This window comes from Manis pentadactyla (genome assembly GCF_030020395.1).
Source record: "Manis pentadactyla isolate mManPen7 chromosome Y unlocalized genomic scaffold, mManPen7.hap1 SUPER_Y_unloc_5, whole genome shotgun sequence".
Classification (NCBI taxonomy): domain Eukaryota; kingdom Metazoa; phylum Chordata; class Mammalia; order Pholidota; family Manidae; genus Manis; species Manis pentadactyla.
The window spans coordinates 575,555-719,733 of NW_026644610.1; positions in this window are offsets into that span (position 1 = coordinate 575,555).

Sequence of the window (144,179 nt, forward strand, 5' to 3'; positions counted from 1 at the left end):
TAACAGTTACCAAAGGGAAAGGGACTGGGGAGGAGGGGTAGGAAGGGAGGGATAAGGGTGGGGAAGAAGAAAGGGGGTATTATGATTAGCATGTATAATGTGGGGTGGGGGGTGGAAAGGAGTAGGGCTTTGCAACACAGAGAAGACAAGTAGTGATTCTACATCGTGTTACTATGCTAATGGACAGTGACTGTAATGGGGTTTGAGGGGGGGACTTGGTGAAGGGGGACCCTAGTAAACGTAATGTTCTTCATGTAATTGTAGATTTATGATAACAAAACAAAATAAATAAACAAACAAGCAAACAAACAATAAAGAGGTAATAGATGCCAGATAAAGTAGGCCACTGTAAAGGTTGTACCTCTAACTCAGGGTTTCTCCACCTTGGCACGGCTGGCAGTTCCGAGCAGGTAACTTTGTTTTGGGGGCCATCCTATGCACTGTAGGATGTTTAGAGACACCCCTGGTCTCTGCCCAGTAGATGCCAGTGGTTCCCTCCCTCCAATTGTCACAACTGAAAATGTGTCCAGACATTACAGTTGTTCCTTGGAGAAGAGGATCACCTCTCACTGGGAACCGTTTCTCTAAAGAAAATGGGGACACAACAGAGTTTTTGTGCAGAGGAGGGACATAATGTGAATTATATTTTTAAAAGATCACTCAAGGTGCCCTGTTGGAAATGACTGGGTTGGGAGGCAGGAAGGAAGTACAGGGACCATTCAGGAGAACCCAAGGGCTAGAACTGAGGATGTGACAGTGGAGGCAGTTTGAAGTCGTTGGGCATTGGCTATATCTTGGAGAAACGGCCCATAAGATGGGAAACAAAGGAGTCAAGGATGACTGGAATATTTTTAGCATAAGCAACTAGAAGAAAAGAGTTGTCATTAACTGAGATGGGGAAAATAGTATATGGAAAAGGTTTTGGCATGTGCAATTTGAAATGAAATTCCAGTAATTCAAGTGAGAAAGTATGAAGCACTGAACCACACTGTGACACTGGAGATGCACAAGGTACTTTGCATTCAAGAGACTCCCAGTTTGGAAAACACACACACACACACACACATACACACACAGGGCTGGGCACTCAACTGAAGGAGCAAAGGGAAGGAGCTAAAGAAGGCTGTATGATTTTTATGGCTGGCCAATGCTGGTGGTAGAATGAGGATGAATCTCTGAACAGAGAAACGACCCAGAAGAAGCATGGGTGGGAAAGGAAGATGTCATTCTTCCTGGTAATTATATACTGGAGTTTAGGTCCAAGGGGACAGCCGAGAGGAAAAGCCTAGGAGAGAGGCAGCAGTGCAGCTCTGGTGCTCAGGAGAGGTCATGGAACTAGAGAGAGAATGAACCCCACCATACCCCAGCAGTAGCAGGTGTACAGAGGGAGACTGGCAGACACATGGAGGGATTAAGGAGGCAGAGGCAGAGAAGAAACTGTCAAAGGCAATCAAGGAAGGAATGAAACGTGGTAGGTCTGGGGTGAGGTGGGTTCCAGGAAAACCAAACAAACAGGAACTCAATATAGCTAAAGCTAGACCACAACAACTCTAATAATACATGAGGTTATTTATGGTAAAGCTAAGGCCAATGTCCTCTGTTACAGTAAAACTTTTAATTTATTAAATGGTGGTTATTTAAACAGGCTGTGTGGGATTTTATACATAGTTACTTTACATGTACTTTATGGGATCTCATAAAACCCAAGCTTGTGAAACCACAAATGTTTAATTACCAAACAGAACATATAAATGATGGACTAGTAGCAAACACTTCTGAATTTCACAGAAAATCTGCCCTTAAATCCTTCCTTCATATAGAAACATAGACTGGACGGGCCGAAGGAAAGCTGAGTTTCTTGTACTGTATGGCTTTGCTATCTTTAGGTATGTATGTAACCCCTCCTTCATCTGTTTTGTAGACTTAGAAATGTGCGAGTAAAGGAAAAGATTCTGCAAGCCTTTAAAGACTCATTCATAAACTATATACTTAGTGAATGACCAGTACTTTTGAACTCTGCCTCACTGGACCATTTACATATATGCAAAACCGACAGCTGCCCCCCAAAAAGTATTGACTAAAGGTTACAATTATGCTGAAAAAAAATTCCTTGATTCTCATCGGAGTGATGCTTCTTTTTCTCACCTCCTGATTTCCAAAGGAAGCAAGGCTTTTGCAGTTTCTCTGAAATGTAAAGGTTACATTGCCTTGTCTTGACTGAAGAAACTGCTTCTTCATCACACCCACTTCTCTGTGAACATGACCCAGTCCCGGGTTGCCAAAGGCTTGAAACTACATTTCTGGTAACTGTTTTGGGATGCTGCAACTAACTGCCCATGTGCCGTCCATGAGATGACATACATTTTCCTCATTCCATCAGATTTCCAAAATATTCATGCTCAATCACTCACAATTCAGTGTTTATTGTGTTCCAACTCCGAGTGGTGTCAGCCTTGTGTCTGGCTCTAGGGAGAACAAGGCAGGTATGTTCAAGCATGGAAATGGTGCCCCGGTTGCTCTTGGCCTCTTGGTGAATTTCAGTCCTAGTCCTGGTGTAAATAGTATCTGAGTAAAGGAGGATGGCCCCAAGCAAGCTGAAAGGTTTTCCACACCCAATATATCTGAGAACATTGACTGTTCTGAGTGCAGGTGAGCTTCCCTCACCAGAGAAATCTGGGTACTCTTTCTTTATTCCACCAATGCTTTTAACAGCAGGGTGGAGATGACCAGGGTGTCAGTAAAGAAAGAAGGGGAAGCGGAAAGCAATGTGCTTTTCAGTGGCAGGGAGAGAACAATGTCTACCCAAATTAAGGTGTACACATTAACTCCCTGTAATTCTCTCTCCCAGTGAAAATAAATGGGAGGGAGGTACTTATATTAATATTAATGAGTTGCCATCAGCCTCAAGGCAGTAACAGCACTGAAAGCCACAAAACTCACAGCCCTCAGCAATGTTTGTACTTAGGAGGTTGTTCTCCAGTTCTAGGGCAAGGCACAAAACAAGGCCAGAGGGGGTTGCGGAGTGGAGAAGGCTCAGATTTGTCCACGTGACGTGTGTTGCTGATGTCCTGTCTTGCAGGTGGCTGTAACGCCATCCCACTGACCCTGGCATTGTCAGGTGAGGGAGTCGGGAAAGTGGTCCACAAGGCAGACGCTAGGCAGGCCCAATTTGCCACTCCTCTTTCTGGAACTGTAGTCTTGAATTTGTAGCCCTTCTGTCTCAGGTATTTCACAGCATGTTGGACTTGAGTTATCCACATCCAACCACCCCTGGCAACATTTGCCTCCTAAGGAACTACCCTCACAGCGGAGACAAAATCCCTGGGACAGCTGTTCCCATTTTCCTGTTTTCCTGTTAAATGTAAATAACCATAAAGGAGATGCGGCCATCTGGCTGGTAATCCCCATAGCAGGAGAGGGCTTTGGTGGGGGTGGTCGATGCACTCCTGGCTTACTCACTCCCTTAGGGCGCCCCGTGGAGACCCCGGCAATACTCGCAGGGCTGACAGCTGTCCGGTTCCGAGACCCCGCGTGGCGTGACGGGGTTCTCTGAGGAGGGTCCCAACCCTCCCCGAGTTGCTCTGCCCCCACTGTTGCCCCGAGTCCCCTTAACCGCCGCCCTTACCCTGCTGTTCCTCGCAGAACTAACCTTGCGGTTGGCGCTAGGGCCCGAAACCTCTGCTTGTGCACCAAGCCATCGTAACCACGACCCTCCACACCCCGCAGCTAAAGATCGCCCCTTCCAGCAAGTCCACGCCCATGCCTCCCGGCCACGACCCCAGAGCCCTTACTCGCAATGCTGACCACGCCCTTCCAGGACTTCTCTGCCTCTGCCCTCCGTCCTATGCCCACCTCTCTTGGTCAGGTCCTGCCCGAGGCTCCGCCCAGCCCCGCCTCTCCGCAGGTACGTCCCTGGGCTCCGCTTTGGCCCCGCCCCTCCCTCCCGGCTTCCTGCTCCCACCTCCCTGAGGGGACTTGGCGGCTGGAATTCGAGGTCGTGTGGGCGGCTTCCCCACTAGTCTCCAGAGAAAACCTCCTAGGCCGGGAGCCGAGGGCTCGCGACATGTTATCTGGTGAAATCAGACCGCAGGCTTAAGAGCCTTGTCTAAAAAGTTACTTTTCTCAGGTTTTCACCCGCTTCTAGACATCAAGACGATATTCTGAGAGCAGGTGGCTCTGTAGGGAAACGGAAACGCTGGATGGGGTCGTCCAACCGTGTTTTCTTCCCGCTAGTTTTCATGTCCTCCGTACGCAAGTTCCAGTTTTCATGTCCTCTGCACTCGAACTGTGGAACTGCTCCTTACAGCCAGTTTTCATGTCCTCTAAACCAGAACTGTGGATCTTTGTTCCTTCCAGTCCCTCAACCGACCTTAAATGCTGGGCAGATAGATGAGTGGAATAAACCGCAGTCTTGTACTTCCTGGTTCCCGTCTTCCCCCGATGACTTTCCTAGGCACCCAGTGGGCTCACACTTAACTCTGTGATCTGTGCATTGCAGTGCTGCGTGTGCTCTGAGATCACTCTTCTGGGTCCGCAAGAAAAATGCCAAGGGGTTATAACCATTTCTTCCACCTCTGTACAGAAACCTTGATTCATTCAATCAAGTCATATTTATTTAGTTCTCCCTGACAAATAAGACAGGTCTCAAGGAACTTACAGCCTGAAGTTGTCCTGACTTGGTATTGGCTGTGATAAGAAATAATGAGAAATTTAGAGAAGATGTGGCAAGGGGTTGTTGATAGATGGAAAAGGATTTAGTAAGCACAGGTCTTGATTTGACTCATAGGAATATTTTGGGGGAGCAAACATAAGGAAGTCACTTTTTTATTATTCATTTGATTTTATACTTGAATTATACGTCAATCACACATTTCTCCCTTATTTATTTATTTTTAAATGAAATGCTGAAGTGGTAGGTAGATGCAAGATAAACATAGAAAACATAATTTAGTGCTGTAAGAGGGCAAATGTAGATGATCAGGTCTGTGCCTGTAGACTAAGTATTAATCCAAGCTAGACAAGGGCAACAAAACATACACGGATGCAGATATCTCTCTAAACAGGGGAGCTGAGGTTCTAAGCCTCACCTCTGTTGATACCCAATTTCTCAACTGATGGCCCCCTGTGACTGTGCCTGTCTTAGGTTGTTCCTCCCTTGAGGAATGTTACCGTCTCTGGCTAACCAGCCATCTAAGGAAGCCACTTTTACAGGACTTGAAGCACTTATTTACACAATAAATTCTCAATAAATCTTCACTGAATACTTACCCTTTCCACATGTGTACAAAGGAAATGTGTACATTTCCCCCTTTGCAGCAGTAAGATAGACTGTTTTATTTCTTAATATACCAACAATAAAGAGTTTATGATAACATACTTAGTTTTGCTTTTCTTTCTAACCTCCATTCCATTTCTGGCTTGAAGATAGCGGGAATATTCAAAATGCTGCGCTAGAAGGAACACAGAAAAAAGAACAAGTTTTAACAAAACACTTGCATTAAAGCTCACCCTGACCCTGGATGCCCTACATCATTTATAAAATGTCTCAACTGTCAGTCATTTTTGCCTGAGAAATGAGCTCACAGCAATTGGTACAATTACAGCTTGTATAAATTACCAAGTTGATTTTTTATACAGTTAGTTCTACCTCACCTTCTTCCACAAATGACTTGAGGCAGCTTACTGAAATGTAGACATTACTGGGATAAAAGAATTAGGTGAGATATATAGTGACCACACTAGAGGAGGTGAGGATTTAATAATATTGGTAACTGTTGAACCACTGTGTTGCATGATTCTAACCAACATAAGACTGTATATCAATGACACTTTAATTAAAAAATTAGTTGAAGGAGCCAGAGAAAGAGGAGCTTCCTAAGTAATAATGATGCAGTCAATAATGAGATCATTACATCAGTATGCAGGCCAATCAGGTTCAAAACAGCTATTCAAGGCAGGCCAAAGATTTTCCGATAAAACTTTTAAGTGACAGTGGAAAAGAGGAAACATCAATCATTTTAAGGTTCTCCAGTGTTCATAAGAACCTTCCTTCATGTTTTTTTCCAGAATAGTTTTCTTGAATTTTCATCCTGAGAGAAATATTGTTTCCACATATAGATGTTATAGTGAGATAAGTGGGAAATCAATGTCAAAAGGAGTTAAATACAGGTCCCCTCAATGGAAACTGTTGGCACAATCACAAAGCACAGTTCATTAAATCAATCCTATGAACCATCAAGTCCTTTGTTAATTCAATTACACAGGCCCTCAATGGTCTGGATTAATCCAGGGTAGCATGTTCACAGTCTATCCCTAAGATGGCCAATAGGTTTTAACTCACATATCAACTTTGAGCTCTTTGTAGTGGCTGCCTGGAAAACCATGTTGAGTTTTATAGCTTTGTCTAGGCCAGAAGGAAAAGGTTCTGTGATTAACAGTGATTATCATGGGTGCAGGATGGCTGAGTGGCTGCATTTGTGTCTCTGATTTGTGGAACTCTAGGTCTGGCACACAGCGTTTTTGTGTAGTCACTCCAAATCAGTGCTTCTCAGGATAGGGCTTTTGACAAATATCTGACAGTAGAGAGTTCAAGTTTCCTCTCTTACTCTGTCCCACCCACACTGGTCTTCGCCTGCCCATTCCTTTCTCAGAACATTTTCCTTTTCTGTTCCTTTGTTTAGGCCACTGCCTAGGCAAGGCTGGGTTTTCCCATCTTTCAGTTCTCAGCTAAAATATTATCTCTTTAGAGATGACTTTCTTGACAGCCACATAGGATGTTGTATTCACAGCCTGTCATTCTGTACAGGGCATAGGTGTCTGCTGGCAATGGTGTTACAGTGCAGACTCTGACTCAGTGGTTCTGGGGTGTGACCTGAGAGTCTGCATTTCAGCAAGCTCTCAGGGGATGCAAACCTAATATTCCATGGAAGACACTTTGAGTAGCAGCCCCACTGCTCCATCATATCACACTAACTGTTTCATTTACCTTATAGTGTGTATCATGGTGTGAAATTATTTATGTATCTGTATATGGGGATGTTATTCGTTGGCTGTTCACTAGACTATAACTTCCATAAGAGCAGGGACTTTGACCAGGTTGTTCAACTTTATATGCCCAGCACTTAACATAGTGCTTGGCACATCTGTAGATGCTCTGTAAATATTGCTAAGTGAATGATGTTCACCATTCATTGATTCCTTTACCTCTTTGGATTCCACTTATGGACTGCTTCAGTGACTGCCCATTTGTACACCAGGTACTAGACTAAAAATGAGAAAAGGCAGTGGCATTCAGTTTAAGGCCTTGAACTACTAGTTACCTGTCCAAGCTGAGATAAGAAGCTTGAACTGGGATGTAAATTCATCTCACTATCTTTAGTTAGAATGACATGTTTTTTCATAGCAAGGTTTTTCAAAATTTTGAAATATCATTGATATACAGAACTACATTGGTTTCAGGTGTAAACATAGTGATTCAACAATTATATACATTACCAAATATTCACCACAATAAGTATGGTTACCATCTATCAAACATTCAAACATATGACAGTGTTATTAACTATATTTCCTATGCTGTACTTTCATTCCTGTGACTAATTTATTTTGTAATTGGATGTTTATACCTATTTATCCCTTCATGTATATCACCCATTGCCCCCAATCCATCCCATGTGGCAACCGCCAGTCTATTCTCTGTGTTTATGAGTCTATTTCTATTTTGTATCTTCATTTGTTTTGTTTTTGATTCCACATATACGTTAAATCATATATTGTATTTTCTTGCTCTCATTTATTTCATTTAGCATAATACTCTCTAGGTTCATCCATATTGTTGCACGTGGCAAGATTTCATTCTATTTTTGTGTCTGAGTAAAATTGCAACATATATATGCACCCTATTTTCTTTAGCCATTGATACACTGATGGACACTTGTTATTTCCATGACCTGGCTATCATAAATAATGCAGCAACAAACATACAGGTGACAGCATCTTTTAAATTAGTGATTTTATATTCTTTGGGTTAATTCCCAGAAGTAGAATTACTGGGTCATATGGTATTTCTATAAAATTCAAGTACAAAATTTATATTAGAGGATGGGTGGAAGATGGCGGAGAGAGTAGAGCAGCGGAAATCTCCTCCCAAAACCACATATATCTACAAAAATATAACAAAGACAACCCTTCCTAGAATAAAGACCAGAGGACACAGGACAATATCCAGACCACATCCGCACCTGAGAGAACCCAGCACCTAGCGAAGGGGGTGAGATACAAGCCCCGGCCCGGCGGGAGCCGAGCGCCCCTCCCCCCAGCTCCCGGCGGGAGAAGAGCAGGCAGAGCGGGAGGGAGACGGAGCCCAGGGCTGCCGAACACCCAGCCCCAGCCATCCGGGCCAGAGTGCAGGGCCCTCGATACTAGGAAAACAGGGCAGCAAGAACAGTGAGCAGGCACTGGAGGCCGGGTGCCGGAGGATATAAGAAAAGGGAGCAACCAATTTTTTTCTTTGTTTTGCTGTTTTGTTTTGGCGAGCGCTTTTTGGAAGTCTTAAAGGGATAGGGACCCCAATACTAGGGAAATATGGCAGCAAGACTGGTGAGAAGATGCCTGAGGCTGGCGCCGGAGAACAAAGAAAAACAAGCGGCCACCTTTTTTTTTCTTTTTAATTAAAAAAATTTTATTTTTTTTTAATTAAAAAAATTTTTTTTTGTGATCATTGTTTTGTTTTGGTGGGTGCTTTTTGGAAGTCTTAAAGGGGCAGGGCGGGACACTTAATCCAGAGGTGGGGAATCCGGGATCTCTGGGCACCCTAACCCCTGGGCTGCAGGGAGCAGGGAGGCCCCTTATGGAGATAAATAGCCTCCCAGCCGCTCCTGCTTCAACGCGACTCCACCACTTTGGAGCAAAGGCCCGAATCAGGACACGCCCACAGCAACAGCGGAGATTAACTCCATAGCAGCCGGGCAGGAAGCAGAAACCCTGTCTGAGCGCAGCTGCCCAGCACAAGCCACTAGAGGCCGCTGTTCTCCCAGGAGAGGAGGGCCACAAACCAACAAGAAGGGAAGTTCTTCCAGCAGTCACTCGTCCCAGCTCTGCAAACTATTCCTATCACCATGAAAAGGCAAAGCTACAGGCTGACAAAGATCATAGAGACAACACCAGAGAAGGAGACAGACCTAACCAGTCTTCCTGAAAAAGAATTCAAAATAAGAATCATAAACATGCTGACAGAGATGCAGAGAAATACGCAAGAGAAATGGGATGAAGTCCGGAGGGAGATCACAGATGCCAGAAAGGAGATCACAGAAATGAAACAAACTCTGGAAGGGTTTATAAGCAGAATGGATAGGATGCAAGAGGCCATTGATGGAATTGAAACCAGAGAACAGGAACGCATAGAAGCTGACATAGAGAGAGACAAAAGGATCTCCAGGAATGAAATAATATTAAGAGAACTGTGTGACAATTCCAAAAGGAATAATATCCGTATTATAGGGGTCCCAGAAGAAGAAGAGAGAGGAAAAGAGATGGAAAGTATCTTAGAAGAAATAATTGCTGAAAACTTCCCCAAATTGGGGGAGGAAATAATCGAACAGACCACGGAAATACACAGAACCCCCAACAGAAAGGATCCAAGGAGGACAACACCAAGACACATAATAATTAAAATGGCAAATATCAAAGAAAAATAAAGAGTTTTAAAGGCAGCAAGAGAGAAAAAGGTCACCTATAAAGGAAAACCCATCAGGATAACATCAGACTTCTCGACAGAAACCCTACAGGCCAGAAGAGAATGGCATGATATATTTAATACAATGAAACAGAAGGGCCTTGAACCAAGGATACTGCATCCAGCAGGACTGTCATTCAAATATGACGGTGGGATTAAACAAATCCCAGACAAACAAAAGCTGAGGGAATTTGCTTACCACAAACCACCTCTACAGAACATCTTACAGGGACTGCTCGAGATGGGAGAACTCCTAGAAAGAGCACAGCACAAAACACACAACATATGGAGAATAAAGAAGGAGAAATAAGAAGGGAGAGAAGAAAAGAATCTCCAGACAGTGTATATAACAACTCAATAAGCGAGCTAAGTTAGGCAGTAAGATACTAAAGAGGCTAACCTTGAACCTTTGGTAACCACGAATTTAAAGCCTGCAATGGCAATAAGTACATATCTTTCAATAGTCACCCTAAATGTTAATGGGCTGAATGCACCAATCAAAAGACATAGAGTAATAGAATGGAAAAAAAAGCAAGAACCATCTATATGCTGCTTACAAGAAACTCACCTCAAACCCAAAGACATGTACAGACTAAAAGTCAGGGGATGGAAAAACATGTTTCCAGCCAACAACAGCGAGAAGCAGGGGTTGCAGTACTAATATCAGACAAAATAGATTTCAAAACAAAGAAAGTAACAAGAGATAAAGAAGGACACTACATATTGATAAAGGGCTCAGTCCAACAAGAGGATATAACCATTCTAAATATATATGCACCCAACACAGGAACAACAGCATATGTGAAACAAATACTAACAGAAATAAAGGGGGAAATAAACAGCAATGCATTCATTCTGGGAAACCTCAACAGCCCACTCACCCCAAAGGATAGATCCAACAGACAGAAAATAAGTAAGGACACAGAAGCACTGAACAACACAGAAGAGCAGATGGACCTAATAGACATCTATAGAACTATACATCCAAAAGCAACAGGATATACATTTTTCACAAGTGCACATGGAACATTCTCCAGAATAGACCACATACTATACCACAAAAAGAGCCTCAGAAAATTCCAAAAGTTTGAAATCCTACCAACCAACTTTTCAGACAACAAAGGCATAAAACTATAAATAATCTGTACAAAGAAAGCAAAGAGGCTCACAAACACATGGAGGCTAAACAATACACCCCTAAATAATAGATGGATCAATGACCAAATCAAAATGGAGATCCAGCAATATATGGAAGCAAATGACAACAACAACACTAAGCCTCAACATCTGTGGGAGACAGCAAAAGCAGTCCTAAGAGGAAAGTATATAGCAATCCAAGCATATTTAAAAAAGGAAGAACAATCCCAAATGAATGGTCTAATGTCACAATTATAGAAATTGGAAAAAGCAGAACAAATGAGGCCTATTCAGCAGAAGGAGAGACATAATAAAGATCAGAGAAGAAATAAAATTGAGAAGAATAAAACAACAGCAAAAATCAATGAAACCAAGAGCTGGTTCTTCGAGAAAATAAACAAAATAGATAAGCCTCTAGCCAGACTTATTAAGAAAAAAAGAGAGTTAACACAAATCAACACTATCAGAAATGAGAAACGAAAAATCATGACAGACCCAACAGAAATAAAAAGAATTATTAGAGAATACCATGAAAACTTATAGGCTAACAAGCAGGGAAACCTAGGAGAAATGGACAACTTCCTAGAAAAATACAACCTTCCAACACTGACACAGAAAGAAACAGAAAATATAAACAGACCAATTACCAGCAACGAAATTGAAGCGGTAATCAAAAAATGCCAAAGAACAAAACCCTTGGGCCAGATGGATTTACCTCGTAATTTCATCAGATATACAGGGAAGACATAATACCCATTCTCCTTAAAGTTTTCCAAAAATAGAGGAGGAGGGGATACTCCCAAACTCATTCTATGAAGCTAACATCACCCTAATAACAAAACCAAAGACCACACCAAAAAAGAAAACTAGAGACCAATATCTCTGATGAACGTAGATGCAAAAATACTCAACAAAATATTAGCAAACCGAATTCAAAAATACATCAAGAGGATCATACACGCTGACCAGGTGGGATTCATCCAGGGATACAAGGATGTTACAACATTTGACACTCCAACAACATCAACCACCACATGAAAAAAAAGAAAGACAAAAACCACATGATCATCTCCATAGATGCTGAAAAAGAATTTGACAAAGTTCAACATCCATTCATGATAAAAACTCTCAGCAAAATGGGAATAGAGGGCAAGTATCTCAATGTAATAAAGGCCATCTATGATAAACCCACAGCCAACATTATATTGAACAGCGAAAAGCTGAAAGCATTTCCTCTGAGATTGGGAACTAGACAGGGATGCCCACTCTCTCCACTGTTATTTAACATAGTACTGAAGGTCCTAGCCATGGGAATCAGACCAAACAAAGAAATACAAGGAATCCAGATTGGTAAAGAAAAAGTTAAACCGTCACTATTTGCGGATGACATGATACTGTACATTAAAAACCCTAAAGACTCCGCCGCAAAACTACTAGAACTGATATCGGAATACAGCAAAGTTGCAGGATACAAAATCAACACACAGAAATTGGTGGCTTTCCTATACACTAACAATGAACCAATAGAAAGAGAAATCAGGAAAACAACTCCATTCACAATTGCATCAAAATAAGTAAGATACCTTGGAACAAACCTAACCAAAGAAGTGAAAAACTTATACTCTGAAAACTACAAGTCACTCTTAAGAGAAATTAAAGGGGACACTAACAGATGGAAACTCATCCCATGCTCGTGGCTAGGAAGAATTAATATCGTCAAAATGGCCATCCTGCCCAAAGCAATATACAGATTTGATGCAATCCCTATGAAACTGCCAGGAACATTCTTCAATGAACTGGAACAAATAATTCAAAAATTCATATGGAAACACCAAAGACCCCGAATAGAAAAAAGCAATCCTGAGAAAGAAGAATAAAGTAGGGGGGATCTCACTCCCCAACTTCAAGCTCTACTATAAAGCCATAGAAATCAAGACAATTTGGTACTGGCACAAGAGCAGAGCCACAGATCAATGGAACAGACTAGAGAATCCAGACATTAACTCAGACATATATGGTCAATTAATATTTGATAAAGGCACCATGGACATACAATGGCGAAATGACAGTCTCTTCAAAAGGTTGTGCTGGCAAAACTGGACAGCTACATGTAGGAGAATGAAACTGGACCATTGTCTAACCCCATATACAAAAGTAAACTCCAAATGGATCAAAGACCTGAATGTAAGTCATGAAACCATTAAGTTCGTGGAAGAAAACATAGGCAAAAACCTCTTAGACATAAACATGAGTGACCTCTTCTTGAACATATCACCCCAGGCAAGGAAAACAAGAGCAAAAATAAATAAGTGGGACAACATTAAGCTGAAAAGCTTTTGTATAGCAAAAGACACCATCAATAGAACAAAAAGGATCCCTACAGTATGAGAGAATATATTTGAAAGTGACACGTCCAATAAAGGCTTGTCATCCAGAATATATAAAGACCTCACACGCCTCAACAAACAAAAAACAAATAACCCAATTAAGAAATGGATGGAGGAACTGAACAGACAGTTCTCCAAAATAGAAATACAGATGGTCAACAGACACATGAAAAGATGCTCCACATCGCTAATTATCAGAGAAATGCAAATTAAACTACAATGAGTTATCACCTCACACCAGTAAGGATGGCTGCCATTCAAAAGACAAACAACAACAAATGTTGGCGAGGCTGTGGAGAAAGGGGAACCCTCCTACACTGCTGGTGGGAATGTAAGTTAGTTCAACCATTGTGGAAAGCAGTATGGAGGTACATCAAAATGCTCAAAACAGACATACCATTTGACTCAGGAATTGCACTCCTAGGAGTTTACCCTAAGATTGCAGCAATCAAGTATGAGAAAGATCAGTGCACCCCTATGTTTATCGCAGCACTATTTACAACAGCCAAGAATTGGAAGCAACCTAAATGTCCATCGATAGATGAATGGATAATGTATATGTGGTACATATACACAATGGAATACTACTCAGCCATAACAAAAGGGCAAATCCAACCATTTGCAACAAGATGGATGAAGCTGGAGGGTATTATCCTCAGTGAAACAAGCCAAGTGGAGAAAGAGAAATACCAAATGATTTCACTTATCTGAGGAATATAAGAACAAAGGAAAAACTGAAGGAACAAAACAGCAGCAGAATCACAGAACTCAAGAATGGACTAACAGGTACCAAAGGGAAAGTAACTGGGGAGGATAGGTGGGTAGGGAGGGAAAAGGGTGGAGAAGTAGGGGGGTATTAAGATTAGCATACATGGGGGTGTAGGAGAAAAGGGAGGGCTGTACAACACAGAGAAGGCAAGTAGTGATTCTACAACATTTTGCTATGCTGATGGATAGTGACTGTAAAGGGGTTTATAGGCGGGACCTGGTATAGGGGAGAGCCTAGCAAATATAATATTCATCATGTAAGTGGAGATTAATGATACCAAAAAAAAGTGCAATTTCTGTGTGGTAACCTCCAATGAGGTCTACACAAGTGTATAAAGGGCATATAAAAGTGTAGGCAAAGGGACTGTTCGTGTTTATACAGAGGATCAAAGCCTAAATGGGCTACCCCGAAAATGAACTAAGATACGATATGAAAAAGAACTTCCAACATCAGCACTCTTGGGAAGACTCATGCCAGAAGATGATCATCAAAAAACCCCAACAAAGATCCACGCACTGCTACAGCTGTAGATGAACTCATCCCACCAGTTCCTGGAACTGCCATGGGAATGAGGAAGGAGATATCTAAGCTGGCCTGTGCATACAGCAAAACATCAAATTTGACTGGATCTATACTTTTGGAACTCAACCAAGAATTAGGAGAAGTGCAAATTGTAGCGCTCCAAAATCTTACAACTACAGACTATTTACTGTTAAAAGAACATAACGGATGTGAACATTCCCCAGGAATGGGTTGTTTTAATTTGTCTGATTTCTCTCAGACTGTTCAAGTTCAGGTGGACAATATCCACCATATCATAGATAAGTTTTCACAAATGCCTAAGTTGCCTAACTGGTTTTCTTGGTTTCACTGGAGATGGCTGGTAATACAGGTATGATTTGGTTATGTAACTATACTCCTATTATGTCAATGTGTGTGCGCAATTTAAGTAGTAGTTTAAAACCTATACATGCTGAAGTTACTCTACAAGGAGATATGTCAAAGAAATAATCAATCTTCCCATGTTTTCTGCCACCTACTACTTCTATAGTTTTTCTTCTTCTTTCCTAATTACAACCCTTAAATAGATTTTGTGCCTCATATCAAATTTACTGAGTATCATAATTCTTCCAAGTGGTAACGATACCTCAAGACAAATGCTGTTCATAGAAGCTACAGGGCATAAATAGGCAAAGAAATAAAAAGCTAACCATTTCAAACAATAAGGCTTCTCTCTCACTTACCAACTTTACATCTCCCTGTATGGCCCCGGAAGATGACTGGTTAGCCAGAGACGGGTAAGATTCCTCAAGGGACGAACAACCTAAGACAGGCACTGTTGCAGGGGTGTCATCAGGTGAGAAATTGGGGATCAACAGAGGTGAGGCTTAGAACCTCACCCCCCTGTCCTGAGAGAAATCTTCTGCATACGTGGATGTTTTATTGCCCTTGTCTAGCTTGGATTAACACATAGTCTACAGGCACACACCTGATCATATACATTTGCTCTCTTACAACACTAAACTATGTTTTCTACCTTTATCTTGTATCTACCTACCTCTTCAGCATTTTATTAAAAATATTAATAATAGAGAAATGTGGTATCCACATATAAATCAAGTATAAAAATCAAATGAGTATTCATATTTGAACTGACTGTTTATAGTTCATAATGCATGAGCAAAACCGAAGGTTTCTGTGATGGCTGCCCTTGTACTGTTCACCATGTAAGAACTTATTCACTATGTAAGAATTTGTTCTACATTTAAGAACTTGTTTGTTATCCCTCAGAAGATTGGAGACTGACGAAAATTAGGCTTGGGGTGGAATAATGATTGTGCATTGAGCATTGACTCCCCTATCCAGAATTTTATTGTCGTTAACAACCATTTGATCAATAAATATGAGAGATGCCCTCACAAAAAAAAAAAGGACAGACTTCCAATGGTAAAGTAATAAGTAACCGAAAGATAATGAATATAGTCAAGATTTTGTAACAGCTTAGTATGGTGATAGCTGGTACCTAGAATTGTCATGTATATAAATGTTGAATTACTATGTTGTACACCTGAAACTAATGTAATGTAATACTGTGTGTCAACTACCCTTCAATAAAAAATAATTATCTACAAAAAAATATTTATATTATAAATTGAAGTGAAATATTTTTTCACAAGCCTTAAACAGAAAAAGAAAATGAAATTTTGATTAGGTAAGTCAGTTAAAGTAGATGCAGGATAAATCAATTAGTTACAGCAACAATGATACTAATTTGGATTTAATTAGAAATAAGGATCATAGGTTTTTTTATTCTACCTTCTCTTAGTCATCTTAAGAAGATAAATGAACTTACTGTAATGGTAAATTCAGAATATAGAGCTAATGATAGACTATTAACTTACAGAATCTTCATAAAAAATTACATATAAGAATTGTAACAGAGGAAAACTGAATTAAATCTCTGGGATATAAATTTAATTCTAAAATTAACTTGAAAATGAACTCCACTCTCCCCCAGAACTTTGTAATTATTAACAGGTGGCAGTTTCTCTTTGTTCTACCTGTTTTCTGAGGGTCAGGACAGAGAGAATGCAGAATATGGATTTTGCAGAACCCAATCCATCCTGTCCCAGCGTACTGATGAGTAACTGATAAGAGATGCAAAAAGCAATTGAACCGGTTCAAGACTGTCAGCTTACATCCTTACTATTTACTATTTTCTGTGTCTGTGAACAGCACAGCCTCTCTCCCTCAACTTCCCTCTAAAAGCCCCAACTGCTTGTGCTTCAGGGGGACAGTGGTTTTAAGGCTTTTAAGGCACGAGCTTGCCACTCATTCATTTGCTGGCTGAATAATAAACTATTCCTTTCCTTTCCTCAAAACTTTATCATTGTGTTTTGTGATTTGACTATGGTGACAAGGACCAGTTTTCCGCAACAGACTGATCTATCATTTCACCAGTATCCCACAAGTTTATGAAATGGTATTCTTAAGAGAAACATAATTTATGGCTTTAACTGGTCCTTTCTTCTTACTTATAATTTGTGTTAATGGAAACAATCCCAAATAAGAAGAAACAGGGTAATAAAGGAAAACAGAGAAAGGAGAACAAAATTGACAATTTAGGCATTGATGATAATAAGGCAAGGGTGGGGGAATCCTTCATTGGAGTATATCAAAAAATTACAGTCACCAAAACAGAAAACAGTTTTAAAACAGGAAAGGCTCACTCAAGTCAAAATAAAATCTCATTTGCACCAGTACTGTAAAAAGATAAAAGCAAACTGTTCTTTTCAGTCTAAGTCTGATGTGTCCAAGTGGAGAACTCCTCACAGTCCACTGTACACATCTAAGAAGAAGCTTCTGTGCAGCAGTTGAGAATGAACCTGATCATTGGTACCTCAACATTTAAGGAGAAAACCACTACACATACAGCTAGGAGGTTTGCCTCAGAATATGACATCTGACTTACTTATTTTTACACGTAAGTACTGATGCCAATTTATCAAGGTGTCAGTGCCAAATAATTGTCTCCAATGTACTAGATCCAACGTTGCTGTTTTGGGTATTGGGAAACTGGAAAGGAATGTATGGTCCATTGCCTAAAAGCACCTCCACAAGGGAAGTGGCACCATCAGGTAAGAGCAGGGGTCTTCAGCCTCAGCCCTACTGACATTTGGGGTTGGATAACTCTTTGTTGTAAGGGGCTGTCCTGTGTGTTGCAAGATGTTTAGCTGCCTCCCTCATCTCTGCCTATCAATCTATTCCATGCCATGAGACCCCTATGCCTGCCCCCTACAGTTTTAATAAAATTCCCTCCAGGTTATTTCCAAATGTTCTCTGGGGGGCAAAATTGCCCTGATTGTAAACCGCTGGGTTAACATATAATAATCTTGCAGAGAGGCAAAAATCTTTTATCCCCATATGTATCTTTACCTAATGATAGCATACAAGATAGTAGAATCAGTTTGTTACCTCTCTTATAAATCTGAATATATTGGGGTAATTATTATAAACCTCTTGAAATTGTTTATTAGTTATGCCAAGTGCATTCCAATTTAACAGTGAAGGATCACATTTCATTAAAAACGTATAACTTCTACAAAATTAGTGAGTGATATAAAATAAAACTGAGATGCTAATTTTAAAAGTGCAGGGTTTTTAATCTTTTTTTTTTTTTTTAATAATTATTTTTTATTGAAGGGTAGTTGACACACAGTATTACATTACATGAGTTTCAAGTGTACAACACAGTGGTAGAACATTTATATACATAATTCTAGGTTCCAGCTATCACCCTACCAGGCTGTTACAATATCTTGACTATATTCCTTATGCTCTACATTAGATCCCGGTTACTAATTTATTTTACCATTGGAAGTCTGTCCTTTTTTTTTTTTTTTTTTTGTGAGGGCATCTCTCATATTTATTGATCAAATGGTTGTTAACGACAATAAAATTCTGGATAGGGGAGTCAATGCTCAATGCACAATCATTATACCACCCCAAGCCTAATTTTTGTCAGTCTCCAATATTCTGAGGCATAACAAACAAGTTCTTACATGTAGAACAAATTCTTACATAGTGAATAAGTTACATAGTGAACAGTACAAGGGCAGTCATCACAGAAACTTTCGGTTTTGTTCATGCATTATGAACTATAAACAGTCAGTTCAAATATGAATACTCATTTGGTTTTTATACTTGATTTATATGTGGATACCACATTTCTCTCTTTATTATTATTATTTTTAATAAAATGCTGAAGTGGTAGGTAGATACAAGATAAAGGTAGAAAACATAGTTTAGTGTTGTAAGAGAGCAAATGTAGATGATCAGGTGTGTGCCTGTAGACTATGTGTTAATCCAAGCTAGACCAGGGCAATAAAACATCCACGTATGCAGAAGATTTCTCTCAGAGCGGGGGGGTGAGGTTCTAAGCCTCACCTCTGTTGATCCCCAATTTCTCACCTGATGGCCCCCCTGCGACTGTGCCTGTCTTATGTTGTTCCTCCCTTGAGGAATCTTACCGTCTCTGGCTAACCAGTCATCTTCCGGGGCCATACAGGGAAATGTGAAGTTGGTAAGTGAGAGAGAAGCCTTATTGTTTGAAAAAGTTAGCTTTTTACTTCTTTGCATATTTATGCCCTGTGGCTTCTATGCCCAGCATTTGTCTTGAGGTATCTTTACCACTTGGAAGAATTATGATACTCGGTAAATTTGATATGAGGCACGAATTCTATTTAAGGGTTGTAATTAGGAAGGAAGAAGAAAAGCTATAGAAGTAGCAGGCGGAAGAAAACATGGGAAGATTGATTATTTCTTTGATATATCTTCTTGTAGAGTAACTTCAGCATGTATAGGTTTTAAGCTGCTACTTAAATTGCACACACACATTAACATAATAGGAGTATAGTTACATAACCAAAGCATATCTGTAATTACCAGCCATGTGCAGTGAAACCAAGAAAACCAGTTAGGCACCTTAGGCATTTGTGAAAACTTATCTATGATATTTTGGATATTGTCCAACTGAACTAGAACAGTCTGAGAGAAATCAGACAAATTAAAACAACCCATTCCTGGGGACTGTTCACATGCCATATATTCTTTTAACAGTAAATAGTTTTTAGTTGTAAGAATTTGGAGCGCTACAATTTGCACTTCTCCAAATTCTTGGTTGAGTTCCAACAGTATAGATCCAGTCCAATTTTGTTGTTTTACTGTATGCACAGGCCAGCTTAGATATCTCCTTCCTCATTCCCATGGCAAGTCCAGGAACTGGTGGGATGAGTGCATCTACAGCTGTAGCAGTGCGTGGATCTTTGTTGGGGTTTTTTGATGATCATCTTCTGGCATGAGTCTTCCAGAGAGTGCAGATGTTGGAAGTTCTTTTTCATATCGTATCTTAGTTCATTTTCGGGGTAGCACAATTAGGCTTTGATCCTCTGTATAAACACAAACAGACCCTTTGCCTACACTTTAATATGCCCTTTATACCCTTGTGTAGAACTCGTTGGAGGTTACCACACAGGAACTGCCCTTTTTTTTTTTTTTTTGCTAACACTAATCTACACTTACATGACGAATATTATGTTTACTAGGCTCTCCCCTATACCAGGTCTCCCTATAAACCCCTTTACAGTCACTGTCCATCAGCATAGCAAAATGTTGTAGAATCACTACTTGCCTTCTCTGTGTTGTACAGCCCTCCCTTTTCTCCTACCCCCCCATGCATGTTAATCTTAATACCCCCCTACTTCTCCCCCCCTTATCCCTCCCTACCCACCCATCCTCCCCAGTCCCTTTCCCTTTGGTACCTGTTAGTCCATTCTTGAGTTCTGTGATTCTGCTGCTGTTTTGTTCCTTCAGTTTTTCCTTTGTTCTTATATTCCACAGATAAGTGAAATCATTTGGTATTTCTCTTTCTCCGCTTGGCTTGTTTCACTGAGCATAATACCCTCCAGCTCCATCCATGTTGCTGCAAATGATTGGATTTGCCCTTTTCTTATAGCTGAGTAGTATTCCATTGTGTATATGTACCACATCTTCTTTATCCATTCATCTATCGATGGACATTTAGGTTGCTTCCAATTCTTGGCTATTGTAAATAGTGCTGCGATAAACATAGGGGTGCATCTGTCTTTCTCAAACTTGATTGATGCATTCTTAGGGTAAATTCCTAGGAGTGGAATTCCTGGGTGAAATGGTAAGTCTGTTTTGAGCATTTTGATGTACCTCCATACTGCTTTCCACAATGGTTGAACCAACTTACATTCCCACCAGCAGTGTAGGAGGGCTCCCCCTTCTCCACAGCCTCGCCAACATTTGTTGTTGTTTGTCTTTTGGATGGCAGCCATCCTTACTTGTGTGAGGTGATACCTCATTGTAGTTTTAATTTGCATTTCTCTGATAATTAGCGATGTGGAGCATCTTTTCATGTGTCTGTTGGCCATCTGTATTTCTTTTTTGGAGAACTGTCTGTTCAGTTCCTCTGCCCATTTTTTAATTGGGTTATTTGTTTTTTGTTTGTTGAGGCGTGAGAGCTCCTTATATATTCTGGACGTCAAGCCTTTATCGGATGTGTCATTCTCAAATATATTCTCCCATACTGTAGGTATCCTTCTTGTTCTATTGATGGTGTCTTTTGCTGTACAGAAGCTTTTCAGCTTAATATAGTCCCACTTGTTCATTTTTGCTGTTGTTTTCCTTTCCCGGGGAGATATGTTCAAGAAGAGGTCACTCATGTTTATGTCTAAGAGGTTTTCGCCTATGTTTTCTTCCAAGAGTTTAATGGTTTCATGGCTTACATTCAGGTCTTTGGTCCATTTTGAGTTTACTTTTGTAATATGGGGTTAGACAATGGTCCAGTTTCATTCTCCTACATGTAGCTGTCCAGTTTTGCCAGCACCACCTGTTGAAGAGACTGTCATTTCGCCATTGTATGTCCATGGCTCCTTTATCAAATATTAATGGACCATATATGTCTGGGTTAATGTCTGGATTCTCTAGTCTGTTCCATTGATCTGTGGCTCTGCTCTTGTGCCAGTACCAAATTGTCTTGATTACTATGGCTTTATAGTAGAGCTTGAAGTTGGGGAGTGAGATCCCCCCTACTTTATTCTTCTTTCTCAGGATTGCTTTTTTCTATTCGGGGTCTTTGGTGTTTCCATATGAATTTTTGAATTATTTGTTCCAGTTCATTGAAGAATGTTGCTGGCAGTTTCATAGGGATTGCATCAAATCTGTATATTGCTTTGGGCAGGATGGCCATTTTAACGATATTAATTCTTCCTAGCCACGAGCATGGGATGAGTTTCCATCTGTTAGTGTCCCCTTTAATTTCTCTTAAGAGTGACTTGTAGTTTTCAGAGTATAAGTCTTTCACTTCTTTGGTTAGGTTTATTCCTAGGTATTTTATTTTTTTTGATGCAATTGTGAATGGAGTTGTTTTCCTGGTTTCTCTCTCTGTTGGTTCATTGTTAGTATATAGGAAAGCCACAGATTTCTGTGTGTTGATTTTGTATCCTGCAACTTTGCTGTATTCCGATATCAGTTCTAGTAATTTTGGGGTGGAGTCTTTAGGGTTTTTTATGTACAGTATCATGTCATCTGCAAATAGTGACAGTTTAACTTCTTCTTTACCAATCTGGATTCCTTGTATTTCTTTATTTTGTCTGATTGCCGTGGCTTGGACCTCCAGTACTATGTTAAATAACAGTGGAGAGAGTGGGCATCCCTGACTAGTTCCCGATCTCAGAGGAAATGCTTTCAGCTTCTCGCTGTTCAATATAATGTTGGCTGTGGGTTTATCATAGATGGCCTTTATTATGTTGAGGTACTTGCCCTCTATTCCCATTTTGCTGAGAGTTTTTAACATGAATGGATGTTGAACTTTGTCAAATGCTTTTTCAGCATCTATGGAGATGATCATGTGGTTTTTGTCTTTCTTTTTGTTGATGTGGTGGATGATGTTGATGGACTTTCGAATGTTGTACCATCCTTGCATCCCTAGAATGAATCCCACTTGGTCATGGTGTATGATCCTTTTGATGTATTTTTGAATTCGGTTTGCTAATATTTTGTTGTGTATTTTTGCATCTACGTTCATCAGGGATATTGGTCTGTAGTTTTCTTTTTTGGTGGGGTCTTTGCCTGGTTTTGGTATTAGGGTGATGTTAGCTTCATAGAATGAGTTTGGGAGTATCCCCTCCTCCTCTATTTTTGGGAAAACTTTAAGGAGAATGGGTATTATGTCTTCCCTGTATGTCTGATAAAATTCCGAGGTAAATCCATCTGGCCCGGGGATTTTGTTCTTTGGTAGTTTTTTGATTACCTCTTCAATTTCGTTGCTGGTAATTGGTCTGTTTAGATTTTCTGTTTCTTCCTGGGTCAATCTTGGAAGGTTATATATATATATATATATATATTTTAATAATTATTTTTTATTGAAGGGTAGTTGACACACAGTATTACATTACATGAGTTTCAAGTATACAACACAGTGGTAGAACATTTATGTACATAATTCTAGGTTCCAGCTATCACCCTACCAGGCTGTTACAATATCTTGACTATATTCCTTATGCTATATATTACATCCCGGTTACTAATTTATTTTACCATTGGAAGTCTGTCCTTTTTTTTGTGAGGGCATCTCTCATATTTATTGATCAAATGGTTGTTAACGACAATAAAATTCTGTATAGGGGAGTCAATGCTCAATGCACAATCATTAATCCACCCCAAGCCTAATTTTTGTCAGTCTCCAATCTTCTGAGGCATAACAAACAAGTTTTTACATGGAGAACAAATTCTTACATAATAAGTTACATAGTGAACAGTACAAGGGCAGTCATCACAGAAACTTTCGGTTTTGCTCATGCATTATGAACTATAAACAGTCAGTTCAAATATGAATACTCATTTGGTTTTTATACTTGATTTATATGTGGATACCACATTTCTCTCTTTATTATTATTATTTTTAATAAAATGCTGAAGTGGTAGGTAGATACAAGATAAAGGTAGAAAACATAGTTTAGTGTTGTAAGAGAGCACATGTAGATGATCAGGTGTGTGCCTGTAGACTATGTGTTAATCCAAGCTAGACCAGGGCAATAAAATATCCACGTATGCAGAAGATTTCTCTCAGAGTGGGGGGGTGAGGTTCTAAGCCTCACCTCTGTTGATCCCCAATTTCTCACCTGATGGCCCCCCTGCGACTCTGCCTGTCTTAGGTTGTTCCTCCCTTGAGGAATCTTACCCGTCTCTGGCTAACCAGTCATCTTCCGGGGCCATACAGGCAAATGTGAAGTTGGTAAGTGAGAGAGAAGCCTTATTGTTTGAAAAAGTTAGCTTTTTACTTCTTTGCATATTTATGCCCTGTGGCTTCTATGCCCAGCATTTGTCTTGAGGAATCTTTACCACTTGGAAGAATTATGATACTCGGTAAATTTGATATGAGGCACGAATTCTATTTAAGGGTTGTAATTAGGAAGGAAGAAGAAAAGCTATAGAAGTAGCAGGCTGAAGAAAACATGGGAAGATTGATTATTTCTTTGATATATCTTCTTGTAGAGTAACTTCAGCATGTATAGGTTTTAAGCTACTACTTAAATTGCACACACACATTAACATAATAGGAGTATAGTTACATAACCAAAGCATATCTGTAATTACCAGCCATGTGCAGTGAAACCAAGTAAACCAGTTAGGCACCTTAGGCATTTGTGAAAACTTATCTATGATATTTTGGATATTGTCCAACTGAACTAGAACAGTCTGAGAGAAATCAGACAAATTAAAACAACCCATTCCTGGGGACTGTTCACATGCCATATATTCTTTTAACAGTAAATAGTTTTTAGTTGTAAGAATTTGGAGCGCTACAATTTGCACTTCTCCAAATTCTTGGTTGAGTTCCAACAGTATAGATCCAGTCCAATTTTGTTGTTTTGCTGTATGCACAGGCCAGCTTAGATATCTCCTTCCTCATTCCCATGGCAAGTCCAGGAACTGGTGGGATGAGTGCATCTACAGCTGTAGCAGTGCGTGGATCTTTGTTGGGGTTTTTTGATGATCATCTTCTGGCATGAGTCTTCCAGAGAGTGCAGATGTTGGAAGTTCTTTTTCATATCGTATCTTAGTTCATTTTCGGGGTAGCCCAATTAGGCTTTGATCCTCTGTATAAACACAAACAGACGCTTTGCCTACACTTTTATATGCCCTTTATACCCTTGTGTAGAACTCGTTGGAGGTTACCACACAGGAACTGCCCTTTTTTTTTTTTTTTTTTGCTAACACTAATCTACACTTACATGACGAATATTATGTTTACTAGGCTCTCCCCTATACCAGGTCTCCCCTATAAACCCCTTTACAGTCACTGTCCATCAGCATAGCAAAATGTTGTAGAATCACTACTTGCCTTCTCTGTGTTGTACAGCCCTCCCTTTTCTCCTACCCCCCCATGCATGTTAATCTTAATACCCCCCTACTTCTCCCCCCCTTATCCCTCCCTACCCACCCATCCTCCCCAGTCCCTTTCCCTTTGGTACCTGTTAGTCCATTCTTGAGTTCTGTGATTCTGCTGCTGTTTTGTTCCTTCAGTTTTTCCTTTGTTCTTATATTCCACAGATAAGTGAAATCATTTGGTATTTCTCTTTCTCCGCTTGGCTTGTTTCACTGAGCATAATACCCTCCAGCTCCATCCATGTTGCTGCAAATGATTGGATTTGCCCTTTTCTTATAGCTGAGTAGTATTCCATTGTGTATATGTACCACATCTTCTTTATCCATTCATCTATCGATGGACATTTAGGTTGCTTCCAATTCTTGGCTATTGTAAATAGTGCTGCGATAAACATAGGGGTGCATCTGTCTTTCTCAAACTTGATTGATGCATTCTTAGGGTAAATTCCTAGGAGTGCAATTCCTGGGTCAAATGGTAAGTCTGTTTTGAGCATTTTGATGTACCTCCATACTGCTTTCCACAATGGTTGAACTAACTTACATTCCCACCAGCAGTGTAGGAGGGCTCCCCCTTCTCCACAGCCTCGCCAACATTTGTTGTTGTTTGTCTTTTGGATGGCAGCCATCCTTACTGGTGTGAGGTGATACCTCATTGTAGTTTTAATTTGCATTTCTCTGATAATTAGCGATGTGGAGCATCTTTTCATGTGTCTGTTGGCCATCTGTATTTCTTTTTTGGAGAACTGTCTGTTCAGTTCCTCTGCCCATTTTTTAATTGGGTTATTTGTTTTTTGTTTGTTGAGGCGTGAGAGCTCCTTATATATTCTGGACGTCAAGCCTTTATCGGATGTGTCATTCTCAAATATATTCTCCCATACTGTAGGTATCCTTCTTGTTCTATTGATGGTGTCTTTTGCTGTACAGAAGCTTTTCAGCTTAATATAGTCCCACTTGTTCATTTTTGCTGTTGTTTTCCTTGCCCGGGGAGATATGTTCAAGAAGAGGTCACACATGTTTATGTCTAAGAGGTTTTCGCCTATGTTTTCTTCCAAGAGTTTAATGGTTTCATGGCTTACATTCAGGTCTTTGGTCCATTTTGAGTTTACTTTTGTAATATGGGGTTAGACAATGGTCCAGTTTCATTCTCCTACATGTAGCTGTCCAGTTTTGCCAGCACCACCTGTTGAAGAGACTGTCATTTCGCCATTGTATGTCCATGGCTCCTTTATCAAATATTAATGGACCATATATGTCTGGGTTAATGTCTGGATTCTCTAGTCTGTTCCATTGATCTGTGGCTCTGCTCTTGTGCCAGTACCAAATTGTCTTGATTACTATGGCTTTATAGTAGAGCTTGAAGTTGGGGAGTGAGATCCCCCCTACTTTATTCTTCTTTCTCAGGATTGCTTTTTTCTATTCGGGGTCTTTGGTGTTTCCATATGAATTTTTGAATTATTTGTTCCAGTTCATTGAAGAATGTTGCTGGCAGTTTCATAGGGATTGCATCAAATCTGTATATTGCTTTGGGCAGGATGGCCATTTTAACGATATTAATTCTTCCTAGCCACGAGCATGGGATGAGTTTCCATCTGTTAGTGTCCCCTTTAATTTCTCTTAAGAGTGACTTGTAGTTTTCAGAGTATAAGTCTTTCACTTCTTTGGTTAGGTTTATTCCTAGGTATTTTATTTTTTTTGATGCAATTGTGAATGGAGTTGTTTTCCTGGTTTCTCTCTCTGTTGGTTCATTGTTAGTATATAGGAAAGCCACAGATTTCTGTGTGTTGATTTTGTATCCTGCAACTTTGCTGTATTCCGATATCAGTTCTAGTAATTTTGGGGTGGAGTCTTTAGGGTTTTTTATGTACAGTATCATGTCATCTGCAAATAGTGACAGTTTAACTTCTTCTTTACCAATCTGGATTCCTTGTATTTCTTTATTTTGTCTGATTGCCGTGGCTTGGACCTCCAGTACTATGTTAAATAACAGTGGAGAGAGTGGGCATCCCTGACTAGTTCCCGATCTCAGAGGAAATGCTTTCAGCTTCTCGCTGTTCAATATAATGTTGGCTGTGGGTTTATCATAGATGGCCTTTATTATGTTGAGGTACTTGCCCTCTATTCCCATTTTGCTGAGAGTTTTTAACATGAATGGATGTTGAACTTTGTCAAATGCTTTTTCAGCATCTATGGAGATGATCATGTGGTTTTTGTCTTTCTTTTTGTTGATGTGGTGGATGATGTTGACGGACTTTCGAATGTTGTACCATCCTTGCATCCCTGGAATGAATCCCACTTGGTCATGGTGTATGATCCTTTTGATGTATTTTTGAATTCGGTTTGCTAATATTTTGTTGTGTATTTTTGCATCTACGTTCATCAGGGATATTGGTCTGTAGTTTTCTTTTTTGGTGGGGTCTTTGCCTGGTTTTGGTATTAGGGTGATGTTAGCTTCATAGAATGAGTTTGGGAGTATCCCCTCCTCCTCTATTTTTGCGAAAACTTTAAGGAGAATGGGTATTATGTCTTCCCTGTATGTCTGATAAAATTCCGAGGTAAATCCATCTGGCCCGGGGATTTTGTTCTTTGGTAGTTTTTTGATTACCTCGTCAATTTCGTTGCTGGTAATTGGTCTGTTTAGATTTTCTGTTTCTTCCTGGGTCAATCTTGGAAGGTTATATATATATATATATATATATATTTTAATAATTATTTTTTATTGAAGGGTAGTTGACACACAGTATTACATTACATGAGTTTCAAGTATACAACACAGTGGTAGAACATTTATGTACATAATTCTAGGTTCCAGCTATCACCCTACCAGGCTGTTACAATATCTTGACTATATTCCTTATGCTATATATTACATCCCGGTTACTAATTTATTTTACCATTGGAAGTCTGTCCTTTTTTTTGTGAGGGCATCTCTAATATTTATTGATCAAATGGTTGTTAACGACAATAAAATTCTGTATAGGGGAGTCAATGCTCAATGCACAATCATTAATCCACCCCAAGCCTAATTTTCGTCAGTCTCCAATCTTCTGAGGCATAACAAACAAGTTTTTACATGTAGAACAAATTCTTACATAATGAATAAGTTACATAGTGAACAGTACAAGGGCAGTCATCACAGAAACTTTCGGTTTTGCTCATGCATTATGAACTATAAACAGTCAGTTCAAATATGAATACTCATTTGGTTTTTATACTTGATTTATATGTGGATACCACATTTCTCTCTTTATTATTATTATTTTTAATAAAATGCTGAAGTGGTAGGTAGATACAAGATAAAGGTAGAAAACATAGTTTAGTGTTGTAAGAGAGCACATGTAGATGATCAGGTGTGTGCCTGTAGACTATGTGTTAATCCAAGCTAGACAAGGGCAATAAAACATCCACGTATGCAGAAGATTTCTCTCAGAGCGGGGGGGTGAGGTTCTAAGCCTCACCTCTGTTGATCCCCAATTTCTCACCTGATGGCCCCCCTGCGACTGTGCCTGTCTTAGGTTGTTCCTCCCTTGAGGAATCTTACCCGTCTCTGGCTAACCAGTCATCTTCCGGGGCCATACAGGCAAATGTGAAGTTGGTAAGTGAGAGAGAAGCCTTTTTGTTTGAAAAAGTTAGCTTTTACTTCTTTGCATATTTATGCCCTGTGGCTTCTATGCCCAGCATTTGTCTTGAGGAATCTTTACCACTTGGAAGAATTATGATACTCGGTAAATTTGATATGAGGCACGAATTCTATTTAAGGGTTGTAATTAGGAAGGAAGAAGAAAAGCTATAGAAGTAGCAGGCGGAAGAAAACATGGGAAGATTGATTATTTCTTTGACATATCTTCTTGTAGAGTAACTTCAGCATGTATAGGTTTTAAGCTACTACTTAAATTGCGCACACACATTAACATAATAGGAGTATAGTTACATAACCAAAGCATATCTGTAATTACCAGCCATCTGTAGTGAAACCAAGAAAACCAGTTAGGCACCTTAGGCATTTGTGAAAACTTATCTATGACATGGTGGATATTGTCCAACTGAACTTGAACAGTCTGAGAGAAATCAGACAAATTAAAACAACCCATTCCTGGGGACTGTTCACATGCCATATGTTCTTTTAACAGTAAATAGTCTGTAGTTGTAAGAGTTTGGAGCGCTACAATTTGCGCTTCTCCAAATTCTTGGTTGAGTTCCAACAGTATAGATCCAGTCAAATTTGATGTTTTGATGTATGCACAGGCCATCTTAGATATCTCCTTCCTCATTCCCATGGCAAGTCCAGGAACTGGTGGGATGAGTGCATCTACAGCTGTAGCAGTGCGTGGATCTTTGTTGGGGTTTTTTGATGATCATCTTCTGGCATGAGTCTTCCAGAGAGTGCAGATGTTGGAAGTTCTTTTTCATATCGTATCTTAGTTCATTTTCGGGGTAGCCCAATTAGGCTTTGATCCTCTGTATAAACACAAACAGACCCTTTGCCTACACTTTTATATGCCCTTTATACCCTTGTGTAGAACTCGTTGGAGGTTACCACACAGGAACTGCCTTTTTTTTTTTTTTTTTTTGCTATCACTAATCTACACTTACATGACGAATATTATGTTTACTAGGCTCTCCCCTATACCAGGTCTCCCCTATAAACCCCTTTACAGTCACTGTCCATCAGCATAGCAAAATGTTGTAGAATCACTACTTGCCTTCTCTGTGTTGTACAGCCCTCCCTTTTCTCCTACCCACCCATGCATGTTAATCTTAATAACCCCCTACTTCTCCCCCCCTTATCCCTCCCTACCCACCCATCCTCCCCAGTCCCTTTCCCTTTGGTACCTGTTAGTCCATTCTTGAGTTCTGTGATTCTGCTGCTGTTTTGTTCCTTCAGTTTTTCCTTTGTTCTTATATTCCACAGATAAGTGAAATCATTTGGTATTTCTCTTTCTCCGCTTGGCTTGTTTCACTGAGCATAATACCCTCTAGCTCCATCCATGTTGCTGCAAATGATTGGATTTGCTCTTTTCTTATAGCTGTGTAGCATTCCATTGTGTATATGTACCACATCTTCTTTATCCATTCATCTATCGATGGACATTTAGGTTGCTTCCAATTCTTGGCTATTGTAAATAGTGCTGCAATAAACATAGGGGTGCATCTGTCTTTCTCAAACTTGATTGCTGCGTTCTTAGGGTAAATTCCTAGGAGTGCAATTCCTGGGTCAAATGGTAAGTCTGTTTTGAGCATTTTGATGTACCTCCATACTGCTTTCCACAATGGTTGAACTAACTTATATTCCCACCAGCAGTGTAGGAGGGTTCCCCTTTCTCCACAGCCTCGCCAACATTTGTTGTTGTTTGTCTTTTGGATGGCAGCCATCCTTACTGGTGTGAGGTGATACCTCATTGTAGTTTTAATTTGCATTTCTCTGATAATTAGCGATGTGGAGCATCTTTTCATGTGTCTGTTGGCCATCTGTATTTCTTTTTTGGAGAACTGTCTTTTCAGTTCCCCTGCCCATTTTTTAATTGGGTTATTTGTTTTTTGTTTGTTGAGGCGTGAGAGCTCCTTGTATATTCTGGACGTCAAGCCTTTATCTGATGTGTCATTTTCAAATATATTCTCCCATACTGTAGGGATCCTTCTTGTTCTATTGATGGTGTCTTTTGCGGTACAGAAGCTTTTCAGCTTAATATAGTCCCACTTACTCATTTTTGCTGTTGTTTTCCTTGCCCGGGGAGATATGTTCAAGAAGAGGTCACTCATGTTTATGTCTAAGATGTTTGTGCCTATGTTTTCTTCCAAGAGTTTAATGGTTTCGTGACTTACATTCAGGTCTTTGATCCATTTTGAGTTTACTTTTGTACATGGGGTTAGACAATGGTCCAGTTTCATTCTCCTACATGTAGCTGTCCAGTTTTGCCAGCACCACCTGTTGAAGAGACTGTCATTTCGCCATTGTATGTCCATGGCTCCTTTATCAAATATTAATTGACCATATATGTCTGGGTTAATATCTGGATTCTCTAGTCTGTTCCATTGGTCTGTGGCTCTGCTCTTGTGCCAGTACCAAATTGTCTTGATTACTATGGCTTTATAGTAGAGCCTGAAGTTGGGGAGTGAGATCCCACCTACTTTATTCTTCTTTCTCAGGATTGCTTTGGCTATTCGGGGTCTTTGGTGTTTCCATATGAATTTTTGAATTATTTGTTCCAGTTCATTGAAGAATGTTCCTGGTAGTTTCATAGGGATTGCACCAAATATGTATATTGCTTTGGGCAGGATGGCCATTTTGACGATATTAATTCTTCCTAGCCACGAGCATGGGTTGAGTTTCCATCTGTTAGTGTCCCCTTTAATTTCTCTTAAGAGTGACTTGTAGTTTTCAGAGTATAAGTCTTTCACTTCTTTGGTTAGGTTTATTCCTAGGTATTTTATTTTTTTTGATGCAATTGTGAATGGAGTTGTTTTCTTGATTTCTCTTTCTGTTGGTTCATTGTTAGTATATAGGAAAGCCACAGATTTCTGTGTGTTGATTTTGTATCCTGCAACTTTGATGTATTCCGATATCAGTTCTAGTAGTTTTGGGGTGGATTCTTTAGGGTTTTATATGTACAGTATCATGTAATCTGCAAATAGTGACAGTTTAACTTCTTCTTTACCAATCTGGATTCTTTGTATTTCTTTATTTTGTCTGATTTTCGTGGCTAGGACCTCCAGTACTATGTTAAATAACAGTGGAGAGTGTGGGCATCCCTGACTAGTTCCCGATCTCAGAGGAAATGCTTTCAGCTTCTCGCTGTTCAATATAATGTTGGCTGTGGGTTTATCATAGATGGCCTTTATTAATTGAGGTACTTGCCCTCTATTCCCAATTTGCTGAGAGTTTTTAACATGAATGGATGTTGAACTTTGTCAAATGCTTTTTCTGCATCTATGGAGATGATCATGTGGTTTTTGTCTTTCTTTCTGTTGATGTGGTGGATGATGTTGATGGACTTTCGAATGTTGTACCATCCTTGCATCCCTGGAATGAATCCCACTTGGTCATGGTGTATGATCCTTTTGATGTATTTTTGAATTCGGTTTGCTAATATTTTGTTGAGTATTTTTGCATCTACGTTCATCAGGGATATTGGTCTGTAGTTTTCTTTTTTGGTGGGGTCTTTGCCTGGTTTTGGTATTAGGGTGATGTTAGCCTCATAGAATGAGTTTGGGAGTACCCCTCCTCCTCTATTTTTTGGAAAAATTTAAAGAGAATGGGTATTATGTCTTCCCTGTATGTCTGATAAAATTCCGAGGAAAATCCATCTGGCCCGGGGGTTTTGTTCTTTGGTAGTTTTTTGATTACCTCTTCAATTTCGTTGCTGGTAATTGGTCTGTTTAGATTTTCTGTTTCTTCCTGGGTCAATCTTGGAAGGTTATATATATATATATATATATATTTTAATAATTATTTTTTATTGAAGGGTAGTTGACACACAGTATTACATTACATGAGTTTCAAGTATACAACACAGTGGTAGAACATTTATGTACATAATTCTAGGTTCCAGCTATCACCCTACCAGGCTGTTACAATATCTTGACTATATTCCTTATGCTATATATTACATCCCGGTTACTAATTTATTTTACCATTGGAAGTCTGTCCTTTTTTTTGTGAGGGCATCTCTCATATTTATTGATCAAATGGTTGTTAACGACAATAAAATTCTGTATAGGGGAGTCAGTGCTCAATGCACAATCATTAATCCACCCCAAGCCTAATTTTCGTCAGTCTCAAATCTTCTGAGGCATAACAAACAAGTTTTTACATGTAGAACAAATTCTTACATAATGAATAAGTTACATAGTGAACAGTACAAGGGCAGTCATCACAGAAACTTTCGGTTTTGCTCATGCATTATGAACTATAAACAGTCAGTTCAAATATGAATACTCATTTGGTTTTTATACTTGATTTATATGTGGATACCACATTTCTCTCTTTATTATTATTATTTTTAATAAAATGCTGAAGTGGTAGGTAGATACAAGATAAAGGTAGAAAACATAGTTTAGTGTTGTAAGAGAGCACATGTAGATGATCAGGTGTGTGCCTGTAGACTATGTGTTAATCCAAGCTAGACCAGGGCAATAAAACATCCACGTATGCAGAAGATTTCTCTCAGAGCGGGGGGGTGAGGTAGTAAGCCTCACCTCTGTTGATCCCCAATTTCTCACCTGATGGCCCCCCTGCGACTCTGCCTGTCTTAGGTTGTTCCTCCCTTGAGGAATCTTACCCGTCTCTGGCTAACCAGTCATCTTCCGGGGCCATACAGGGAAATGTGAAGTTGGTAAGTGAGAGAGAAGCCTTTTTGTTTGAAAAAGTTAGCTTTTTACTTCTTTGCATATTTATGCCCTGTGGCTTCTATGCCCAGCATTTGTCTTGAGGAATCTTTACCACTTGGAAGAATTATGATACTCGGTAAATTTGATATGAGGCACGAATTCTATTTAAGGGTTGTAATTAGGAAGGAAGAAGAAAAGCTATAGAAGTAGCAGGCGGAAGAAAACATGGGAAGATTGATTATTTCTTTGACATATCTTCTTGTAGAGTAACTTCAGCATGTATAGGTTTTAAGCTACTACTTAAATTGCGCACACACATTAACATAATAGGAGTATAGTTACATAACCAAAGCATATCTGTAATTATCAGCCATCTGTAGTGAAACCAAGAAAACCAGTTAGGCACCTTAGGCATTTGTGTAAACTTATCTATGACATGGTGGATATTGTCCAACTGAACTTGAACAGTCTGAGAGAAATCAGACAAATTAAAACAACCCATTCCTGGGGACTGTTCACATGCCATATGTTCTTTTAACAGTAAATAGTCTGTAGTTGTAAGAGTTTGGAGCGCTACAATTTGCGCTTCTCCAAATTCTTGGTTGAGTTCCAACAGTATAGATCCAGTCAAATTTGATGTTTTGCTGTATGCACAGGCCAGCTTAGATATCTCCTTCCTCATACCCATGGCAAGTCCAGGAACTGGTGGGATGAGTGCATCTACAGCTGTAGCAGTGCGTGGATCTTTGTTGGGGTTTTTTGATGATCATCTTCTGGCATGAGTCTTCCAGAGAGTGCAGATGTTGGAAGTTCTTTTTCATATCGTATCTTAGTTCATTTTCGGGGTAGCCCAATTAGGCTTTGATCCTCTGTATAAACACAAACAGACCCTTTGCCTACACTTTTATATGCCCTTTATACCCTTGTGTAGAACTCGTTGGAGGTTACCACACAGGAACTGCCTTTTTTTTTTTTTTTTTGCTATCACTAATCTACACTTACATGACGAATATTATGTTTACTAGGCTCTCCCCTATACCAGGTCTCCCCTATAAACCCCTTTACAGTCACTGTCCATCAGCATAGCAAAATGTTGTAGAATCACTACTTGCCTTCTCTGTGTTGTACAGCCCTCCCTTTTCTCCTACCCACCCATGCATGTTAATCTTAATAACCCCCTACTTCTGCCCCCCTTATCCCTCCCTACCCACCCATCCTCCCCAGTCCCTTTCCCTTTGGTACCTGTTAGTCCATTCTTGAGTTCTGTGATTCTGCTGCTGTTTTGTTCCTTCAGTTTTTCCTTTGTTCTTATATTCCACAGATAAGTGAAATCATTTGGTATTTCTCTTTCTCCGCTTGGCTTGTTTCACTGAGCATAATACCCTCCAGCTCCATCCATGTTGCTGCAAATGATTGGATTTGCCCTTTTCTTATAGCTGTGTAGCATTCCATTGTGTATATGTACCACATCTTCTTTATCCATTCATCTATCGATGGACATTTAGGTTGCTTCCAATTCTTGGCTATTGTAAATAGTGCTGCAATAAACATAGGGGTGCATCTGTCTTTCTCAAACTTGATTGCTGCGTTCTTAGGGTAAATTCCTAGGAGTGCAATTCCTGGGTCAAATGGTAAGTCTGTTTTGAGCATTTTGATGTACCTCCATACTGCTTTCCACAATGGTTGAACTAACTTATATTCCCACCAGCAGTGTAGGAGGGTTCCCCTTTCTCCACAGCCTCGCCAACATTTGTTGTTGTTTGTCTTTTGGATGGCAGCCATCCTTACTGGTGTGAGGTGAAACCTCATTGTAGTTTTAATTTGCATTTCTCTGATAATTAGCGATGTGGAGCATCTTTTCATGTGTCTGTTGGCCATCTGTATTTCTTTTTTGGAGAACTGTCTGTTCAGTTCCCCTGCCCATTTTTTAATTGGGTTATTTGTTTTTTGTTTGTTGAGGCGTGAGAGCTCCTTGTATATTCTGGACGTCAAGCCTTTATCTGATGTGTCATTTTCAAATATATTCTCCCATACTGTAGGGATCCTTCTTGTTCTATTGATGGTGTCTTTTGCGGTACAGAAGCTTTTCAGCTTAATATAGTCCCACTTACTCATTTTTGCTGTTGTTTTCCTTGCCCGGGGAGATATGTTCAAGAAGAGGTCACTCATGTTTATGTCTAAGATGTTTGTGCAAATGTTTTCTTCCAAGAGTTTAATGGTTTCGTGACTTACATTCAGGTCTTTGATCCATTTTGAGTTTACTTTTGTACATGGGGTTAGACAATGGTCCAGTTTCATTCTCCTACATGTAGCTGTCCAGTTTTGCCAGCACCACCTGTTGAAGAGACTGTCATTTCGCCATTGTATGTCCATGGCTCCTTTATCAAATATTAATTGACCATATATGTCTGGGTTAATATCTGGATTCTCTAGTCTGTTCCATTGGTCTGTGGCTCTGCTCTTGTGCCAGTACCAAATTGTCTTGATTACTATGGCTTTATAGTAGAGCTTGAAGTTGGGGAGTGAGATCCCACCTACTTTATTCTTCTTTCTCAGGATTGCTTTTTTCTATTCGGGGTCTTTGGTGTTTCCATATGAATTTTTGAATTATTTGTTCCAGTTCATTGAAGAATGTTGCTGGCAGTTTCATAGGGATTGCACCAAATATGTATATTGCTTTGGGTAGGATGGCCATTTTGACGATATTAATTCTTCCTAGCCACGAGCATGGGATGAGTTTCCATCTGTTAGTGTCCCCTTTAATTTCTCTTAAGAGTGACTTGTAGTTTTCAGAGTATAAGTCTTTCACTTCTTTGGTTAGGTTTATTCCTAGGTATTTTATTTTTTTTGATGCAATTGTGAATGGAGTTGTTTTCTTGATTTCTCTTTCTGTTGGTTCATTGTTAGTATATTGGAAAGCCACAGATTTCTGTGTGTCGATTTTGTATCCTGCAACTTTGCTGTATTCCGATATCAGTTCTAGTAGTTTTGGGGTGGAGTCTTTAGGGTTTTTTATGTACAGTATCATGTAATCTGCAAATAGTGACAGTTTAACTTCTTCTTTACCAATCTGGATTCTTTGCATTTCTTTATTTTGTCTGATTTTCGTGGCTAGGACCTCCAGTACTATGTTAAATAACAGTGGAGAGTGTGGGCATCCCTGACTAGTTCCCGATCTCAGAGGAAATGCTTTCAGCTTCTCGCTGTTCAATATAATGTTGGCTGTGGGTTTATCATAGATGGCCTTTATTAATTGAGGTACTTGCCCTCTATTCCCAATTTGCTGAGAGTTTTTAACATGAATGGATGTTGAACTTTGTCAAATGCTTTTTCTGCATCTATGGAGATGATCATGTGGTTTTTGTCTTTCTTTCTGTTGATGTGGTGGATGATGTTGATGGACTTTCGAATGTTGTACCATCCTTGCATCCCTGGAATGAATCCCACTTGGTCATGGTGTATGATCCTTTTGATGTATTTTTGAATTCGGTTTGCTAATATTTTGTTGAGTATTTTTGCATCTACGTTCATCAGGGATATTGGTCTGTAGTTTTCTTTTTTGGTGGGGTCTTTGCCTGGTTTTGGTATTAGGGTGATGTTAGCCTCATAGAATGAGTTTGGGAGTACCCCTCCTCCTCTATTTTTTGGAAAACTTTAAGGAGAATGGGTATTATGTCTTCCCTGTATGTCTGATAAAATTCCGAGGTAAATCCATCTGGCCCGGGGTTTTGTTCTTTGGTAGTTTTTTGATTACCTCTTCAATTTCGTTGCTGGTAATTGGTCTGTTTAGATTTTCTGTTTCTTCCTGGGTCAATCTTGGAAGGTTATATTTTTCTAGGAAGTTGTCCATTTCTCCTAGATTTCCCAGCTTGTTAGCATATAGGTTTTCATAGTATTCTCAAATAATTCTTTGCATTTCCGTGGGGTCCGTCGTGATTTTTCCTTTCTCGTTTCTGATACTGTTGATTTGTGTTGATTCTCTTTTCTTCTTAATAAGTCTGGCTAGAGGCTTATCTATTTTGTTTATTTTCTCGAAGAACCAGCTCTTGGTTTCATTGATTTTTGCTATTGTTTTATTCTTCTCAATTTTATTTATTTCTTCTCTGATCTTTATTATGTCCCTCCTTCTGCTGACCTTAGGCCTCATCTGTTCTTCTTTTTCCAATTTCGATAGTTGTGACATTAGACCATTCATTTGTGATTGCTCTTCCTTTTTTAAATATGCTTGGATTGCTATATACTTTCCTCTTAAGACTGCTTTTGCTGTGTCCCACAGAAGTTGGGGCTTAGTGTTGTTGTTGTCATTTGTTTCCATATATTGCTGGATCTCCATTTTGATTTGGTCATTGATCCATTGATTATTTAGGAGCGTGTTGTTAAGCCTCCATGTGTTTGTGAGCCTCTTTGCTTTCTTTGTACAGTTTATTTCTAGTTTTATGCCTTTGTGGTCTGAAAAGTTGGTTGGTAGGATTTCAATCTTTTTGAATTTTCTGAGGCTCTTTTTGTGGCCTAGTATGTTGTCTATTCTGGAGAATGTTCCATGTGCACTTGAGAAGAACGTATATCCCGCTTCTTTTGGATGTAGAGTTCTATAGATGTCTATTAGGTCCATCTGCTCTACTGTGTTGTTCAGTGCTTCCGTGTCCTTACTTATTTTCTGCCCAGTGGATCTATCCTTTGGGGTGAGTGGTGTGTTGAAGTCTCCTAGAATGAATGCATTGCAGTCTATATCCCCCTTTAGTTCTGTTAGTATTTGTTTCACATATGCTGGTGCTCCTGTGTTGGGTGCATATATATTTAGAATGGTTATATCCTCTTGTTGGACTGAGCCCTTTATCATTATGTAGTGTCCTTCTTTATCTCTTGTTACTTTCTTTGTTTTGAATTCTATTTTGTCTGATATTAGTACTGCAACCCCTGCTTTCTTCTCACTGTTGTTTGCTTGAAATATGTTTTTCCATCCCTTGACTTTTAGTCTGTACATGTCTTTGGGTTTGAGGTGAGTTTCTTGTAAGCAGCATATAGATGGGTCTTGCTTTTTTATCCATTCTGTTACTCTGTGTCTTTTGATTGGTGCATTCAACCCATTAACATTTAGGGTGACTACTGAAAGATATGTACTTATTGCCATTGCAGGCTTTAAATTCGTGGTTACCAAAGGTTCAAGGTTAGCCTCTTTAGTATCTTACTGCCTAACTTAGCTCGCTTATTGAGCTGTTATATACACTGTCTGGAGATTCTTTTCTTCTCTCCCTTCTTGTTCCTCCTCCTCGATTGTTCATATGTTGGGTTTTTTGTGCTGTGGTCCTTCTAGGAGTGCTCCCATCTAGAGCAGTCCATGTAAGATGTTCTGTAGAGGTGGTTTGTGGAAAGCAAATTCCCTCAGCTTTTGTTTGTCTGGGAATTGTTTAATCCCACCGTCATATTTGAATGATAGTCGTGCTGGATACAGTATCCTTGGTTCAAGGCCCTTCTGTTTCATTGTATTAAATATATCATGCCATTCTCTTCTGGCCTGTAGGGTTTCTGTTGAGAAATCTGACGTTAGCCTGATGGGTTTCCCTTTATAGGTGACCTTTTTCTCTCTAGCTGCCTTTAACACTCTTTCCTTGTCCTTTATCTTTGCCATTTTAATTATTATGTGTCTTGGTGTTGCCCTTCTTGGATCCTTTCTGTTGGGGGTTCTGTGTATTTCCGTGGTCTGTTTGATTACTTCCTCCCCCAGTGTGGGGAAGTTTTCAGCAATTATTTCTTCTAAATACTTTCCATCTCTTTGCCTCTCTCTTGTTCTTCTGGGACCCCTATAATACGGATATTGCTCCTTTTAGATTGGTCACACAGTTCTCTTAATATTGTTTCATTCTTGGAGATCCTTTTGTCTCTCTCTATGTCAGCTTTTATGCGTTCCTGTTCTCTGATTTCAATTCCATCAATGGCCTCTTGCATTCTATCCATTCTGCTTATAAACCCTTCCAGAGTTTGTTTCATTTCTGCGATCTCCTTTCTGGCATCTGTGATCTCTTTCCGGACTTCATCCCATTTTTCTTGCGTATTTCTCTGCATCTCTGTCAGCATGTTTATGATTCTTATTTTGAATTCTTTGTCAGGAAGACTGGTTAGGTCTGTCTCCTTCTCTGGTGTTGTCTCTGTGATCTTTGTCTGCCTGTAGCTTTGCCTTTTCATGGTGATAGGAATAGTCTGCAGAACTGGGACGACTGGAAGGACTTCCTTTCTTGTTGGTTTGTGGCCCTCCTCTCCTGGGAGAACAGCGGCCTCTAGTGGCTGGTGCTGCACAGCTGCGCGCAGATAGGGTTTCTGCTTCCTGCCCGGCTGCTATGGAGTTAATCTCCGCTGTTGCTGAGGGCGTGGCCTGGCTCTGGCAGCTACTCCAATATGGTGGAGTCGCGTTGGAGCAGGAGCTGCTGGGAGGCTATTTATCTCCGTAAGGGGCCTCCCTGCTCCCTGCAGCTCAGGGGTTAGGGTGCCCAGAGATCCCGGATTCCCTACCTCTGGATTAAGTGACCCGCCCTGCCCCTTTAAGACTTCCAAAAAGCACCCGCCAAAACAAAACAACGACCACAAAAAAAAACAAGAAAAAAAATTTTTTATTTAAAAAAAAAAGGTGGTCGTTCGTTTTTCTTTATTCTCCGGTGCCAGCCTCAGGCCTCTGCTCACCGGTCTTTCTGCCCTGTTTCCCTAGTGTTGGGGTCCCTGTCCCTTTATGACTTCCAAAAAGCGCTCGCCAAAACAAAGCAGCAAAAAAGCAAAAAAAAAAAAATGGTCGCCCGCGTTTCGTATGTCCTCTGTGGCCCAGCCTCCAGTGCCTGCTCACTGTTCTTGCTGCCCTGTTTTCCCAGTATCGAGGGCCCTGCACTCTGGCCCGGATGGCTGGGGCTGGGTGTTCGGCAGCCCTGGGCTCCGTCTCCCTCCCGCTCCGCCCGCTCCCCTCCCGCCAGGAGCTGGGGGGAGGGGCGCTCGGCTCCCGCGGGGCCGGGGCTTGTATCATACCCCCTTCGCGAGGCGCTGGGTTCTCTCAGGTGCGGATGTGGTCTGGATATTGTCCTGTGTCCTCTGGTCTTTATTCTAGGAAGGGTTGTCTTTGTTATATTTTCATAGATATATGTTGTTTTGGGAGGAGATTTCCGCTGCTCTACTCACGACGCCATCTTCCGCCCCTCCAGAATCGGAAGGTTATATTTTTCTAGGAAGTTGTCCATTTCTCCTAGGTTTCCCGGCTTGTTAGCATATAGGTTTTCATAGTATTCTCCAATAATTCTTTGCATTTCCGTGGGGTCCGTCATGATTTTTCCTTTCTCGTTTCTGATACTGTTGATTTGTGTTGATTCTCTTTTCTTCTTAATAAGTCTGGCTAGAGGCTTATCTATTTTGTTTATTTTCTCGAAGAACCAGCTCTTGGTTTCATTGATTTTTGCTATTGTTTTATTCCTCTCAATTTTATTTATTTCTTCTCTGATCTTTATTATGTCCCTCCTTCTGCTGACCTAAGGCCTCATCTGTTCTTCTTTTTCCAATTTCGATAATTATGACATTAGACCATTCATTTGGGATTGCTCTTCCTTTTTTAAATATGCTTGGATTGCTATATACTTTCCTCTTAAGACTGCTTTTGCTGTGTCCCACAGAAGTTGGGGCTTAGTGTTGTTGTTGTCATTTGTTTCCATATATTGCTGGATCTCCATTTTGCTTTGGTCATTGATCCATTGATTATTTAGGAGCATGTTGTTAAGCCTCCTTGTGTTTGTGAGCCTCTTTGCTTTCTTTGTACAGTTTATTTCTAGTTTTATGCCTTTGTGGTCTGAAAAGTTTTTTGGTAGGATTTCAATCTTTTTGAATTTTCTGAGGCTCTTTTTGTGGCCTAGTATGTGGTCTATTCTGGAGAATGTTCCATGTGCACTTGAGAAGAATGTATATCCCGCTTCTTTTGGATGTAGAGTTCCATAGATGTCTATTAGGTCCATCTGCTCTACTGTGTTGTTCAGTGCTTCCTTGTCCTTACTTATTTTCTGCCCAGTGGATCTATCCTTTGGGGTGAGTGGTGTGTTGAAGTCTCCTAGAATGAATGCATTGCAGTCTATATCCCCCTTTAGTTCTGTTAGTATTTGTTTCACATATGCTGGTGCTCCTGTGTTGGGTGCATATATATTTAGAATGGTTATATCCTCTTGTTTGACTGAGCCCTTTATCATTATGTAGTGTCCTTCTTTATCTCTTGTTACTTTCTTTGTTTTGAAGTCTATTTTGTCTGATATTGGTACTGCAACCCCTGCTTTCTTCTCACTGTTGTTTGCTTGAAATATGTTTTTCCATCCCTTGACTTTTAGTCTGTACATGTCTTTGGGTTTGAGGTGAGTTTCTTGTAAGCAGCATATAGATGGGTCTTGCTTTTTTATCCATTCTGTTACTCTGTGTCTTTTGATTGGTGCATTCAACCCATTAACATTTAGGGTGACTACTGAAAGATATGTACTTATTGCCATTGCAGGCTTTAAATTCGTGGTTACCAAAGGTTCAAGGTTAGCCTCTTTAGTATCTTACTGCCTAACTTAGCTCGCTTATTGAGCTGTTATATACACTGTCTGGAGATTCTTTTCTTCTCTCCCTTCTTGTTCCTCCTCCTCGATTGTTCATATGTTGGGTTTTTTGTGCTGTGCTCTTTCTAGGAGTGCTCCCATCTAGAGCAGTCCCTGTAAGATGTTCTGTAGAGGTGGTTTGTGGAAAGCAAATTCCCTCAGCTTTTGTTTGTCTGGGAATTGTTTAATCCCACCGTCATATTTGAATGATAGTCGTGCTGGATACAGTATCCTTGGTTCAAGGCCCTTCTGTTTCATTGTATTAAATATATCATGCCATTCTCTTCTGGCCTGTAGGGTTTCTGTTGAGAAATCTGACGTTAGCCTGATGGGTTTCCCTTTATAGGTGACCTTTTTCTCTCTAGCTGCCTTTAACACTCTTTCCTTGTCCTTGATCTTTGCCATTTTAATTATTATGTGTCTTGGTGTTGCCCTTCTTGAATCCTTTCTGTTGGGGGTTCTGTGTATTTCCGTGGTCTGTTTGATTACTTCCTCCCCCAGTGTGGGGAAGTTTTCAGCAATTGTTTCTTCTAAGATACTTTCCATCTCTTTGCCTCTCTCTTGTTCTTCTGGGACCCCTATAATACGGATATTGCTCCTTTTAGATTGGTCACACAGTTCTCTTAATATTGTTTCATTCCTGGAGATCCTTTTGTCTCTCTCTATGTCAGCTTCTCTGCGTTCCTGTTCTCTGATTTCAATTCCATCAATGGCCTCTTGCATTCTATCCATTCTGCTTATAAACCCTTCCAGAGTTTGTTTCATTTCTGCGATCTCCTTTCTGGCATCTGTGATCTCTTTCCGGACTTCATCCCATTTTTCTTGCGTATTTCTCTGCATCTCTGTCAGCATGTTTATAATTCTTATTTTGAATTCTTTGTCAGGAAGACTGGTTAGGTCTTTCTCCTTCTCTGGTGTTGTCTCTGTGATCTTTGTCTGCCTGTAGCTTTGCCTTTTCATGGTGATAGGAATAGTCTGCAGAACTGGGACGAGTGACGGCTGGAAGGACTTCCTTTCTTGTTGGTTTGTGGCTCTCCTCTCCTGGGAGAACAGCGGCCTCTAGTGGCTTGTGCTGCGCAGCTGCGCGCAGATAGGGTTTCTGCTTCCTGCCCGGCTGCTATGGAGTTAATCTCCGCTGTTGCTGTGGGCGTGTCCTGGCTCGGGCAGCTACTCCAAAATGGTGGAGTCGCGTTGGAGCAGGAGCTGCTGGGAGGCTATTTATCTCCGTAAGGGGCCTCCCTGCTCCCTGCAGCCCAGGGGTTAGGGTGCCCAGAGATTCCGGATACCCTACCTCTGGATTAAGTGACCCGCCCTGCTCCTTTAAGACTTCCAAAAAGCACCCGCCAAAACAAAACAATGACCACAAAAAAAAACAAGAGAAAAAATTTTTTTAATTAAAAAAAAAAAAAAAAAAAAATTTTAATTAAAAAAAAAAAGGTGGTCGTTCGTTTTTCTTTATTCTCCGGTGCCAGCCTCAGACCTCTGCTCACCGGTCTTTCTGCCCTGTTTCCCTAATATTGGGGTCCCTGTCCCTTTAAGACTTCCAAAAAGCGCTCGCCAAAACAAAGCAGCAAAAAAGCAAAAAAAAAAAAATGGTCGCGCGCTTTTCTTATGTCCTCTGGCGCCCAGCCTCCAGTGCCTGCTCACTGTTCTTGCTGCCCTGTTTTCCCAGTATCGAGGGCCCTGCACTCTGGCCCGGATGGCTGGGGCTGGGTGTTCGGCAGCCCTGGGCTCCGTCTCCCTCCCGCTCTGCCTGCTCTTCTCCCGCCGGGAGCTGTGGGGAGGGGCGCTCGGCTCCCGCGGGGCCGGGGCTTGTATCTCACCCACTTCGGGAGGCGCTGGGTTCTCTCAGGTGCGGATGTGGTCTGGATATTGTCCTGTGTCCTCTGGTCTTTATTCTAGGAAGGGTTGTCTTTGTTATATTTTCATAGATATATGTTGTTTTGGGAGGAGATTTCCGCTGCTCTACTCACGCCGCCATCTTCCGCCCCCTCCAGGGTTTTTAATCTTAAAAAGATTTTGACATTCTGGCATTTGAGGAGTTACCTGCTTCTACTTTGGTTTGTAATCTTCTGGTGGACTCAAGACAATGTGACCTTGGTCTTTAAGGGTTCACTTAGCACGTGGCATTTATGGGCAAGGTAATGGAAATAAATGTCCCTGTAGTAGGAACTCTCCACATAACCATATTGCCTAATCGGTATTAAGTCTCAGGAAACCTTTGTTCTTGGTGAATGAAGCACGCTTAATGTCTTGGCTGTTGAACCAGGGGCCTGTCTATTGGGGTACAGTGCACAGAAGAAAACAGTGCACCCACACCTGTCTCTCCACTTGTTCCACCTTAGTCCCACGAGGACATACACCCATGGGGGTGCAAATGGCCACTGAAGTAGCTCCCCACTGCCTGGGTTTTACCTTATGTTGAAACTCGGTTTCTCACTCTTGGTGGAGTCAGGACATCAGTTCATTTGTCAAAGTATAATCCAGACACAGAGAAAGCCCAGGCCCAAGTGCGTGTATCCATCCACAGCGTTCACCATTCAGCTGTCTCCAGAAGCAGGGGGAGCTTTCCCCACAACCTGTCTGCTTTAGGAAGTGGTTCACTCTTTACTAGTCCAACTGCCTGTCTCTGAACAAAATTTTTTTCTCTGTAATTACATTTGGATGGCTGGCATTTTTTGAGTGCAAGGTTAACCAGCCTATAGTGTAAATAGTGCTGCAGTTGAGAAACTCTGCTCTAGACACTTGACCAGTATCCCTAGTGTTATCGTGTTAAATTACTATGACACATATATCAAAAGTAAGAAATTAACCTGGTTCAATATCATTAAGCTATGGAATTTTTCAGATTTCCATTTGTTAAAACTAATATCCTTTGGTCCCGAGTTTACTCCTCTTCAGTCTGATCCCATCTGTGACAGTTTCTCCATGTTTCTTTGATTTTCGTGACCTTTGTCTGCCTTTGTGTTTTTGAGCTTGGTACTTTTGAAGAGATTTCTAAGTGTGTCTCACCTGGCTGTGATACCAACCCCATCCACATAGCACAGGCAGTGTATGTAAATGTGTGCTTTGGGGTTTCATCCATGACTGCAAGTGTCATGGCATTTAGAGGGTAGGGACGACTGGTATTTGTAGTGGTTGCAGGCTCAAGACAGTCCCATATAACAAGGCATTTTCTAAACAAATAGGCAACCACAGTGCCCTCCCTGAGGCACAAAGCTCTCAAGTCCTTACTAGTAACTCATGTAGACTGAAATGCCTTGCTGCAAGTCTAGCAAAAGGCATGTAGTCAACTTCAAAGTAAAAGCTTGAATATTTTATAGTTTCAGTCCAGGAATTTTTGTATCTAACAGTAAGTGTCTCTACTGAAAATCTTTGCTTTAATGTTTTTAGGAACAATTTAAATCTTTTGGGAAAACTTTATTTCTAACTAGACAAAATGTTTTCATTTTATTTGCTGAGGTATTCCAGCAAAGCATGAGTTGCAGCCCAATGGAAACATTGAAAAAAGAACTAGAATTCATAGCATAATTCCTTGGCAAGGGGGCCAGGAAAGCATTTGGGTCCTCAGCTGTGTTGAGGGAGGTGTGTGCATCCCTCCTGCTGCTTTTCTTTATAGCCCTTCTCCCCACCTGCCATTGTGCACATTTATTTATTTGTATCTTCTGTCTCCGCCCCCTTACAAAGCAAGTTCTCTGGGAGGAGGGACTTTGCTTTGTTTGTAGCATACTCTCTGACTCTCTAAAAGAAATACCATCAAATCCATGCTTGAACAGTATTTAAAGAAGCTTGAGCTGGAAAGAACAACACTGGCAAAGTGGCCAAATGACCTCTTACCGGTTTCTGGCCTCCTCTAGTATGCTAGCAATATGGCTTTGTACTTGTCTAAATTGTGCATATGGCATGTGCTGCACATAATACTCCGTCTTTTCCCTTAGACAGTGTGTGTTGAGATATACCCTTCTGTAACACACGTGTAGCTGTAGTTCAGTAGTTTACCACAGCTGTTCATTGTGTCCTTCAGGGGATATTTAGGAGCACCTGCAGACACTCCTGATTGTCACTGCCGGAGGTGGTCCTAATGCATGTGGCCGAGAGAGGCCAAGTTTGATGCTCCAAGTCCCCGGTGCACAGGGCATCCACCCCCCACATAGAATTCTCTGTCCCATTAGCCCAGGAGCCCATTGGCCTATTTGTTCCCTTTCATTTGTAGACTAGTATTCTCTTGACAGCACATACTGCATCTACTTCATCCAGTCCACTACTGGTGGGTGTTCAGGCTGCTCCAGCTCTCTGCTCTGACAGAATGCTGCCTGCAGCCTCACCGATCTCTGTGTGTGTGTGTGCGTGCATGCTCAGTGAGTTTCTGGAAGCCGTGCTTTGTTCCAGGGAACACTCTCCAGTTCTTCTCCCGGATGCCTGCCCCCCGACACTGCCGCACTGCCTGGGACTCCCGTTCTCTGTCTCTACAGCATTTGATATTGTTTTACTTTTTATTGTTTCCCAGCCTGAAGAGGGTAAATACGCATATCATTTTTTTTTACATTTACATGATCTGGTTGGTTAATGATCATGCAAAACTATGAATAATTCAAACCCAGAACATTCGGCTCAATGGGGGTAATATTTTTGTCAAGCACACAGCACTTCACAGTGCTGTCCTTTGTATCTTGATGTGTGCTAAATCCACCCCCACTCCATTTTCGGAGCCTGAGTCTGACTGTTTCTGCCAGTAGAGGGCATTGTCCCTCAGTGGTTCTCCACTGGGGTGATTTTTTTTTTTTAGACAGGCACTCCCCCCACCCGGCACCCCAGTATTATGTGGCAATGACTGGAGATATGTTTTTTCACAGTGGGGGTATGCTACTCGCACCTAGAGCAGGCAGGCCAGGGATTCTGCTACACCCTTACAGTGCAGAGGATGGCAGCCAGCCAACCGCACTTTTCCCACCCCAGGCGTTCCCAGGGGAACACATCTACTTTATCCATTCCGCTACTGGTGGACTTGTAGGCTGCTCCATGGGGAGAGACCGTGGCGTGGATGAGATCCCGCTCTGTGACTCTATCCAAAAAAGACACGGACAAACTGTATAACGGAAAACTGCCTCCTGTTGTTATTTCAGATAAGGGCAAGGCGGGTAAAGGGGAGTCGCCCTCCTGGGGTGGGGAAGGAGGGGAGGGAGGGGAGGGTGGGCAGGGGCAGGCGGTGGTCGTGGTGTCAACAGCGGCTCCTCAGCGTCCGGCGCAGAGGCTTCCCAGAGGCGGGGGGCTGGATGTGCAGGCAGGGACCCCTACATCTGTCCGCGTGGGCCTGAAGGCTCCGGGCTCAGGCGCCGCCCCTTGGTGTCGTGGCCTTCGATGTGGGGAGTTCCGCTGAGGCTCCTTTTCCTGCCCTGGCGCGGGGTGCGGGCCCTCAGCTCAGTGTCCTGGGCCTGGCGCGGGCACCGCTCGGCCGTTGGGTCGCTGGAGAGACCGCCTCTGTCCCCATGCTGGGGGACCCGCAGGGCGTCGTGGCTCCGCGTGCGCCGGGGCGGCAGGCAGAGCAGCACCAGCTCCCAACCAGAGCCCTGCGCCGGCCGGGAAGGGCTGGCCCCGCGGCGGTCTGGCGTGGCGCGGGCCCGGCGGCCTGCTGAGCTAGTGCCTCTGGGCGTCAGCGGCCTCACCCCTCCGGGCTCTGGTGCGGGTCCAGCCGGGCGGGATGGCGTTGAGTGGTCGCGAGCGGACGCAGAGCTGCGGCTGGGCCCGGCCACGGGTGATGGTCTGGCCCAGTCTCTGCCCAGGTACTGTGCCATGGCGATGGTGTGGCGGGCTCCCTCTTCAGCTTCCCGACGTTCCGAAGGTCCGATGCCACAACGTACCACGGACGGAGGCCCGCAGGGCTCAGCTGACCGTTGGCTTTGAGGCACAAGGACAGCACATGGGGGCGCCCGGGCACGTGGTCCTGCCCGAGACAGGTCAGTGCCCGCCGGACCCGCGACCGTCCCGGGGCATGTGCGCTCCCTGAAAATGCTTGGCACCGCTGGGACCAGGGTGTTGCCTCTGGCCAGAGGAGCCAAGGAGCCGTTGCTTTTTGTACCTGACGTGTAAGGAATCATTCCTACCAGGTCGCAAAAAATACAGGAAATTGACAGGCAGGCACCCTCTCGCACCATTGTAAAATGAAAATAGTACTCTTCTAGGATGCTCTTTAAGGAAGGCTATTCAGTTCACTTTTACTAGTCTTTAAAGGGATGTTTCCTTTTTTCTGGCATGGTTGCTAATGTCAATTTTTGCAGCTTTGTTCATAAGGAAATTGAAAGGAAAGGAGAGACACAGCAGCAATTCACTTGGTAATTCCCCTTTATTAGGGAAAGGTGCTGGTTTATATAGGAACGAGCATGGGGTGACTGAGGTGTCACTTCTACGGGACTGGTGGCTATTGGCTAGGTGCTGGGATTGGGAGGGGTCGAGGGGTGATTGGGCTTCAGGTGGTGCCAGCGGGAACCGAGGACCCAGAAGACAAGCAGGAAGTTCGCCATCTTATGGGTGGGGGCACTTCAGAAATGGTGAAAGCCATTCGGCATTTCTGTTTTATCTCCAAAAACATTGATTTAATGTGAACTCGCTAAATTCGAAACTTCATATATTTCATACATTCATATGTAGATCATCTCCAGTCTGAACTCTAATGCCATTTCTTTCTTGTCATTTCTACTGGTAATCCGTGTATACAGAGCATAATGAGACACAGTTCCAATTTGCAGTTGGAAATCAGGTAACTACAAATAGAGTTTTCATAGGCTGCTGGTAAACTGTTAATAGCATATCAGTTTGGAGGTCTGTTATTGGGCTGGCCCTAATACTGGAAGTGGGAAGGGGCAGAAATAGTGGCCAACAGAACAAGCAAGGATTGGATCAAGAGTGGGCAATAGATTTTTCTTCTGTGTCTGAGAGGTGGAAAGCTTGAACTAAAACACAAAAGGCTTCTGTTGTTCAGAGAGAGGCCACATGATGGGAAAGTAGGCATGCTGTTAGATAATGCTGATGGAGAATGAGATCCCTAATAGTCTCTACTGAGAAATTATTTTTTAATTTGGTAGATTCTTAGTTAAGGAATAATCCCTAATTATATGATTTTGAAACAAAGAAAATTTCCTATTTTATATTCTTCTTAGTAAGACATAGCTTCATAATGGTAGACATGACTTTTCATTTCTAGGTAAGATGCGTCTTTAGATGTAGTAACACCAGATTGGATGTACTATTTCCTTATATTTTTTCTTTCCATCATCTGCAGCATTCCCCATGTTCTACTTTGCAAAGTAACCCAGAGGGTGTCATTCTGGTTTGAGGTTACAGATCCTTCAAAAAACCACACCCTTCCTACTGTTGAGATACAGTCAGCCATAAGCTAATAACCACTAGATATGTCTTGTGCTGGTACATGAACTTGTTAAATAATTCAACTGTTTTCATAGATTTTGAAGAATTCACTCTGCTTCACAATGACTCATTTATTAATATGTCAAAGATTTCACTTTATTAGTTTGTATTAGAGGTCAGTGTAGGTCTGTGTGTTTCCTCCTGGGGCAGTGTTCCCTCCAAGGAGACATTTAGCAATATCACAATTGGCAGGGGATGGAGGCCACCAACATTGAGTAGGCAGAAATTAGGGGTGCTGCTAACCATCCTACAGGACAACCCTCACAGAAAAGAATTATTTGACCCCAAATGTCAATCATGTTGTGCTTGAGAAGCCCTGGTTTTGATGTTTGCTAAGAACATTCAGTAGTGTCATCTTTTGCTAAGAGCACTTTGTGTGGCACTATTGTGTAATGGTTCATCACACAGGTCTTGGAGCCTGAATGCTTAGGTTTTTAATTCTGGTTTAGTTTCTTGCTAACTCTTTGAATACAGACAACTTACATCCCCTCATTTTGCTTTCCTCTTATCACCTATAAGATGGTAATCATGATGGTAACCCTCTCTCAGAGTTGTTGAGAGATTAAATGAGTTAAAAAGTATAAGGCATTTTGAGGGACACGTCATACCTTTGACTTTTATTTAGAAGCCAAGAAAAATATTCACATTTCTTGGGTCTCTAGAGACTTATCTTCTTTAGTCAATATACAGTCTTTTCTTTTAAAAGATATGTAGTAAAGGAAAAGGCAATATCAAGACTGTCATACAAATTAAAAATAATGCTATAGAGGCTTTTATTATTAATTAATGGGGGAATTAACAAAATGATTAAATCAGTTCAAAGGAGACTTCAAGGCACCACGCATATACAGTGATTGAGGAATGGTGATGTTCATTTACAAAGAGATGCCCCACCCAGGCTTTGCACTGGGAAGTACTCTAACATGTTCCACCAGACACAGTTCTCTTGACTTCCTATGCACAAGAATCATTTACATTTAATCCATTTTCTACAATTTGTAGATTTGCAAAATAACTCAAAGACAATAAAAGGTGGAAATTGTCCAGAAAAGTGCACTCCAGATCCTCTAATAGTTTTTAACCCATTTCAAGTTTTACATAGTTTTAACTGACAGTCCCACTCCTCTTCTCTCTTGACCATAACAACTTTTCAAAAGTGAAATGTATTCTTTACAGAAGTGGAAGGAGGCAATGTGTGTTTATTTCAATTAGTGGGAACGTTATGTGTGTCAGAACTCCACATCCCACACATGATTGATGTTGGTGGCAAAGGTATATTGGAGGAAGGAGGCAGGAAAAAAACTATTTCCTGAGAAAGAAAGACTGAAACCACAGAACTCTCCTCACAAAGGACTCCTCCCAAGTTACTGAAATGCATATTGTTCACTTTACCAAGGAAAATATCTAGTGAGGAAACTCATTTGCTCTCTGTAAAATATTAACATTCAAGATAATGAGTATATAATCAAATGCCAAAGGTTTTTGTGTGAGTAGTCATCTCTTTACTTAGGTGAAGCAAAGACATTGAGCATCTGTACCAGCGGGTAGTGATTTAGCCTGATGAACAAGAAGGTTTGAATGAAATTGTTTCAGCACTCTGCCCCTCAGGATACTGTTAAGACCTACTACTTGGGAAGTAAGAATCAGGAAGATTGTATTTCCCATGACAAGGGGTTTATTCAATCTCTGTGATCTGGGAGGACTACAAGGAAAATGAAGGCACTACAGTTAAAAAAGCCTTCATTGGATTACTTTCTACTTTAATAATAAAGGTAGTGGAGGGCGGAAGATGGTGGCATGAGTAGAGCAGCGGAAATCTCATCTGAAAACCACATACATCTATGAAAATATAACAAAGACAACCCGTCCTAGAATAAAGACCAAAGAACACAGGACAATATCCAGACCACATCCGCACCTGAGAGAACCCAGTGCCACACGAAGGGGGTAAGATACAAGCCCCGGCCAAGTGGGAGCCAAACGCCTATCCCCCCAACTCATGGCGGGAGAAGAATAGGCAGAGCGGGAGGGAGATGGAGCCCAGGACTGCCGAACACCCAGCCCCACCCATCTGGGCCCAGACACAGTACGTGCCCAGGGGGCCCTGGATACTAGGAAACAGGGCAGCAAGAACAGTGAGCGGGCACTGGAGTCCAGGCACCGGAGGACATAAGAAAAGGGAGCAAACAATTTTTTTTTTTTTGCTGTTTTGTTTTGGCGAGAGCTTTTTGGAAGTCTTAAAGGGATAGGGCCCCCAATACTAGGGAAACAGGGCAGAAAGAGCAGTGAGCGGGCACCGGTGCCTGGTGCCGGACGACACCAGAAAAGCGAGCAACCATTTTTTTTTTTTTTTTGCTGTTTGGTTTTGGCGAGCGCTTTTTGGAAAACTTAAAGGGATAGGGACCCCAATACCAGGGACACAGGCAAGCAAGACCGGTGAGAAGATGCCTGAGGCTGGCGACAGAGAATAAAGAAAAACGAGCAGCCACCTTTTTTTTTTTCTTTTTAATTTATTAAAAAAATGTTTCTTTTTTCATTTAAATTTTTTTGTGTGTGTGGTGGTTGTTTTGTTTTGGCGGGTACTTTTTGGAAGTCCTAAAGGGACAGGGTGGGAAACTTAATCCAGAGGTAGGAATCTGGGGATCTCTGGGCACCATAAACTCTGGGCTGCAGGGAGCAGGGAGGACCCTTATGGAGATATATAGCCTCCAGGAAGCTCCCCTCCAACGAGACTCCACCACTTTGGAGCAGAGGCCCGAATCAGGACACGCCCACAGCAACAGTGGAAATAAACTCCATAGCAGCCGGGCAGGAAGCAGAAACCCTGTCTGCGCGCAGCTGCCCAGCACAAGCCACTAGAGGCCGCTGTTCTCCCAGGAGAGGAGGGCCACAAACCAACAAGAAGGGAAGTCCTTCCAGCCGTCACTCGTCCCAGTTCTGCAGACTATTCCTATCACCATGAAAAGGCAAAGCTACAGGCTGACAAAGATCACAGAGACAACACTAGAGAAGGAGACAGACCTAACCAGTCTTCCTGAAAAAGAATTCAAAATAAGAATCATAAACATGCTGACAGAGATGCAGAGAAATATGCAAGAGAAATGGGATGAAGTCCGGAAGGAGATCACAGATGCCAGAAAGGAGATCGCAGAAATGAAACAAACTCTGGAAGGGTTTATAAGCAGAATGGATAGGATGCAAGAGGCCATTGATGGAATTGAAATCAGAGAACAGGAACGCATAGAAGCTGACATAGAGAGAGACAAAAGGATCTCCAGGAATGAAACAATATTAAGAGAACTGTGTGACCAATCCAAAAGGAACAATATCCACATTATAGGGGTTACAGTAGAAGAAGAGAGAGGAAAAGAGATGGGAGGTATCTTAGAAGAAATAATTGCTGAAAACTTCCCGAAACGGGGGGAGGAAATAATCAAACAGACCATGGAAATACACAAAACCACCAACAGAAATGATAGAAGGAGGACAACACCAAGACACATAATAATTTAAATGGCAAAGATCAAGGATAAGGAAAGAGTTTTATTAAAGGCAGCTAGAGAGAAAAAGGTCACCTATAAAGGAAAACCCATCAGGCTAACATCAGACTTTTCAACATAAACACTACAGACCAGAAGAGAATGGCATGCTATATTAAATACAATGAAACAGAAGGGCCTTGAACCAAGGATACTGTATCCAGCATGACTATCATTCAAATATGACGGTGGGATTAAACAATTCCCAGACAAACAAAAGCTGAGGGAATTTGCTTTCCACAAACCACCTCTACAGAACATCTTACAGGGACTGCTCTAGATGGGAGCACTCCTAGAAAGAGCACAGCACAAAAAACCCAACATATGAACAATCGAGGAGGAGAAAAAAGAAGAGAGAGAAGGAAAGAATCTCCAGACAGTGTATATAACAGCACAATAAGCGAGCTATGTTAGGCAGTAAGATACTAAAGATGCTAACCTTGAACCTTTGGTAACCATGAATTTAAAGCCTGCAATGGCAATAAGTACATATCTTTCAATAGTCACCCTTAATGTTAATGGGCTGAATGCACCAATCAAAAGACACAGAGTAATAGAATAGATAAAAAAGCAAGACTGCTCTATATGCTGCTTACAAGAAACTCACCTCAAACCCAAAGACATGTACAGACTAAAAGTCAAGGGCCGGAAAAACATGTTTCAAGCAAACAACAGCGAGAATCAGGGGTTGCAGTACTAATATCAGACAAAATAGACTTCAAAACAAAGAAAGTAACAAGAGATAAAGAAGGACACTGCATAATGATAAAGGGCTCAGTCCAACAAGAGGATATAACCATTTTAAATATATATGCAAAAAACACAGGAGAACCAGCATATGTGAAACAAATACTAACAGAACTAAAGGGGGAAATAGACTGCAATGCATTCATTCTAGGAGGCTTCAACACAATACTCACCCCAAAGGATAGATCCACCGGGCAGAAAACAAGTATGGCACAGAAGCACTGAACAACACAGTAGAGCAGACGAACCTAGTAGACATCTATAGAACTCTACATCCAAAAGCAACAGGATATACATTCTTCTCAAGTGCACATGGATCATTCTCCAGAATAGACCACATACTAGGCCACAAAAAGAGCCTCAGAAAAATCCAAAAGATTGAAATCCTACCAACCAACATTTCACACCACAAAGGCATAAAACTAGAAATAAACTGTACAAAGAAAGCAAAGAGGCTCACAAACACATGGAGGCTTAACAACACGCTCCTAAATAATCAATGGATCAATGACCAAATCAAAATGGAGATCCAGCAATATATGGAAACAAATGACAACAACAACACTAAGCCCCAACTTCTGTGGGACACAGCAAAAGCAGTCTTAAGAGGTAAGTATATAGCAATCCAAGCATATTTAAAAAAGGAAGAACAATCCCAAATGAATGGTCTAACGTCACAAATATCGAAATTGGAAAAAGAAGAACAGATGAGGTCTAAGGTCAGCAGAAGGAGGGACATAATAAAGATCAGAGAAGAAATAAAATTGAGAAGAATAAAACAACAGCAAAAATCAATGAAACCAAGAGCTGGTTCTTTGGGAAAATAAAAAAAATAGATAAGCCTCTAGACAGACTTATTAAGAAAAAAAGAGAGTCAACACAAATCAACACTATCAGAAATGAGAAATGAAAAATCATGACGGACCCACAGAAATAAAAAGAATTATTAGAGAATACCATGAAAACTTATAGGCTAACAAGCAGGAAAACCTAGGAGAAATGGACAACTTCCTAGAAAAATACAACCTTCCAACACTGACACAGAAAGAAACAGAAATTCAAAACAGACCATTAACCACCAACGAAATTGAAGCGGTAATCAAAAAATACCAAAGAACAAAACCCTTGGGCCAGATGGATTTACCTCGTAATTTCATCAGATATACAGGGAAGACATAATACCCAATCTCCTTAAAGTTTTCTAAAAAATAGAGGAGGACGGGTTACTCCCAAACTCATTCTATGAAGCTAACATCACCCTAATACAAAAAACCAGACAAAGACCACACCAAAAAAGAAAACTACAGACTAATATCCCTGATGAATGTAGATGCAAAAATACATCAAGAGGATCATACACCATGACCAAGTGGGATTCATCCCAGGGATGCAAGGATGGTACAACATTCGACAGACCACCAACATCACCCACCAAATGAACGAAAAGAAAGACAAAAACCACATGATCATCTCCATAGATGCTGAAAAAGCATTTGACAAAGTTCAACATCTATTCATAATAAAAACTCTCAGCAAAATGGGAATAGAGGGCAAGTACTTCAACATAATAAAGGCTATCTATGATAAACCCACAGCCAACATTATATTGAACAGCGAGAAGCTGAAAGCATTTCCTCTGAGATCGGGAACTAGACAGGGATGCCCACTCTCCCCACTGTTATTTAACATAGTACTGGAGGTCCTAGCCACGGCAATAAGACCAAACAAAGAAATACAAGGAATCCAGATTGGTAAAGAAGAAGTTAAACTGTCACTATTTGTTGATGACATGATACTGTACATAAAAAACCCTAAAGACTCTACCCCAAAACTACTAGAACTGATATCGGAATACAGCAAAGTTGCAGCATACAAAATCAACACACAGAAATTGGTGGCTTTCCTATATACTAACAATGAACCAACAGAAAGAGAAATCAGGAAAACAACTCCATTCACAATTGCAAAAAAAAAAATAATATACCTAAGAATAAACCTAACCAAAGAAGTGAAAGACTTATACTCTGAAAACTACAAGTCACTCTTAAGAGAAATTAAAGGGGACACTAACAGATGGAATCTCATCCCATGCTCGTGGCTAGGAAGAATTAATATAGTCAAAATGGCCATCCTGCCCAAAGCAATATACAGATTTGATGCAATCCCTATGAAACTGCCAGCAACATTCTTCAATGAACTGGAACAAATAATTCAAAAATTCATATGGAAACACCAAAGACCCCGAATAGCCAAAGCAATCCTGAGAAAGAAGAATGAAGTAGGGGTATCTACCTCCCCAAATTCAAGCTCTACTATAAAGCCATAGTAATCAAGACAATTTGGTACTGGCACAAGAGCAGAGCCACAGACCAATGGAACAGACTAGAGAATCCAGACATTAACCCAGATATATATGGTCAATTAATATTGGATAAAGGAGCCATGGACATACAATAGTGAAAAGACAGTCTCTTCAACAGATGGTGCTGGCAAAACTGACAGCTACATGTAGGAGAATGAAACTGGAACATTGTCTAATCCCATATACAAAAGTAACTCAAAATGGATCAAAGACCTGAATGTAAGTCATGAAACCATTAAACTCTTGAAAGAAAACATTGGCAAAAACTTCCTTGACATAAACATGAGTGACCTCTTCTTGAACATATCTCCCCAGGCAGGGAAACAACAGCAAAAATGAATATTTGGGACTATATTAAACTAAAAAGCTTCTGTACAGCAAAACACACCATCAATAGAACAAAAAGGAACCATACAATATGGGAGAATATATTTGAAAATGACACATCCAATAAAGGCTTGACGTCCAGAATATATAAAGAGCTCACACGCCTCAACAAACAAAAACAAATAACCCAATTAAAATACGGGCAGGGGAACTGAACAGACAGTTCTCCAAAAAAGAAATACAGATGGCCAACAGACACATGAAAAGATGCTCCACATTGCTAATTATCAGAGAAATGCAAATTAAAACTACAGTGAGGTATCACCTCACACCAGTAAGGATGGCTGCCATCCAAAAGACAAACAACAACAAATGTTGGCGAGGTTGTGGAGAACGGGGAACCCTCCTACACTGCTGGTGGGAATGTAAGTTAGTTCAACCATTGTGGAAAGCAGTATGGAAGTACATCAAAATTCTCAAAACAGACCTACCATTTCACCCAGGAGTTACACTCCTAGGAATTTACCCTAAGAATGCAGCAACCAAGAATGAGAAAGATCAGTGCACCCCTATGTTTATCGCAGCACTATTTACAATAGCCAAGAATTGGAAGCAACCTAAATGTCCATCGATAGATGAATGGATAAAGAAGATGTGGTACATATACACAATGGAATACTACTCAGCCATAACAAAAGGGCAAATCCAACCATTTCAGCAACATGGATGGAGCTGGAAGGTATTATGCTCAGTGAAACAAGCCAAGCGGCGAAAGAGAAATACCAAATGATTTCACTCATCTGTGGAACATAAGAAAAAAGGCAAACTGAAGGAACAAAATAGCAGCAGAATCACAGAACTCAAGAATGGACTAACAGGTACCAAACAAAAAGGGACTGGGGAGGATGGGTGGGTCAGGAGGGATACGGGGGGTGAGATGTAGGGGGTTTCATGATTAGCATGCATGGGGTGTTAGGAGAAAAGGGAGGGCTGTACAACACAGAGAAGGCAAGTAGTGATTCTACAACATTTTGCTATGCTGTTTAACAGTGACTGTAAAGGGGTTTATAGGGGTGACCTGGTATAGGGGATAGCCTAGTAAACATAATATTGGTCATGTAAGTGGTGATTAGTGATACCACAAAAAAAAACAAGGGGCAGTTCCTGTGTGGTAACCTCCATTGAGTTCTACATAAGGGTATAAAGGGCATATAAAAGGGTAGGCAAAAGGTCTGTTTGTGTTTATACAGAGGATCAAAGCCTAGTTGGGCTACCCCGAAAATGAACTAAGATATGATATGAAAAAGGACTTCCAACATCAGAACTCTATGGAAGACTCATGCCAGAAGATGATCATCAAAAAACCCCAACAAAGATCCACGCACTCCTACAGCTGTAGATGCACTCATCCCACCAGTTCCTGGACTTGCCTTGGGAATGCGGAAGGAGATATCTAAGCTGGCCTGTGCATAGAGTAAGACAGCAAATTTGATTGAATCTATACTGTTGGAACTCAGTCAAGAATTAGGAGAAGTGCAAATTGTAGCGCTCCAAAGTCTTATAACTACAGACTATTTACTGTTAAAAGAACATAAGGGATGTGAACATTCCCCAGGAATGGGTTGTTTTAATTTGTCTGATTTCTCTCAGACTGTTCAAGTTCAGGTGGACAATATCCACCATATCATAGATAAGTTTTCACAAATGCCTAAGTTGCCTAACTGGTTTTCTTGGTTTCACTGGAGATGGCTGGTAATTACAGGTATGCTTTGGTTATATAACTATATTCCTATTATGTTAATGTGTGTGCACAATTTAAGTAGTAGCTTAAAACCTATACATGCTGAAGTTACTCTACAAGGAGATATGTCAAAGAAATAATCTTCCCATGTTTTCCTCTGCCTGCGGCTTCTATAGCTTTTCTTCTTCCTTCCTAATAACAACCCTTAAATTTAATTCGTTCTTCATATCAAATTTACCGATTTTCATAGTTCTTCCAAGTGGTAAAGATACCTCAAGACAAATGCTGGGCATAGAAGCTACAGGGCATAGATATGCAAAGAAATAAAAAGCTAACCATTTCAAACAATAAGGCTTCCCTCTCACTTACCAACTTTACATCTCCCTGTATGGCCCCGGAAGATGACTGGTTAGCCAGAGATGGGTAAGATTCCTCAAGGGAGGAACAACCTAAGACAGGCACAGTCGCAGGGGGGCCATCAGGTGAGAAATTGGGGATCAACAGAGGTGAGGCTTAGAACCTCACCCCCCTTGTTCTGAGAGTAATCTTCTCCATCCGTGGATGTTTTATTGCCCTTGTCTAGCTTGGATTAACACATAGTCTACAGGCCCACACCTGATCATCTACATTTGCTCTCTTACAACACTAAAATATGTTTTCTACCTTTATCTTGTATCTACCTACCACTTCAACATTTTATTTAAAATAATAATAATGAAGACAGAAATGTGGTATCCACATATAAATCAATTATGAAAATCAAATGAGTATTCATATTTAAACTGACTGTTTATAGTTCATAATGCATGACCAAAACCAAAAGTTTCTGTGATTACTGCTCTTGTACTGTTCACTATGTAACTTATTCACTATGTAAGAATTTATTCTCCATGTAAGAACTTGTTGGTTATGCCTCAGAAGATTGGAGACTGATGAAAATTAGGTTTGGGGTGGATTAATGGTTGTGCACTGAGCATTGACTCCCCTATACAGAATTTTATTGTTATTAACATCCATTTGATCAATAAATATGAGAGATGCCCTCACAAACAAAAAAAAAAGTACAGAGTTCCAATGGTAAAATTGTAAGTAACCCGGATGTAATGAATATAGTCAAGATATTGTAACAGCTTGGTATGGTGATAGCTCGTACCTAGAATTGTCATGTATATAAATGTTGAATCACTATGTTGTACACATGAAAATAATGTAATGTAATACTGTGTGTCAACTACCCTTCAATAAAAAATAATTATCTACAAAAAAAAAATAGCCTTCATTGACTGTGAGGAGGAGAGTCAGTGCTCCGGGTGAATGTCCAGGATGTAGATGAATATGTTCACAACAAAGTGTCTGTTTCGGAGGTCCCAGCAGGAGAAGCCATTTGGGGGGTGAGGATGGCCAGTAGAATGAGGATTTGTCAGGAAATGGACAGGGCTCAGCAGGATAGTAAGAAAATAAAGGAAACAATACTGGGGAAAGACAGAGCAAGAAGAAAGAGATGGTCCCTAAAAGCAGGTTATAGGAATTTCAAGGCTGAAGAATCTCTGTGGTTGGGCAAAAATACTAATTCTACCTAGTACTTGTATAACACTTCCTGGTTCACAAGGCATGTTCTTATGCATCTGAGGCGTTTAATATCAATACAAGTCATTTTTGACTAGTTAATACCATCCCTGATTTATAAATGAGGAAATCAAGGCTCAGGGAGACAGAACTGATTTGCTGAGATCACCATGCTAGAAAAATAATTTCTGAGTACTTGAAATCAGGAATACTGTTCCTACATCCAGTGGTTTTTTTTCCCCCTTTCCTAGCAAAGTGTCCACACCAGTGGAAAAATGTGAGAGACTGACTGACCAGTTTGAAGATGTCTATTTTAGCTCTGTCATGAGGGCCTGGCCTTATTCAAGGCCAATTTGGTTGGAAGACATCCGTGGTGATTGACACTTACTGGAGATTTCAGTGGTGGGTTTAGTCTGTACTGAGCCACAATTTCTAGCCATCCTGAGAGGTGATAGAACAGGAAAACATTAAGTAACCGGGTAGGTAGACAGAGAACACAGAGCAACTTCTCCTTCTACTCTGGGTTGTACCTCAGTACTGGTTTATTGTTTTGCAGAAGGGTTTGTGTTCCCAGATTATCAATATTAGGTATGAGAAAAGAAAATACTCCATAGTTTGATTAAAAGTTTGTTGAAATTATCCCCTGCTGTAGATGATCAGGCTGTGACTGTCCTTCACATTCATGAATAATCATGCCTCAGCACAGATTTTTATTTGCTCAAGGAAGTCTTTCTTGATAGCTTGATGCTGGTCTTCAGAGATTCTCAAGCCATTACTGTCAGGTTCATGACCTGGGCTATCCAACCCAGTAGTCACCAGCCACATTTGGTTAGCAAGCACTTGAAATGTAGCTCATCCAAGATTAGATATGCTCTAAGTGTAAAGTACACAGTGAGTTTCAAAAACTTAGTACAAAATAAACTGCGAACCAGCTCAATATTGATAATATGTTAAAATTATATTTTCTCAGATATGTTGGGCAGAAATATTTTTAAATCAATTTCAACTCTTTTTTTTCCTTTTTTTTAAAACGCAGCTCCTAGAAATGTTTAATTCATATATGAGGCTCATATGATATTTCTATTTTCCAGTGTTGCTCTGGAGGTAGATGAAGTCAGCCAGTCCAGTGGGAATTCAGTAAAGGCCGAATAATATCTGCAAGAAATCACCTCACCTAGTTTGTAAATTCTGGTTAGAAATTCACTTATTTGGTTTCCATCAAATAAGTCTCTGTCACCAATCCCTCCCCAGTTGCCACCATCACACAAAACACAGTTTTTCCCCAGGAGAAGTCATACATTTACCTTTGTATTTTTTCTAGACTTTCAGAATCCTAAAATACCATTTCCTTTAATCATATGAAACTACTTGCAGTTTACTGAACAACTAAAAATATCATATCTCTGTTCCTGGGCTCACTACACACTTCGGTGTGAAGAACTCCTACTTGCCCCTTAAAACACAGCTGAAAAGTTGCCTTCTCATTCAGCAGCCCTGACTTCATGCTATGATGTCCTTCCCCCTCGGTTGAACTCCCACTGTGCCCATATTTCCATCATTCACACTGAACATTTTGAACCACACTGTGGCTTTGGAGGGGCTGATCTGCCATCCTTCCAGACTGTAAGCTCCTTGGTATTTTCAGTTCACTTTTATCTCCAGCACCTAACACAGTATCTTACTTGGTAAGTTTTCAGCAAATATTTCTTGAATTAATGGAAAAAAGAGAGATCACATTGATGAATTTGCAGCTGCTCCTGGCTTCATGTTTTCCTTCCTGTTTTTTCTTTTCTTCTCATGTTTATCACTCACTTTTTACACACTTTTCGGTATTTATGCAAGCCACCGCACACAGAGTTCTGTCATTTTAATGTAGGTGCTACTGCTCAGGAAATAAAACCTGGTGGGCAGAGCCTGAAGCTCAGGACTTCTGGTTACTTCTGGGACATCAGTGCCAATGGAGGGAGTAATGCATAGACAAGCATCTCTCCGGAAGCCGGCACTGCAGCTTATGCAAAGAATACCACAGCACAATTGCCCTTCCCAAACTGTCTAGTCAGCCTAAAGCCTCTTGCTATGGGGATGCTCTGTTTACAGAGATAGGGGGAATTTTGGAGAGAGAGGTCTGTACCTTCTGTTTCTAATTTTTTTCTGTCTTGTTTTGTTTTTAATCACTGTATTTTAGAATGAATAGGAACTGGATCAACAGTGTCTTCTTTTTGAATGACCAGACTCTGGAATTTTCAAAAATTCCTTCCACTCTTGCACCACCCGCAGACCCATCTGTGCCCATCTGGATTATTGTATTTGGTGTGATATTCTGCATCGTCATTGTTGCAATCACCCTACCGGTTTTATCAGGAATCTGACAAAGTAGAAGTTAAGATATTGAAAGGGAGTAATTTAAAGAGCATCATCTTATTTGTTCATGATTCAGAAAAATAAGGAGAGAATTTTGCCTGAAATTTGAAGATCATGCCCTAAATGTGAAACTTTGAAAAAACTGGTGATTTTTCAAAATATCACTTATGTTCTTGTTTTTAGAGACTTTTTAGAGTCCAATGTCCTTTAGCTATCTCCTTCTACTATTTTCTTTCTCTCTATTCTACACCATATGAATGTTTCATATCCAGAGTTGATTTCAACATCTTTGTTAGGACCTCATAAGCTGCAGAGCTAAGCAGACTTCCAGGAAGGCAGAGTGAATCTTCCGCAGTCATCTACCTCCACATGCTGGCAGTCCCACATTCCTTCCATTACTCCTTCTTTGGCCTGCCTCTTGGCCCTGTGTCTGAAGCCACCATCCTGTGCCACATGCTTTTACTCTGTCTTATACTTCCTGCACTTTGATGGATGCTCGTCTCTCTAGTGTCTATGATATTACGTAGAAGTGTGTTCCTCAAAGTGTACTTCAGATCCACTCCCTGCACCAGAATCACCTGAAACAATTGTTTACAATGTAGATTCCTTTGCCGTACCACAGACCCTCTAAACTAGAATCTCTGAAAGGGATGCATTTTAATGACTATCTAGTTTATTCTACTTCACTTAGTGTGAGAGCTTCCAGTGTAACTGCTTCTATATAGATTCCCACTTTTCCAGTTCATCTGCCCAGATTCTGAGGCTCTTGTTCACTTGCCACCTGAGTTACCAATGTTACTTCAGGAGTGAATTACAGAGCAGGTGGGGAGTCACTAAGGTGGGGGCAGGAGAGGAGACAGATTTCTCAGCGTGATGAAAGAAGGACACAATTTGGTTTACCAGTACCTCTGATCCAGAGGGAAGTGGAGCGAGTCAGCTCTTCCCTAGATACTTCATTGCATCGTAAACTTTCACTTCTGACAGTGAAGAAGAGGAGTTCTGGTGAGTGAGAAACCGGGGCACCTCCACTGGTTTTCCAAAGGCTTGGTGCTCACATGGGACATGGCGGACGTGTTTTGTGAAGTGTGTGTTCAACTCAATGTTTCTCCTGAGGTTTACTGCTTTCCCTATGTTTCATCCTGGTTATTAGCAGAAGGTAATCATTTAAAATATGGGGCTTTGTAATTTTTGTCACAGATGATAAGTGAAATGCTATGGGTACATGTTATTTATTTGCTTATAAATTAAACACTAAGGTTAAGATCAAGTTCAAGTCATACTTGCTTGATTTTCTTCATCTTGGCATGACATTTAATGTAAAGAGTGCTCATACCAGTTTATAATTTGTTTTGTTTTTTGTATATTAAAAAATATTCTCCTGTAATATTTGAATACCCACATTTAAGATTTTTAAGGTTGTTCTTTAGATTTCCATTTCTGTGTCTTCCTTAATTTCTCTCATGAGTGTCTTATAGTTTTCAGAGTGCAGGTCTTTCACCTCCTTAGACTTTTTAGTTTTGTATCACTCCAAAAGTGCTCTGATTCTGTGGCTTCTAATGATGGAAACCTTTATACTTCATCTGCTTGCTTCCAAGTTTTCTCACTAGTATGATATAGCTAGAGTAGGAGTTAGGAGAGTGAACTCTGGAGATAGACTGCTTAGATTCAAAGTCTTTTTATCCTAGATTCTGCTATTATATATAACCCATCAACTGTGTGCACTTCAGGAATCACAGGTCATGAGTCAGGAAGCCAAGCTCAGGAAAATATGCTTTGTGGTTCTAGAGTCAAGTTGGTTAAGTCTTTGCTGTCTGGGCACAGATAACTTTGCTGGAGTGACAACTAACTATACTGGAAATAATGAACGTGATGGGATAAAAAGAGTTAATTCAGTAGAGTACTCAGAGTGGATCCTGGTCCACAGTGAGCATTCAGTAAGTGTTAGCTGTTACTGTTATTTTATTATCCTGCCACTTTCTGGTCTTTGAGCAAGCCTGTGCTGGGATCAGCTATCTTTCTCCTGCTGAGCCGATTCTATAGTAATATAATAACTGGTTGTGTGGCTTCATCATCTGTTGCCTGGGAGAAATTAAGCTATTGTCACATCTTGCTTTCACAAATTCATTTCATGTTCACACTAGGAAGACAGATGGACAAATCTCTTGTGTAAACCTTAAGAGCATCAATAGTTAGCAAATATAATCAGGACAGTTATGACCTTCTGAAGATAAATTGATTTGCTGTGTTTTAACTTTGATACAGCCTGTGTTGAGTTTCTCTTGGACAAAATATTCAAAGGGGAGGAGAGGGTGCAGTTTGAACTGGGGGGAGACTGATCACTGTGGCAAAGGCCTTTCTAATCATGGAAGAGATAGGTGTTGTCTCTAAAGGCCTTAGTCTTGAAGAACAAATATTTGTTCAACAGTCTGATCCATACGTTAGATAATAATGGACATAGTGTTGTGTGATATGAAATCTTAAACTTAGAAGACCAGGAGGGACCACGGGGTCATCTAAGTAAGCATTATGCTTCTATGGAGAAGAGTGCCTATGTCATCTAAAACATATGCATACTTAAACCTACTATTGAGGAGATTTCTTAAAGCTTTAACAGTTCTGTTAGCTGTGTCAAGAGCAGCATTGCATTGATTATTCAGAGCCACTAGGTTCAAGCATGAAGTCATTGGAGCCCAAACTAGGTGAACTCAAAGACCACCTATAACCCCTTTAGCTCAATGATCTTGGTTGAGTCATCTAATTTCAACGGTTCTGTTTCTCCATCTGTAATAAGGAGATAATATCTCACAGGGCTTCCGTGAAGATTAGATGAGATAAATGTGTATAAAGTACCTGGAATATAATATGCACTAAAGAAACAGGAATTATTATTGTTATCCAAGATCAGCTTAACTCATTTCTGTGATTAAGGGATGCTGAGGAAGGGTCTCTTTTCCATCCAGATGTTGCTATCATACGGTAGAAAATTTTCCAGTTCAGTGTCTCATTGCTTGGGATTTTATTAGTTAACAAGCACACATTTTAGTAGGCAAATTATCTTACTAGGTCTACTGTTTACTATAATATTGGTGAACTGGTTAACCAGCTCTCTAAAAGTTAAAAAATTTATATACCCCAAATGTAGCATTTGCCAATTTCCTCTCAAGTATGAAATTTCTTAGTACTTAACAGTCACTTGAAAGCTTGTGCCAGCCAGCTTCAGTACACCTTTATAACTGCCTCCTTCTTGTGTAATAATTTAAGAAGATTTCTTCTCTATCATCATCTAGTTGAGGATAGCAGTTTGGGGAAATGAGAGATTTGCTGAAGGGAAAAAGTTGGGAAAGTGCTATTTTTTTTGAACTTCTGAGCAACAGTTAGGGTGCTGAGTGGATAGGAAGGCCACCATGGTGAGCTGTGTATGGTTCGCAGTGATGTCTGTGTCAGGTCTGTGTCCAGCCCCAGCCTGGAAGTGGATGATCTAGCCCTTTGGTCAGCTTGATGATGCTGGTGATGGTGCATGATAGCGGCTGTGATGGTCACAACGGTGATGTTTTTGACTTGACATGTGTTTTAGTAGAGTCAATAATTTTGGCTTTGGGGTCTAGTTCCAGGCCCTGGCATTTTTAGCTGCATGATCTTGAGCAGGTTGTGTGTGACAAATGAAGATCATATTTTCTTATATAGTTATGATGATGAGAAGACAAAGGAGAGAATATACACAAGTGCTTTCTACACTGGAAAGTGCTTTATCAATACGAGCTACTAGCACTACCATCAGAAAGCAGTTACAAAGTGCTAATTCTGTGTCACGTGGCACTTTGTGCTATAAAAGGAGTCACAGACACAGCACCATTTCAGACCTGCATGTACATAGAATTGATTTATGAATACTGCATATAAATAGACTATTATAATATTAGGGTCTTAGGAAGGGACCTTATCAATGATCTAAATCCATCTTCCCAGAAGCCAAGCATCAGAGAGGTAAAAATATCTTATCCCTTTATTGACCATCCATTCTCTGGTAGGAGCTGTAGTGTGTATCATGTAAGACACATACACGGATACCATGATTGGTCCTTGCCTACAAGGAGATTGTGATCTTGTAGTAATCAAAACAGGTCAGGGACTCAGGACATAGAAAGCTGGTTATATTCTATTCCCAAAAGGTCAGTAGTAAACAGAAATGCACTAGATTTCTACAGATCTTGCTTTTCGTACAAGGGGATGGGGCTCAGCCAATATTTTCATATACTGAAACTTTGCATTCTTATAAAATCTTAATTAAATGAATTGTCTCAAAAATAGCAGGGTAAATGAAATCGGAAATGTTACACCATAACTGTTTTCCTTAGCTGTTCTTTAATGTACTTGCCCAATAGAAATCAAACACATATTTTAAACGAAGCCCGGGGTGATTAAATAGAGTTCTAGGTCCACTCCTTAAATCATTCTCATTCCATTCTGAAGGACAAGTTGCTCTATATAATTTATATCTCAGTTCCTTCATTTGAAAAGCAGGGATAATAATATAATATACATAATACTGCAATGGCAATTAAATGAGATGATCTATACAAAGCACTTCGTCTGATTTCTGCCATGTAATACATACTAACTATTATTATTATTATTATTATTTTTTTTTAATAATTATTTTTTATTGAAGGGTAGTTGACACACAGTATTACATTACATGAGTTTCAAGTGTACAACACAGTGGTAGAACATTTATATACATAATTCTAGGTTCCAGCTATCACCCTACCAAGCTGTTACAATATCTTGACTATATTCCTTATGCTATACATTACATCCTGGTTACTAATTTATTTTACCATTGGAAGTCTGTCCTTTTTTTCTTTTTTTTTTTTTGTGAGGGCATCTCTCACATTTATTGATCAAATGGTTGTTAACGACAATAAAATTCTGTATAGGGGAGTCAATGCTCAATGCACAATCATTATTCCACCCCAAGCCTAATTTTTGTCAGTCTCCAATCTTCTGAGGCATAACAAACAAGTTTTTACATGGAGAACAAATTCTTACATAATAAGTTACATAGTGAACAGTACAAGGGCAGTCATCACAGAAACTTTCGGTTTTGCTCATGCATTATGAACTATAAACAGTCAGTTCAAATATGAATACTCATTTGGTTTTTATACTTGATTTATATGTGGATACCACATTTCTCTCTTTATTATTATTATTTTTAATAAAATGCTGAAGTGGTAGGTAGATACAAGATAAAGGTAGAAAACATAGTTTAGTGTTGTAAGAGAGCACATGTAGATGATCAGGTGTGTGCCTGTAGACTATGTGTTAATCCAAGCTAGACCAGGGCAATAAAACATCCACGTATGCAGAAGATTTCTCTCAGAACGGGGGGGTGAGGTTCTAAGCCTCACCTCTGTTGATCCCCAATTTCTCACCTGATGGCCCCCCTGCGACTGTGCCTGTCTTAGGTTGTTCCTCCCTTGAGGAATCTTACCCGTCTCTGGCTAACCAGTCATCTTCCGGGGCCATACAGGCAAATGTGAAGTTGGTAAGTGAGAGAGAAGCCTTATTGTTTGAAAAAGTTAGCTTTTTACTTCTTTGCATATTTATGCCCTGTGGCTTCTATGCCCAGCATTTGTCTTGAGGAATCTTTACCACTTGGAAGAATTATGATACTCGGTAAATTTGATATGAGGCACGAATTCTATTTAAGGGTTGTAATTAGGAAGGAAGAAGAAAAGCTATAGAAGTAGCAGGCGGAAGAAAACATGGGAAGATTGATTATTTCTTTGATATATCTTCTTGTAGAGTAACTTCAGCATGTATAGGTTTTAAGCTACTACTTAAATTGCACACACACATTAACATAATAGGAGTATAGTTACATAACCAAGGCATATCTGTAATTACCAGCCATGTGCAGTGAAACCAAGAAAACCAGTTAGGCACCTTAGGCATTTGTGAAAACTTATCTATGATATGGTGGATATTGTCCAAATGAACTTGAACAGTCTGAGAGAAATCAGACAAATTAAAACAACCCATTCCTGGGGACTGTTCACATGCCATATGTTCTTTTAACAATAAATAGTTTGTAGTTGTAAGACTTTGGAGCGCTACAATTTGCACTTCTCCAAATTCTTGGTTGAGTTCCAACAGTATAGATCCAGTCCAATTTTGTTGTTTTACTGTATGCACAGGCCAGCTTAGATATCTCCTTCCTCATTCCCATGGCAAGTCCAGGAACTGGTGGGATGAGTGCATCTACAGCTGTAGCAGTGCGTGGATCTTTGTTGGGGTTTTTTGATGATCATCTTCTGGCATGAGTCTTCCAGAGAGTGCAGATGTTGGAAGTTCTTTTTCATATCGTATCTTAGTTCATTTTCGGGGTAGCCGAATTAGGCTTTGATCCTCTGTGTAAACACAAACAGAACCTTTGCCTACACTTTTATATGCCCTTTATACCCTTGTGTAGAACTCGTTGGAGGTTACCACACAGGAACTGCCCTTTTTTTTTTTTTTTTTTTTGCTATCACTAATCTACACTTACATGACGAATATTATGTTTACTAGGCTCTCCCCTATACCAGGTCTCCCCTATAAACCCCTTTACAGTCACTGTCCATCAGCATAGCAAAATGTTGTAGAATCACTACTTGCCTTCTCTGTGTTGTACAGCCCTCCCTTTTCTCCTACCCCCCCATGCATGTTAATCTTAATACCCCCCTACTTCTCCCCCACCCTTATCCCTCCCTACCCACCCATCCTCCCCAGTCCCTTTCCCTTTGGTACCTGTTAGTCCATTCTTGAGTTCTGTGATTCTGCTGCTGTTTTGTTCCTTCAGTTTTTCCTTTGTTCTTATATTCCACAGATAAGTGAAATCATTTGGTATTTCTCTTTCTCCGCTTGGCTTGTTTCACTGAGCATAATACCCTCCAGCTCCATCCATGTTGCTGCAAATGATTGGATTTGCCCTTTTCTTATAGCTGAGTAGTATTCCATTGTGTATATGTACCACATCTTCTTTATCCATTCATCTATTGATGGACATTTAGGTTGCTTCCAATTCTTGGCTATTGTAAATAGTGCTGCAATAAACATAGGGGTGCATCTGTCTTTCTCAAACTTGATTGCTGCATTCTTAGGGTAAATTCCTAGGAGTGGAATTCCTGGGTGAAATGGTAAGTCTGTTTTGAGCATTTTGATGTACCTCCATACTGCTTTCCACAATGGTTGAACTAACTTACATTCCCACCAGCAGTGTAGGAGGGTTCCCCTTTCTCCACAGCCTCGCCAACATTTGTTGTTGTTTGTCTTTTGGATGGCAGCCATCCTTACTGGTGTGAGGTGATACCTCATTGTAGTTTTAATTTGCATTTCTCTGATAATTAGCGATGTGGAGCATCTTTTCATGTGTCTGTTGGCCATCTGTATTTCTTTTTTGGAGAACTGTCTGTTTAGTTCCTCTGCCCATTTTTTAATTGGGTTATTTGTTTTTTGTTTGTTGAGGCGTGAGAGCTCCTTATATATTCTGGACGTCAAGCCTTTATCGGATGTGTCATTCTCAAATATATTCTCCCATACTGTAGGTATCCTTCTTGTTCTATTGATGGTGTCTTTTGCTGTACAGAAGCTTTTCAGCTTAATATAGTCCCACTTGTTCATTTTTGCTGTTGTTTTCCTTGCCCGGGGAGATATGTTCAAGAAGAGGTCACTCATGTTTATGTCTAAGAGGTTTTCGCCTATGTTTTCTTCCAAGAGTTTAATGGTTTCATGGCTTACATTCAGGTCTTTGATCCATTTTGAGTTACTTTTGTATATGGGATTAGACAATGTTCCAGTTTCATTCTCCTACATGTAGCTGTCAGTTTTGCCAGCACCATCTGTTGAAGAGACTGTCTTTTCACTATTGTATGTCCATGGCTCCTTTATCAAATATTAATTGAGCATATATGTCTGGGTTAATGTCTGGATTCTCTAGTCTGTTCCATTGGTCTGTGGCTCTGCTCTTGTGCCAGTACCAAATTGTCTTGATTACTATGGCTTTATAGTAGAGCTTGAAGTTGGGGAGTGAGAACCCCCTACTTTATTCTTCTTTCTCAGGATTGCTTTGGCTATTCGCGGTCTTTGGTGTTTCCATATGAATTTTTGAATTGTTTGTTCCAGTTCATTGAAGAATGTTGCTGGTAGTTTCATAGGGATTGCATCAAATCTGTATATTGCTTTGGGCAGGATGGCCATTTTAACGATATTAATTCTTCCTAGCCACGAGCATGGGATGAGTTTCCATCTGTTAGTGTCCCCTTTAATTTCTCTTAAGAGTGACTTGTAGTTTTCAGAGTATAAGTCTTTCACTTCTTTGGTTAGGTTTATTCCTAGGTATTTTATTTTTTTTGATGCAATTGTGAATGGAGTTGTTTTCCTGATTTCTCTTTCTGTTGGTTCATTGTTAGTATATAGGAAAGCCACAGATTTCTGTGTGTTGATTTTGTATGCTGCAACTTTGCTGTATTCCGATATCAGTTCTAGTAGTTTTGGGGTGGAGTCTTTAGGGTTTTTTATGTACAGTATCATGTCATCTGCAAATAGTGACAGTTTAACTTCTTCTTTACCAATCTGGATTCCTTGTATTTCTTTATTTTGTCTGATTGCCGTGGCTAGGACCTCCAGTACTATGTTAAATAACAGTGGAGAGAGTGGGCATCCCTGTCTAGTTCCCGATCTCAGAGGAAATGCTTTCAGCTTCTCGCTGTTCAATATAATGTTGGCTGTGGGTTTATCATAGATGGCCTTTATTATGTTGAGGTACTTGCCCTCTATTCCCATTTTGCTGAGAGTTTTTAACATGAATGGATGTTGAACTTTGTCAAATGCTTTTTCAGCATCTATGGAGATGATCATGTGGTTTTTGTCTTTCTTTTTGTTGATGTGGTGGATGATGTTGATGGACTTTCGAATGTTGTACCATCCTTGCATCCCTGGGATGAATCCCACTTGGTCATGGTGTATGATCCTTTTGATGTATTTTTGAATTCGGTTTGCTAATATTTTGTTGAGTATTTTTGCATCTACGTTCATCAGGGATATTGGTCTGTAGTTTTCTTTTTTGGTGGGGTCTTTGCCTGGTTTTGGTATTAGGGTGATGTTAGCTTCATAGAATGAGTTTGGGAGTATCCCCTCCTCCTCTATTTTTTGGAAAACTTTAAGGAGAATGGGTGTTATGTCTTCCCTGTATGTCTGATAAAATTCCGAGGTAAATCCATCTGGCCCGGGGGTTTTGTTCTTTGGTAGTTTTTTGATTACCTCTTCAATTTCGTTGCTGGTAATTGGTCTGTTTAGATTTTCTGCTTCTTCCTGGGTCAATCTTGGAAGGTTATATTTTTCTAGGAAGTTGTCCATTTCTCCTAGCTTTCCCAGCTTGTTAGCATATAGGTTTTCATAGTATTCTCCAATAATTCTTTGCATTTCTGTGGGGTCCGTCGTGATTTTTCCTTTCTCGTTTCTGATACTGTTGATTTGTGTTGATTCTCTTTTCTTCTTAATAAGTCTGGCTAGAGGCTTATCGATTTTGTTTATTTTCTCGAAGAACCAGCTCTTGGTTTCATTGATTTTTGCTATTGTTTTATTCTTCTCAATTTTATTTATTTCTTCTCTGATCTTTATTATGTCCCTCCTTCTGCTGACCTTAGGCCTCATCTGTTCTTCTTTTTCCAATTTCGATAATTGTGACATTAGACCATTCATTTGGGATTGCTCTTCCTTTTTTAAATATGCTTGGATTGCTATATACTTTCCTCTTAAGACTGCTTTTGCTGTGTCCCACAGAAGTTGGGGCTTAGTGTTGTTGTTGTCATTTGTTTCCATATATTGCTGGATCTCCATTTTGATTTGGTCATTGATCCATTGATTATTTAGGAGCGTGTTGTTAAGCCTCCATGTGTTTGTGAGCCTCTTTGCTTTCTTTGTACAGTTTATTTCTAGTTTTATGCCTTTGTGGTCTGAAAAGTTGGTTGGTAGGATTTCAATCTTTTTGAATTTTCTGAGGCTCTTTTTGTGGCCTAGTATGTGGTCTATTCTGGAGAATGTTCCATGTGCACTTGAGAAGAATGTATATCCCGCTTCTTTTGGATGTAGAGTTCTATAGATGTCTATTAGGTCCATCTGCTCTACTGTGTTGTTCAGTGCTTCCTTGTCCTTACTTATTTTCTGCCCAGTGGATCTATCCTTTGGGGTGAGTGGTGTGTTGAAGTCTCCTAGAATGAATGCATTGCAGTCTATATCCCCCTTTAGTTCTGTTAGTATTTGTTTCACATATGCTGGTGCTCCTGTGTTGGGTGCATATATATTTAGAATGGTTATATCCTCTTGTTTGACTGAGCCCTTTATCATTATGTAGTGTCCTTCTTTATCTCTTGTTACTTTCTTTGTTTTGAAGTCTATTTTGTCTGATATTAGTACTGCAACCCCTGCTTTCTTCTCACTGTTGTTTGCTTGAAATATGTTTTTCCATCCCTTGACTTTTAGTCTGTACATGTCTTTGGGTTTGAGGTGAGTTTCTTGTAAGCAGCATATAGATGGGTCTTGCTTTTTTATCCATTCTGTTACTCTGTGTCTTTTGATTGGTGCATTCAACCCATTAACATTTAGGGTGACTATTGAAAGATATGTACTTATTGCCATTGCAGGCTTTAAATTCGTGGTTACCAAAGGTTCAAGGTTAGCCTCTTTAGTATCTTACTGCCTAACTTAGCTCGCTTATTGAGCTGTTATATACACTATCTGGAGATTCTTTTCTTCTCTCCCTTCTTGTTCCTCCTCCTCGATTCTTCATATGTTGGGTGTTTTGTGCTGTGCTCTTTCTAGGAGTGCTCCCATCTAGAGCAGTCCCTGTAAGATGTTCTGTAGAGGTGGTTTGTGGAAAGCAAATTCCCTCAGCTTTTGTTTGTCTGGGAATTGTTTAATCCCACCGTCATATTTGAATGATAGTCGTGCTGGATACAGTATCCTTGGTTCAAGGCCCTTCTGTTTCATTGTATTAAATATATCATGCCATTCTCTTCTGGCCTGTAGGGTTTCTGTTGAGAAATCTGACGTTAGCCTGATGGGTTTCCCTTTATAGGTGACCTTTTTCTCTCTAGCCGCCTTTAACACTCTTTCCTTGTCCTTGATCTTTGCCATTTTAATTATTATGTGTCTTGGTGTTGCCCTTCTTGGATCCTTTCTGTTGGGGGTTCTGTGTATTTCCGTGGTCTGTTTGATTACTTCCTCCCCCAGTGTGGGGAAGTTTTCAGCAATTATTTCTTCTAAGATACTTTCCATCTCTTTGCCTCTCTCTTCTTCTTCTGGGACCCCTATAATACGGATATTGCTCCTTTTAGATTGGTCACACAGTTCTCTTAATATTGTTTCATTCCTGGAGATCCTTTTGTCTCTCTCTATGTCAGCTTCTATGCGTTCCTGTTCTCTGATTTCAATTCCATCAATGGCCTCTTGCATTCTATCCATTCTGCTTATAAACCCTTCCAGAGTTTGTTTCATTTCTGCGATCTCCTTTCTGGCATCTGTGATCTCTTTCCGGACTTCATCCCATTTTTCTTGCGTATTTCTCTGCATCTCTGTCAGCATGTTTATGATTCTTATTTTGAATTCTTTGTCAGGAAGACTGGTTAGGTCTGTCTCCTTCTCTGGTGTTGTCTCTGTGATCTTTGTCTGCCTGTAGCTTTGCCTTTTCATGGTGATAGGAATAGTCTGCAGAACTGGGACGAGTGACGGCTGGAAGGACTTCCTTTCTTGTTGGTTTGTGGCCCTCCTCTCCTGGGAGAACAGCGGCCTCTAGTGGCTTGTGCTGCGCAGCTGCGCGCAGACAGGGTTTCTGCTTCCTGCCCGGCTGCTATGGAGTTAATCTCCGCTGTTGCTGTGGGCGTGGCCTGGCTCGGGCAGCTGCTCCAAAGTGGTGGAGTCGCGTTGGAGCAGGAGCTGCTGGGAGGCTATTTATCTCCGTAAGGGGCCTCCCTGCTCCCTGCAGCCCAGGGGTTAGGGTGCCCAGAGACCCTGGATTCCCTACCTCTGGATTAAGTGACCCGCCCTGCCCCTTTAAGACTTCCAAAAAGCACCCGCCAAAAGAAAACAATGACCACAAAAAAAAACAAGAAAAAAAAATTTTTTTAATTAAAACAAAAAAATTTTTAATTAAAAAAAAATAAAGGTGGTCGTTCGTTTTTCTTTATTCTCCGGTGCCAGCCTCAGGCCTCTGCTCACCGGTCTTTCTGCCCTGTTTCCCTAATATTGGGGTCCCTGTCCCTTTAAGACTTCCAAAAAGCGCTCGCCAAAACAAAGCAGCAAAAAAGCAAAAAAAAAAAATGGTCGCGCGCTTTTCTTATGTCCTCTGTCGCCCAGCCTCCAGTGCCTGCTCACTGTTGTTGCTGCCCTGTTTTCCCAGTATCGAGGGCCCTGCGCTCTGGCCGGGATGGCTGGGGCTGGGTGTTCGGCAGCCCTGGGCTCCGTCTCCCTCCCGCTCTGCCTGCTCTTCTCCCGCCGGGAGCTGGGGGGAGGGGCGCTCGGCTCCCGTGGGGCCGGGGCTTGTATCTTACCCCCTTCGCGAGGCGCTGGGTTCTCTCAGGTGTGGATGTGGTCTGGATATTGTCCTGTGTCCTCTGGTCTTTATTCTAGGAAGGGTTGTCTTTGTTATATTTTCATAGATATATGTTGTTTTGGGAGGAGATTTCCGCTGCTCTACTCACGCCGCCATCTTCCGCCCCCTCTCATACTAACTATTATTATTGGTGCTACATAGCAGATAAAAAGTGATGTGCCTGTAATCTCATGGTTAGAAGGTAATAGTCCCAGTGTTTAAAACCAGATAGGCTTGATTCCAAAGCCCACCGGTCTCAGTGTGCTGCCACTGTCCCTGAGATCATTCCAGTAACGCTGATGTTCTCCCCAGGAGTCCATACTGAGGAGGAGGACAGAGCCAATCCCTGATCATTGATTCTGTCCTCTTAAAATCACATTTGCCTGTCCTCTGTTGCTGTTTGGTTTATTCTTGGGCCTTGGCTCTTCAGCCCTATCTAGTTTGAAGGGAGAGAGCAAAGGACATTCCTTCAGAATGCTTCATTCACTGAGATTTTTCTAATATGGTTTCATACTCATATACACAAATTTCAGGCTAAGATTTGACTGTTTATAAAATCTGTTTATAAATTCAGCCGCCACTACCTTTTTTGTGCAGACCCTTGTCCCCAACAGCCTCTCACTCTTAGGGCCTCCTGCTACCCCTTTTCTTCCTTCTTCTGCCATTCTTTTCTCTGGATTGATGAGAGATATCCACCCTCAACACTCCAGCCACTTTTTAAAAATCCTTTACCTGAAGCGAATCACCTGACGTCACAGAAACAGCAGAAGTCATTAATACTCATCTTTATTTTTCAGGGAAAATAATGTCTATTTGTAGCAGAATATCAAATCAGAATGACCCAGAAAGATAGTTAGGTTTTATTATTCTTAGTGACAACCATGTGAAGGCAGTGACTCAGTTGCTTACAGTTGATTACACACTGAGAAATGTGCCAAAGTGCTGTACTTCCATCAGGTAACCTGTGATCTGCATATCATGTCCATCGGCCAGGGAGTTCCTGACGCTGCAGTTTGGGAAGCCCGGCAATGCCACGACTGTGAACGACCGGATGCAAGGTCACAAAAGAACACTATGCCCCTGATTTGCCACTGACACCATTCGGTTTGCTAAGTTTCCACAGCCGTCTTGTTCATAATCTTGTTGGTTGAGGAATCATCCTAGAGAAGAGAGACTTGTCCTCAGCCATGGGCACCTTCCCGTTTAGTTCTCCCACCTTCCCTTGTGCTGCCCAACGGGTTGCTTTTCCTTTGTGGTGGGTGCAGGGCAGGCAGGATCCCTTGGAGTGATCTGTATGTGGCCAGCACTCTACAGCTTTTCTTCTAACTAACTGTAAAAACTTTTTTTTTAACTGAAGATACTGGCAAATACACACTGGCACCATTACTCAGAAGACCACTGTTTCAGTGCCTCCTTCAGAATGCTTCATTCACTGAGATTTTTCTAATATGGGTTTCATACTCATATACACAAATTTCAGGGTAAGATTTGACTGTTTATAAAATCTGCTTACTGTTATGGAGAATTCTTATCCACTCCAAGACCAGTGAGGAATGACTGAGGGGAAATTGCATGAGCTAGACATTTTTTATGATAATTTATAAATATACATTTGCTACTAGGGCTTTATCCCCACTGAAATATCACTCCCCTTTTATAATCCATATAAATAGGGGAGGAAGGATGAGGGAAATTTGGAGTTTTCCCTTTTATTGAACCATTTCTTTTCACTTTAGGACAAGAACTGTCTCTTCTAAACTATTGTAGGCACTCAAAACACAGTTATTGAATGAATTTTGGCTACTAAGAATGGAAGTGATGTGACTGCTGGTTATAGACTGTCAACTGCTTTTGCTTTCTGGAGGACATGGAAAGGAACGCTAGCCCTGTCCCCAGGAGGAGGGGCCAAAGTACTCTAATCCTCACCCCCCGAGGCTCCAGTGCCCACCCCAGCCTGTGCTGCTGGCTGATGGCCAGTGCAGTGTCTTCACCCTGAGGTTGGAAAAACACAGAAGCCTATCTTTCCCTATGTCTCTGGGACTATCATCCCCAACTTCCAACCCAGCATTGGGCCTGTAGTGACACACTGTGACATTTGAGACTGGCATATACAATGGCAAAATACTTTCAAATGATGACAGTGGGGTCTCCAGTATTGGAACCTACTTGGCCTTTCTTTAGGAACTCTAACCATTAGAAATTATCTAATCACCTGTCAGTGAAGCCTGGCAAAATCTATACTAACTCCTAATTCCAAAGGTTGGAAAATGAGTACTCCCTTCCATCCATTTGAAAACATAACATTATAAGAGAGAAGAAGTATAGTGTGAGTGTGTATATGTGTGCGTGTGTATGTATGTATGTATGTATATATATATATATATATATATATATATATATATATATCCTTCCATCCTTTCCTTCCTTTTCTTGTGGTGGGTCTCATACAAGGTCTACCTTGGGCTGCTGTCTGAGGAACTTTGCCTACAGCATCAGTCCATCCACCCAATTGTTTGTCCAGTCACCTAACTACCATCTGTCCACTAGTCCATTAATTTATCATCCAGCCAGGCAGCCGCTGATGTGCATTCATTGATCTGCCCATCCACATGTATATGTTTCTGTCAACCAGCTAGTCAGTCACCCATGTGTCTGTCCATCCAGCTATGCACATTAGTTGAGTGTCATCTACCCTGTGCTGAGTCCTGATCAACTATTTTACAAAATGTCTTTAAATTTGGATTTTTCTCATTAGTTGCTTCTGAGAGATTCAGGTAAAAATGTGACAGGGCAGGAACACAGCATTTTATAAATAAATGAATTAAATACCCCCCCCACACAATATCAGTGTATCACATCCAGAGGCACTTGACAGTTTTTCTAATTGTTGGTGATGTTCACCAAATTCTCCCTTGACAAAATACAAATGTATTTTTAAAATTAGTACATTTCTTTGCTTGTGGGGGAGCTACACTGAGATCATGGGACTATGCTGTTCCCTCACTCAGTGGTTGAGTATCCATTGAGGACCCTCATCAAAATCAATTATTGCTGGAATGGTGATTTTCTGTTTCTGTTACTCCCTCCACGTTAGTTGTCATTTTTTGCAAACAAGAGCTCTCTCCTTTCCCTGCCTTCTCCACTGTATTCTTTAAGGCACATTTAGATGGGCTCTCATGTGGGACCAGTAGGAAACTACCTCGGGCATCACTGGGCCTCTTTCCTACCTCCTTACCTGCCAGAGACCCAGCAAGGTTCTAAGGGACGTCCACAGCACTGGGAGTCCATCCTGTTCACCACTCCAATGCCCACCATTCAGCCACATGATCTATTCAGGCCTGCCTCATTGCAGTTTCTGCAGATTCCTGGCACAAGAGAATCTTGGGCAAGTCTGGGAGCCTCAGTGCCAACCATCCTGCTTCCATGGTGCCCCAACATCTAACTTGTGATAAGCCTCAGGGAAACTCTTCCTCCGGTTGCCTGGAGGTACCCACCTCTCTTTTCTCCCTCTCCCTCTGTGATGTCAGGAATAATTGGATCAGTGTCTTGGTCTTTCACAAGGCAGGCAGAACCTTTGAATTCAAGGTTACAGATTTCCTCACCCCAAGGAAATATTAAGGGTCTGGTTACCACTTGGGTCTGACAAAGGGCCTGAGAATGAAAAACACAAAAATTTATTCTGTCATATAGAGTTTTTGGGATGACCTGGAATTATAGCTGTGAGTTGTAATTAGTAAGATGTTTTCTGAGTCCCAAAAACCTGACTTATAAATGAACACACTACTTTGTAATGAGTAGAGCCAAGCAGTGATATCTGCAATTTAGAATGGTCACTTCTTTCTTTAAAGTGATGAGACTTTGCTTCTTGATATCTTATTTCTGTCTGATTCTCAAATTTTTAAAGTTTGCAGACTACTAGTTGTCAAACCCTGTGAGAGAAATTTCTTACCATTTTAAAGTTCTAGAGCTAAACTTTTTAATTTGCCAATTTACATTTATTTTCCTTATATTCCTTCATACAGTTTGTGTGTGAATGTATGTGTGTGTGTAGACAAACATATTCATATCAATATACATGTATATTCATTCACACATATTCATATGTATTTATTTTAGTATTACTAAGATCACTTGTTCTGATAAATATGTATATATCATCCATGCAGATTTATTATCTAGAGAGCATCTTTTCACCTCATAAGCTCTTTATGATCTTTGACATGCATTTGAAAACACACATCATCATCAATTATTTCACCATTGGAAGATTCCTCTCCCATTTTCTGCTCCCCGTGTTTGTACCCAAGATCATGCTTTCTCCACTAGATCCCAATCATTCTTTCTGTGTGCATAGGAAGAACAAAGGACCAACTGAAGTGAGTAAGTGTGGAAACACGACCACAATTGAAAATGACATGCCCTGAGATTCCCTGGACATGAAGGGAAGCCATAGGAATGATGCCTTCATGACAGAGGATGAGCAGCTCACCCCTTTCTGAAGGGCTGCTGTTCTGCTTCCCCAAGACACTCAACACTTGTTCTTTGCAACTGCTGAGCATCATATGTTATAATTGGCAGATTATATATTTATTTTCATCATACTTCTTCCTTAAGAAATTTTCTGGGTATGACAATGAAAGGCAATCCTTTACACCTGTGAAGACCCTTGGAACCATAAGCCAGTCAAAATAGTCTAAAATATTTCTGACAACACAGAGTGTGTAAATGTAGTCATGTGGTATTTATAGTTATTGATTTAAAATTGCATTAGTATTTAAGCATTTCCAGAGATAAGGAGGCCTGGATAGTATATATATATAATATAAATTATATATATATATATATAATATGTTTCCCACTTGGAAGACCTAAGGAAAAACATTTTTCTAGTGGAAAATACCTCTAATATGTTGTAGAAATTACTGAAAATGAAGCCTTTTCAATATAATTAATATCATTCTGTACATGACTAAGTAAGCAAGAATGAAAAGTAATCATTGTAAGTGGGATGGATGAAAATGGGCATGTTGATGCACAAGGTGGAATTTGATCCTGTTGTTACCAACAGTTATTGTATCTTATCCATCTGTCTTTTCTAGAGCAGCTCTGTTTGTTGACTATTTCTGCAATCTGCAAAAGTACAGCCTCTGCTAACCTAATAAAGTGCTAATCATCTCTTTTTGATTATGTGACTGACTGTGATCTGAGATTTATTTTCACACTGTGGAACATAGTAAACCTAATTTGTCTTAGTTATGTTTATTCTGCTCTATAGCCCTAGAAATAATTGAATTTTTTTTGTGTGTATCCTTGCTTCAAGATACCTTGTAGTGTTCAGACTGGATTTTACTTCCAGATAGACCATGTGTCATTCTAAATTCTAACATTAATTATTATACATTTACTAATTAAAAGAAAGTTTGTGGCCCCATCTCCCAGGGCTGTCACTCACCGTCGATGTTATAGGAACAGTCTCTAACTCATTTCCCTGCTGCCAGCGTTCTTCCTGGACACAGACTCTAAGATGGGTAGTGGCATGTGGCATGCAGAAGGCTTACTGGGGAGGGCTCTCAGGAGATACACCTTTAAGCAGTGAGGAAGGCAACTGAGATAGACAGACACTCAGGTGGCTGCCATCGCCTGATGTTCCTGTCTTTGTGTAATCCCCTCTCCACTGAGTGAAGACGGGACCTGTGACTTCTTCTAATGAACAGAATATGCAAAGGGGAGAAATGTCACGCCTGTTATTATTTTATGATATGTCTGAGTCTCTCTTGCCAGCAGACTTCTAGAGATGCTCCATGATGGCTTGATTAAATAAGTGGCCATGCTGGGAAAGCCCACAGGAAAGAAACCATGAACAGCCTCTAGGAATCGCTGGTGGGTTGTCATCACCGAAGATGGCCTCCCACCAATGGTGAGCAAGAAATTGGGCTCCTCAGTCCTACAACTACAAGGAAGTGAATTCTGTTGACAATTGGAGTGAGCTTGGAATCAGATTTTTGCCCAGTCAAGTCTCCAGATGAGAATGCAGTCTAGCTAACACTTTGACTGCAGCCTGAGCAGAGGACCAAGTGAGGCTGTGCCCAGACTTCTGGCCCATGGACATTGTGAGACATGGTAAGTGTGTGTGTGTGTGTGTGTGTGTGTGTGTGTGTGTGTGTGTGTGTGTGATAAGCCACGAAGTGTGTGATAATATGCAGCAACTGGAAACTAAGAGTGTAGATGGAGGGAGAACTCAGCAGCAACATGGATGACCAGAGGCCCCTGCTGCTCCTAAAGGGAGCTTAGGAGATGGGCCTGTCCCTGACTGAGGTAAAGTAGCTGGGCCTTTGTACCCCCACATTAGTCGGTCATGGCCACGGGTGCTCTCTGCAGCAGGCTTTGCTCTCAGGAAAGGCAGTGCCCTGTGGCTGGGGGCAGTGCCCACTGAAGGACTCAGCTGTGAGCCTTCAAAAGCCGGTATTCCCAGCAGCTGGGGTTGGGTACATGGGCCCTGAAGAGGGAGCCTGGTGGACCCCAGAATGTTCCCCACACCCTCTCTAGCCCATTGGCTGCAACACAGCCTGAATAAACATCCAAAATGCAAACCTGATCCTGTTAGTTCCTAACATAGAAGCTTTTAAATGGTTTCCTGTTACTTTTAGGATGAATCCAGACTCCTTAATACAGGGTCCACTGTAGTATGATCCTCACTTGCTCTTTCAGCTGTTCTCCCCTTTCTTTCCCTGTTTGCCAGTCATAATAGATCTCTCTTTTTCAGATCTTTGAACACGCTGTGCCTTCTACCTGGCACACTGCTCCCAACCTCTCAGCCACTCTTCTAGCTTGTCCTTAAGGTTTCTCTCCCTTAAACACCTTACCCTCCTGGAGGTCCTTGCTGGACCTCCCAGCTATGTGATCCTAGACTGCCCAGACACTGATGTCATTTCTCATTGCACTGTCATTGCATCTCAGTGTGTTTCTCTGGAGGCAGGAGACCACAAAGGCCAGGCACCATAGGGCCCACAGATGTCCTCAGTCAGCCTTGTCTCCATACATATTTTCAGAACCCACTCCACTTTCATCCCACTTCTAACCAGATAGAAGCAACTACAGCTTTGTAACCTCACCGTATTATGGATCTTTTTGCATTGATGATGATTATACTATTTAATTTGTTTACATGTCTGTAGCTTCACACTACATATAATATTCTTAGAGGCAGTGTTAAGGTCACTTAGAGTATTCCTTCCCTTCTTTTCTCCCTTCCTTCTTTCTTTCTTTTACTACACTGATGAGCAGACTTGAACACAATCCCTGACTTCACAGAGCTGAAAGTTTACATAAGTGCTCAATAAACATGGGCTATAATCAAGCAAATGACATGGTAGCTGTTGCAAATGCCTAGTCTTATCCCTTCTGAGAGCAAAGCCTGCATCTCTCCCTGTACACGGAGGAGTTTGATTTTGTGAGTATGAGATTTTTTTGCTTGGATATCATTTTGACTTTGGAACCAGATGCTTTATTAATATTACTAGGACTTCATTATTTTCAGGAGAGGAATGACATTTGCCTTCTCAGTTGGCAACGTATGGTTTACTTAAGAAGCACTTCCTATCTTACATTCTCCTGAGTTGTATCCTCTGGAATAGCTTTGCACGTAGGCACGGTGAAGCCTTGTCTGAGTGTGAGCAAGCATGATCCAAGGCACACACTCGTAAGAGGGTGAACATTGTTCTTGGTAGGAAGAAAAAGCCCGGGTATTACCATGGCTTATAGTCCACCCAAATGGTTTATATAGGACCTGAGCAGATAGAAAGCATATCCATGACATTAAAATATCCTGGGTGAGCTACTAGGAAAAGATGTATGAGAAGTCTCAGTACTGGGGTAAAGCAGGCTGAGAAACACTGTTCCTAGGTTGGCTTATTTTGAAGGCAGGGGATGAACCAATTTGATCACCAGATCATTTTCTTCACTGTCTGTTTATTCAGATGCTGAGGGCACTTGTAAAAATCTGCTTCACTGAATATCCTTGTTGGGGAGGTTGTCTACACTTGCAGAGATGTGCCATAAACTTGACATTCACTGTAACAGCAAAATGGTGCTTATGTCTCCTGCCTACTGCCTTTGACAAACACTCTGGGTACTTAGAGAACAGTCGATCATCAACCACACCTTTCACTTTTAATTTGATGATCCCATAATGTGCTGCAAGGGAATACATTGTGAGGTGATATGTACTGGAAATAAAATGGTGTAAAGCCAGTGGAAATATAGACGTCATTCCCACCTCCTATTCCTTAGCAAAACTACAATGCAACTGGAAAGACAGAAGCATCTGAAAACCCAGTCACGACAGAAGAAATGAGCTGGGATGGTGATATCTGGGCTTGTTTCACAGAGGAAATGTAAATGCAGGGACCCTTTGGGTTGTTTGGTGTAGTTTCAACTTCCACGCTGTCCACAAGAACTAACAGATACAAAACATCGCTATATAAAAGAATGCAGTGAGTTCTTGCATTTACAATGATCCATGATCATATTTCAGATGTGAATGTCACCAAGCGAAAGGTGCACATTTATCATTCCTGCATAAGGAATAAATAGGAGGGACACAAATTAAGAACCAAAAAGAGTAAAATAATCCCTCAGAGGTCAAATCCCCAGTTATTTTAAATTCACAGAGCCCCTTAACATAATATTTCATTTCATAAAAAATGTTTTTCTTCCTAAAAATCACATGCCTAGTTACCTCAGTTACATAAGCAAATGCACAGCAGTTTTTTTCCCCTTCTTCCCTACTACCTTTCTTAGACTTGTCCTTCCTTTCTTCCTATCTGCTTCAAGAATTGATTGAATGTCCACTCTATGTAAGCTATCATGCTAGGTTCATGAAATAGAAACAGAGAAAGAATGTCCTAGAAAGGGCATATTCATTGTTTTTATGACAAGATTCAGATGGTCACTAAGAATATCATTCCCTTCGAGGGAATTTTGGTTTGAATTAATGAATGAAAAATTTTTGGTTCATTATTGAGTCATTTTGTTCTTTATTTTCACAGTATTGTTTGAAAAAGCATTTATATCAGTTATGGGTACAGGGTCAGAGCTAATTCATAAAGTAGAGCATTAGACTCCTTTTTATGAGGACACAGTAGGGTACTGGGGGTACAACAGTTGGTGGTACTGGGCAGTCACAGACAGTTTAGCCAGTAAAGAAATGACTGCTGTGTCCCTAGGCATAATTTTTCCAAAGTTACTCCTTGCTGTCACTTGTAATTTTTGAAAATTAGTGACTATATGACAATAATATGGGTGTGGAGTGTTGGATGAAGGGGGACACTTCGAATCAGACAGAGAAAGAGTGATCCTAGTTTTTTTCAAGTGTCTGATTTCTTTTGACCCAACCTGACAGTAAGTTCCCTGAAAAACAGGGCTAGGTCATAGCCAAGACTATTGGAAAGTGGGGAGCAAGAGCCCCCCAGTATGGCAAAGAACAAAGGTGAGAACTGGCCACTATGGGCAGGCAAACCTAGAAGGTACTGTGGTCACGTGCCTTGCTACAGTGAACCAGTGGCCCTCATGTGCCAAATTTAGTAAGAATTCAATTAATACTCAGTTCTTAATTGCTCCTGGACTCCATCTGTTATCCTAACCATTAGTTCATAGCTCACCATATTTAGTGAGCTTGGAAGAATTGTGGCAACATTCAGTTTGTACCGAGGTTGTGTTTGAAAACTTATGAGTTTGGACCAGATGAAACTGATGCTACACACTCATTTTTGACCTACAGTAATGGCCATTTTTTCCTATGGTTCAAGCTGTTAGTTTGCCAGTGATTTCTTTGGAATTCAGGAAAAATGTTCCCCATCGAAACACATCATACATGGTAAGACAGCTTTCAGGCCAGCTCACAGGAGTTCATTAACCCATAATATAGCTAAAATATTGTATATTCATGATATAAAATATTAGAAGACAAACCGTTACAATGCCAGCAATTTAATGAAAACAAACAAAAAGAAAAACAATTTAATAAGAACCACCTTTGACTTTATTTTGTTGTCAGTACTTGAGGTAAGCAGGTTTTAATGGAAGAATAAAGCGGTACATAGAATTAGTAAAAATAATTTATAGACTCTCCTGAAGAGCTTCAAAGGTCATTGATCTTAGCTAATTATAATCTGTACAAGTGAGGTCTGTATTCACTGTCATGGCTTCACCACCCTCTCCTCATTTTCCAGCTTTGCATCTGGCTTCCATTCCCCTGACTCTGAGGAAGCTGCTCCCTGAGCAGTCGCTAGTGAATTTCTGGTTGTCAAGGTCAGAGCTTCTTGGTACTTCCCCTCCTAAATCTCTGGACTCATTTTACTGTGTGGGGTACCCTGCTCCGCTCTTGAAACACTGTCCCTTCTTGACTTCCCTGTGATACGGCCCTATCCTTTTACACCTCTTCCTCTCTCTGACCATTCCTAAAGAAGACAGAGAAGAAGTTGAAAGAGAAAGAAATAAGCAGGTGCAAAATTGAGTGATTTGTGTAAAGTGTAGTTGAGCTCTCTTGGTAGTGATGAAAGAGAGAATTGCATCTTGAAGTGCATAATGAAGGTGGTGGAGAAAATCCTTAGGGTTAATGGTTCTGTCTGCTGATGACCAGTATGTTTGCTGCTATCCAGAGAAGCCCTGGGAAGAAAGAGAAAAGATGTTCAAGTAGTCATTGTATATTCAATGATACGTTGCTACACACCATGGCAGAGAGCACCAGGACTGGAGCAGTGCACATCCACAGTCCCTTGTCTACAACTCTCAAATTTGAAAACCTCTCAAATCCATGTGATGGCAATTCCTGACCTGAACAGACATGATGCTCTTTGTGATCTTTATGTATTTTATTTAATGCTCTTTATTTATTGTCCTTCATGTTTTTGAATGCAGACACATTCGAGTGTTTGGTGGTAGGATGATGCCCCAGATCCCACTGGGAGTACATTAACATGTGGTCTATGCACATTATTATGCATGCAAGATGCCTCAGATACACTATGTACCTTCTCTGGGCTACACTGTTCTCCCCGTGACCCCCCACACCATGTGTACTGAACATACGGGCATCGCTGGCCCCTGGCTGATGAGCAGCACTACCCCTGTGGAAGCCCAAGGGAGGATGTGCTCGCTGTGAGCTTTCATTTCCAGGACCAACCCCAGCTTTGGCTATGCGCTTGTGCCGCCCTCTGCCTCCAGCCCAGGGGGTGCGTCATTCAGCCCTGCAAAGTGGGAAGCACATTCTGGCCTTAGCCCCTCGGTCCTGGTGCCTCCTCCTCAGAAGTCAGTTTCCCTCGCTGGGCTCAGGCTGGCTCCACCTATCTTTAGGTCTGGGACCCAATTGTCACCTCTTTAGCAAGATTCTGACTTCCATTTTATAATATTTTTTTTATCATAGCATTTTTTATCATAGCATTATATATAGTCCTTATTTTTTTATCATAGCATTCTGCTCTTTTTTTAAATTTTGGTATCATTAATATACACTTATATGAGCAACACTGTGGTTACAAGATTCCTCCATCAAGTCCCCCCCACAAACCCCATTACTGTAACTGTCCAACAGCGTAGTAAAATGCTGTAGAGTCACTACTTGTCTTCTCTGTGCTATACTGCCTTCCCTGTGCCCACCCCTTGCATTAGGTGTGCTACTTATAATGCCACTTTCTCCCCTTATCCCTCCCTTCACACCCATCCAGCCCCATCCCTTTCCCTTTGGTAAGTGTTAGTCCATTCGTGGGTTCTGTGATTCTGCTGCTGTTTTGTTCCTTCAGTTTTTCTTTGTTCTTATACTCCACATATGCGTGAAATCATGTGATAATCATCTTTCTCCACCTGGCTTATTTCACCAAGTATAATACCCTCTAGCTCCATCCATGCTGTTGCAAGTGATAGGATTTTTCTTCTTCTTATGGCTGAATAATATTCCATTGTGTATATGAACCACATCTTCTTTATCCATTTATCTACTGATGGACACTTAGGTTGCTTCCATTTCTTGGCTATTGTAAATAATGCTCCGATAAACAAAGGGGTGCATCTGTCTTTTTCAAACTGGGCTGCTGCATTCTTAGGGTAAATTCCTAGAAGTGAGAATCCTGGTTCAAATGGTATTTCTATTATGAGCATTTTGAGGAACCTCCATACTGCTTTCCACAATGGTTGAACTAATTTACATTCCCACCAGCAGGGTAGGAGGGTTCTCCTTTCTCCACAACCTCACCAACATTTGCTGTTGTTTATCTTTTGGATGGTGGCCATCCTTACTGGTGTGAGATGGTATCTCATTGTGGTTTTAATTTGTGTTTCTCTGATGACTGGTAATGTGGAGCATCTTTTCATGTGTCTGCTGGCCATCTGAGTTTCTTCTTTGGAGAATGGTTCAGCTCCTCTGCCCATTTTTTAATTGGATTATTCACTTTTTGTTTGTTGAGGTGTGTGAGCTCTTTATATATTTTGGATGTCTGTCCTTTATCGGATCTGAGGAGAAACCGATAAGAGACACAAAAAGCAATTGAATTGGTTCAAGAATGTCAGCTTAGATTCTTGCAAATTGCTACTTTATGTGTCTCTTAATAGCACAGCCACTCTCCCTCAAATTCCCTCTAAAAGCCCCAACTGCTTGTGGTTTGGGGGGGACAGTGGTTTTAAGGCTTTTAAGGCACCAGCCTGCCACTCCCTAATTTGTTGGCTGATTAATAAACTATTCCTTTCCTTTCCTCTAAACCTTGTCATTGTGTTTTGTGATTTGATTTCGGTGACAAGGACCGGTTTTCTGTAACAGACTGATCTGTCATTTCACCAGTATCCCACAAGTTTTTCAAATGGTATTCTTTAGAGGAACATTAATTAAGCCTTTAACTGGTCCTTACTTCTTACTCATCAGTTGTGTTAATGGAAACAACCCCAAATAAGAAGAATGGGAGTAACAAAGAAAAACAGAGAGAGGAGAACAAAATTGATGAGTTAGGCTGATGGTGATAAGAAGGTGGGGGGGATCCTTCTTCAGAGTATACCTAAATGCTGTGGTCACCCAAAAGGAAAAGAGCTTTAAAAGAGGAAAGGCTCAAGTCAAAATAAAATCTCATTTGCACCAGCACTGTAAAACGATCAAAGTGAACTGTTCTTTTCAGTCTAAATCTGACGTGTCCAAGTTGAGAACTTCTCACAGTCCACTGTGCACATCTAAGAAGAAGCTCTACACAGCAGTTGAGAATGAACCTGATCATTGGTACCTCAACATTTAAGGAGAAAACCACTACACATACAGCTAGGAGGTTTGCCTCAGAATATGACATCTGACTTACTTATTTTTACACATAAGTACTGATGCCAATTTATCAAGGTGTCAGTGCCAAATAATTGTCTCCAATGTACTAGATCCAAAGTTGCTGTTTTGGGTATTGGGAAACTGGAAAGGAATGTATGGTCCATTGCCTAAAAGCACCTGCACAAGGGAAGTGTCACCATTAGGTTAGAGCAGGGGTCCATAGCCTCAGCACTACTGACATTTGGGGTTGGATAACTCTTTGTTGTAAGGGGCTGTCCTGTGCGTTGCAAGATGTTTAGCTGACTCCCTCACCTCCACCTATCAATCTATTCCATGCCATGGGACTCACTATCCATGCCCCCTACAGTTGTAATAAAAAGCCCCAAGATTATTTCCAAATGTTCTCTGGGAGGCGAAAATGCCCTGACTGTGAACCACTGGGTTAACATACAATAGGCTCGCACAGAGGCAAAATTCTTTTATCCCCATGTGTATCTTTACCTGATGATAGCATATAAGAGAGTAGAATCAGTTTGTTACCTCTCTAATTAATCTGAAGATACTGGGGTTATTATTATAAACTTCTTTAAATTGTTTATTATGTAGATATACTAAGTTCATTCCAATTGAACCATGAAGGATCACATTTCATTAAAAATGCACGACTTCTACAAAATTATTAAGTGGCATTAAATATAACTGAGATGCTAGTTTTAAAAGTGCAGCGTTTTAATCTTATAAAAGATCTCCATTTTCAGTGATTACAGGTTTTATTAAATTTTTTGAATGTGTCACAGCTAGATGTACTTCTCACAAAGCAATAAAAATGTACAGAGTAACATTATATTTTAAGTGGTTTCAGAGTTTACTGTAGTACATTTAAATGCTATAGGTTTAATAAATTTGTGTGTAATAATGAAACTGAATAGTCAGGGTCAAAATTGAGAAGTGGCATGGGTCCTTCCTACCTCTTGTTTTACTGCAGTAAATGGAGTATACATATCCCCACGTACTTTCACAACTGTGATGAACTTTAATAGGCATCTCACATGAAATCAAAAGAACGACTCAAATGTTTTCTTTGCATGTGATCTCATATTTAATTTACCCTGAGAGCAATAGATCAATAGTTACGTACTGAGAAACTGCTTTTCAATGTTGTTGTAGAGTATGAAAAAGCACAGAGAAATCAATTTATTTTTCCTGTCTCAGGAGACTCGGTGCGTTCTGTATTGCTCCTGGCAACGCTAATCTCAGCTTTTTATATGTGTTCTCTAAAGTCTGAATACTGGAAGTAAATAGTAACATTATCAGAATTACTTAAACTGCTCTATTTGTTCTCACTAGCACTTTTGCTAATAAGTTATTAGGCTTGTACACATGGAATTACTAAAATAAGCATTGATTGTATGAAGCAGGTTATATAAATGTGAATCCTTTGGAAGTTTACTTAACACCTGTATATCAAAACAAGCAGTAAATACGTGCAGGGTTTTGAAGAGCGTAGGAAAGGGAAAACAGTAATGTTGAGAGACAAGAATCCGAGTAACTACTGTGTTCCATCCATTTTATTAAGATTTCCAATAAGCTATTTAACCATTAATTCATCTTTACTGCTTTCTATGTATATGTAACTTGGTGTCTTTTAGTTTGATTATGAACCCACCTTAGGTTTAAATCCCCAGTCTGTGCAGATCACCACTGTGTGCACAGTTTTTCTAGTTTTCTGGGAATCATACCCAAAAACTTTGTTAAAAAATAGATGGTTAGCTCACCATTTTATGCCAGCAGTTTCTGTGGTTGAGTCTTATGTGGATTATATTAGTTTCACATATGTATTCTACATATGTTAAGTTGGAGTTCAATGACCAGTGTACAAAAAGGTATTTACAATTTAAGTGTGCAATATGGTAAGAACATTTTTGTCTCCTTTGGTAAAACTTAGTGCCTTCAGTGGCTGTGTGTGTGTGTGTGTGCTTCCTGCAGGGTTGTATTGACCTGTTTCCAGGAGCTCAGCTGAGACTGTACAATACTGGGATGCAAACCATGAGCAGACTAAAAATGGTGGACCATATTGCATTAGAGGTCAAAGCAGAGTGTAATGAATCATGATGATTGTGGAAGGCCCATATTATACCATGACATAAGCTTTCAGGGACCTGTTTGTTCAAGAGATGAGATTTGACCTGCTCCACATGGAGGAGTTCCTTGGTGTTGTAAAAGTTCTTTGAGTAGGCTATTGCTTGAGGAGAAAACAATCTATGGTTTGGGAATTTGCCAGGCTGGAGCCACATATAACAGAGGTAGATGACATAATTGCTACCTTCTTGGAACCCGTCCTTGGTATTAATTAACAAAGGTTTACTATATTTACCACAAAGAGTCCATTTCTGGATTGTATAAACTTTATGATAAACACATAATGATATCTCAGTGTTTCTTTTTTAAAATTATGGGTAATGTTTGTCTGAACATGGGGGAATGTCTTGCTTTTCGGGTCATGAAGGGTGGACTACTGGAAGGATCATCTTCTACTTAGATTCTCAGCAGCCACCTGTTGGTTCTCTGTCTAGTATCTTTTTCTTTCGTTTCTTCTTCTTCTTCTTCTTCTTCTTCTTCTTCTTCTTCTTCTTCTTCTTCTTCTTCTTCTTCTTCTTCTTCTTCTTCTTCTTCTTCTTCTTCTTCTTCTTCTTCTTCTTCTTCTTCTTCTTCTTCTTCTTCTTCTTCTTCTTCTTCTTCTTCTTCTTCTTCTTCTTCTTCTTCTTCTTCTTCTTCTTCTTCTTCTTCTTCTTCTTCTTCTTCTTCTTCTTCTTCTTCTTCTTCTTCTTTTCTTCTTCTTCTCCTTGTCCTTCTCCTTCTCCTTCTCCTTCTCCTTCTCCTTCTCCTTCTCCTTCTTCTTCTTCTTCTTCTTCTTCTTCTTCTTCTTCTTCTTCTTCTTCTTCTTCTTCTTCTTCTTCTTCTTCTTCTTCTTCTTCTTCTTCTTCTTCTTCTTCTTCTTCTTCTTCTTCTTCTTCTTCTTCTTTTCTTCTTCTTCTCCTTGTCCTTCTACTTGTCCTTCTCCTTCTCCTTCTCCTTCTCCTTCTGCTTCTTCTTCTTCTTCTTTCTTTTTTTTTTTTGTTAAGAAAAGGGAATGGAAAAGTCATTTCCAAACATATCTCCCGGATGTTTGGAACTGTTTCCTTTTCTTCCTTTCTCTCTTATTTTTTTAAGTGGGAATAGTGTGTTTCACCTCAGGAACATTCTACTTCAGGAATTCTTGGGTCAAGTCATTTGTTAAAGGTCACCTGGCCCAAGTCTTTTTTCTAGTGGCTGCCTTCCAATAAATTGAATAAAATTAATCTGATGGAATAAAAGCAGAGTTAAATTCTACCGAGTGCAGTTATTCCCATTTAAGTCCAGTGAAATGAAGAAATATTTACAGAGATTCTTGGCCTCCTGCGTGCTGGGATACAGATGGAGACCAAGTTTTCTGTGAGATAGGAGACAGACACATGAAACGAGGACACTAATGGTCACAAGGCACCATTGTCAGGTGGTGATGGCTTCACAGGAGGGGAGGGAGAGCTCTTTTGAGCCTGGGGCACCTTTATCCTCATCCATAATCTAGCTGGAGGGTTTCTTGTGCTTTCTCAGTGCTGGAGAGGGAAAGGGGAATGAGAGAAAAGTGCTGGAGACAGGCAGTGCTGGGTGTCCCGAATAAATGGGAATGGTCAATGTGACTGACCCAGAGTCTGCATAAAGGGTGGTAAGACATGGACAAGAGCACACACAGCATAGGATACCGCAGCTTCGGGGCCGGAAGAACTAGCACTGTCTTGTTCTGACGCCTCATTCGCACTTGGGGGCGGCATCTAGGGGTGCGTCCTGCCGGTAGTTGGAGGGACAGGGACTTGAGGTGAGTCTTCTGACCAGGAACCAGTGCTCTTTCCTGTATGCTACGCATTTTTAAGCATCCTGTCTCCTCTCGTTCGTTCATTTGCTCATTCATTCAGCAACCATCACAGGTGCTCTTCCAGGGTTCAGGGATCCAGTGGTGAGCACACGTAGACAGTCCCAGACTCTGTGGGCTGACCTGCGCTCCTGTCCTTCTCCCAGAGGCTTCAGCATGCTGGCTCTGCCTCCCGGTTCCTCCCCGTTCGGATCCTTTGGGTCTGCGATTATGGCAGATGTACACAGAGTGCTCACCATCTGCCAGGTGCTCTAGGCATTTGTGTGGATGCTCTTCCTGAAAGCCCGCAGTGGCTGCACGAGCTGTGGGTGGTCAGGATGAAACCGAAGCCTGAGTAACTTCACCCAAAGTCTGCAAGGTGCAGTGTCTGCCTGATGGCAGAGTTGATCCCAGAGCCACCATCTGTACCTGAACTGCCCTTGGCTAGGTAACTGTGTGCCCTTTGCACCATGTTATAACCACCAGTTATCTTAATCTTGCATTTGTTGTTTGACCCCCAAGACTGTGAGATAATAAGTCTCTATCATTTAAGTCACTCTGCAATTTGTTACAGCAGCAGTGGGAAACTAATACAGCCCATGCATACAGTGAGAACAAGAGCATCTGGACAGCATGGTGTCTTTGATATTAACCATAAAAGCTGGCACTTATTGGATGCTTAGGGGGAACCATGCTAAGCATTTTACCTTCTTTTTCTCCCTGGTTTCTCACAACAGCTAGGAGTCCTCTTGCCTGTGAACTGAGCCTGGAGCTCACTCACATTAGGTACCAAGTCATATCTGATGGCCTTGTGGGCAGGGTGGATTTCTGAGAGAAGAGGACGGTAGGAAACTATTGGAGGTTTTCACAGACAGTGACTCTCCTTGAGCTAGAGAGATAAGGATGTGAGGACTGGAAAAGGCAGGGATTACATCAGAGAAATTGTGAAGGAAACAGGAAGTGCCCAGGCTTTAGCCAATTTTGAACAAGGCAGGTGCAATCAGGGAGGTGGGGCAGGGTTCAGAGGAATCTTGCTGCCCCCTCTGGGGGAGCAGGACCACCCCATGGGCCAGCCCAGGGCCTTCTATTAACCCCTGCTTGGAAGCCTGCCTTGTTTCTGTTCCTGCTGCTGTTGATGGTGTGTGCTCAGTGCCTTGGCTACAGATTGAAACAGCTCGAGCCTTTCATCTTACTCTCTCGCTGATGGGTAGCAAGTCCTAAGAGGTCTCCAGCCGGGCCGGTGTTACTGAAGACCAGGGTTTCTCAGTCTTAGCACTACTGATATTTAGGGCTGTGTAATTCTCTCTTGTTGGGCTGTCCTGTGTAGTAAAGGAATTTAGCACCATCCTGGTCTCTATCCACTGGATGCCAGGGCCACCGTGCACCCACAGGTCCCAACAGTGTCTCTAGACATTGCCAAATGTCCACTGGGGGGCAGTATATATAGCCTGGCTGAGAACCCCATCACTACTTACATTTGCCTGGTTACCACTGTGAGTGTTTAGGAGCTGAATTTATTTCAGACAGATCGACAGTTTGTGAGATGTTATGGATCAAAGGGTAAGATCACAAGGCCTGATTTCTGTGTTTCCATGAGAAATGGATATTAAACATGATGCTTTGAAAAATCCTGAATTTACTACACCATACAGACAGGCATACCAGTATATAAAACTTTGGGAATGTTATTTTAGTCAGAGTATATTCTTCAGTTTGTAGAATTTTCTCAATCAGTGGGTAGTTACTGACTGTCAAGTGTATGTATATACCCAGGGAACCAAAAGGAAATGAATCTGCTCACATTTCAGTGCTCTGCAGCAACCCAGAGAGCTGGCCTGGCCTTCTGGGTGTGTGGCAGGGGTTGAGTCTGCAGGATGCCCTAAGAGACTACAGGCCCTCTGTGGATGAAGGAGTGGTGAGAGGATTGCCTCTGCCTTTGCTCAGCAGCTCTAGAAAGACAGGGCAAGGCCACCTTGACAGGCTGCTTATGGAACTGTGCAATCTCCAGCATTTTCCATCTGGAAGGGCCTTTTTATTTCCTTAAAGCTCAAGGAGCTGAGGGAGAGTGAGGGAAGGAGAAAGGCGCCGGCTGGGCCAGGCCCTCGGGGACCAGCTCTGCGCTCTGGTGGGCGGGGCCTGTGGAGGGCTACTGCGGGGCTCTCGCACTCCCCCAGGAGATGGTGCTGCCGGGGTGAGCAGGCCATTTCCAGGCCGCGTGGACCCCGGTAGGACACCGTGGAGCCGCTGCAGGAGATGAATGCCTTTTGCCACTTGGAACTCTGTCCTGGGGAAGGGTGCCACTCTCCAGGGTGGGGGAGGCCTCTGACTGTGTGGGTCAATGGCATTTGCCCTGAAAATTATCCATGTTTAAAAAAATTGCAATACAATTCCAATGCCATAAAATGCACCATTTTAAGGCACACAATAAGTGGCTTTTAGTGTTTCACAAAGTTGTGCCATGGTCACCACTGTTGAATTCCTGGACATTTTCATCAGCCCAAAAAGTGCCTCTGAGCAGACACTCCCCGTTCCTGTTCCCTTTCCCCCTCCCCTGCCCCCAGCCACTGCTAGCCTTCTTATCTGGCCTTGCCTTTTGTGGGCATCTCATCCCAGTGCAATTGTACTGCCTTTCAGGGTAGGCTCCTTTCACCCAACCTAAGACTTTCATGGCGTTCATCCATGTTGTCGGGATCTGATGTGTGTTTCTGCTTTCAGTTTAATGCAGGGAACATGCCATCATGGGGTCCTAACCAGGGCCGCTGTGTGAACTTTGCTCACCAGAGCAGCTGGCACCCTTTCAACAAAAATCAATTGAGGATCAAAGAACAGAGAAGTTAGCTTTTAGGCTGTTACTTAACGTTTAGTTTGTTACTATACCTCACCCAGGCCTTTTCCTTTTGTTTCCTGAGGTGGTTGGGGGAAACGAAAAGGCTATATAAAGTAATAAGCCAGCCATGGAAAGGTTACCAGTGTACTTCTGTGAGGCAGCCCTGACGTCAGTACGCGGAGGGTCCAGATCAGCTCCCACCACCTGCGCCGTGCCACTGTGCAAGTCCCGGAATTTCCTCGTGGTTGGATTTTCTCATGTGTACCGTGAGAAAGACAGTGCTTGTTGTTAATGAAACAGTGTTTATTAAGTGTAAACTTTCCAAAATGTGATGGTTGGCCCTAGGAGACCAAAGGACAGAGGTGGACAAACAATGGCCTACAGGCTGAATCCAGCCCACCCACCACCTGTTTTGTACAAGCTTGCAAAAAAAGAGTGAGTTTTCCATTAGAAAGTGCTTGAAAAGGAATAAAAAGAGTTGTATTTCTTGAAACATATGTGAAATTCAAGTTTCAGCACCCATAAGTAAAGTTTTATGAGAGCATAGCCACACTTGGGTGTTTATTGTTGGGGACTGCTTTCAAGCTAACACTAAAAGGACAGAGATGAGTTGCTGGAAAAAGACCATGTGGCCCAAAAAACTAAAAATACTCTGGCTCTTTATAGAAGAAGTGTGCTATCCCTGATCTTATGAGTAATGGAACCTAATCAAGATAAACGTTGGTCACCACTGTTATTCAACATAGGGCTGGAGGTCCTTGCTGTGTCAGTCAGACAAAACAAAGAAATACAAGGCATCCAGATTGGTAAAGAACAAGTCAAACTGTCACTATTTACAAATGACATGATATTGTACATAAAAAACCCTAAAGACTCCACTCCAAAACTACTAGAACTGATTTCAGAATTCAGCAAAGTTGCAGGATACAAAATTAATATACAAAAATTTATTGCTCTCCTATACACTAATGATGAACTAGCAGGAAGAGAAATCAAGAAAACAATTCCATCCACAACTGCATCAAAAAGAATAAAATACCCAGGAATAAACCTAACCAAGGAAGTGAAAGACCTATACCTTGAAAACTACAAGACACTCTTAAGAGAAATGAAAGAGGATGCTAACAAACAGAAACTCATCCCATGCACTTGGCTAGGAAGAATTAATATTGTCAAAATGGCCATCCTGCCTACAGCAATCTAAGATTCAATGCAAACCCTACCAAAATAGCAATAGCATTCTTCAACAAACTGGAGCAAATAGCTTTAAAATTCCTATGGAACTGTAAAAGACCCAAAATAGCCAAAGCAATCCTGAAAAGGAAGAATAAAGAAGGGAGAATCTCACTTCCCAACTTCAAGCTCTACTACAAAGCCACAGTAATCAAGACAATTTGGTACTGGCACAAGAACAGACCCACAGACCAGGGGAACAGAATTGAGAGTCTAGATATTAACCCAAATATATATGGTAAATTAATCTATGATAAAGGAGCCGTGGATAGACAATGGGGAAATGACAGCTTCTTCAGCAGCTGGTGTTGGCAAAACTGGACAGCTACATGTAAGAGAATGAAACTGGATCATTGTCTGAACCCATACACAAAAGTAAATTCAAAATGGATCAAAGACCTGAATGTAGGCCATGAAACCATAAAACTCTTAGAAAGAAACATAGGCAAAAATCTCTTGAACATAAACATGAGCAACTTCTTCATGAACATATCTCCCCAGGCAAGGGAAACAAAAGCAAACATGAAGAAGTGGGACTATATCAAGCTGAAAAGCTTCCACATAGCAAAGGAAACCATCAACAGAACAAAAAGGAATCCTGTAGTATGGGAGGATATATTTATAAATAACATATCCTATAAAGTATCGACACCCAAAATACATAAAGAGCCCATGCACCTCAACAAACAAAAGCATATAATCCAATTATAAATGGGCACAGGATCTGAACAGACAGTTTTCCAAAGATGAAATTCAGATGTCCAACAGACAGATGAAGAGATGCTTCACATCACTAATCATCAGAGAAATGCAAATTAAAAACACAATGAGATATCACATCACACCAGTAAGGATCTCTGCCATCCATAAGACAAACAACAACAAATGTTGGCAAGGATGTGGAGAAACAGGAACCCTCCTACCCTGCTGGTGGGAATGTAAACTTGTTCAACCATTGTGGAAAGCAGTATGGAGGTTCCTCAAAAAGCTCAAAATTGAAATACAATTTGACCCAGGAATTCCACTTCTAGTAATTTGCCCTAAGAATGCAACAGCCCAGTTCAAAAAAGACAGATGCACCCCTCTGTTTATTGCAGCACTACTTACAATAGCCAAGAAATGGAAGCAACCTAAGTGTCCATCAGGAGATGAATAGATAAAGAAGATGTGGCACATATACACAATGGAATATTATTCCTCCATAAGAAGAAAACAAATCTTACCAATTGCAACAATATGGGTGGAATAGAGGGTAGTATACTCAGTGAAGTAAGTCAGGCAGAAAAAGACAAGTATCAGATGATTTCACTCATATGTGGAGTATAAGAACAAAGAAAAAAACTGCAGGAACAAAACAGCAGCAGAATCAAAGAACCCAAGAATGGACTAACAGTGACCAAAGGGGAAGGAACTGGAGAGGACGGTTGGGAAGGGAGGGATAAGGGGGAAAAGGGGTGTTACTATTAGCAGATATAATGTAGGAGGTGTGCCTTAAGAGGGCAGAGTAATACAAAGAAGACAAGTAGTGATTCTACAGCATCTTACTATGCTGATGGACAATGAGTGTAATGTGATATGTGGGGACGGGGACTTGGTGATGGGAGGAATCTAGTAAATATAATGTCTAGTAAATATAATGTCATTCATGTAATTGTAGATTAATGATACCAAAGAAAAAGGTACACATTCATTTTGGGCAACTAACGTTCATAGCATTTTGATTACTGCTAAGAGTACTGCATGCTCAAATTCCCAGAAAATAAGTCTCAAATGTTCCTCACCACAAAAAATGAAATGGTAATTATGTGACATGACAGAGGTGTTAGCCAGTGCTATGGTGACAGTCACATTGTAATATATAAGTATATTGAATCAACGCATCGTCCATCTTAAACTACACAGTGTTGAATGTCAATTACATCTCAGTAAAATGAAAAAAATACTCATTGAAAACTAAGGTTTAAAGGTACAGAAAGTTCTAGTTTCTGGGAGAATGCAGATATAGTACTGTTAACTCTTTTGTGCTCCCAGGTAAATGAGTGCTGTTCCTCCCCATAGTTTATGAACTTCAGTGAGTCTGAAAGGCGAGTTGATGGAATTGTCTGTGTGCACATGTGGCTGCTCAGAACATGCAGAAGGAAACAAGAAACCCAGCTACTGTTTACCTCTTCCCATCCCCCTTTACAGTCCTGGAGATGCAGGAAGGACTCTTTGGGATCCATGTCATGGGGAGAGCCCTCTGTTAGCCCATTCCCCTTAGAGGAAACCATGTGACAATCCAGACCCAAACCACTGTCCCATTCACACACAAAAGGAAACTGTATGTTCGCATTTGTATAGCATTCTTAAAATAAAAGTATAGTGCTGGAGAACAGGTTAGTGGTTGCCGGAGGTTAGGGGTGGGGGCAGGTGTAGATGTGGCTATGAAAGAGTTGCCCAGGGAGACTCGTACTGGTGGAGCATTTCTGTACCTTGATTGTAAGCTACACACAGAATAAAATGGCATGGTAGTATATTTTTACATCCCAACACACGCACAGATATACGCACATGCTTGTGAATTCTGTATAAGCTCTGTGCATTGTACCAGCATCAGTTCTGGTTTGTCATGTGCTTTATCGTGCAAGATGTGACACTTGGGGAGGCTGGGTGAAGGGTGCCTAAAACTCCCTGTACATTTCTTTGTAACTTTCTGTTAGTCTATGATTATAACAAAATAAAAAGTTAAAAAGAAAATCACAGAATAAAAGAAACAAACAAATCCAGTTTTTTATACTTGTTTTTCTTTAAGACCATCTCCTTTCTTTAACTCACTTGGGTAAATGTAGCCCTTGGTAGGAGCTCCATAAATGTTTGTTGAATATAATTGTGCACATAGAAACAGGTTTTATTTACGTATAATAATATTCTGCATTTCACTTACTTTTTCTCATATATAGTAGAGTTCTCAAGAGCAGTCTCTCCTTGCCAGATGTTAGAACCCCATTTTGTTGGGTGGGGTGCCCCCCCTTATCTTGACTTGGGGGATGTGACCCCCTTTACAGCCTGATTGGGGAAGCCCTGTTGCTCAAAGCCAGTGGATCTCCAGTGCAGGGGATTTTGCACATATATGTTGCAGTATATCAATTATATCTCAGGGGGCACTTGGCAATGTTTAGAGATATTTTTGATTATCACAACTGGGGGTGAGGTGAGGTGCCATTGGCATCTCAGGGGTAGAGATGCCAATGGCATCTTGGTTGCTGCTTAGTGTCTTAGAGTGCACAAGACAGCCCCCACTGCCATGAAGAATGATCTGGCTCCAAGTATCAAGGGTGTCTGGGTCGCTGTGAACCTGTCATAGAGCAGCTAGGCCTGAAGTTCACCGAAGCAGGAGCCTAGTGGCTGGAGCTGTCCAGTGAGCTCTGAAGGGACGTCTGAGACTGGTAGGACTGGGGAGGAGGCTCCTTGTTCCCATACATCTACATGGAAGTAACTCCTGCTAATCAACAGCCTGTCTTCGTGTAAATCTGGAGTCTGTACAGTTATGTAGCTGCCAAAAAAGCCAGGTGGTCTGACAGGAAGATGGCGGCTTGAGTAGGGCAGTGGAATTATCCTCCCAAAACCATATATCTCTGAAAATACAACAAATACACGTATTCCTAAAAGAAAGATCAGAGGATACTGTACAACAGCCAGGCTGCATCTACATCTGTGAGAACACAGCTTCTCATGAAGGGGTTAGATACAAGCTGTGGCCCAGTGGGTCCCAAGCACTTCCCCAACCCCAGCTCCCTGGTGAGAGGAGAGGACTCAGAGCAGAGAGGGAGTAGAAGCATAGGACTTCTGAATAACCAGGCCTAGTTATCTGCACCAGGAGTGAAGACACACACTGCGTGGTGTGCTGTTTAGTAAGGAAATGGAAAAGTAAAATCTGCAAGCAGGTACATGCACCCGGCTCCCCTAGGACAAAAGAAAAGTGAGGGCTTCTTGAAAGTCTTAAAGGGACAGGGGCTTCACAGCTGGACAGAATTGTCCCAGCATACCCAGCCCAGCAGCTGGGAATCCCAGGGAATGACAGGTGCCCTAAACCCCTGGGTGGCAATGCAACTCTGAAGCCCTTCACAGTGATAAACAGGCTGCTGTTAATTCCCCATCCTGTGTGGACCTGGCAGAGCAGCCTGGGAGTGGCAGCACCCACAATAGCCACCCAGAATCTCCTCCCAGCATGCAGCCACCAGGTCAGATCTAAAAGCCACTGCTGGTGAGCCACTGCCCGTCGCAGGTAGAGGAAGCCGGTGTAAGGTGTGAAGGGGCACTGTACTTGCAGGAGAGCACACCTGGGGTGTCTGTCTCTCCCCGCAGGGCTCTGGGCTGCCCTACCCACAGCAGATCAGGAAATTAACCCACAGCCTGCTCCCAGTGGGTGGGTAACCCACACAGGCAGGGGATAAGGGCAAAGCAACCAGCAGGCAGGAAGGGATTTTGTTCTCCCAGCTAACACACATGCTACCTCCATACAACTACCTCTATTGCCATGAAACGGGAGAAGAATTTGGTCCAGTCCAGAATTACTCAGACAATGTCTGAGAGAGGGCCTGGGGAGATAGATTTAACCAGTCTTCCTGGAAAAGAATTCAAAATAAAGGTCATAACCATGCTGATGGAACTGCAGAGAAATATGCAAGAGCTGAAGGATCACACTGGGAGGGAGAATACAGAAATAAAACAATCTCTGGAAGGACTGAAGACCAGACTGGATGAGGTGCAAGAGACCATTAATGGAAGGGAAATCAGAGAAAAAAATACAGAGAAGCTGAGAGAGATAAAAGGATCTCCAGAAATGAAAGAATATTAAGAGAACTGTATGACCAAACCAAAAGGAACAATATTCACATTATAGGGGTACAAGAAAAACAGAGACAGAAAGGGATAGAAAGTGTCTTTGGAGAAATAATTGCTGAAAACATCCCCAAATTGCGAAAGGAAATAGTCTCTCATGCCATGGAAGCCCACAGATCTCCCTACACAAGGGACCCAAGGACGACAACACCAAAACATATAAAAATTAAAATGGCAAAGATCAGAGACAAAGACAGAGTATTAAAGGCAGACAGAGAGAGAAAAAAGATCACCTACAAAGGAAAAACCATCAGGCTATCATCAGATTTCTCAGCAAACAACTTGCAGGTCAGAAGAGAATGGCATGATGTACTTAATGTAAAGAAACAGATGGGCCTTGAAATAAGGATAATGTATCCATCATGATTATCATTTAAATATGAAGGAGGGATTAAACAATTTCCAGAAAAGTAAAAGTTGAGGGAATTTGCCTCCCACAGACCACCTGTACAGGATATTTTAAAGGGACTGCTCTAAATGGAAGAACCTCTAAGGCTAAATAGATGTCACCAGAGAAAATAAAATCACAGGAAAGAAAGCAGACCAACCAAATACTAACTAAAGGTAAAAAATAAAATCAACTGTGCACAAAAGCAGTCAAAGTAAACACAAAAGAGTACAGATTCAAACACCTAACACATAAAGAATGGACGAGGAGGAATAAGAAGGGAGAGAAATAAAGAATCATCAGACTGTATTTATAATACCTTAATAAGTGAATTAAGTTACACGACTAGATATAAAGAAGCTACCCTTGGCACTTTTGTTAACCACAAATCTAAAGCCTGCAATGGCAATAAATACATATGTTTCAATAATCACACTGAATGTAAGTGGACTGATGCACCAATCAAAAGACACAGAGTAATAGAAGGGATTAAAAAGCAAGGCACACCTATATGCTGCTTACAAGAGATTCACCTCAAACCCAAGACACACACAGACTTAAAGTCAAGGGATGGAAGAAGACACTTCATGCAAACAATAGAGAGAACAAAGCAGGTGTTGCAGTACTTGTATCAGACAAAATAGACTTTATAAGAAAGAAACGAGTTAAATAAAGACATTACATAATGATAAAGGGGTCAGTCAAACAAAAGGATATAACTATTATAAATATATGTGCACCCAATACAGGAGCAACAGTATATGTGAAAGAAATGCTAACACAGCAAAAGGAGGAAATAGACTGCAATGCATTCATTTTGGGAGACTTGAACAAACCACCCACTTCAAAGGACAGATGCACCATACAGAAAATAAGTAAGGACTCAGAAGCACTGAACAACACACTAGAACAGATGGACCTAATAGACATCTATAGAACTCTACACCCAAAAGCAGCAGGATACACATTCTTCTCAAGTGCACATGGAACACTTTCCAGAATAGACCACATACTAGGCCACAAAAAGAGCCTCAGTAAATTCAAAAAGATTGAAATTTTACCAACTAACTTCTCAGACCACAAAGGTATAAAACTAGAAATTAATTATACAAAGGAAACAAAAAGGCTCACAAACACATGGAGGCTTCACATACTCCTAAATAATCAAAGGATAAATCACAAAATTAAAATAGAGATCAAGCAATATATGGAGACAAATGACAAGAACAGCACAAAGCCCCAACTTCTGTGGGATGCAGAAAAAGCAGTTGTAAGAGGAAAGTACATAGCAATCCAGCATTATTTAAAATAGGAAGAACAAATCCTAAATGAATAGCCTGAAGTCACAATTACTGAAATTGGTAAAAGAAGAACAAACATCACCAAAAGTCAGGAGAAGGGGGGACATAATAAAAATCAGAGAAGAAGTAAATAAAATTGAGAAGAATAAAATAATAGAAAAAAATCAATGGAACCAAGAGCTGGTTCTTTGATAAAATAAACAAAATAGACAATCTCTTAGCCAGACTTATTAATAGAAAAAGTCAACCTACACACATCAAGAGAATCAGGAATGAGAAAGGAAAAATCACGACGGTCCCCACAAAAATACACGGAATTATTAGAGAATACTATGAGAATCTATATGCTAACAAACTGGAAACCTGAAAGAAATGGACAACTTCCTAGAAAAACACAACCTTCCAAGACTGACTAAGGAAGAAATACAAAATCAAAACAGACCAATTATCAGCAGCGAAATCGAATTGCTAATCAAAAAACTACCCAAGAACAAAACCCTGGACCAGATGGATTCATTGCTGAATTATATCAGACATATAGAGACTATATAATATCCATTTTCCTTAAATATTTCCAAAAAATAGAAGAAGAGGGTAGGCTTCCAGACACAGTCTATAAAGCCAGCATCACTCTAATACTAAAACCAAAGACCCCACGGAAAGAAATTACAGACCAACATCCCTGATGAACATAGTTGCAAAAAATGCTCAACAAAATATAAGCAAACTGTATTCAAAAATACATCAAGAAGATCATACACCTTTATCAAGTGGTATTTATCTCAGGGATGGAAGAATGGTACAACAGTTGAAAATCCATCAGCATCATCCACCATATCAAAAAAAAAAGGACAAAAACCACATAATCATCTCCGTACATGCTGAAAAAGCATTCGACAAAATTCAATATACATTCATGATAAAAACTAAACAAAATGGGTATAGAGAGCAAGTACCTCAACATAATAAAGGCCATATATGACTAAACCACCATCAACATCATACTTAATAGTGAGAAGCTGAAAGCCTTTCCTCTAAGATCTGGAACAAGACAGGGATGCCCACTCTCCCACTTTTACTCAACATAGGACTGGAGGTCCTGGTCATGGCAATCAGACAAAACAAAGAAATACAAGGCCTCCATATTAGTAAAGAAGTCAAATTGTCACTATTTGCAGATGACATGATATTGTATGTAAAAAACGTAGAAACTCCACTCCAAAACTCTGAGACTAATATCTGAATTCAGCAAGGTTGCAGGATACAAAATTAATACACAGATATCTGTTGCTTTCCTACACACTAACAATGCACTAGCAGAAACAGAAATCAGGATAATTCAATTCACAATTGCATCAAAAAGAATAAAATACCTGGGGATAAATTTAACCAGGGAAGTGAAACACTCACACCCTGAAAATTACAAGGCACTCTAAGAGAAATTAAAGAAGACACTAACAAATGAAAACTCTTCCCATGCTCTTGGCTAGGAAGAATTAATATTGTCAAAATGGCCATCCTGCTTAAAGCAAACACACAGATTCAATGCAATCCCTATCAAAATAGCATCAACATTCTTCAATGAGCTGGAGCAAATAGTTTTAAAATTCATATGGAACCACAAAAGACCCTGAATAGCAAAAGCAACCCTGATAAGGAAGAATAACGCTGGGGATCATGCTTCCCAACTTCAAACTCTACTACAAAGCCACAGTAATGAAGACAATTTGGTACTGGGACAAGAACAGAGCCACAGACAAGTGGAAAAGGAGAGAGAGTCCAGATATTAACCCACACATATATTGTTAGTTAATATATGATAAAGGAGTCAGAAACCATGGAAGAAACAGAATAGAGAGTCCAGATATATACGGTTAATTAATATACAATAAAGGAACCACAGACATACAATGGGGAAATGACAGCCACTTCAACAGCTGGTGCTGGCAAAAGTGGACAGCTACATGTAAAAGAATGAAACTGGATTATTGTTTAACCCCATAAACAAAAGTAAATTCGAAATGGATCAAAGACCTGAATGTAAGTCATGAAATTATGAAACTCTTAGAAAAAACATAGGCAAAAATCTCTCGGACATAAACATGAGCTACCTCTTCATGAACATATCTCCACTGGTGGGCAAGGAGAAAAAAAGCAAAAATGAACAAGTACAACTATATCAAGCTGAAAATATGCTATAGAGCAAAGGACACCACCAATAGAACAAAATGGCATTGTACAGTATGGGAGAACATATACATAAATGACATATCCGATAAACGGTTGACATCAAAACATATAAAGATCTCATGCATCTCAACAAAAAGCAAGTAGTCCAATAAAAAATGGTCAGAGGAGCTGAACAAAACAGGCAGTACTCCAAAAACAAAATTCAGATGATTAACTGACACATGAGAAGATGCTCCACATCACTAGTCCTCAGAGAAATGCAAATTAAAACCACAATGAGGTATCACCTCACACCAGTAAGGAACTCCACCATCCAAAAGACAGACAACAATAAATATTGGCAAGGATGTGGAGAAACGGGGACCCTCCTACACTGCTGGTTGGAATGTAAACTAGTTCAACCATTGTGGAAACCAGTATGGAGGGTCCTCAAAAAGCTCAAAATAGAAATACCATTTGACCATTTGACTAGGAAATTCATTCCTAGGACTTTACCCTAAGAATGCAGCAGCCCATTTTTTAAAAAGACAGACGCACCCCTATGTTTAGCACAGCATTATTTACAATAGCCAAGAAATGGAAGCAACCTAAGTACCCGTCAGTAGATGAATGGATAAAGAAGATATAGTACATATACACAATGGAAAATTATTCAGCCATAAGAAGAAAAAAAATCCTACCATTTGCAACAACATGGATGGAGTTACAGGGTATTATGCTTAGTAAAATACACCAGGCAGAGAAAGACAAGTACCAAATGATTTCACTCATATGTGGAGTATAAGAAAAAAGGAAAAACCGAAGGAACAAAACAGAAGCAGACTCACAGAACCCAAGAATGAACTAACAGTTACCAAAGGGAAAGGGACTGGGGAGGATGGGTAGGAAGGGAGGGGAAAAAGGGGGCATTATGATTAGCATGTATAATGTGGGGGTGGGGAACAGGGAGGGATTTCTAAAGAGAGAAGACAAATAGTGATTCTGAAGCTTCTTACTACACTAATGGACAGTGACTGTAATGGGATTTGTGGAAGGAACTTGTTAATGGTGGCAATCGAGTAAACATAATGTTCCTTGTGTAACTGTAGAATGATACCAAAATTTTTAAAAATGAACAAGTGGGAATATATCAGTTGAAAAGCTTTTGTACAGCAAAGGACACCATCAATAGAACAAAAAGGCATCCTAAAGTATGGGACAATATATTCATAAATGACAGATCTGATAATGGGTTGACATCCAAAATATAAAAAGAACTCACACACCTCAACAAACAAAAGGCAAGTAATTAAATTTAAAAAATGGTCAGAGGAGCTGAACAGAACAAACAATTCTCCAAAGAAGAAATTCAGATGGGCATCCATGAAATGAAAAGATGCTCCACATCACTAGTCATCATAGAAATGGAAATTAAATTCACAATGAGATATCACCTCACACCAGTAAAGATCGACAGCATCAAAAAGACAAACAACAGCAAATGTTGGCAAGGATCTGGAGAAAGGGGAACCCTCCTACACTGCTGGTGGGAATGTAAATTAGTTCAACCATTGTGGAAGGCAGTATGGAGATTTCTGAAAAAACTCAAAATAGAAATACCATTTCACCCAGTAATTCCACTCCTAGGTATTTACCCTAAGACTGCAGCAGCCCAGTTTGAAAGGACATAGGCACCCCTATGTTTATCACAGCACTATTTACAATAGCCAGGTAAAGGAAGCAATCTAAGTGTCCATCAGTAGATGAATGGATAAAAACGATGTGGTGCATATACACAATGGAATATTATTCCACCATAAGAAGAAAACAAATCCTACCATTTGCAACAACATGGATGGAGCTACAGGGTATTATTCTCAGTGAAATACGTGAGGTGGATAAAGACAAGTATCAAATGATTTCACTCATCTGTGGAATGTAAAAACAAAGAAAAACTGAAGGAGTAAAACAGGAGCAGACTCACAGAACCCAAAAATGAACTAACAGTTACCAAAAGGAAAAGGACTGGAGAGGATGGTTGTGAGAGGTGGGATAAGTCAGGGGTGGTGGAGAAAAAGGGCACTATGATTAGCATGCATAATGTGTGGGGTGCACCTGGTATGGGGTAGGCCGTAGAGCACCAAGAAGACAAGTAGTGATTCTACAGAATCTTACTATGCTGATGGTCAGTGACAGCAATGGCGTATCTGGGTGAAACTTGGTGATGGGGGAGTACGGTAAATAATGTTCCTCATGTAATTGTAGATTAATGATACCAAATATTTAAAAAATTGGCTATCCTGGTAGGCATGAAGGGGTATGATGTGCATTTCCCTAGTGACAATAGTGGTGGATATCTGTTCATGTACTTTTTGGTTATTCATATATCTTGAGGAAATAACCTATTTAAGACCTTTAACCATTTTTTCTCTGGGTTGTTTGCCTTTTTCTTGTTGAGTTTTAGGAGTTATTTATATATTCTGGATTCTGGACCCTTATGGGATATGCAATTTTCAATCAATATCCAATTTTGAAAAGTTTTCCTCATGGGTTCAGCTGGGCTCAACAACCGTTGAACTGCACCAGTGATTCTTAGGTCTGCAAAACACTGGGAAAGCTTTCTTCAAGCAAATAAACAAGCAGAAAATGCAGCCCCTTACCCTCAGGTCACCCACGGGGCCTGATGAAGCTCCCTCTCTGCCAAAATTAACAGAGGTGAGGTGAAGCAGGTTTAGCTAAGGTGACATGCGACCTACCTGAGTGGACAGGTTTCATCAAAGCAGAGAACCCCGCAGTTCCATGGAGAACCAGCAAGCATCAGATCCCTGCCCAGATCCAGAATACCTGTGCAGAGCCTTTCATTAAGTGTGCAGCAGGCTGCCTGTGTCATGCCCACTGACATTATAGGACGGCCCAGCCCGCTCAAAGTACCATCAAGACTCGCCATGTTGCCAGGCCTCTCAGGAGGTGCATCCTGTCTGCCTCTGTCTTCTGTGCCTAAGGGCAGGGCGCCCTGCGTTTGCTGCAAGATGTGGAGCTGGGCCTGAGTTCCTTTTTGGTTTCTTTGGTGGCAGACAGCACTATTGGTGCTTGCTTATAGCATCGCTTGAATCCTCTGACTGTGGAGGAATATGGTGTTCCTCTCCCAAGAAAGATACTGTCAGCCTGTTTCCCCTACCTTGTGTACCCTTAATTCCAAAGGATGGCTCGCGGTTTGGCTCAAAACCAAGCAGGTGCGATGGTCCTGGGGCAGTGGTGGAGCTTCCCAGTGAAAGATGGTCTCATCTGGTGGGAAGCTTGTGCAGGGACAGGTGAGGTTCCCGGGGACCCTCTGCCTCCTAGGAGCCCCTCTGAGAACAGGCCTCCTGACCCCCTCGTAGTGAGTCCAGCCCTTGCCACCCCATGCCTTCTGTGCTGCGCATGCCTCTATGTCCTTCCCCAGAGCTCCCTTCCTACGTCTCCCACAAGGCCAAAGGAACTAATTTACCCACAGACTCTGGAATAATTGAGGGACCCCTAAAATCGGCTTCTGTTCCGTAGGAAAAGAGAAGGAGAAGGCCATCTCAAAGGGCATCAGTTCCTCCGAAGAGTATGTGCTTGATTAAACTGCAAGTTAGGGAGAAAGGGGTTTTGCGGGTCTGTTTTATAGGCTTGCTGTACTTAGGTGCTGCGTCATGTTGATGTTCAACTGTAGAGAGAGAAGGCAGAGGAACATCTGTTCGGAATAATCTAGTAAGCCCTGCATCTCATTCTCAGCACATGCTCACTGAGTGGGTCTTAAAATTCCATTACTATTTTAGAGCCACTGTCTCCCCCAAGAAAGGTGGAGCTCACTCCAGGGTTAGTGTTGTTCTTTACCGTTGACTGTGTACAGATGCATGGCATTGTGAAATGTCTTTAAGATGAAATTCAGATGGCCAACAGACACAATAAAAGATGCCCCACAGAGCTAATCATCAGAGAAATGCAAATTAAAACCACAATGAGATATCACCTCATACCAGTAAGGATGTCTACCATCCAAAAGACAAAAAACAAATGTTGGTGAGGTTGTAGAGAAATGGGAACCCCACTACACTGCTGGTGTTAATGTAAACTAGTTCAACCATTGTGGAAAGCAGTATGGAGGTTCCTCAAAAAGCTCAAAATAGAAATACCATTTGACCCAGGAATTCTACTTCTGGAATTTACCCTAAGAATGCGGAAGCCCCGTTTGAAAAAGACAGATGCACCCCTATGATTACTGCAGCACTATTTACAATAGCCTGGAAATGGAAGCAACCTAAGTGTGCAGCAGCAGATGAATGGATAAGGAAGATGTGGTACATATACACAATTTAATATTATTCAGCCATAAGAAGAAAACACATCGTACCATTTGCAACAGCATGGATGGAGCTACAGGGTATTATGATCAGTGAAATAAGCCAAGTGGAGAAAGACAAGTACCAAATGATTTCACTCATGTGTGGAGTATAAGAAGAAAGGAAAACTGAAGGAACAAAATAGTAGCAGAATCACAGAACCCAAGAATGGACTAACAGTTACCAAAGGGAAAGGGACTGGGCAGGATGGGTGGGAAGGGAGGGTTAAGGGAGGGGCAGTAAAGGAGGCATTATGATCAGCATGTATAATGTGGGGAACGGGGAGGGCTGTGCAACACAGAGAAGATAAGTAGTGACTCCACAGCTTCTTACTACCCTAATGGACAATGACTGTAATGGGGTTTGTGGCAGGGACTTGTTAATGGGGATAGTTGAGTAAACATAATGTTCCTCATGAAATTATAGAGTAATTACACAAAAATTTATAAAAATGAACAAGTGGGACTATATCAGCTGAAAAGCTTCTGTACAGCAAAGGACACCATCAATAGAACAAAAAGGTACCCTACAGTATGGGAGAATATATTCATAAATGACAGATCCAATAAAGGGATGACATCCAAAATATATAAAGAGCTCACACACCTCAACAAACAAAAAGCAAATAATCCAATAAAAACATGGTCAGAGGAGCTGAACAGAACAAACAATTCTCCAAAGAAGAAATTCAGATGGGCATCCATGAAATGAAAAGATGCCCCACATCACCAGTCATCATAGAAATGCAAATTAAAACCACAATGAGATATCACCTCACACCAGTAAGGATTTCCACCATCCAAAAGACAAACAACAGCAAATGTTGGCAAGGATCTGGAGAAAGGTGAACAATCCTGCACTGCTGGTGGGAATGTAAATTAGTTCAACCATTGTGGAAGGCAGTATGGAGATTTCTGAAAAAACTCAAAATAGAAATACCATTTCACCCAGTAATTCCACTCCTAGGTATTTACCCTAAGACTGCAGCAGCCCAGTTTGAAAGGACATAGGCACCCCTATGTTTATCACAGCACTATTTACAATAGCCAGGTAAAGGAAGCAATCTAAGTGTCCATCAGTAGATGAATGGATAAAAACGATGTGGTGCATATACACAATGGAATATTATTCCACCATAAGAAGTTAACAAATCCTACCATTTGCAACAACATGGATGGAGCTACAGGGTATTATTCTCAGTGAAATACGTGAGGTGGAGAAAGACAAGTACCAAATGATTTCACTCATATTTGGAGTATAAGAACAAAGGAAAAACTGAAGGAACAAAACAAGAGCAGATTCACAGAACCCAAGAATGGACTAAGATACCAAAAAAAAACTACTGTTGAGGACAGGTGGGAAGGAGAGGATAAGTTGGGGGGTAGAAAAGGGGCATCAAAATTAGCATGTATAATGTGGTGTGAGGCACGGGGCGGGTTCTGCAACACAGAGAAGACAAGTAGTGATTGTATAGCATCTTAGTACGCTGATAAACAGTGACTGTAATTTGGTTTGTTGGGGGAACTTGGTGATGAGGGAATCGAGTAAACATAATGATCATCATGTAATTGTAGACTAATTATACAAAAAAAAAATGTATTTAGTCCACATGTTTGGTTATCATGTTGCTTTTCTCTCTGCTTTGCTAGACTTATACTCTTTGGGGCTTGCCCTCATGCCTCATTTCCCAGAGCCATCCCTGCACTCGGCTAGTAGCACTGCCCTCAGCCACCCCTGAGTGGGTAGCTAAATTTTTATTTTATTACACTTGTGGAGGTATTTCAATATCCAAGTTGGCATTCTCAGTTTGAAAAGCAGATGCTGGTTAAAATAACAGATCATGTACTCCCTATATATGGTTCCTGCCTCTACTTGCCTACCATCTACTCTCTCCATGGAAACCCCATGCACATGAGAGACAGGTGACTGTTTACCTGTGAGGATCACTTATGCAAGTTGTCAGAACCCAGACTTCAAGTTACAGTTATCCAAAGAGCATTTAAAAACTACTATTGCCCATGCTCAACCACAAATCAGTTAAAGCCAGCTTCCTGGGTGAATCCAAATTTCCCTGAGGATTCTTATTGCAGCCAGGGTGGAAATCCACTGTCTCTTGGGACTTGATTTTGTTCGTGGCAGTGAATAAATATTTGTTGATGATTTCAACCTCATTATGAAACATGGACAGCTAAGCCTTGATCCTAGAAACCAGAAACACCGAGGTTTGTAAGGGGAAGGAGAGGTCAGATAGCTGTAAATGCCATTGTATTGGTGTTTTGGAGCCCTGCAGAGGGAGATAAGGATTTGCTCTTCTGACTGCACACGTAATTCATGTATATGTTGAATCCTGTCTTCCCCTGAGCTTCCTTGGTTCTCTGTGCCCCCAGCAAGGAGGGGCTTCTCGGCTAGTGGGGATTTATTTATTTCCTCCCCTGCTGAGCTGAATTCCTTGAGGTTAACTCCTCTACCTAGCATGTCAGGTAGCTTTCCCGCAGTGAATATTGGAACAAATGAATGGCACTGTAGAGTTTCCTAGGGCTGCTTCTACAGTGGGCCCCAATCTCTCTCCTCGTCAGCTAATATTACATGCCATAGACCGTGAGCATCATTCACACCAAGCTCTGTGCCTGCCTGCGCTTGGCAGGTGCTCCCTGTGCACACCATCTGTTTGCTGGGCCAGTCCCTGGGGAGGACTTTCCATCACTGCGCCTCAGCTTGCACAGTGATGACAGACACCCACGCCCACCATGGCTGAACCCCCAACCGAATGGCCAGCTGTCAGAGGTAACGGGGTGGTCGGGACTGGCAAGTTAGCGAGTGGGCCCTTCTAAGGGGGATGGCCCTAATCAGCTTTAGCCACTTTTTGTCTCTGGGGACTATAATCCCTGTTTGCTAGCTCTTCTGATTTTTAGGACAGAAATCCAAGTGTTTGAAATGAAATCTCCGGGGTTTAAATGTTGGCAACCTGTTGGGGTTTTCGTAGAACACTCTGGGTGCCAGCGCTGCGAACCAGACAGGACAAGTTTGCAAACCACCTTGGCCTCTGAGCGGCCTTGGAGCTGCTACCTGCCTTGCCCTTCTTGGGCCGAGAGAAGCAGGGACCTGGAGGACTTCGGTGGTGGCCACACTTGGCTGCGGGGAGTGTGGGAAGAGGAGACGAGAGGAGAGGAGGCCGTGTAGGATTCTAGGTAAACTCCCCCTTTTAAAAATGGCTTATTTTATTTCACCACAACCCCACCTAGCCCTCTCCCTAGAATGAGTGCAGTGTTTTGGTGTCTTCCATAGTCTTTTTTTCTTTTCATAAACAAAGGAGCGAAAACTCCTTTGTTCATATATTTTTTATCAATTTTATAGGAATTGCATAGCAACCCTTTCTCCCTGCCCGGAGTAACCAGAACACTTCCAAGCTATTATGGCATCTCATTAGACACGCTTCAAAACTTATCCCCGGTGGACCCACGAGGGTGGGCGTCTGTTTGGGTTTGGCCCCTTTGGTCCACAGCACCCAGGCAGAGCCTGGCAGGCGGTATGTATTCAGGCGGGTACTGCTGAATGAGTGTTGGTGTGCGGTCCCTCAGTGGCTCCCATCCTCACTGTTGGCCGTTTGGTGTGTCCCCTTTCTCCTGTGGTTGCACATAGCACTGTGAGGCACCTCCTCATACATTAAGCATTTAACTTATTTTACATCATTTCCATAAGTGGCATTAGTGACATTTGGGGCTGGGTAATTCTCTGTGGAGGGCCATTCTGTGCACTGCAGGGTGTCAAGAAGTCTCCCTGGCCTCCACCCACTTGATGCTGGTACCAGCCCATACCCTCCACAGTTTGTGATGATTAAAAATGTCCCCACACCCCTTCAGGAGGCACAATGGCCCCTGGTTGAGACTCACTGTGTGAGTGTCAGTGTGTTTGAAGACTTTAAACCTTACAGCGTGTGCTGCTCAGAGAACCCCTTTCCGTGAGGCGTATGCCCCTCTCAGAGCCTCCTCTGGCTCACCCCGTCCTCCCCTGGGAGAACAGCGTCTTCCTGCAGCCCTCTGGCTGTTGGCACTGCTGTCCGCCAGAACAGCTGGGATGAAGGCAGTAGTCAGTGTCTGGCAGCCACAAGCTACTTGTTCCTTGATCACTTGAAATGTGGCCAGTGTGACTGAAGAATGAACTTTTAATTTTATTTAATTAATTTGACTTTCAATAGCTGCCTGCGGCTAGTGGCCGCCACACTGGACGGTGCCAGAAAGCCTCTCTCTGTAACACCCCACCCTTTCTCAAAGTGGCCCTGCTGAAAATCAAATCGGTAGCAAGTTTGGAGGCGACTTCTCCGTGGTTGGTGTGTGTTTACTGTTGACTTCGTCTCCACTTTTGTTGCCTTCCAGCTCCCAGTTAGGAAGGTAATCTAAGGAAATAAAGCCCAATTAAGACTTGAAGGGACCAGGCTGCCCTCCAGCCCCCTGAGCCTGCCTGGAATGAATGTGTTTGCCTGTAAATCCTAAAGGGCCTAATCTTGGAATTCAGGCTTGCAGGGGAGACCCGATATGAGGATGGTGTCTTCCCTTAACTCATAACCATTTGCTTCCTCCTTTTCAAGAGGTTTCCTCCCCACCGGCCTGTATAGATGGGTTCTTCATCTGTCCATCCCTTCCTTTCTCCCTCCCTCCTTCTTTCCACTTAACCCATCCTCTGCTCATCCTTCATCCATCCATCCATCCACTGACCCACCTACTGACCCAACTATCGATACCTCCATCCATTCCTTTGCCCATCCTTCAGTCCATCTCTCCGTCCATCCCTCCTTCTCTCTGCCCAGCCTTCCCTCCCTCTCTCCAGCCCTTTCTCTGTCTGTCCTTTTCAGCCGTCTGAGGACAGTGCACTCCTACTGTATGGTCAGGTCTGTACTAGATGCTGGAGAGGGGAGACCTCTGTGATCCTTGACTTTGTGGGGTGCACGGCTTAGTGGGGGGCATCTGATGACACTCACCCTTCATTGTCGATTCAGAGCAGAGCAGTCTTGGAGCAGGATTTCTGGGGCCTGAGGTGAGGTAGCCTTTCCAGAGAAAGGGGCTGTAGACTCCTGGAGTGAGAAGATGTGTTAAAGTCACTGCAGGTTTGAAAGTATCGGGCTGGTGTTTTTTTGTTTTTTGTTTTCTTTGGTATCATTAATCTAGAATTACATGAAGAACATTATGTACTAGGCTCCCCCCATCACCAAGTCCCCCCCACACACCCCATTAGAGTCACTGTCCATCAGCATAGTAAGATGCTGTAGAATCCATACTTGTCTTCTCTGTGTTGCACAGCCCTCCCCATTCCACCCCCTATACTATACATGCTAATTGAATGCCCCCTTTCTTTTCCCTGCCCTCATTTCTCCCTTCCCACCCATCTTCCCCAGTTCCTTTCCCTTTGGTAACTATTAGCCCAGTCTTGTGTTCAGTGAGGCTGCTGTCATTTTGTCCCTTCAGTTTTTCTTTGTTCTTACTCCACATATGAGTGAAATAATTTGGTACCTGTCCTTCTCTGCCTGGTTTATTTCACTGAGCATAATACCCTCTAGCTCCATCCATGTTGTTGCAAATGATAGGTTTGTTTTCTTCTTATGGTGGAATAATACTCCATTGTGTATATGTACCACATCTTCTTTATCTCTTCATCTACTGATGGACATTTAGGTTGCTTCCATTTCTTGGCTATTGTTAATAGTGCTGTGATAAACATAGGGTGCTACTGTGTTTCTCAAACTGGGCCGCTGCATTCTTAGGGTGAATTCCTAGAAGTGGAATTCTGGGTCAAATGGTATGTCTATTTTTAGCTTTTTGAGGAACCTCCATACTGCTTTCCACAATGGTTGAACTAGTTTACATTCCCACCAGCAGTGTAGGAGGTTCCCCTTTCTCCACAACCTCACCATTTGTTGTTGTTTGTCTTTTGGATGGTGGCCATCCTTACTGGTGTGAGGTGATATCTCATTGTGGTTTTAATTTCATTTCTCTGATAACTAGCGATGTGGAGCATCTTTTCATGTGTCTGTTCGCCATCTGAATTTCTTCTTTGGAGAGAACTGTATGTGCAGCTCCTCAGTCCATTTTTTAATTGGATTATTTGCTTTTTGTTTGTTGAGGTGTGTGAGCTCTTTGTATATTTCGGATGTCAATCCTTTATCGGATCTGTCATTTATGAATATATTATCCCATACTGTAGGATGCCTTTTTGTTCTCTTGATGGTGTCCTTTGCTGTACAGAAGCTTTTCAGATTGATATAGTCCCACTTGTTCATTTTTGCTTTTGTTTCCCTTGCCAGAGAGATATGTTCGTGAAGAAGTCACTCATGTTTATGTCCAAGAGATTTTTGCCCATGGTTTTTTCTAGGAGTTTTATGGTTTCATGACTTATATTCAGGTCTTTGATCCATTTCCAATTTACTTTTGTATATGGGGTTAGACAGTGATCCACTTTCATTCTCTTACATGTAACTGTGCAGTTTTGCCAGCACCATCGGTTGAAGAGACTGTCATATCCCCATTGTTTGGAGTCTCTACTCTGTTCCACTGGTCTGTGGCTCTGTTCTTGTGCCAGTACCAAATTGTTTGATTACTATGGCTTTGTAGTAGAGCTTGAAGTTGGGGAGTTGAGATCCCCGCCACTTTATTCTTCCTTGTCAGAATTGCTTTGGCTATTCAGGGTCTTTGGTGTTTCCATATGAATTTTTGAACTATTTGTTTCAGTTTTGTTGATGTACGTTGTTGGTAATTTGATAGGAATTGCATCAAATCTGTATATTGCTTTGGGCAGGATGGCAATTTTGACGATATTAATTCTTCCTAGCCAAGAGCATGGGATGAGTTTGCATTTGCTAGTGTCCTCTTTAATTTCTCTTAAGAGTGTCTTGTAGTTTTCAGGGTATAGGTCTTTCACTTCCTTGGTTAGGTTTATTCCTAGGCATTTTATTCTTTTTGATGCAATTGTGAATGGAATTGTTTTACTGATTTCTCTTTCTATTAGTTCTTTATTAGTGTATAGGAAATAAACAGATTTTTGTGTATTAATTTTTTATCCTGAAACTTTGATGTATTCTTATATCAGTTCTAGTAGTTTTGGAGTGGAATCTTTCGGGTTGTTTATGTAGAATATCATGTTATCTGCAAATCGTGACAGTTTAACTTCTTCTTTACCAATTTGGATTGGTTGTATTTCTTTGTTTTGTCTAATTTCTATTGCCAGGACCTCCGCTACTATATTGAATAACAGTGGGGAGAATGGGCATTGCTGTATTGTTCCCAATCTCAGTGAAAAGCTTTCAGTTTCTTGGTGTTCAGTATGATGTTGGCTGTGGGTTTATCATATACGGCCTTTATTATGTTGAGGTACTTGCCCTCTATTCCCATTTTGCTGAGAGTTGTTATCATGAATGGATTTTGAATTTTGTCGAATGCTTTTTCAGTATCTATGGAGATGATCATGTGGTTGTTGTCCTTTTTGTTGATGTGGTGGATGATGTTGATGGATTTTCGAATGTTGTAGCATCCTTGCATCCCTGGAATGAATCTCACTTGGTCATGGTGTATGATCCTTTGGATGTATTTTTGAATTCGGTTTGCTAATATTTTGTTGAGTATTTTTGCATCTATGTTATCAGGGATATTCGTCTGTAATTTTCTTTTTTGGTGGGGTCTTTGCCTGGTTTTGGTATTAGGTAAACACTGGCTTCATAGAATTAGTTTAGTAGTATTCCCTCTTCTATTTTTTTGGAAAACTTTAAGAAGAATGGTTATTATGTCTTCTCTGTATGTCTGATAAAATTCCAAAGTAAATCCATCTGGCTGGGGGTTTTGTTCCTTGGTAGTTTTTTATTTACCACTTCAATTTTGTTGCTAGTTATTGGTCTGTTTAGATTTTTTATTTATTCCTTGGTCAGTCTTGGAATGTTGTATTTTTCTAAGAAGTTATCCATTTCTTCTAGGTTTTCCAGCTTGTTAGCATATAGGTTTTAATAGTGGTCTCTAATACTTTTTTATATTTCTATGGGGCCTGTCGTGATGTTTCCTTTCTCATTTCTGATTCTGTTGGTGTGTGTTGCTTCTCTTTTATTCTTAATAAGTCTGGCTAGAGGCTGATCTATTTTGTTCATTTTCTCAAAGAACCAGCTCTTGGTTTCATTTATTTTTTCTATTGTTTTATTCTCTCAAATTTATTTATTTCTTCTCTGATCTTTATTATGTCCCTCCTTCTTCTGACTTTAGGCTTCATTTGTTCTTTTTCCAATTTCGATAATTGTGACATTGGACTATTCATTTGGGATTGTTCTTCCTTCTTTAAATATGCCTGGATTGCTATATACTTTCCTCTTAAGACCACTTTTGCTGCATCCCACAGAAGTTGAGGCTCTGTGTTGTTTTTATCATTTGTTTCCATATATTGCTTGATCTCTATTTTAATTTGGTCGTTGATCCATTGATTATTCAGGAGCATATTGTTAAGCCTCCATGTGCTTGTTGTCCTTTTAGCTTTCTTTGTACAATTTATTTCTAGTTCTATTCTTCTGTGGTCTGATAAGTTGCTTGGTAGAATTTCAATCTTTCAATCTTTTTTAATTTACTGAGGCTCTTTTTGTGGCCTAGTATGTGGTCTATTCTGGAGTATGTTCCATGTGCACTTGAGAAGAATGTGTATCCTGTTGCTTTCGGATGTAGAGTTCTCCAGATGTCTACTATGTCCATCTGTTCTAGTGTATTGTTCAGTGCCTTTGTGTCCTTACTTATTTTCTGTCTGGTGGATCTGTCCTTTGGAGTGAGTGGTGTGTTGAAGTCTCCGAAAATGAATGCACAGCAGTCTATTTCCTCCTTCAGTTCTGTTAGTATTTGTTTCACATATGCTGGTGCTCCTATGTTGGGTGTATATATATTATATATCTATATCCTCTTGTTGGACTAACCCTTTTATCATTATGTAATGTCCTTCTTTATCTGTTGTTACTTTCTTTGTTTTGAAGTCTATTTTTTCTGACACTAGTACTGCAATGCCTGCTTTTTTTCTCCCTGTTGTTTGCATGAAATATCTTTTTCCATCCCTTGACTTTTAGTCTGTGAATGTCTTTGGGTTTGAGATGGGTCTCTTGTAAGCAGCATATGGATGGTTCTTGCTTTTGATCCATTCTATTACTCTTTGTCTTTCGATTGGAGTATTCAGTCCATTTACATTTAGGGTGATTATTGAAAGATATGTACTTATTGCAATTGCAGGCTTTAGATTGGTGGTTTCCAAAGGTTCCAGGTTAGCTTCTTTAGTATTTTACTGCCAAACTTAACTCTCTTATTGATATATTATAGACACTGTCTGGTGATTCTTTACTTCTATCCCTTCTTATTCTTCCTCCTCCATTCTTTTTATTTTGGGTGCTTTATTATGTGCTCTTGTGTGTTTCCTTTAACTGCTTTTGTGGGTAGTTGATTTTATTTTTTGCCTTTAGTATTTGGTTGTTCTCCTTTCTTTGCTGTGATTTTATTTTCTCTGGTGACATCTGTTTAGCCTTAGGAGTACTCCCATGTAGAGCAGTCTCTCTAAAATACCAAGTAGAGGTGGTTTGTGGGAGGAAAACTCCCTCAACTTTTGATTGTCTGGGAATTGTTTAATTCCTCCTTCATATTTAAAGGATAATCATGCTGGATACAGCATTCTTGGTTCAAGGCCCTTCTGTTTCATTGCATAAAATATATCATATCATTCTCTTCTGGCCTGTAAGGTTTCTGTTGAGAAGTATGATGGTAGCCTGATGGGTTTTCCTTTGTAGGTGACCTTTCCCCTCTCTCTAGCTGCCTTTAAAACTCTGTCCTTGTCCTTGATCTTTGACATTTTAATTATTATGTGTGTTGGTGTTGTCCTGCTTGGGGTACCTTCTGTTGGGAATTTGGTGTACTTCTGGGTCTGATCGATTATTTCTCCTCCCAGTTTGGGGAAGTTTTCAGCAATTATTTCTTCAAATACACTTTCTATCCCTTTTTCTCTCTCTTCTTCTTCTGGTACCCCTATAATGTGGATATTGTTCCTTTTGGATTGGTCACCAAGTTCTCTTAATATTGTTTCATTCCTGGAGATCCTTTTATCTCTCTCTGCGTCAGCTTCTATGCGTTCCTGTTCTCTGGTTTCTATTCCATCAATGATCTCTTGCATCTTATCCATTTTGCTTATAAAGCCTTTCAGAGATTGTTTCATTTCTGTAATCTCCTTTGGGACTTCATCCCTTTGCTCTTGCATATTTCTCTGCAGCTCCATCAGCATGGTTATGACCTTTATTTTAAATTAATTTTCAGGGAGATTGGTTAGGTTTATTTCCCCAGATTCCTTCTCAGGGGAGGATGTCTGTGTTAGTCTGGTCTGTATCAAATTCTTCTGCCTTTTCATGGCGATTGAGGTAGTTATGGGAAGCTGGCTCATGTGTTGGCTGGGAGAATATCCCTCCTTGCTGGTTTGTGGCCTTCCACTCCTGGAATAGCAGTGACCTCTAGTGGCTTGTGCTGGGCAGCTGTGTGCAGATGGGACTTCTGATTCTTGCCTGGCCCCTGTGAAGTTAAGGTCCGCAGTTGCTGTGAGTGTGGCCGGCCTCGGGCTGCCGCTCTAATACTTTGGAGCCACATCAGAGGGGAAAAAGGTGGGAGGCTGTTTATCTCTGTGAGGGGCCTCCGAGCTGCACTGCCGCCCAGGGTCTAGGTTGCCCAGAGTTCCCCGGAATTTTCAGCTGCTAGCCTAAGTGCCCTGGATCATTTCCATTCAGTTGTAGGGTCCCTGTCCATTTAAGTTTTTCAAAAAGCACTCACTTTTCTTTGTCCCACAGGCTCTGGCTTCAGGGACCCACTTGCAGGTTTTACTGCCCCAATTCCCTAGTATCCAGCACCCCACGCCCCGTATGTCTCTCCTGCAGTGCAGATGGCTATGGTGGGTATTTATCAGTCCTGGGATCCCTCCCCCTCCCCGCTCCAACTCCTCTCCTCCTGCCTGGAGCTGGGGTGAGGGGTGCTCAGGTTCTGCCAGGCCACAGCTTGTATCTTACCCCCTTCACGAGGCACTGGGTTCTCACAGGTGTAGATGCAGCCTGGCTGTTGTCCTGTATCTTCTGGTCTCTCTTTTAGGGATAGTTGTATTTGTTGTATTTTCAAAAATGTATACGGTTTTGGGAGGAGATTTCTGCTGCTCTACTCACACTGCCATGTTGGCTCTGTCCAGTCTCTTCCAGGCTGGTTTTTGGAGGCTGTGTGTGAGATGAGAGGCCTGTGTCCTTGCAAGCTCCTTCTCTGCATCTGCATTGCTGGACTGATATCTGAACACTAGCATGCGTGGCTTGCAGACCTTCCATGCATCTGGTCCTGGGCTTAAATCCTTGCTTCTCTCATGTCCCTTCTGCCATCATCAAGAGACCTCAGTCACACAAGGTTTGCTTCAGCGAAGGCACTCACTGTTGATTCCTGATGAGCAGTGTTCCAGTGATTACAAAGGGACTGGCAGCTGTGCTGTGTAATAGGCAGGTTGGGTTTCCTATAGGGCCCCATCTGGTGACAGTACTGCACTCTGCTGAATGGGCTCAGGCTCCAAGTGCTGGTGACTTGGTCTTGGGATGTCCACTGAGAAGTTTGACAGAATAAATGTATTTCAGGAAAATAGTGCATTACTTGTTCTAAGTGTTACTTTCCATTTTGGAGACAGCTGGTGGTGTGTGTTTGTATTCAGTGGGTGGCAGTCCTACCCAGCTGGACCTCAGGTCTCCTGGCCAGGGCTCCAGATGGGAGCATGCCTCAGCAGAGAGAGGGACCCAGGTCACAGATGTAGGTGTCCATGTTTGCATGGTTGAAGGGGTGATTCTACAGGCTTTCTAGGGGTGGTTTTAAAGATGGGAGGAACCTTTAGAGAGGGCTCAGTGTGTGTCCTCCAAGGGAACTGACTGGAATCCAGCATGCATGGTCGGCCTGGAGCGGCTTGGCCCAGTGCAGCGTGGACATTGATGACCTTCCAGAGGCTTTGGGGTCCAGAGATATCAGCCAATGTAGTGTGGGATGGGAGAAAGAAGCTCTGGGGGTGGTGTGCTTATGGTGATGTGCCCTGGATTGGGTGTAGAATTTGAAGGAGTTGGCATAATGTAGCGTATTTACTGCACTTCTGCAGGTTGGAAAATAGCCTCCTTTCCATCCTGAAGGAGAGTTTGGGGCATACAATTAAGCCACGTGGTGGGGCTGCTCTAGTACCATTGCCCATAGTACTGCTCTGGTTATTCTTTTTTATGATTCTTGTGACTTGATAAAGAACAAAATGACAGAGACCCTTCATGGGTGTCTGCTATTTTGGGGTGTCTTCCTATGTTACAGGACATCCCAACACCAGCCTGGTGACACTCACTCCTTTGTCCACATGTCTGTGAGCTGGGCCTCTGCTAGGGATGCCATGATAAAGGCTGCAGCAGTCTATTCCTACCTCCTTTAGAGTATCAGGGGAGCCTGCACCATAGAGACCTTCACACTTATCGTGAGCATTCATGCAGATACACCGCACAGGACCTCAAGCACAGTGCCTTCCCAAGGTCGCTCAGAAGGGAATCCACCAGGGTCATGGAAGTGAGCAGACGTGGTTACAAAGTGGCACTGGTGTCCCTGCCCTTCCCATAGTGTACAGCGGGGATGGCGGTGTTTACCTGGTCCTTCTTCAGGATCCCCGTGCATGGTGTCACAGCAGGTCCAGGCATGGCTCCATCCTTGTTCCCCTGGCCCAGCGCTCCTCAGTCCTCATTTCTGTTTCCTGCTCACACCTCCCGTCCCTCTTCCTGCTCTCGTTTTCTCTGCAGCCCACGGGATCTTTCTATAAAGCAGGTTTGATAGAGTGGCTGCCTTCATTCCTCTTGACTTGGCCCTGCCTGCAAACTGTGCCCCTCCCCTCTGTGAGCAGGGCCCTGCCTTGGGGCATCTTCTCTTTGCCACAGTCACCCTCCAGCTACCTTCATGGGGCCAAGGCAGGGCCCCGCTCCATCTGGGACAGTCCCCCTCCACCCCCAGCATGTCCCCCCCGTGCAGGGCAGGCTGGTCTTGGTGCCCTTCTGTCTTGGGCCTTGAGCCCACCGCGGTGACCCTGGCCCCTGACTGAGGAGCTGCACCCTCTGCCTGCTCCGTCTTCCCCTGGGTGGGGCCTTTGGGAACGAGGGTTCCCATAGCTGGGCTTCTGGGACTGGCAGCATTTTGTGTGTATGTGTGGGCACAATTTTCTAGGCAGAGATTGATGGCTTATCTCAGAGATCCAAAGAGATCCACTGGCAGTTTATTATTCCCTGCCTCCTGCCTTGGCACATTGCTCCCAAGGAACTCAATGGGGACTGAGTGTCAGAGGTGACCGGGCACATCCCCCTGTGCTCTTGTCCTCGGATTCAGTTGGGGATATAGGCAAAGATGCTTCTATAAAGAATGAATTCTCATGCCAAAAGGAAACAGATTGCTGAAAAGTGTTTTGGGCATAAGGTGCGAATTCATGCAGAAAAGAGTGGGTGATAAAGTCCTTTCATGTTTACTCTCAGAAGCCTGGTATAGGACTTTCTGCTAATGGGGATGGCATGATGGTAGGGCCTCAGCTTGGTGGTGTTGGCAGAGCTGAAGGGGAGATCACAGAACCCCAAGGACCATGCCAGCCTGCTGCTGGTCTGCATGACTGGTGGGGTCCCTCCCAGGCCGCCTCCCCCTAGAACGACATTTCTAAAGAATATTATTGTTGATCATCTTTGCTCCCCTTGCCAATGGCTTATTTTCCTCTGCCATTTTGCTTGAATTTACTTCTTCTGTCAATTGTTACTATTTGTTTCTTTTTTTCTGAAATCCTTCCTAAAAACCTCCCCTTTTAATGTTTAAATCTCCCTTCCTGTATGTTGTATTCAGTACCAAGAACCAAACTTTTACAATCTTGTATTTTATTTTAGAAGGCATCCTTTAAGCCCCTCATCAAGCATCTTGGCCATATTACAGATAATATGGTGCACACTGACTCCCCAAACTACTGCGGTCAGAGCAGTCATCATAGAAATCTGCCGGGAAGGTGAGAGAGAGATGTTTAAAAGTGGAATGTGGTGTATATACACTTATTATTTTTGTAGAGTAGTACAGCATCTCTCTGGCCAGTGTTTGCCTCAGGGGTAGTGGCTCCTGCCTGACCAGCCCTGGGTGCCATTGAATTTCTGTTGGAATCCCTACTCTGAGCTCCATGGTAGTACAGAAAGCGGGCTGGTTACCCAGTGGACTTCTTCCCCCTCTCCCTGCACACTTCCCAGGCATATGTCCCTGAGTTCAGGGTCCTTCATTTCAGTGGAAACGGAGGTGGTGGTAATGGACCCACCTCTTCAAAGTGTCATGCAGAGGAAGGGAGGTTGTCCCTGCCTGGAGAGCACAGCACAGGGCTCCCTGGGGCTAGGGATGTGGCTGCACACTTTCAGGTGTGTCTGCAAACCTGTGGGCTGGTAGACGGCGGGCCTGCACAGTAAGCACTTCCCTGCTCATATGACTGGTACGTCCACCTATACACATATCCTGGAGCATTGCCTTTCCAAGTTCCCTGATGCTGCTGAAAGTTAGGAGATGCTTTTGTATCACATGCACAGCCAAAAGCACAGTTTCATGACCTAGTATGTTCTGTGCTCCCATTATGAAGTGTGATGTGTCCCAGTGTTCTCTGTTTAAACTAAAACACTGATTGACACCTTTTCAGTCCATTTCTTCACTGACTAATGGGTTGTTATGATAGCACGAGAGGCTCATGCAGAGTAATGTGATGAATGAAAATAGAGGATTGGAAATGATGAGTTTGGGAATGTTTCAACACATATCCATCTATTTGGCAGATGTTCTGGGACAATGATTAACCAGGACATGGAGAATCAGAATCCCCCGATGTGTGTGGCAGTTAACGGGAGTGAGAGGATAGTGAAACCAGCTATACTACCCTTGTCTTCCTCCATTCTTTCTTTTTCTTCTCCCAAGTGTTTCATAAGATGTGGAATCCTGAAATTGTTCCTTGACACTGTGAATGCATGGGCCTGTCTATTTTTCATATACCTTGTGTAAGGTATAATTTGCAGACCACAAAATTCACAGTTTCAGTGTAGTTTGATGAGTTTTTATAAATGTATAGAGCCATGTAACCATCAGCACAAGTTCACTTTAGGCACCCCCCTCCCACTGCCATGTCCTCTTTGTTGCTGCAGTCTATGACAGCTACTGCTCTGCCTTCTGTCTGTATGTGTACTTTGGAATGCCTACTTTTCTGGTTCATTTTTGGAAAAAATGGTTTCCAGAAGACAGACTTCCTTGGGAGCCCTCATTTTTCCACCCTCTTGACTGAGACTGCAATGGCTGGATTCTCCGTGGTGGCCAGCCTGCCTGTTCTGAGCCCAGGGAGGAGGCCCTACTTGGGTCCATCCAGAGGGGGCTGGGTATGGAGGGCTGGTGTGTATGTGCACAGGGCAGGCTTGTTAGGCAGCCACAGGACATTGGAAGGCCCACAGCTGACTTTGGGATGTTCTTGTGAGGGCCCTCCAGCCTTCACTGGCTCCCCTCCCTTAGCACTGTGCATCCAGGATGCCATTCCTAATGTGACAAGCCGGAGTTTCCTGTTGCACTGGTGCACAGACCCTGAGCAGCTGTTACTCCCTTCCCCAAAGAGTTAGTGGTACATCCGTCTCACTGCAGCCCACTCCCTCGGATCCAGGATCTCAAGCCTTATATCTGCACACCTGCTCATGAGCTTTTTCTGGAAGGCAGAGCTGTGGGAAAACAGCTCTAGAGCTGCTGTAGAGATGTACAGGCACACCTCAGAGGTATCGTGGGTTCTGTTCGAGACCCCTGCAATAAAGTGAATAGTGCACTATAGTGAGTCGAATGAATTTTTTTGGTTTCCCAGTGCATACAAAAGGTATGTATGTACTATACGGTAGTCTGTTAAATATGCAGTAGAATCAGGCCTAAAAAACAATGTGCATACTGTAATTAAAAAATACTGCTAAAAAATGGTAGTCTGAGCTTTGAGCAAGTTTTCATCTCTCATCACAGATCATTGTAACAAATATAATAATGATGAAAAAGTTTGAAATATTACAGAAATGACCAAAATGTTACATAGAGACATGAAACAAGCAAATGTTGTTGGAAAACTGGTGCTGAGAGATGATAGACTTGGCTTCCTGTGGGGTCGCCACACACTGTCCATCTGTGAACAGTGTAGTGCCTGTGAAGCACAGTAACACAAGCACAATAAAGCTGTGCATCGGAGCAATGTCTATGCCTGCATTTGAGGGAAGACACCATTTGCTGCTTGATGAGGTCAAGTGTGTGACTCACCCTGTGTGTGCAGTAGAGCACCTATGGGGGCACGCTCTGAGGGGACAGGTCAGTGTTCAAGGACAGTACACTCTTGCCCACAGGGAACAAACGCTTAGGGAAGGGTGACGTGAACACATAGCCATATTCGACTGACAGTTTTAATAAATGTCTCAGGAGGAGAGAGAAAGGCCAGCTTCATTCCTGCTAAGACGGGCTGGGTCTAGACAGGAGGAATCTGGGCCACTTCTTGGAAGATGATTCAGGATTTGAACAGGAGGGAGCAAGGGGGAGACCCATCAAAGGGAAAGAAGATGGCCTTTGGGAACAGCAGCTCCCGTGGGCTGCTGGGAATGCAGGCAGACAGCCTGGGGCCAGAGGGAAGTGAAGAATTCCCTGCCTGAGACTGGTCCTAAAACGTAGCTTTTTCACAGTCCCCAAGAGTGGCTGTGGAAGACAGCTTCTTAGTCTAGATATTTAAGAGCCGTCAGTCTGAGCTGGCAGGTTTCACTGTGGTCTTGGCAGAAGCCGGCCCCGGCAGAAGCGCTGGGGCTGTGCTGCCCCGCGCAGTAGCCACGGCCACGTGGGCGATCGGGCTGAAAGGAGACGGGCTCTAAGTGTGAAACACACCCATTGCACAGACTTCCCGCCCAAAATGAAAGTAAGGTATCCCTTTTATAATCTTGATAATCATTACGTGTTAAGTTGGTAGTTTTTTCAGTATATTTGGTCTCATATGTTCTTAAATTTAATTTTGGCTATTTCTTTTTATTGTTCTAAGTGAGGCTAGTAGAAATTTTTGAATAAAGCATATGGCTCTCATCGTATTTCTCCTGGACAGCACTGCCCTAGAGAACTCTTTTTACCAACCGGGCTGATGTTTATCTTCACTTTACTCTGAGCTTATATGTGGAGGTGAACAAAATGTTTTCCCTTATCTCAGAACTGTGCACTTGACGGGGTTGATGCGAAACTCTCTTTCCATTGTTGTCGTTGTAGAGGGCCCTGCTGGTTGAGGTGCCCAGACAGATGGCTGTGATCGGGCGCCGCTGCCTCGGGGTGTGGTGTCCTTGGGGCGGTAGACCTGCAGCTTGGTCTGTGGTTGGCTTGCTCAGCTCTCTGTTCTAGCACCTGGATCCCAGTCTTTGAAACTACGTTCAGTATTGTAATGTACAGTATTGTGCTGCTAAATCAGAATACTAGTGACATTCTCCCAGTTTTTAGAGAGAAACGAAATGTGGAGGGAAAATGAACATTTATGGAGTATGTAGTAAGCCTGGGAAACCTTGATATCAGTCACAGCCCCCCAGCCTCACCACGCTGGAGTAAAGGTGAGGAAACCTGGGCACAGCGAGACAGGCTAGGCTCATGCTCAATAGTAACACCTTCAAGTGCAGTTTCCTCAGGGCAAGTTTTTCTCCCATGATGCTTTAAAAAGTTACTGCTGTCTATGTTGTCAGTGTGATTCAACAGAATATATAGTGAGGACCCCAAACCCTTACTCAGTCACCCAGTTGTTGTGTGGTCTTGTTTTCAGGTGTTGTGACTTCTGTTGAGCAGTGCCTGATACTGGGTGAGAACATGGTAGCATCACTGGGCAGTAGAGACTCTGGAAAGTTTGCCAGTCTCCCAAAATAACTTCCTGACTGGCTTGTCTTTGGCCAGTTTATTGTTTGCTGGAGAAAAAATCATCTTACCAAGACCTTGCCTCTGTCTGCCCAGACTCCCACATCCTAGTGGGCAGCCCCGCACTCACGCAGTGATGCTGTAGATGCCAAGTCAGTTTGGTCTGTAGAGACTCAGAACAGAAGACATTTCACCAGTTCAGGGACCTTGCACCAGCTCAATGGCCTGCTGAGCCGCCTTTCTGTCTTCTAATGGTACCTCTGTGTATGAAGAGCTGTCAGGGAGGAGTGGCCCCTTAGTGCCTTGGCCCCCCGAGCCCTGGTTTTCTTATAATCTAGGCTTTCTGACATCAGTCAGGGTTTAAGTGCCACTTTATCTCTCTAGTCTGTCCTATTCCAGTTGCTCCTTGACTGCTTGTTGTCTCTGTTCTGGGTTTGTTATCTTATCAGTTTCAGAAACTGGTCTGATGAAATTTATCAGTGAAGAAATTTAATAAAGTTCTGCTGTAGGTGAGATGAATGAGAGAAACAGCACCCTTTCTTCCAAGGATCTCACAGACAAATAGGGGAGGCAGCCATGTCAGATAATGATGATTACACTATAGAGTGACCAGCACTGCCAATGACAGAAATATGGCCAGGTGACTGTGAGCCGATCCTCCCATCTCCCTTCTGGCTAGCCGGCATGCTCATTCACAGTGAAAAAGCTCTGCCTGTGGAACATGCTGGCACCTGGCTGTGCATGTGGAGGTGAAGAAAGGCAAATGTGTCCCTAAATGATGTTTGGTTTCTGGGAATGACACTTAGAAAAATCACAGAGAGATGTACCTAGTGGAGGTATAAAGGATAGTGGTAAAACCTGTATATCCTAAAGCAGTGAATCTGGGGCTGGGCCTTTCATTTTTTAATCAAAGACGTGGAGACTAATTCTTCTAAAAATAAAGTTCAGTGCTGCTCGGGAGAGGGCTTCTCTGTGTGAAGTTGTCTTGCCTGTTCACTGCCATTCATAAAACTTCAGTGTCTCCTCTTCCCTTGAGATGTATTTGAGGAGCTGTTTGCTCTTCACATTGGTCTGGGAATTCTTCTGTGAACCATAACTGCTAGTTTTGTGCTGGAGTTGATGAAAAGAGTGTATTTTTGATGGGGGTTTCTCATGAAGACTTAATCTTTTCACAAAGAAATCATGAATATACTTCAGGAATGATTCTAAGAATCATCACCAAGATTGGGTCACTCGTGCTGTGTTAAAACACTGAAATGTCAGATGCCATATTTAGGCTGAGTTCCAGGTATGATTAATCTTTACCCTAATTTCTAAAATTGGAACTCAATGAGAATTGCCAACTCAAGTATATGCATATTCTAAATAAATATCTGGAGTTAAAATGTAAATATGATTATCCAAGTGAATTCTCAGGATCAATGTGGCAGGTGTGTAGTACATCCACCACTATTTCAAACTTAACAGAGAAATGAGGACTCTTTCTAACAGAGCTTCACAACTTTGTGTTTTGGGGGTACCACCACTTTCAGGAATCTGCTGAAGGCCCTGGACTGTGCTCATCGACATGATTGTGTCTCCTCGAGGATCTCAGGGGCTCACTGCTACGTGAGAACCCTGGTTCTCGAGTGCCAATGTTATTCCATTGAAGATGGAGAAGCAACGAGCCAAGCAAGCAGGGTCCAATTCACCAAGCAAGTAACTCCAAACAGACTGGCGTCCACTTCTGGTGGGATTTGAGCCTCCTTGTGAGCCAGGTCTATTCAAAAAGGTGGAAAAAATCATTATAATTTCTTGAGTACGGGTTTGGAACTGAAATTGGGATGCAGAGCATCCTCTGAATGTCACATTAAGAAGCATGAATTGGAACAATAAAGATTATCTTGTTCTCAGAGATGAAAGTGCCGTGACAAGTGCCACCTGGCTACCCCACCCTCCTTTGGTAATGAAAACATGTTATGATTCAGTGCTGATACTTGCCCTCTACCCTCACCTGCTGCCACCCGCCTCTCTGCTCTGCAGTTTGGCATTTTGTTGTCAGATACTCCAGCTCCCTGAGCTTGGCTGGGAAGGATGGCATGGTCTTCAAGGCACTGGACTACTACTGACTGCTCTCCCCAGTGGCTGGATGTGGTCACTAGAATAATGGCCCCCAACTTGTCCACATCCTGATCCCTGGAGCCTGCCAGTATGTTTATACCTTAATGAAAAAAGGGACTTGGCAGATGTGACTAAGGTAAGGATCTTGCCATGGGGAGATTATCCCAGGTCACTTAGGTGGTCCTAGGAGCATCACAAGGATCTTCATAAGTGGAAAAGGGAGGCAGAAGTGGGAGAACCGTAGAGAGAGCATCTTGTCTGGGAGAGACTGGTGAGGCCGTGGCGGGCTTTGAAGGTGGAGGAAGTCACTATGGAACGCATGTTGTCTTTAGAAGCTGGACAAGGCAAGTGAACAGTTCTGCTCTAGAGGCTGTGCAAGGAACCCAGCGTTAGCTGTGTCCTCGACTTCAGTTCAGTGAAGCCAGTCCGGACGTTTGATCTCCAGAACTGTACGATAAGAAATAATAAAAGCCCAAGTTTACGGTAATTTATTACAATGGTAAAAGGAAACTAATGCAGGCTGAAGCAAGGCTATTGGAGAAATAAGGGGGTGGCTGGCAGAGGAGGGGGGAGCTGGTCTTCAGGCCAGGACTAAAGAGGCCGCACCCAGCTGACAGGACCCACTGAGGTTTGTCTGACCATCCCCGCTCTGAGGATTGGGAAGCTGAGCACAGAGAGAGATGGAATCACCCATCCAAGGCTTAACAGCAATAAACGGCTGTCTCAGAACTGGCTCTGACTGAAATGGCCCCGTGCCGGTTCTCAGAGAGCCCTGCAGGATGCATCAGGAAAAGGGAGCGAAAAGAGGCCAGCATCTCTGCCAGCATCATTCTGTCCCTGCCCATGGGCCAACTCTGTGAATAATGGCCAGCATCACACACTCATCTCCTCTGCTCAGGCCAAGAGGAGCCCCTTATGAGGGCAGAATCTGCAGTGGGCGTACCTCTGAGGGGTTGATGTTGCTCAGACCGGAGGACAGAGTGAGGAGACTGGGGAGAGCTGGCCTGGGGCCTTAAGGCCCAGTATAAGAGCATGCTTCCAAGTGTGGGGCAGCGGGGTCCCTGCTGCTCAGGCCATTGTTTCCCATGTCACCCCTCCCCTCATTCTGCAAATGTGATCAGACTTAGGTTGGACTCCCTACCAACTTGTTCCTTGAAAGCAAAGCCTGTCTGTGCCCTACAGACTTGCTCTGAGCCCTTGAACAGTGCATTAAGGATGTCCCCAGAGGGTGATGAAAAAGACCATTTCTTACTTCACTGGTAGGAGTGCATGCTGATGGTAAAGTACTTTGGTGGTATAGTTCAGTGTTTATTGTAAGCTTCTATCCATTATTTACAATAAAGAGCAGGAAACTGGAGCAAACCTATACAGATGACTTGAGGTGCCTGATGAATGAGTTGCGGTGTACTGTACATGATGGAATATTCCAACTTGATAAAAGGGGTGCTGACCAAGATTAAAGGGCATAAAGAAGTACACAAATGAAAAAATCATTGTATGAAATTTGATCTAGTGGTGTCAGGGTGGAAAATGTAGGCATGCAAAAGGAAGAAAATAAGCTAAAACGAATCCAGGCCTTCTGGAATATAGTAATTTTATTTCCTAATCTTCATACTTTACTGTCTGAAATTTTTACCTTGAATTTAACATGGAGAAATAAGCTTCATATCCTTCAACCTTATCAATTTACCTCTGGGAGTCTCTCAAAGAAAACAATTGTGCATATGGATTATGGGCTTTATGTAGAGAGATGTTTTTTAAATTGAGATATAATCTACATATACCATAGAATTCACCATTTAAAGTGTACAGTTTAATTATATTTACAGAGTTGTGTGGCCATCACCATTGTCAAATTTCAGAACAATTTTATTACCCCCAGAGGAAGCCCCACACCTGTCAGCAGTCACTCCCCATTTCACCTTTCCCCTATCCCTGGCAACCACTGATGAGTGTTTTTTGTCTATTCTGGACATTTCTTATAGCTGGAGGCCACCCAAAGTGTGGCCTTCTGTGTCTGGCTGCTCTTACTCAGCACAGTGGCTTCAACGGCCATCCACATTGTAATATGCTTCAGTACTTCATTCTTTATTTTTAAGGCTGAATAATATTCCATTGCATGGATAGGCCATGTTTTATTTATACGTTCATCTGTTGATGGACCTTAGTTGTTTCCATCTTTTGGCTATTGTGAGGAATGCTTTTGTGGGGATACCCCACATTTTTCTTGGGGATACCCCTAGGCACAGAATTGCTGGGTCATATGGAAACTATATGTTTAACTATGAGAAATTGCTGAACTGTTTTCCAAAGCAGCTCTCATTAATCTTTCTGTTATTGGGAACTTTAAAATAATGTAGCTAGCAGTGATAAGAGAGTGCTTAGGAAAATTACATTAATCCCTGTAGCAAACTGTTTATAAAAATGCAAGTTATTTATTCCTAGACCAGGAGCAGGGGGTCAAAAGCAGTTGATACTGGGTAATTGTCCTCAAAAGAGCTTAACTATAATCCATTCAACTGTTTCAGGTGATGTTTACAAATAATTTAAAACAAAGGTGACAGAATACTTGGGCTATTATGTTCGGTCATCTCTAGTAATTTTCGGATAAACTCAATGTATGAGTAAATAAGTAAGCATGTTACAAAGTTAGGTGGAAAATGCAGGATAGAAGGTTATATATGCTGCATGATCATGACTATGTCAGAAAAAATAAATAAAAAGAATGCATAGAAAAAAGGTGGAGCAAAACACATCAAAATAGGAATAATGGTCGTACTTGCATCATGGTATGAATGGACATTTCTCTCCTATTTGTTATTTCCTAAACTTTCTGTAATGGAAACAAAAAGCCCTGAGGTTGTGTGAGGAAAGGAGTTGGTGGGGAAAATCTAGCACCAAGTTTTTAGGGAGATGAGAACTCAAATTTACCTGGGCTGGCATACCTGTGGGTGAAGATGTAACTTTAGGGAGACCTTGTAACCCCAGTCTGGGGGTTTGCTCTGGTCAACTCAGTGCTGTGCACTTTTGCAAAGAGCCAGTATGCTTGAGGAAGAATCATTGGATGTCAGTGTCTCCACCCAGTTGGAAGGATGACCAATGGCAGGATGAGGGGTCATGAAATTGTGTAGGAGGAAGCATACCACCTTGCTGAGGTTGCAGTTGTCCCTGGCCAAGTCTGTGATCTCTCCCGGGTGGCTTGTGGCCTCACCCTGACATGCAGGAATCATGCTTTCTAGGCATCAACAGCCAGGAAGCACTCTTTGTTGAAGACCTAACACCAAAAGAATGCCACTGTTGCAGACTTGCAGACATTGCACTTCTAACAGGAAAAAGGAAGCCAAGATTTATTCAGCTTTCCTCATTGTAGCAATCTCATCAAATAGGTTCTGAAACTGAATAATTCATCTGAGGTGATTTACTCATTACTAAAGTAATATTACACACCCACAACTTTCTGAGGAAAAAAGTATCATTTTGATATCATGTAGTACAGTTTTGAGTACTCATGGTGGCATGTGCTGTGCAACAGAGAACCATGGAGTCTTTGTCCCATAAATATTTTGGAATGATAATTAGGACAATAAACTTAGATGTTCTCAATGCGCTTACTGAATGGATATCAAGCCAAAATTTTTCTCTATAAAATGCAGTTTCATCTCTCTGTAAGTCCCGGATGAGCATCATCCTGATAGATTATGAATCAGAAGAAAATATGGATGTTTAATGTTCGTTTTTAAATGTTCTTGAATAGGATGTGAAATCCCTCTCTGCACTTCACTGCCTCTGGATAGAGGACAACCTGGACTGTCAACACAAATGTTTCCTTTCAGCACAAATATCTGATAAACTGGGAAAGGATGTCAGGGCTTAAGTATCTTATTAGTTTTCTATTGCTGCATCTCAAATTACCCTGAAATTTAGTGGCTTCAAATGACAATGAGCATTATATTACATGATTTCTGTGGTGCAGGAATTTAAGGGAAGTTTAGCTGGGTGGTCCTTACTTGGGGTCTCCTGAGGTGTGGTGGCCAGGGCTGCAGTCATGTGAAGGCTTGACTGGAGCTGGTGGATTCAGTTCCAGGCTGGTTTATTCCTATGGCTGGCAATTAGGCATTGGCTCTAGGCAGGAGGCCTCAGTGCTTCTCCGTGTGGGTCTTTCCATTGGGCTGCTTGAGTGACCTCATAACATGGCTGCTGGGTTCTCCCCAAGGCAGCAATCCCAGGTGGAGGCACCATGTCTTTTATAACTTCACTTCAGAAGCCACACACTGTTGTTTCCACAGTCTCCTGCTGGTTGCATAGCTCAGCCCTGTTTAATGATGTGGGAGGGGCTACAGGAGAGAGTGAACACCAGGAGGCAAGCAGCTTTGGGAGCCATCTTAGGTGATGGCCGCTGTGGGGGTCCTGCTGCAGTTAAGCGTGAGTTTCACAGTGTAGTGGGTGAATCCAGTGAGTGAGTTTACATACTTTTCTGTGCTGTCAGCTACCCCCTTTGCTGCATTCTGTCTGCCCAAGAGATCTGTATTCTGATTTCTAGTTTACCACATCTGTCTTTGGGGAGCTGGAAAATGTCACTGAGCTGTCCCAGCTGCTGTCAAGTGAGTAAATGGGCTCAAAGTGTGGGTCCTGTAGAGAGATGAGACCAACAGCAAGGACTTGAGAACATTACCGTGCATGAAGAGACCTTGCTCTCAGCATGAACTGGACTCCACGAGGTCTGACTCCTCATTGTCTTGCTTTTGAAGTACTCCCTCTGTGGATGGTCATGTAAACTTCATGCTTTTTGTAGAAAGGAAGTGGGATCAGAGACAAATGGATTCTATATCAAGCCCAAATAAAATTTACCGAAACAGTAGATATATCTGCTTATTTATTTTTGGAACAAGGAGCATGGAAGAGTCAGTGTAATTGCCTATGCTGTTTATCAGATAGAAATTGAAAAACATAGTTACAGTGGTTTTATAACAGCTCTGAAATGTAAAGTAACTGGATTGGGCTCAGCAGGTCTGTAAGGTCAGTTTCCCTATCTGTGTGTGTTGACTAAATGAGATCATATATGTAAGCATGATTAGAATGCCCTGTTTTTGGGAATTTTTTCCTAGGCTTATATATGAATCTAGGATGGCAAAGATGTACTCAGAACTCAGTTTAACTTGAAATAGTATTGTTTTGTGCTGTGGGTTGGTCCAATTCAGGATCTGAATGATGCACAACACCGGACTGTTGCATGCTGGACTTGGAACCACGCCCCCATCACACTGTCTCCGACCTGTAAAGGAATCGTGAGTAGTCAATTCAGGATTGTGATGCAGACGTTGGTCTTTGGGGATGGGGCAGACAGCGTGCAGTAGGTTCATTTTGTGATGCTGTAGGTTTTTGAGTGCATTATCTTTGGGAGGCTGTCCACAGCATATTTTAACCTTCTACATATTTCTGTTTGGTATTGACTCTTAAAATTCTTAAAACCGCATGTTTAAAATGAAGAAAGGTTACAGTCTGTGCCATTCTGATGGTATTATAGGTTTCTAAATGCTACTGGGGGAGACAGAGCCTTGTTGTTGAACCAGTTTGGAGACATAACATGTTCAAAATATTCATTTTTGTCTTGGGGATTTTGGCTGTTGTTGCAGTGTTTTGCTTGTCCCAGGGCTAAGGACTTGAACAGGAGTTATGGGAGGGTTGAGTTAGAGAAATTTAGGTTATCGGATTCCTATGAGGACCAGTCATTTTCAATTTATAGAGACAACCAAATAGACAGCTGCCCAGACTCAAACAATTATAGGTGTGGGCCATTTTATGCAACAGCTGACTTGTCAATCAGTGTGATCATGGGCGTTGGGGAGGGCGAAGTTCTACTTAAACCCACCTGGAAGCCCTTTCCTTTATCTATCTGGGCCAAGCCAAGGCTTCTTTAATCAGACCTACTTCAAGGACAGAGGTCTGTAGACAATGAGCTTTTGTTGTTTTTCTCCAGAAAACAGAAAGGACCCTTGGCAATTGCTGAATCCTACTGGATTAGGAATACAGGCAGTAGTTGGTGGGCATCTCCTGGCGTTGTTACCATATTTGTATTTGGCTTTTTGCATCTGGTCAGTGGTTAATGTTTAGCTCCTTAATTTATCCCCACTGGTAGATGAAACTTAAAAATACATTTTTCGTAGATTTAAGCTGCAACACATGGAAACCAACAGTTTGATGAGGCATCTGAGCAGGGAATAAGAGCAAAATCTGCCATGGTGGAAGGGCTGCTTTCTGTGGCCATCAACTCATTAAGCACACCGTGAGGAGCAATTTGCTTTTTGACCAGCTTTGTAAATGCTAATATCTATTTTCACTGGTATTTGAAGCTCCACTTTGAGATAATAATGCTTTTAATTGTGAGTGTACTGATACTCTTACTGATTATTATTTAGGCAAAGCCAGTGAGTTAATTTTCCAACCAAAGAGGTGGAGCAAAAGCAGTCAGTTACTTAAATAAATGATTTTGTATTAAAACCCAGTTCTGGAGTTGATTCAGCAGACTTATGCAAAATTGACCTGACTCTCAATTTAGTTTTCATAATTTATTTTGCAGGATAAAAAAGCCATTAACTGTTGATGATTGTGTTGGGGATGGACTTGCTTTAGAATGCGAAGTGGTATATGATAAACAAATTGGAATTTATTACATGGACCACCTAAATACTTGAGTTATCATATATCAATGAATTTTCATGTTGACCTCAAAGGTGCTAAAATCTCTTTTTGTTGAGTGAAACAATCATTGCTCTTCAAGGCAGCATTAAACTGGATTTTATAAATGCCATGTGAAGTTTTCATTAACTGACTTCTTCAAAAAGTGTAGCCGTTATGGAACTCCTTAATTTGTGCTTTGCTCAGGACTACATGGAATATACTTAATGGGACTTTTAATACCCAATATAAGGAAAAAATGTTCCAGGCAGTCTGGAAATAGAAATATCTCACAATGAGCAGGTTGTGTACTGCAAAGTGGGGCTTACAAATTCTTGGAACAATGAATGCCCATGTGGTTAACTTAACTTCATTTTGTCTTCTACATTTAATTTTAATAAACTTAAATTTAATTTTAACACACCAAACCTTTTTGATATATATGCAAGGAGAACAATATATAAAGATGACAGGAATATATTGGGTCCTTGACTCATATTCACCTTCTTGGTTTAGCTGTTCAGAGCAGTGGTTCTCAACCAGGGTTGATTTTTGCCTCCTGGGAACATGTGGTAACATCCAGAGGTGTTTTCGATGGTCACACCTAGGGAGGGTGCCCCTGGTATCTAGCGGTGGACACCAGGGCTGCTTCTCAGCCTCCTACAGTGCAGGGGACAGCCCACCAGAGAGATGGCCCCAGATGTCCATGGTGCTGGGCTTCATGCCCTGGATCATGGGCTCCGTTGTGTTCTGAATCCATCTCCACCCCTCTGTTGTCTATGTGTGCTCAGGGTGTCTGTCCGGCTACCCATCTTTCCTGGTTGCTGGTGGGCAGCTTACACGGGGGAGGGCTGCTCTCAAGGTGAGGACTGCTGCTCGAGGAGCCTGGGCACATGTGCCCTGTGACTGCATCACCAGTCTTCAGACTCCCCTGGCCTAGGAGGCATTACTGAATGACTAGGCATCTACCTTACCCAGCCTTTCTGAAAGCCTACCTGCCAATAGGGCCCAGGACCAGTCCTGTCTCATCACTCATAAACCCAACCTGCTCATCCCTCCATACGCCGTCTTCTGTGGGCAGCCTTGCTTGCCTGATGCTGTATCACTGCAAGTGTTACAGAGTTCCTCTCTGTACTGCCACTCTCTAGGACCTGGAGACCCAAGAAAGTGACACCCAGGCTCCATGCTTAAGGATTCGATGTGGCAGTCTGACTTAGCCAGGGACACTAAAGCTGAGTGATCAGCAAGGACTTTCTTCTGGCCACCTTGAGTATAACTGGGATGGCTCAGCACCATGGGGTGCAGGTGATGATGACATCTCCAGAGTCACACCACCTCCTCCCTCTGAGGCCCTCAGGGAATCCAACTGTCTCTTTTTTCCACAGCAAAAAGAATAATAATTTTTGTAGCAATGTGTACATAGGAGGCCAAAAATCCCACTCCAGAAAACTTACTCCCAAGAAGCCAACTTTTGGTAGCACCACTTTGAAGGTACAGAACCTGAGTCAGATACTCAATTGTAATTGTGCAGGTCGGTGCTGGGGTGAGAGACCAGATGACCCTCGGCTGGCCACCTTTGAGGTTCCCAAAGACCCTCCATGCACTGGGCAGAGTTTGAACAATGCCAGTCAGTCTGCTGGCTGAGTACACGTGGGAACGCTGGGCACATGCCAACAGCTGCACCTCTGCCCCACCACAGGCCCCCAGAATCTGAACTAAGGGAATGAGGCAGGAGCCAGAGTGGTATTTGGTTGGCCTTTTTATTTCCCCACATAGCTTCTAAGGCCTGGAGAGGCTTTCTAAGAGGGCCCTGGGATAGCAGTGTGCATGGGGCTGGGGAGATGGCAGGAGCGGGTGAAAAGGGAGAACTTACACAAAACATCCCAGCAAGCCCTCATGTGTGTGTGTGTCTGTGTGTCTGTGGGTTACATAAACATGACATATTTACTTGGTTAACCATGTAGAGGGAAAATGCACAGAACATAAAATTAACCATTTAAAAATGTACAGTACAGTGGCATTTGGTGCATTCAGAGGGTTGTGCAGCCACCCCTGTGTCTAGTTCCAGAACATTCCCTCACCCCAAGTCCAGGCCCCAAACCCATGAGCAGTCACTGCCCATTCCCTTCCTATCAACCTGGCACCCACTGAGCTCCTTTCTGTCCTTATGGATTTGCTTGGTCCCGAGATTCCCTATAAGTGGAGTCACACAATATGTGGCCTTTAGTGTCTGCTTTCTTTCATTCAGCATCAGGTTTCGAGCTCCATCAGTGCTGTAGCCTGTGTCAGTACTTTGTTCCTTTGTGTGGCTGAATAACCTTCCACTGTATGGATAGACCTCATTTTATATATCCATCCCTAGTTGATGGAGTCAGGGTTGTTTCTGCCTTTTGGCTGTTGTGATAGTGCTTCTCAAGAACACTTTCAAAAATTATTTTGCATATTTATTTAAGATTGGGTAGGGGAATTTTACTAGCTCTTCTTTCCTGTGAAGGCTCCTTTGTTTTGTTTTGGTTGCAAGCAGCCTGCATGTGTTTACCCAGATGTCATTCTCATAATGGAGCCACCACAGCCTGGTGTCTACAGGTTTGGAGCGGGGACAGCACTTTCCAGTTTTTACTTCCCTTAGGGCGGCCCTTCTGTTGAAGTCTCCCTTAGGACGGTGTGGCAGTAAAAGAGGCTAGCCTTCCAGAGTTGGGTGTCCCGGCCATTGGCCCCTCCAGCCCCTTGCTGTTGGATCTGCTTTCGGGCCTGCCGTCCTCTCTCTAGGGAGCAGACTGACCTTTCCGCTCCTCATTCAAGCAGCCTGCAGCCAGCAGTCACCGATTGCCTTCTTGGTTTCAGGCTAATGAGAGGTCCTGAGAATGTAAAGGTGAAGGAGCTGTGTACCCACCCTCGAGGGGCTTGTAGTTTAGGTGAGAAACAAAGAAACAGAAAAGCAATGCATGCCATGCATTCAGTGCTGAGAGCTGTGGTCCCAGCCACTGCATTGTGATGCATGTGCTCAGAGGGGCAGAGAAGGCTTCCAAAACAAGATGTCTTTGCAAGGAGACTTAGAGGATGGTATGGTTTCCTGGTGGGCAGAAGAGGACAGAAGCAACATAAACAGAGCATGAATGAGCATTTCCAAATATGTGGACTTTGGAAAAATTCTGTCTACTTAGAGGACGTTTGTGGGGAAAAGGACAGAAACTCAAAATGGTGCTGGCAAATTAGCTTTGGGACTCATATAACGTGTAGAGGATATTGGACTTTGTGCTTTAAAAGAGGTTTGTGTGGGAAAGCATTGCAAGCAGCGCTTGGGAGGCAGGTTCAGGCAGTGCATTGAGGATGGCTCTTGGTGGGGTGGCCCAGGGGCCTGGGTGTTTCTGGAGAGAGATCAGAAGGGCCTGATTGCACTAAGGGGTGACACACGGAGAGAAGGATATGTCGGCAGTCATTATGAGGTCTAGGGCAGCCATCATCAGTTCTTAAAGACCCAGGGAGTACTCTGGGTGAGGGAGAAGATCAGTTCTCTGAGGACGAGTCTCAGGGGCGTTCCCAGGTCAGCCCAGCTGCCCCAGATGGCACTGCTCACTTGCGGAGGGAAGGCAGGAGGCAGAGCGCCACTGTTTGGTTTGGTGTTGGGGCTGGGAGTGAGGAGGCGCTGTGTGAGAATGAGTTGGGCAGTGGACGGGTGACTCACAGTCCCTCTGGGTCTGTCCAGGTGGACACGCATATTAGGAGGCAGTTGGAAAGAAGAGATGGGAGCTCCAGAGAGAGGTTGGAGCCCAAGGAGGCACCGGCCCCCCCTGGAGCTTGTGGTGAGAAAGCCAGGGTGCAGACTGGGTGCCGCATGGATGGGGGAGACACGGAAGTCCACGGACTGCAGCAGGGCTGCGAGTGTGGAGTGTTGGTGGGGGTGGGCAGAGGGGAGCAGCGGGCCGGCCAGCAGAGCCTGGGCATCCCGACGCTGAGGACAGTGAGGCGGGGTTGGAAACACCCGTTTGTGTGACAGTGGCGAGCTTATTTGGGTTCATCTCCACCAGCATTTATTGGCAGTGTGATACATTGTCCGGTGTTGTCTCCCCCTGCAACTAACTATTTCACGTCCGTGGAGTTTTCTTCTCCTCTCGGCTGGGGATATACAGGTAGAAGGTGCTGCACATGCTAGGAGACTCCGTGTGGATGCTTCCATAATGTGCATTCTGGTCTTTCATTAATTTTCCTATCAACTAGTCAGTAACTCATTACCTTTGGTCAACCTAACGATTGTACGTTTACTTCACTTACATTCTAACTCTTGGAATTTAGAGCTGAACCAGATTGAGGATCCCAGAGAGCAGTGGGGGCGCTAACAGGAGCGGATGCTGAAGGAGTACCTCGTTGTAGCCCAGGAGGCTCTCAATGCCAAGAAGGAAATCTACCAGATCAAGCAGCAGCGCTTCGAACTGGCTCAGGAGAACCAGCTGCTGCACAGAATGTGTGAGGGTGACAGCCGCTCACACGCCAGCTGTGAGTTGATTGTCCTACAGTTACCATGCCTGGCTTGAAAAGCCCTCTCTCTGCTAGGTGATGGACCAACACTCATCTGTGTGGGCAAGACCGCTTCATAGGGTTACTAACCGCACCCTGTTGGGTAGTCAGGGTTCTTCCTGGGACTCGATGTCTTGCGGTAGCCCCTCCTTTAGTGAATATCAGTCAGACAAGGCCTACCCTGTGCCCATACACAGAGATAGCTGGAGCCCGAGAAGGGAGAGGTCCCTGCCCCTGATGGGCTGATGTTCAGCTGGGGAAGGGAGGAAGCAAATTCCAGGTAGTGGCACCAGACGAGCTCGCGTCTCATGTAGTTGGCATGGGAAAGGGCTTCGTGCGGAGACCTGTGTGGTGAATGCTGTTGGCCTTTGGCCATCCTTGGGAGGCCCACACGACAGTTTTGTCGATCCTACGTGGGAATATTCGGGGCCTTCACACATGTCGAGTACTTGCCTTTTCACAGAGCCCTTTCTTGGGCAGTACACTGAAAGCAGAGGCACGCAGTGTGGCCCAGAGGATCGGGGGATATCGCTTTCTGCCCTTCAGGGGAGACTGATATTCTCAAAAAGTCTCCCTCTGAGCTTTGGAGGCTGCTGGAGGTGGGCCCTCGGCTCATGAATCTCAGCAGACACTCAGGTACTGAAGGAAGCAGGTCCAGCCTCAGAAGCCAGAGCATTTTGTAACTGACATGCTCAGTCACTGCTTGAGCCAGTCCCGACCCGACAGAGCTGTCACACTTAGACTCCAGCAGAGAGGTGTTTGGCCAGGACTGTCCAGGACTCTGGTGAGCTTGGGGAGGGTGTGTGAGGTTTTATTTTATAAAGACCTAAGTCTCGTTGGGCCGTGGAAGGGCTTACCTGTGACATGACCATCCTGTTGGCAGGTATTTGGCTCTGGTGACATAGCTTTGAATGTTGAAGACATAGTTAAAGCTTTACTCTGTGTTGCAAGTCAGAGTAGAGGTGACACCAAGGGGCTGCAGGCCTTTCTTTTTTTGGTATCATTAATCTACAGCTACATGTGGAACATTATGTTTCCTAGGCTCCCCCCATCACTAGGTCTCCCTCACATACTCTATTACAGTCTCTGTCCATCAGCATAGTAAGATGAGATACTGTACAGTCAGTCTTCTCTGTGTCGTACAGCTCTCCCTGGGCTCCCCCCACCTCTACATTTTGTCTGCTAATCACAATGCTCCCGTTCTGCCCCCCGTTTTTCTCTTCTCATTATTTTTGTCTCTGCTATTTTCTGTTTCTTCATGGATGACTTTAAGTGTCTTTTGGCTTTCTGCCTTATCCTGTAGTTTTGATTCTCTCTAGTGTTGCCACCTTCTATGTCCTTGAACCTGAATTTTTAACCTTTTATGCTTTTTTTTTTAATAATTATTTTTTATTGAAGGGTAGTTGACGCACAATATTACATTACATTAGTTTCAAGTGTACAACACAGTGGTAAAACATTTATATACATAATTCTAGGTTCCAGCTATCACCCTACCAAGCTGTTAAAATATCTTGACTATATTCCTTATTCTATACATTACATCCCGGTTACTTATTTATTTTACCATTGGAAGTCTGTCCCTTTTTTTTGAGGGCATCTCTCATATTTATTGATCAAATGGTTGTTAACGACAATAAAATTCTGTATAGGGGAGTCAATGCTCAATGCACAATCATTAATCCACCCCAAGCCTAATTTTCGCCAGTCTCCAATCTTCTGAGGCATAACAAACAAGATCTTACATGTAGAACAAATTCTTACATAATGAATAAGTTACATAGTGAACAGTACAAGGGCAGTCATCACAGAAACTTTCGGTTTTGCTCATGCATTATGAACTATAAACAGTTCAAATATGAATACACATTTGGTTTTTATACTTGATTTATATGTGGATACCACATTTCTCTCTTTATTATAATTATTTTTAATAAAATGCTGAAGTGGTAGGTAGATACAAGATAAAGGTAGAAAACATAGTTTAGTGTTGTAAGAGAGCACATGTAGATGATCAGGTGTGTGCCTGTAGACTATGTGTTAATCCAAGCTAGACCAGGGCAATAAAACATTTACGTATGCAGAAGATTTCTCTCAGAACATGGGGGGTGAGGTTCTAAGCCTCACCTCTGTTGATCCCCAATTTCTAACCTGATGGCCCCCCTGCGACTGTGCCTGTCTTAGGTTGTTCCTCCCTTGAGGAATCTTACCCATCTCTGGCTAACCAGTCATCTTCCGGGGCCATACAGGGAAATGTGAAGTTGGTAAGTGAGAGGGAAGCCTTATTGTTTGAAAAGTTTAGCTTTTTACTTCTTTGCATATTTATGCCCTGTGGCTTCTATGCCCAGCATTTGTCTTGAGGTATCTTTACCACTTGGAAGAATTATGATACTCGGTAAATTTGATATGAGGCACGAATTCTATTTAAGGGTTGTAATTAGGAAGGAAGAAGAAAAGCTATAGAAGTAGCAGGCGGAAGAAAACATGGGAAGATTGATTATTTCTTTGACATATCTTCTTGTAGAGTACTTCAGCATGTATAGGCTTTAAGCTACTACTTAAATTGCTCACACACATTAACATAATAGGAGTATAGTTACCTAACCAAAGCATATCTGTAATTACCAGCCATCTCCAGTGGAACCAAGAAAAGCAGTTAGGCACCTTAGGCATTTGTGAAAACTTATTTATGATATGGTGGATATTGTCCAACTGAACTTGAACAGTCTGAGAGAAATCAGACAAATTAAAACAACTCATTCCTGGGGAATGTTCACCTCCCTTATGTTCTTTTAACAGTAAATAGTATGTAGTTGTAAGATTTTGGAGCGCTACAATTTGCCCTTCTCCTAATTCTTGGTTGAGTAACAACAGTATAGATCCAGTCAAATTTGTTGTTTTTCTGTATGCACAGGCCAGCTTAGATATCTCCTTCTTCATTCCCATGGCAAGTCCAGGAGCTGGTGGGATGAGTGCATCTACAGCTGTAGCAGTGTGTGGATCTTTGTTGGGTTTTTTTTTTTTTTAATAATTATTTTTTATTGAAGGGTAGTTGACACACAGTATTACATTACATGAGTTTCAAGTGTACAACACAGTGGTAGAACATTTATATACATAATTCTAGGTTCCAGCTATCACCCTACCAGGCTGTTACAATATCTTGACTATATTCCTTATGCTATACATTACATCCCGGTTACTTATTTATTTTACCATTGGAAGTCTGTCCTTTTTTTTTTTTGTGAGGGCATCTCTCATATTTATTGATCAAATGGTTATTAACGACAATAAAATTCTGTATAGGGGAGTCAATGCTCAATGCACAATCATGCACAATCATTATTCCACCCCAAGCCTAATTTTTCTCAGTCTCCAATCTTCTGAGGCATAACAAACAAGTTCTTACATGTAGAACAAATTCTTACATAATGAATAAGTTACATAGTGAACAGTACAAGGGCAGTCATCACAGAAACTTTCGGTTTTGCTCATGCATTATGATCTATAAACAGTCAGTTCAAATATGAATACTCATTTGGTTTTTATACTTGATTTATATGTGGATACCACATTTCTCTCTTTATTATTATTATTTTTAATAAAATGCTGAAGTGGTAGGTAGATACAAGATAAAGGTAGAAAACATAGTTTAGTGTTGTAAGAGAGCACATGTAGATGATCAGGTGTGTGCCTGTAGACTATGTGTTAATCCAAGCTAGACCAGGGCAATAAAACATCCACGTATGCAGAATATTTCTCTCAGAACAGGGGGGGTGAGGTTCTAAGCCTCACCTCTGTTGATCCCCAATTTCTCACCTGATGACCCCCCTGCGACTGTGCCTGTCTTAGGTTGTTCCTCCCTTGAGGAATCTTACCCGTCTCTGGCTAACCAGTCATCTTCCGGGGCCATACAGGGAAATGTGAAGTTGGTAAGTGAGAGA